At 37.7% G+C, this 125157-nt stretch overlaps 1 protein-coding gene and 1 long non-coding RNA gene across 3 annotated transcripts; both read right to left on the reverse strand.

Annotated features, from left to right (window-relative positions):
* Positions 1-824: 824 nt before the first annotated feature.
* On the reverse strand, positions 825-23876 carry MAP9 (microtubule associated protein 9). 2 transcript variants are annotated; one of them, XM_066996087.1, is made up of 13 exons: positions 23272-23875; positions 22654-22750; positions 20952-21389; positions 18584-18786; positions 18088-18199; positions 14960-15174; positions 14163-14218; positions 13468-13633; positions 12198-12287; positions 11356-11517; positions 10761-10906; positions 9907-10039; positions 825-4803 (listed from the first exon to the last, which is right to left on the reverse strand). In XM_066996087.1, the coding sequence occupies exons 1-13, from the start codon at positions 23674-23676 to the stop codon at positions 4681-4683; spliced, it is 2346 nt and encodes a 781-aa protein (XP_066852188.1). In that variant the 5' UTR covers positions 23677-23875; the 3' UTR covers positions 825-4680. The 2 variants fall into 2 exon arrangements, with proteins under 2 accessions (XP_066852188.1, XP_066852189.1); XM_066996088.1 differs by lacking the exons at positions 18088-18199; positions 18584-18786 and having other exon boundaries at positions 23272-23876.
* A 22186-nt stretch (positions 23877-46062) lies between these two features.
* On the reverse strand, positions 46063-112507 carry LOC106032277 (uncharacterized). Its single transcript, XR_001204744.3, has 3 exons — positions 111835-112507; positions 50119-50274; positions 46063-46232 (listed from the first exon to the last, which is right to left on the reverse strand). It is a non-coding gene; the product is annotated as an uncharacterized lncRNA (long non-coding RNA).
* Positions 112508-125157: the final 12650 nt, after the last annotated feature.

Consider the following 125157-nt stretch of genomic DNA (forward strand, 5'->3'; position numbering starts at 1 on the left):
TTATGAAGTTTGCACTGCCACACAAAGCAAGAGTTGTCCTTTGAAAACCAGGCATATTAGGGGACGTGGAGCTACTTTTCAATATAGCAGTGGAAAAGGTAGACAGTGTCTTAGTCATACTCAGGTGACTCAGTTCAACACACAAACAACTGAGTGAGATGTAGCAGTCCTGGGTACACAGACCAGGTAAGATGATCTAAAGGCCTTATATTCTATGAATATGAAACAAAAAAAAAGTACCAGAGACCCATGCACAGTCTTTCTTACCCAGAACAAGGAAATTGAACAGAAAATTGTTTATCCTATCTCCTTGTTTAGTTGCTGTATCTAAATTTCCCCCTGCAGAAACAGTTTCTGAGAAAGAGGGGTAAGGCATTTTGTTACCTGTCGACATTTTGCCTGGACAGCTCCCGGTGGATAAGTGCTTCTGTTTTTGGAGGTCTTGATGTAGCGCATAAAATTTTTGAATTTGCTTAATTAGACCATCAACCTGTCCCCTTTAGTGTACCAATGCAACAACTTAATGCCTGAATAAAATACTTTGGAAAAAATGAGAGACTGTCTTCCATGTCAGTACTTGGAACCCCTTGCATTCCTTCAGTGTCTATTTATATTGGTGTGGCAGCAAGCAGAAGTGAGCATCCATGAACCAAAGGAGAGGGCTGTAGTGTCAGAAGCTATAACTTGAGTGGGATATAATTCCCAGACTGTCATATTAACAATCATGAAAGAATATGTTGTGCTTAGAGATAGTGTTTAGTTCATTTACATGCATAAAAGCTTTAAATAAGATTTTATATCCACAGATCACATGCAAACATTGATTCCATCATACTAAAATATACTTTATTAATAAATATTTCCCCTCTGTAAACATAACAGGACTTATAAATAAATATACATTTTTATAAGTTACTGTACACACCTGTACATCTCAGCTCCATTTTTTTCTACATCATGCATTAACATGTCCGAAGTTTTATAATGCAAGATTAGACAAAGCTCGCAAAATTTTATTATAAAAGTCAAACACAGAGTTGTACCATCTTTTTTTTTTCCATGTGTGTCTACAGATCTTCAGCATTTTTTTCTCACTGAAAAGCTGTGAATTTATGTGAGTTTTTGGTATATCACTCCTTTGCAGGATGTCACCAACATCTTCCCACTTGTATCTTCTGTCAAAAATTTTCTATCCAATCATCTAAAAGCTTGAAGTGAGTAACGGTGCAGCATTCAGCTTAGCAATAGGCATGTGATATACCTTTTTCCAGCTCTGCCACTACCTCTAACAATCTTTTTATTTGCATCCCTCACTCAACTGCAAGCCTGTCAGCACGGGGACTTGCCTTGCTTGCCCTAGCTGGACACTGCAAAAATAAAGATCTAGATGATTCAGCATGCCAAGTTTCACACAGGCTGCATGCTTTGTCTCAGTCTCTCCTGATGACAGCTGCACAGCAAAATTTCCTGTCTCCTATACATTTAATTTTCCCATGAAATTACAGTGCTACGGTTTCTTGACTAAACCTGAACTCAGGGCTCCTAGTGCTAAAAGCCTAGCAGACAATGCACATCACTGCTCCAGCCTAAATGCCTGAATTCGTTCCTCTCCCCACCCCACCCCACCCCTAAAAATTTGGGTGGGCTAATTTGAGCTGGCAGTTCTGTTGTGTTCTGGCTGTGCTGTAATTCTGTTACATCTCCTGCTGGTATATGTAATTTTACCCTGCCTCTTAGATTGTCCACTGAAGCTGCTCTGGCTGTGCATGTTCACAACTTCTTCAATGTTTCTGTGGGCAGTGAACTTTTGCTTTCTCTCTGGATACTAACACAGTCATTGTCATACCACTACTGCTAGAAAAAATGCCTGACCTGTCACAAGGTAGCAGGAAGTCCAGACAAAGCCAGGCCCAGAGTTGATTAAAGTCCTCTCTATTCACTTGTCTGTATTATCTCTAGTAAAGCGCAGTTGAAGCCAGGTAAAAGTCTGGATTTGCTGGATTACCTGCAGACTGCATATAATCAAAGGATGGGTATCATAAAGTTCCCTTGCTCCACTACAAACTCTTTAGTAGAACAAAACTGTTCCAGCCACAACATTTCTGGGTGAGCATGCCAGCAGAAAATGGTTAGAAACAAACAAAATTATAAAAGCCAGGCCAAGTACAATTACCTTTTGGGGAAGAAACAGACCTGGAAGCAAGAGGTAGGACCAGCAGAGACCCACTAAAAAATTGCAAACCACGGCAGGGCTACCATGAATTAGGTGCTGGCAAGGAAACTGGAAGTCAAGATGTGTAGTGTAAAATATGAGTTAATGTACTCAAACCTGATTCTGGGGTAAAGATACACCCTAATCTAGAAGAAGCCATATCAAATCTGCAACCACTCCTCACAATGGATCAAATATGATCTATCAGATGATTTGGCTGTACACAAATCCAGCACAACTATTAGCGAAACCTCATAATTGTTCTCAGGATTAGCAAATACTTCTTTACACAGTGAATAGATGATTTGCAACAGAAAACTGTGCATCTTATAAGCCTTCCTTTACCCTTATTTACTGACAGAAATTAGGTTAATGATGATAACTACTCCACCACCGACTAACATATTTATCTTTCTACTTCTGTCAAACTTGACAAAGCTCTGAATTATGCATTCACAAAACAAGAGTGCATACTAACAATAATGAACAGAACCATATTCAACTATAAGGAAAGGAGATATCCTTCTGAATTTCACGTTTACATATACACCAACAATAAATTTCACCTACAAAGCATTATGGCAATAGAATAGTTATGGCCAAAACAAATGTGTTTAAATCATCAGTGGCTCTCACTAAAACATAACAAACAAGCAAGCAATGTCAGGAACTGAAGAAGTTCCTCTGTTTGACAGTCTTGTGTTTTTTCTCTTCTGAGAAGATGCCCCAGCATTGAATGAAATACAGAATTAATGAGTATCTCAGTAATTTATAAACAGAATAAGAGTGTAAAAGTGCAAGTTTACTTCCCAAATGCTCCTTTTACTTCCCAAGGAGGCTGTCAGTCTAAAGAAGTGCAAGATCTTCATTTGAGAAAATACATCTATAATTTATGAACTAGGGTTTTTCGTTGGTTTTCTTTTTTTGAATACTCACTTCAGAAACAAATCTGGCATGATTATTAAAATTAAAGTAAGAAAACACATAAGTAACAGCCTGAGTTTAGACAGTAGGCAAATAAGAGATGTGAAGATCTCTAAAGATCTGTAGTCTTCCCATTGATTCCAAAATAGTGAGGCAAATAGCCATGGGAACCAAAAAAAAAAAAAAAAAAGTAGTTTTAATAACTTACTACAGCAACTGGCTTATTAGCAATGATGAAAATGTGTTTGGGAGGGATTTATTTGATCACGGAAAAACAACAACAGAAGTCTTTTAATTAAGCTCCAGAAAAGTCATTTTCAGTGCCTAAGATTGCCTCAGAAGAGTACCACTGTTCTGCCCTTGCAGTTTTTATGTAAGATTTTGTGTGAACTACAAAACATGCTTCTAAAATAGCTGTTTCCTGCAGGAAACAGGAAATAGATGGAGTGTATATGAATACCTGAAACAGAATTAACAGCTACAGTCTCAGCCCTGGATCATTTTACATTTCACCAGTTCCAGTTTAATTCTTTTCTACCATCCCATAGCTAACTGGGTTTGGCCCCATGAAAGGCTGTTTCTGCATGATGTACTTTTAATTTAAAAGTTATTTTTGTATTTCACAGTGTAACATAATCAAAGGGTTAAATGTGTTCTCTGCAGCTCATCTCTTAACGCATGAAAACAACATCTCCCCACCATACTGCTTAGCTTTATGTCTTTGCTCTACCACAAGACAGCTAACATCTCCTTCCCCATCCTCCTCCTGCCTTCACCCCACAGTTCTTCCACGCTTAACTCCCCAGTCCCATCTTCCTCATGGCAGGAGCATTCTTGATCATGTACTTTCTTCACAAATACACTCTTACCTACCACATAAGAAAAAGAGCTGCTTTTGCCTCTCCATTACCCATTCGAAACTGGTCTTGCAGATAAAGGGAGAGAAGCATTTCAAACACATCATCTAGCATTACTGTCCTTTCATCCTGCACATACAGTTTAGCTCCCTTGCTTGTACTTTCCCTTTTATTGAATTGTCACCTGTTCATCATCTTTTAATGGTTTATAAATAGATTGTCTCTAAAACATTTCTGAAGGCAAACACGTCTTTCCTTCTTTTTTTTCCCTGATTCTGAATGTGCATAGTTGCAACTGACCACTCATTTTGAGCAATTACGGTCATTACTCATGCTGAATACGGCCTAATAACTTAAATATAACCATTCTGCTAAATAAACTGCTACTTACTGTGTGAAAAAAAAGACCAGGGTCCAGTCTCACATAGCCTGAATAGAGACTTCAACAAAAAACGAATGAAGTAACATAGTATTTAGCAAGACTAAGTTAAATGCAGAATTACAAAAATTAGTGCATTTGCTAAAGAACTGGAAAAGGACAACCAATCTCCAGAGATCGTACTAACTAAAAAGAAAGGATGCAACTTCTATTACAGATTCAGTGAAAAGCAGCTGTTATTGAAATAAATGACTATTCACTGTCAGAAGTTTGCAAACGATCTTTTCTCGTAGAACGCAATAGACCGCTCAGTAATTCCTTGAATACATGACTTTACCAGGTGGACTCCAGGGAGAATGCACTTCATCCCCATAGGCTGCCTGGAGCTTCTTTTGCTGCCTCTCAAGCTGCTCTCTCCTCTCTGTCTTTTTCTAAGAAAAAAAAAAAATGTGTCAAAAAAAGAACTCTACCAATGGAAAAGTCAGAATTATTGCTACACCTTTCTTGGATAAAATGAGAAGTTAACACACAATAGAGATTTGCCTTTCGGAGCTTAGCACATCCCGTTTAGGGATTCAGTCATGCACATTGCACAATGCAACACAGAGGCTGCACACTTGATGTTGCTTACAATTAAGGTGACAGTCTCAAGGATGAGCTGGCTTTGTGCACTAGCTAAACAAAAAATGCAACAGAAGGCCTAGTGGATTAGGTATTGTATTTGTCTTGCATGTAATTAGTCTCATCTTAATATTTCTTTTAAAAGGATACTTACACAATGCTAAATATGTCCCTTGTTACATTAATTTTGATGCATCTGTGTAACTTTCTGTACTTATTAAATCACACAAATGAGCTAAGCTGGGAAGTAAACAATTATAAACAAACCTCCATCTATTTTATAAACACTGTAAGGTTCTAATGATATTTTCTATTGTTTCAAACAGCAGTGGTGAGTTAGGATGATGAAGGATAAGCAATACTTGCAATGATATTTTTGTGCTTGATTAAAAATAATAGTAAATAATTGCTAATTAGTTTCTGAATAATAGGTCTCTTGAATATCATTAGTTAATGTCTTATATTGTTCTGTTCATACAGAACATTCATTCTGTTCGTACATAAAATAAGTGTTCTTCTTTGTAAAGATGGCTGCCATATCATTGTTGTGGAGATCAAAAATCTAAGAGTGCATCTACCTTAGCAATTTAGTATACTGGAGAGTTCTTTACAGGTGCAAATTTTCCTTTTATCACACTTGTAGGTTTGTGGTGCATGCATGAGCACACCACTTACTGGCTTAAGGAATATTTCCCTCTTGGTGGAATGAAGGTTGACATTACGGATCAGAGCATCACTTACAGTGTCCCATTAGATAGGTGGATAAAAAGGTCCTTGAGCTGCTGGCTTTCTAGCACACGAACAGTGCACGCCTAGGAACAGCAGATGGCATACACGCCATTGGTAATAAAGATGCACTGTGGATACGCAGGCTTGAAATCATAATCAATTTGCCAAATCCATCTAACCTTGGTTCTTCCCTCTGTTGCAACCTATCAGCCGGTATTTTGAAGCACCATAAAAGTTTAATATTTTCACATGTGAACTACATTGCTGTGGAAGTACTGCTCCTTGAAGATAGCTATAAGTGGCACTCTTAGATAATCCATGATCCGATCCCTTTGAGGGACACTGCAAGATCCCATGATCCTGGCAGAATCTTTCTGTTATTCATAACTAAGAAGAGAAATAGTGAGGTTACTGCAACTAAAGGAAGAGACTAGCAAATGGTGGTAGATGAGTTATTGTAAAAGAGGGAACTTGAGAGGAATTTTTCCTTGTTTTATACGTATACACTATTCAAACTTACTAATGCTAGCTACAACTGTGATATGTACAAAAATGTAAGAGTACAACATACTCTAAAACATCAGCCCTATCAGTATGTTTTTAAACAAAGACCTGAATATCTTTGTTAACATAAAGACACAATTCAGTAAGGAATATCTATCTATCTGGTCTGGCTAAATCAACACACAATGATTTCATGTTGTTACTAGTAAAGCTGATTATTAGCAAGGCAAGGTTTGCATGGAGAACTAATGCCCTTTACTAAAACAAGCGATACAGAACTGTCAGTCTACTAAATAATATTATCTCTCTGTACAAACTCTATCTTCCTGGATTATAAGGGATAATTGAGACAAACTGGGCTTAAGTAGCACCATAAGATTCTGACTCTTCTGTCTAGAACAAGTTCAAGATATGTTTCAGACATTCTTAAAGGAAACTGGTTAGTGCCCTAAACAGAAAGGAATCTGCATTATCAGTGATATTTCTCAAGAAAGAAGATGAAAAGATATGTGCTAGCAGTACACGTGAGCTTTGGAAGAATATTCTCTATAATGGAACATGGATGATTCAGACTCCTGTTTGGTGTATTTGTACATATCCTGAGTATGTACTTTTACAAACACTTAATCTTATTCTACCAATCTTAGAATCTGGATCTGTATTTGACATTCAAAGAGACATTACAACAAGTAATTGGAAATTCATTAAAAATAAGACTTATTGTAGCAGTAGTGGCAATTACGTGAGAAATCATGTCTTAAAAGTGTGCATATTTCATGTTTATAAAGCACTCTTTACTGAATACATGTTGCACAACCGATTCATGTAAGAAAATGCCAAACCAAAGGTAAAGCATACACTCACCCAGGAAGGGACTTAAAGTTGCTTTGGATTTTTTAAATCGCATCTCTATTTTATATACTTGGATTTGAAGATCCCATGTTCATGAATGAATCCTGATGCAAAGCAGAGTGTCTTGGGTTAAGTTAGCTGTTTTTTTTAAAGATAAATTTGACAGGAAGCCTTGCTGACTTCTTCCCTGCCTTCAACACACACCATGCTTTTTATGTTCTCATCCTGGCCACAGTTCACATCTTCACAAGACATAATAAGTGATATAAATCTTCCCTAATACAATAAATAGGAGGTTATTTGCACTAATGAGAGATGAGTAAAAGAAATATTGCAAGATGAAAACTAGAACTACAGTTTGTCATACAGCAGATCAACTTGATTGGCTTGATTTCTCTGTTTAAAATTTCTTACTCAATAGCCTGGTAAAAGGAATACATTTTTCACTTACAAAATTCTGGGAAGATCAGATTTGTTAGCAGTGTGACTGTCACATAATAACTGAATTTTAGATAGTACAGAAGACTTACAACATTTTAGAGGAATAATATTAACAGTCGTATTTCAAACATATTGCAATACCAGGAGATTAAGATTCCAATATAGAAAGTATTTTCAGATAGATCTTATTAAACCACATGAAATGAAAAACTCACATCAGCTGTTTGTAACCAAGAAAACCAACAATTCCATGAGACTAATCCAGTACAATATCACTTCCTGATGCTTTTTAACAGCGTTAGAATGCCAGAAATAGGTGTTGAGCATACTCAATCTCAAGGTAATATTTCAACCTTCTTCTAGGAATCATAACCTTACTGTATTGATTTTCAAGAACTGTAAATCTGAAAGAATGCACAGAGCAGCACCACTTCTCAACAATTCAACTAGGTTAACCAAGTACAATGGAGAACATAACACATCTAGGATACTCACTTTTTTTCTAGGTTCTTACAGAAAAACAGTTAAAGATTAACATCTAAAAAATAATGTAAACCAAACTAATCCATCATAATAAACTTTCTACGTGATTCTCCTCTATGTTCCACTTCTCAGACTAGGTGCATGTCAGTGACAAATGTCAGACACTGGTAGTAAAAGTAAAAAGTACTAAGTAAAAGCAGTCATTTAATCAAGAATTACATCTAGATTGGCTTGAAGAGTACTTAATGAGTAGCAAGAGGCAAATATTATGAAAGAAATAAAATTTTTAAAAAATCAGAAGCTTAACCTTTCTCAGCAATACTAAAGTATCTCAGCTCAAGATTATCCTTTTTATGTTAGTATTTTACACATTAATAGCCTTTTTCAGGGCATTCATTTTCATGCCTTAAAAAGTAATCTTCTGTATTAAACTGTGTTATCAAAGATCGACACAATGTCCTCTAAAAGTATATATAACAGAATTTCCATTAACATAACAGCAGAATGTTTCTTATAGAACTTACAAGGAGGTTTTAAAATTTCTGCTTTACCCATGCATTATGATCAACGCTTGGTTCAGGAAATGAGGAAATGAGGATGAATTCACACATTTATTTCTGCTCAACTGCTAATGAAAAAAGATAATAGAATACTTCCCACTATATTACTCTTATTTCCCTTCAAACAAAAATCCCCTTATTTTAAAGAATACATTTAAGACTTTCAAAATCCTGCCTTCCTAGATTTGACAACAGTTTATCTATCTGTACGCAAATATCATCTGCATTCTCTTGGTAATAAATTGACAGCTTTACAAGTGTTTCTCTCTGCAGTTCATTGAAGGTGTATATTTTCTCTGTTACTATACAAAGTGATTATATTATTCCAGCCAAAGAACATGAGGAACAGAGTCATTGCTGATATGCTATTTGAAGTAAAGGTGTGTTAGCTGCAAAGCAAAGAGAACAATCTCATCTATCACCAGAGAAAAAAGCAGAAAATCTACTTGAAACTCTGGAAAAGACTTTTTTTATAGTCTACCGATGGTTTAAATGAGCATGCGTAAGGATCTCAAGCCAGCTGAGTTGCAGGATCCTCTTCTTATCAATGGCAACAGAGCCCTTATGTACCGGCTGTATGCCAGAAATCACATGGAAGAGAGACAATGGAAGAAATGCTCTCAAACTAAGAAAACTTTGGAAGTCAACATGATGAATGAACGTGTCATAGGCTGAGGATGGAAAATGCAGATTTTTCTTTAACTAGCAAGTCACACATATTTAAGAAAATATATGCTAAAAATATTAGCAATCTCTCCTCTAGTTTGCCTTTCTATTGCAAGGAAAAAAAATATTGCCTTATTGTTGGGACTAGACTACCAGATTAGTTTACTGCTTAACAACTAGGAATAAAACATGCTGTTGTAGGGAAAATATAATTGGCAGCATTAGAATTTTGCCTTTCTAGTCAATCAAAATAATCTCAAACCTCAGTGTAACTGCTTTTATCAATTTAAGAATTCCTCACTCTAAATGTTGCCTTGAAGGCAAATGCCTACACTGCTGCAGCTGGCAGTGCTGCTAGGTTTTGCTGGTTTTGTGCTGTGGTGAGCTGGCAATTCAGAGACGGCTTCCCCTGACATGGAATAGAAGAAAAGATTATGAAATTCAAAACTCGTAAGTCATGTAGGTAGGAAGAATACATTTTCCATGTAAGCTAAAGATCAAGCACACCATACTTTATCGTTTTGTTCAAGAGTGTCTGAGGACTAGCTATGTAATACTACCATCATCTGGCCTCTCTTGTAACAGCATGAAACAGCAAGAATATTACATTACCATATGAAAGTATTCACCCTCATTACTACATTAATTTTTTTTACATAGTGAAAAAAAAAAAATTACCAGCCATCTTTCATATTCTTCAATAGCCTTTTTATCTTTCTCATCCTTCTTTGTCTGTTGTATTTCTTGCTTTCTTCTCTCTAGGATTTTTTCTGCCTTCTTTTGTTTTATATATTCTTTCTTTTTTTCATTCCTGTATAGTGAGAAAGAAGAACAGGAGATCACTGTGTAACAGTCTAAATGCTGTATCTGTGACTGATTAACTAAACTGAGTCCAAAGAGATATATTATGCATTTAGTAACAGATCAAGAATATACATATATATTTATAAATCTTTTGATGTCCGTCTTCATGTAATTTAACACCAAGGTATAAATGAAACTATTATTCTACCTACTATGGCATCATTTTCTCTGTACTACTTTCCCCCTTATCTGGTATCATATAAAAATTAGATTTAAAAGTTCTGCAGGTAATACAATAAATTGCACTCAGTCTCTGAAAACTCTTGGCTTGTAAAACTAACAAAAAATTCCTTCAGCAAACACATCTCATTTGCTTTTGAATACACCTACATTCTTTAAGAAGGATTTACCTTCCTTCCTATTGCTTACTAATGAAGCATGAGACTAGTCACGCAAGACATTATACTACTCGGTGAATCTTACTTCTCAGTTGTAGTACCTCTGCCTGGGCCTAGTCTTTTGGGGAAGAAATTATTTAAGTTACTAAAACAAAAGAAACTGTAGAATGTGTTCTCACTGGGATTGTGCTTGCTCACTGAGACTGAAAAGCCTGATCCCAAGCAAGCCATTGTTTCCCAATCACAAGCACATCAAGCACTCACAGAAGACCTACTGCATTTATAAGCAAAGGTTCTGGAAACTGATATGCCAAAAATCAAATGCAGTACCATTTTTCAACTGCTGATATGTTGTCTTTCTTCTTTTCTTCAACCAATTCCTCTTCTTTCTTCTTCCTGATTCTTTCAGACTGTTTTTCCTTTCTGCTTTGCTCTCTTAAGTATTCTGTTTTTCTTTCTTTCCATTTTTCAAATGCCTAAAGAAAATCACAGGTTCATTAGAAATCTTCCCCCTCATCTTTTTGTCAGTGCTCTCCTCACTTACACTAGATTAATATTTTTGGTATTTCTTCATGTTCAAATTTTGGAATATTTGTTTGTTGCATTGCTCAGAAGGGGATATCATTATATCTAAAAAGCATGTTATTTTCCCCAGTACACAATAGTTCTTTGCCTATGCATTTACATGGAGTTTATTTTGTATTCAGCTAATAGACTCCAAACACAGAGAAATGCTTGTCTGTGTACAAATGTAAACATTAAATATTTCCAACAGAACTGAATCTCACCATGTTTTCTTCAAAGATTAACTGCGTTCAGATTTTAGAATCCAGTTCATTCCATCTCTTGCTGGATTAACCAAAATTATTCTCAGCAATTTCCTGAACTATATCTGAACCACCTTTATATACATATTTCACATTACCTTCTGTGCTGCTTCCATTTTCTCCGCATTCTGTTCTTCTGCTTTCTTTTTCTTAAGTTCCTCGAGCTTCTTTTTTTCACTTAACTTCTTTGCTTCTTTTGCTTTCATTGCTTTCCAGGCTTCAAAAGCTGCAATTGCTTCCTTTCTTTTAACACCTTCTTTCTAGATTGAAAATAACATTCTACATTTAAATACGCTTAAATATAAAATATATATCTATAATTGAAAAAGTATACTTTAAACTCGTTCTCAAATGTAGGATTAGATTCAGCAATAAAGAAATGGAAATGGATATGTAGAAAACATTCCAAGTAATACTCAAATTTGAACTATATAGACTTTTCTATGCTCATTTTTAACTTAACTCACTCAAATTATACAAATGACTTTTGCAAAATGTGTAGAAGAACATGAAATACATATTAAATACTTAAAAGGGAAACATATTAAATACTTAAAAACCCAATCTAGCAACTGTATATGTAAAATGTAGATAAGAATCTCTTGAGATAGGGAGCAAACTCATTTTCCACCAGAAGATATGATGAAATTTAACGTGTGAAAGGTTGAGTATCCCAAGATCATTGTAAACAAACCTGAAAATTAATCTAATTAATTTAAGAACACTTTTAACATCCCTGGTGCAAATGTGTAGGGAAGCATTAGCCACACACCCTTTAGCACAACCATAACAATCAGGACATGTCACTTACTGCTTCCAATTAGAGAAAGCCGGAGGCCTTACAGTAGCAGAGTGATGTAATTAGACACAAAGCACAGGTAAACATACTTCAGAGAATGATAGTTTGTCAAATTCTCCTTAAACAAGAGTGTAAACAAACCTCTTCAGTATTGATCCTCAGATTTTCAGCTTTTTTCTTTTCATTTCTCTTTAATTCCAGTAGTAAAGCCCTTTTCTTTTCCAGCCAATTCTGTAACAATATTAGAAGACTTTTACACTTTTAAAGTGTTTTTAAGCTGTAACTAAAGATGTTCGGTTAAAACAGATGAATATTATTAGAGCAGCACCAATATAATGACAACCAGAATCACTCTCAGTTCTTCCATGTGCTACTTTAATAATTATCCCATGTGGAAAAGTAAGACACGGTTCAAATTAAACTACTTTAAGGACCTTCACAACAGATATTTTTTTGTGTGATTTCTTTTATGTTAAGAAAAGTCTAAGGTTCTACAATGATAGCTACAAACGTGAAAAGCCTTAAAGATCTTTAATAAAATCTCTTAAAAACATCAACAAGACATAAGCATTAAAAAAAAAAAGAAGAAGAAAAAGAAATATGGAATATTCTTATTACTTGGGATACAGGAATATTGTTTAGATTTATTGTCTCTTGCAAATACTTGTAACTAAAGAGAACAAAGTCCAACTGGGAAGAGTGAGACTCCAGGCACTGTTATGTGTTATGAGTCATTTGCAGAATCTGGCCTAAATTTTCAAGGTTTAATTATATATTTGGTATGCTGCTTAAAAAAACGAGTGTCCTAAATGTAACCTATTCTACCTTTAAAACTATGCAGACTATAAGTATGGATTTCAGGCTCTAAATTTTGGGTTAGAACCATAAATAGTATTACAAACATATACCAATATGAACAACATCTGTTAACAAAAGGAATGCGTATTTTTCATCACACAGGTTAGTAACAAAAATCTGTTGGAACCCACATATGAATTGTGATGAAATTCTATACGGAATCCACACAGGTTATCCTTCCAGAGAGAATACTAGACTTGTTTTTACTTTTCCTAAATGCCAACTGAATAGAAGATACCAGAAAAAGAAATTTTAAACTAAACACTTACTTTTGTTAAGGAAAAAATAAAAATAAAGGAAAATATATGTCTGAGAATAGTCTGACACAAAAATAAAATTACAAAACAAAGTATGTCCCTCTCATCTAGCTTTTAAGTCTGTAATTTGATGAAAAGGTATGGCCACTGGAATAAAAGGATTATTGAATCTGTAAGCATATGAAAATAATATACATAACAATATTGATTTCATGAAAATAAGTGTTGTTGGCTCCTATAAGACCTTTATACGCATAGGAGATTTTGTTTTATTTTGTTGTCTGTTTAAGATCTACCTGGAAAACAGCTGCTCGTAAACTATCTGCTTTGTCAAATTCTCTACTGTTCTTCTGCAAGTGTTTATTCTCCAACACCTTCAATGTTCCCAAGTATTGAGGTGAAACAGCTGTAGCTGATGGAACAGCTTTTCCTTTTTTCTTTAAGTGTGCAGAAGACAGAGACCTGTAAAGACACAAACATATTAATCATCCTTTCATTTACTGTAGCTGCTAGCAAGCAGTGTTCCTTTCATTTCTCTTGATACCAGAACTTAATGTGATTCGGTTTGTACATGTACTTGTGTGGAGATAGGAAAGGAGGAAAAAGCACGTTTTCTTTGGGCAGGTTTATTACTGAGAAAACAAGCCATTATTCAACATATTCAGCCCAAGAACATTTACAAGCTCCTTATGCTTTCATCCATAAAAAAGCTTAAAACCTGTTAAGATAACACAAATTGGATTCACTGGTGGACACATGAGCACACACTCATTATAGAAATTGACAAAAGACTTGGAGTCTAATCTGACAGAGGAGATACTGAGCAAGGATTATAATAACGTCTCATCTCCTAAGGTATCCTCCACAGATGGTGAGAAGTTGTCAGCAGTGAAGAAAATGCTGACAGAAAATGAGAGCAAAGTGGCATTGTCAGGGCACCTACGTACATCTTATGCTCTGTAGACTATGATAGACAGCATTGTTCTCTCACCTGCAAGATGAAGGTTTTGATTTTTGTAGAACTGTCGCCTTTGTTTCACTTTGTTTCTAAGAAATGCAAGAGAAAACAAAAATTGCAGTCTCTCAGATAACAGAACTAGATCAGGATGACACAGATTTTAAAATTTAACAAGGATGTTAAACATATATACACATGAAAGCCACTCAAATACAGAAAGGGTACAGTACAGTACTGTAAGAAAGTTAAAAAAACACACCACCTTTTGAAATGTTTGGAATGGCATCTAGAAATGTTTCTTTGCATTATGTTGAAATACAGTCGATAGTTTAGAGATAAAAAGGAATAAAAAGAACCTAAAGGGACAGTGGGCTCCCCTGTTATATCAACATTATTTAAATTGTTTTTAATATTTAGCTTTAACAGTTACATATACCTACATATTTTCTTTCTCATGATAAGGCATAAAGTACTTTGTGTCTTATTTGTTAATCAAGTCACACCATGGATTCCATCCTCTGCCAACATACACTGATCATTTCAACTTTTCAATCCTCAAAATAGAGATTTGGCATTTTAACTTCCATAAGGATAATTAATTAAGATTTGAAAACACACATTTTACTACCTTTGTCTGTTTAAAACTATTTCTGTGAAAGGTATTCCCTACATCTTCCTTAAAACTATCCATAATTTGTAAGAGCCTCGTGTCTAAAACTTTTACAAGCAGAGTTTTACACATTTAAGGTACTAACTGCAAATTTCTTTACAAAACTTTTCATTGCACTGCTCATTGTTCTGAACAACAGTAAAAACACATATAAAAATACCTGGACAAAGTCCTCTGAAGTATTCTTCGATTCCACATGTTCAGACTGACCATCTACTGACGCTTCCTGTACTGTATCAGTTACTATGTGCCCTTGCACAAAGTTCTCCTTTTTATCTGAACTGTCATCTGTTGACTTCTCTGATTTCTTTGTTTTCTCATACGCTGTTGTGATCATTGCTTCTATCACACTGGGGCTGGTATCCTTCCTCTCATCTAACAGGAGTAAAAAGATTAAGAGGACACATTCGCTTAGACAATATGTTAACAAGAGTTTCATGGTTTCTCATTATTGTTATTTCTGTACTAAAAACATTTGTTTATGAAACATATTACTGAATTTCACATAGGATAATGTGTTTACTATATACAACCAAAGTTTTAACAAGTATAAGAGCATGATAACAGCAAAACTTCCCAGCTGCCTCTCCACGTGAACTTGGCTATAGAGCAGAAACCAAAAGCAAGAGCCATTCCGATCACAGCAGGAACTCTTCACATCTAGAGAAGTCTACACTACTACTAAAGTCTGTATGACAATCTGCATAAAGAAAAAAAGAATCTGTGTGTTGTTTTATGGGAGTGTGGGATGCACAAGGAAATAATGGAAAGATTATTTCTCACCTCAGTGGTGAGGATTTAAGCAAAATGTCACATCAATTTAAATGCATGCCTAAATGGTGAAATTGCCAGTTAGGAAGCACTTTTTCAATAATACTTAAAAACGTTTTTATCAGATCTGAACAGACATTAACAGAGATCTAAACTTTTCAAATAATTAAGATACAAACCAGGAATATCTATGATAAATTCTAAGTTACAGTCTTCTGATGAAAAGAAGTAAGTTTTGGATGACAGTAACTCCAAGTTAACTGAAGAAAGAACTACTGACGCTGACAATGTAAGAAATTTAATCACAGTGATGAAGGTAGGTTCCAGGTGACAAAGAAAATTCTGAATTCGTATGAACCATTTTCTATCTTCTGTTGATATGTAACCTTTCATTTTTCACTTTAAGCTTATTACTAAGCTAGTATAACAACCGTATACAAGCTGTAGACATCAGAAACTATACAAGTGTAGTTAAGTTGCAGCAGTTGGTGTGCAGGACACTGTAGACAGCTGATTTACTTTAGATTTCTGACTATTTTGTAGCATGAGCTTCATCACTGAATTTCATGTATAAGTCAGTTTAGCTCTGTTTGCAAAACAGATACAGACTATTAACTGTAATGAAAAAAGCCACGTAAAACCCATAAGCATTGTTGTAGTTTCCTCCTTAATAGTTCTAGCTATACAAATTTTATTGGTCTGCTTGGAATCTTTACACTTGCACACTTTAGCATCAAATTGAAACACTTATTTTCCAGTCCCTTTTCCACCACTTGACACCAGCACCTTATCATTCTTCTCCATTTATGCTGTCCCTCCTCATGGAGAATCTACACATTCCAGTACACTGATGCTCATATCCTTTTCCCCATACAAATTTCTCCTTAAATATTGTTCTAGTAACAATGCTCAATGTACCAGCAAAACAAAAAAGAACTAAAATTAAACACAGTATCACAGTATCACAGATTTCTAGGTTGGAAGAGACCTCAAGATCATCGAGTCCAACCTCCGACCTAACACTAAGTACTCCACTAAACCATATCGCTAAGCTCTACATCTAAACGTCTTTTAAAGACCTCCAGGGATGGTGACTCCACCACCTCCCTGGGCAGCCCATTCCAATGCTTAATAACCCTTTCGGTAAAGAAGTTCTTCCTAACATCCAACCTAAAACTCCCCTGTCGCAACTTTCGCCCATTCCCCCTCGTCCTGTCACCAGGCACATGGGAGAACAGACCAACCCCCACCTCTCTACAGCCTCCTTTAAGGTAACTGTAGAGAGCGATAAGGTCGCCCCTGAGCCTCCTCTTCTCCAGGCTGAACAAGCCCAGCTCCCTCAGCCGCTCCTCGTAAGACTTGTTCTCCAGACCCCTCACCAGCTTGGTTGCCCTTCTCTGGACTCGCTCGAGCACGTCCATGTCCTTCCCGTAGCGAGGGGCCCAAAACTGAACACAGTACTCGAGGTGTGGCCTCACCAGAGCCGAGTACAGGGGCACAATCACTTCCCTAGACCTGCTGGCCACACTGCTTCTTATACAGGCCAGGATGCTGTTGGCCTTCTTGGCCACCTGGGCACACTGCTGGCTCATATTCAGCCGACTATCAACCAATACTCCCAGGTCCTTCTCGGCCAGGCAGCTTTCCAGCCACTCATCTCCCAGCCTGTAGCTCTGCTTGGGGTTGTTGCGCCCCAGGTGCAGGACCCGGCACTTGGCCTTGTTGAACTTCAGATCTAAGTATATTTGCTATTCACTACCCAGTATGCTGTGCCTGATTTTTCAACTTCTGTTCACCTTCCTATACTCAGTTCTTCAAGCCAAGTCCTAACTTTGATCTCATTAGGCTGCAGCCCAGTGCACAGACATAACATAGGCCATGCCAACAGCATTTCCCTCACTGCATCCAACAGGCTATGTTACCTACCCGCTGGAGTCTTACAAAGTACTCCCAAGCATGATAACCTTAACCAATATGAAAGGTGTTTAACAGCCCATTCCAGTGCTTTTCAACTTGGGTCCATTCATTTTTTGTAACACAGATTTTTTGTCTAACAAAGGAGACTAAGAAATGCCCCCAAAATTGAAAAACAATACCAGCCTGAAGAAGAGAAAGGCTCATCCTGGTCACGTTGATGGCAAAGAGGAAATGAAATTAAAATGACTTGTTTTAAGTCTCAAGGATGCTTAGGCAATGATGCCGACACTTGACTCAAGTCAAAAGTGCAAATTCACTTCTCAGACTTCGATCTGTTCCTCTCCAATCCTAGGACATTTCCAGGACCCAATTTCTAACTACTTGGGTTGATACTGCACTTAGACATAATGGCAAGAATGAGGCTGGGCCTTTCTTAGAAGCAGAATACAAGGAGACATGAGGGCAAGAGAAAGATACTAAGAGAATGTAAAGGAGGAAATTAAGAAAACCATTGATTTTAAGAAGACTTGAACTGGAACCTTAGATGTTACCAAGGTGTAAATTATGACATTTATATGGCTGTACATATCTAAGTTCTACCTTGTGAAAGTGGTGTTTCTCCACACATCAGTAAATTGGAGTCTCCAGATCTTTCATTGTGGGACGTAAAATTAATGGTAAATGGTGGTGAAATACTTTCTAGCCATGGACCCTTAGATCAGAAAGTGGCAAATAAACAAGTGAGCAATTCATAACAAATCAGAACTATTTAACTTGAGTTTATAATACACTGACAAAATGTTTCTTCAGAACTCTCCAAGTATAATTACTGTCTCACATTCAGAGAAATAAAACCCATGAACCCATTTCTGAACAGCTGCAAAACATAACAAAATCCTGTTTCTAGTTAGAAAGAAAATGAGTAATATTCTCTTATATGCCCCTCAATAGCATTTCTAGAATGCTATTGGAAATTGTATTTTCCCCCACTCCTATATTTCCTACAAAAAATTTTGACAGCTAGTAAGTTACTTTTTAAAGTTTCCAATGTAAATGGTAAAAAATAAACACATATACTCTTCATTCTCGGTCTTACTTCAGGACCACGGCTTTCGGCAAGCACTTTTTTCTCAGATGAGGCTCTGGTATTCAGAGAAGTTAGGGATGATGGTGCTGAAAACGAAGACAATCCACTTCTACGAGTTATTTTTTCTTCTGACCTACTAAACTCACTGTCTTTCATGGGGCCGCTTTTTCTCCAGACACTTCTTGGTTGAGGTGATGCTTTGTAACAGCCACCTAATGAAGGAATGCTGATATTCTCAGATGAAAATGAGTATTATAGTTTAGGTTATGTCTAATTAAAGACATTTTAGTCTGGAACACTATTTTGTCAAGTTAGATTCAACTATTTTCAGTTAAACAAGCTATTTAAATAGTACATCTGTCTTAACACGGGACTAAATACAAGCAGCTATATAAGGAATTACTGACATTTCAGAAAGTTTAATGGAAGTTATAAAGCTTCTAACAATTTCGTAGACAGACAATCTAGAAACTTATTTTTTCCATTTATCATTCTCTCTATGTATATATTGAAACTACATGCAAGAACTTATCTGCAGTCAGAGACAATTTAAAAGTTTTCATAAACATAAAAGAGAGCATGTATCTAACAGCACTGTTGTAAGAAACTTTTTGTTATTCTGCTTAACTCTATCTACTAGAGAAGATATGAAGGGAAGACTGCTTCTCTCCATATGGTGCAGAGCAGAAAAACCCTGGGTAGAAGAAGACATCATGAGAAATGTGGTCAGAGGAGGGCCCACAGTATACATCCACCTTCTTCAGTGATGTCTCCGATCCTTTCCTAAGTCAGTCACTGAGCAGCAGATCTACTTTGCAATGGTTTCTCAGAGATTTCTATCCTTTGGCTCCTAAACTTCCTCCAATTTTCCTCGCATTTTCTCCCCCCTACCCTGCCACTGACAAGATCAACAGCTTTCTACCTGCCTTTTGCTTGATGTATGTTGAGACACATGGAAATACATATCTAATTCTGCAGACTGACATGGAAGTATTACCTATTAAGTCCTTGTTCATATACATCACAGGAAATGAGAGAATCACCATGGCCATTCAGCACATTCAGCAGTGTAAAGCCTAATTGTACAGTTACTGTGAAGTTCAGAGAGCTGAGAGGTCACAACAATATTCTTACAAGTGACTTATGGCATGCAAAAACCGTCAGTGCACACTAACATCAAACGAGCAGACAAAGCTGGTAAGTCTTTGGTTGGTGGACTCCTCTGTTGGCTAGGGATCTATTTATCTAATATGAGTAAGTTCACAACAGTTGACTGTTGAAGACAATGTACTAGCATTTACATGAGGAAAATGTTTTTTCTCCAATGTTTTTTCTGCCCATGTAAAAACTACACAGGCTTTCTGGCCATGAAAGAAAAACATCTAGAGTGCCTAGCTGCACATTCAAGTATCTGGCACTTCGGTGCCATCATGTGGAAAGAAAAAAAGTAGCAGATACCACTAATTATGCTTTACCAATTTCAAAGTTGTCATCTTCCATCACAGGTAATGACCAGCCATAAATTCCTCTTGAAATAAAACCAAAAAACTAATAATGGAAACAGAGCACAGGAAAAATTCTTCCCATACTGGCAAGTAGGTAAAAAACATGAAGTCTTTCAACTTTTAAAATTTTTAAAAGTACATACAGCCAACTAGCAGAATTCTAAGTTTCGCTTTGCATGTTATAAAATAAATTAGCTCTTATAATGAAACACTGAAGTCCTCTTTATGTCACTAAACTTTTTTTTTGAATATGCATCCAAAGTAGCTCAGTATCTACAAAGCAAAGAACATTTTAAGTCCTAGCTTTGTGATGATAAGAAGTCTACCATCCATAACATTTTGGTTATGGCTCATTCTGACATTCTATTACACAACAGCAGCATGAAGTCTCAGCATCATGACTTCAACACTGTATTTGCGAACACTGTGTTCTAACTTCATTGACCGTGGAGAGGGAAGGCCTGTTTAATGACCTTTCCATTAATGGATGGGTGGATGCCGTGGACATTGTGTAAATATGGCTCTCTGTGTTATGCATACATGGAGGAGACGAAGCTTTAGCCCTCCCACACCTTCCATGCAGATGTACTGATGGAAAAGTAAACTTTAAGCACCCAAACAGTTGGTTTCCAGCTCCTGAAAGGAAAAGACAGATAGGAACCTCTTGATACTTGACCCACAGTGGTTCAGATTCCCATCCAAGCAGGTTATCAAAACATGTATTATTAGAAGAACATTAAATAAATACATCAAAAGTCAAAACAACTGAAAATATACTTAACACAGAAAATAACCCTAACAACAACACATTTAAAATAATATAATATGGCTAAGCAAGCAACAGCAACAATATTCAAGTACTTTCTTTTCACCTGATGCTGACGTATTTCTTGTTTTGTGCACCCTTGGCTTTGGTATTGGCTTCTTTTCCTTTTGATCCAGCGTAACAGCCTTTCTTTCTTTCTTTAGTTCAGGCATAGGCAAATCATTGCAGTGGTCAATCTCACTCATAGGACATTGTAATTCAGCAGCTGAATGCTCTTCATTATTTTTTCTGTCATTGTCTTCATTTTTACTTTCCAAACAGCACACTTCATTTATTCTGTCATCTTGTATGTTTTCACTTTCTGAAAGTGTTTTTTGCTGAAGCTTCCTTTCATGAAAGGATAAAGTCAAGTCATCAGCACCTTCATTTTCTAAGTCAGCTGCTTTTTGTGATGTACCGTCATCTGAGAGAGGACTCTCAAAAGCAACAGATTTCTTAGTGCTGTCAGCATCTGAACTGCTTTTACGACATTCCTCCACAATACCTGAAAACCGTATATTAGCAGCTTTTGAGACAAATGGAAAAATACAGGACACAGAAACTATATCTTCTATGATTTAAATGTGTTTTTCATATAACTCTCTTCCGACTTAAATCTCTAAGCAGTTCCCTTTCTGCACCTCTGATCTCCCCAAACCACCAAACTGGATCCTTCTTCTATATCCTTTCCTGTCATCTGTTTTTGTGGGCCCAATCTGAAGAAAATACTTCAAATCTTCAATGGTTAATTCTTATCTGTCACGCAATTTAAATCCCTTCCAAAAAACGGCATCTCCAATGTTGTAAGAAGCAGAAGCAAGTCAACACAATAAAGCTATACATGTGCAGTTACTAGACCCCATCATCCACTTCTTTTCTCTGTACTTCAGTCCCATCTGAAATCAACTAGAAGATACTTAAATGAATATACTTTCCGCTCCAAAGTTAAGGTTCACACTTTTTTAAAAATGTTTATCTTTCTGTAGACTGTTATTACTAATTTACTTTACTTCAGATTCAAATACTCAAGACAGATGACAAAAAATGCCATGATAGTTGAGTACAATATTTAATCCACGAGGAGCTTCTTTATAAAGCTTGTCTCCACAGGGAAATCAAAGCATCCCACCAACTTTTAAAAGATGCTTCAGATGTGAATGAAAACACAAGTATTACACATAGGTAGTCCTTTTAGAAACAGATTACAATATTTAAGATTCATATTTCTCTTAATATGCAGCACCATATCAGGAATTCACCACATCAGTCACTAGGTCAGCCTAATTAATCTAAACATAAACATTACCAAATATCAAATGCATCCCGGCCCTGGAAAAATTGCCAGACCAAACCTGTTGCTGGCTTGCCTACACTGCCAGGCAAGCATGCTCTGCAGCGCATCTTGCATCTCTGATTGTCCTGTCTGGTAAAACAATAAAGCAGCATTATGGCTTTCTCTCTGACCATGTCAACTTTTATTCACGGTAGTGTGCACTGTCTCATCCAGGTGCAGATCTAAAAACTTGGCTTAGGTGTTTCACAGCTATAAGAAACAGCACATACTGTGTCTAGTGTAGCATGTCGGCAACACCCCTAATTTTGCTGGGAACACAGCTCCTAATTTTGTAGGGGAGGACTAAGTGATTTAGAAGTTGACACGACATGAATCTTGGAACATTCATGCATATTGACTCACAAAGATTCCTTGTGATCTACTAATGAGTTAAGAACAGAAAAGACGCAGGCAAAATTTTTTAATTCTGTCTTACCGTTTAATATGGCAACTTCTTCACTCTCAAAGTCATCTGAGTAAACAGCTGTTTGTTCCCTTGCTGCATTAGCAGAAATTGCTTCTTGTAGCTCACCCTGAAATGGTATTGCAAATAACTTTCATACAGAAGTTTCACTTCTTCAAATTCAGCACTAATCCCCTCCTCCAACACATGCATAAGTAAAACTGTGCAACAGAGATTACCCCATTTAACTTTAAATTCCCAAGAAGGGTAAGTAAAACACTGTTTTCACTCCATCCTCATTCTCCCCATTTTTAAGTGCTCGATACGTGGAGGTATTTTTAACAATGTGGCCAGCTGAGGGCAGCCTTTGTACATGAACTACATCTCCTATTTTCACTCGCGAATTTCACCTGCAAAACCCCTCGGCAAGACGGGGCAGTGCTATGGCCACCCCTCCGCGGCCCGGGAACGGAGGCGCGGAGAGACCCCCCCCCCGACTTGCCTAAAACCCTAACTGTGGCTTGGGGGAGGGGAAATCAGAGGAGACGGCAGCAGAAGAAGGAGCCGATCCCGAGCTTTGCGGTACCCCCCGATGCCCAAATAGCCGCCTTCTTCTGCAGACCCGACCTGCTCCCGGGGCCTGCCGCTCACCTGCGCCGCGCCTCTCCGCGCCCCCGCCCGCCTGCCGCCGCCTTGTCCCGGCATGGCGGCCGCCTGCCGCCCCTGCGCCTTGCGGCGTCCCGCCTGGCTGCGGGCCCGGGCCGCGGGCTGCCTTCGGCCGCCCCGCACGGCCGGCTGCTCCCGCACGGCCGGCCCCGCCGCCCGTATTGCCCGTCGCTTGGCGACGCCGCCGCGCAACCACGAGCGGACAAAGGGCGGGCGGGGTGCCCGGGTGGGACCGCGGGGCCGCCGCCCCGCTGCAGGCCGCGGGCTCCGGCTGAGGAGGGCGGCAGGCCCCGGAGGTTGTTTACACCGCCGAGCGCCCTCCTTCTTGCCCGAGGCCCTGCCTTCATTTGCTGGTGCCCTTCTGCTTGGGATTTTTATTTTCCCCATCATCGTACTCTCACTTCTGTACCACAAGAATAAAATACTGTAAAAAGACCCTTAATGCTTTTCCTGAAGGAGTTTCTCTAGTGCTGGCCACCCCGCATGGTGTCCCTGCAGTTAAAAAAAGAGAAACGTTTCCCAGTTTTGTGCTGCCTTTCCCTCAGCGTGTATGTATCCGTGTACAAGGTCAGACGCTTCAGTACCCAGGTATTTAAACATCAGTTTTCCATAACTACTTAGGCTGGAGATAGGGCACAGCAGTGGATACATCTATGCATCAAAATTTGGGCTGAAAACTGACTTCATCTGTGCTTTGCAGAATATATTAGGGTTTGAGAACCCATGCCTATACCCTACGTGTAACCCACATACCTGTTACTATGAGGTGGATACATGTACTCCACTCGGTTCATGCCACCGCAGTAAGACTGGAGGGACACATTTTCATCCACCCCATTCTCAGAGGCAGGTGGCTGTCCAAAATTTTCCAGCATGGATTCAAGTGGACAGCTCTTTCTGTAAGGAACAAACTCACTGTAGCGCTTTCTGAAAAAAATAAAATCATAGAACCCATGCATTAGTTTGAATGAAACCCTAGAGATGAAGGAACAATAGTGACATCAAAGTAAATTACCTGGTGCTCACGTCTCCCGATACTCTGATTCTTATTTCCCAAAAGGTGCTTGTGCAACACACCAACAAATAGCAACCTGCAGCTGACCAGGTGCTTTGCCAAGCAGCACATGTCCTGCTGAGCCGACCGTCGTCTGTAATCTGTATGAGCAATTCAGGGATGCAGGCAATCAAACGCCAGGATGCTCTGGGAATATTGATCTCATGCATCAAAAGAAAATTGCCAGCTTCAGGACCACATACGGATATGGAATATTCTTCCTTCAGTTTAAATGGGTTGTGTTATCTGCCTTTCTAAAATAAGCGGAGTTTTTGTCTTTCCAGTGTTTCAGTTGTCTTAGCAATAATAAAGGACTTTTGACATGCTCTGTGCACTTGTATTATATTTGCATATATTAATCTTCCCCAAAATGCACTGCACTTTCCAATGTTGTACAGAGGAAAATATCTCTGACAGAAACCATGAGAGAATATGTAGGGCAGACTAAAGCTTTAGGACTTCTTTTACCTCCTGTTTATTTTTGAGAATTACATTTTAAAAGCAGTGCAGATATGCAAAGGCCACAACACATTGAGGGGAAAGAGGCCCCACATTCTAAAGAGCAACCTTAGCTTTAAACTAGCAAATAATTGTGGATCATTATTTGAATTTGTGTACCATCTGTGAGCAGCAGTTTATTTTTATTTCTTTATGACCAGCTAATGCTTGGTCTGCTGACTGACTATTCATGTATTTCATTGAGAGTTATACTTGATGCGCAATATTTTTTTCTTCTTAAATTTGAGTCTGTGCTGTGCTATCTCTCCATGGAAGTTGAAATTGGACATGTTTAGAATGTAAAAGTAATAAAGAAGAAATGTATATATTCTTTCTCTGTAATAATGTTAGCAGTTGGTGTTGAAGGCTGAATTATGTAATATTACAAACATCTGAGATGGTGATTTTATTAGACTCCAGAAGGTGGCAGCAAAATGTTTTAAGATTAAAAAAAAAGGTTTATTTTTGACATGCCCACTTTATTCTAGTTTCTTTTACTTTACTGTTGATGTGTATGGGATTTTTAGAAAGGCATTGCATTCATTTAGATCATTTTTCCAGCCTTGCACACTCTATATAGAAGGAAGATTTGGTTTAATTATGTTATTTATATAAGTGAGACAATGGAGCCTAATATCAACAGTATTATTAAATATTAAATGCATGGAGTTGGTAGGATGTGAAAACAAAGATCAATGCTGTCAGCAATAAAGAACTCAAAATGCATGAAGATGTTTTTGTCAGAACACACGAACATCAGGTCTGCATCTTACATCTTACAGTCTTATCTCGGGCAAAAAGCCCATTGACACCTACTGAAGGCTTATTGAAAACAAAAATCATAAGATTTTATGGGCTGAAAATTATCAGTCTTTTTTTTTTTTATTTAATAATTGCTGAATAAATAAATATAAATTTGACAAAGAAATGCACACTTGAAGGTGAAGTTGCTCTTTCTCTCACACATGTACATGGAGCACTGAGAAAAACACTCTAAATAATCCCTGCAATTATATTAATTTCACTAAAATAAATGTAGAAGTAGCATTTAATTCTGTTGCCCAAATATATGTTAGTCTCTGCGCTGTCCAGAAGGTTGAAAAATAACCATTTTAAGACAAACAATCAAAAAATGTTACAGTGGCAAGCATCACAATACAATGTAATTCTAGTCTGAAAAAAAAAAAGAACTTTATGTACAGAAAGCATTTGGGTATGGTGAATTTTTCAGATGGTTAGCTCATATGCACATCTATTGCTGTATGCCATATTTTGAAGAGCTATGTCTGTCTGGCCAAAATACACCATCCTTTTTCTGGTTGTCTGAAAGTAAAACCAGAAGTATAACCAACCTTATCTTATGCCTTTAGGCTAGGTCTGCTGGAGAAGAAGATCTGCAAGTCACCAAGCATTGACATAGCAGAGCTGGGTTTGACCTTTGCTACCTCAGAAGATGAGAGCAGAGTCACTGGGTTGGGAAAACATTCTGCATAGTTTGAGCTCAGAAAAAGCTGCATAATTTCATAGGCAAGTTTGCAGCACATGCTATCACAGCCACTCTGAGGCCCAAAGTTGCCCAAAACAGCTTAAAACAGTTCTGGAGTAACTGCAAAAGCAGTCAGCAGAGCAGAGGAATGTGCAACGGCACTTCAGCCTTTTGTTCTCTTCATCAGTATTATTTTGAGTAAATGTCATTCTTTCTCAGGGAACAGTCTATTCAAAACATGACATTACCAATCTAACTGGAAAGTATTTGACAACTCACCTTAATTAACTTAACTCATACTGGCAGTCTTTTACAAGTATCCCTGGATTATTGCACAGTTACTTCTGCCAGAGTGGAAGGACTTGGGCTGTTCTTATAAAAACACTTTTTTGTACCTCTCAGACACTTCTGGGAAGACAGACTCAGGTATATTCCATAGCTGTCTGATTCCTTCCTTCCTTCCTTCCTTCCTTCCTTCCTTCCTTCCTTCCTTCCTTCCTTCCTTCCTTCCTTCCTTCCTTCCTTCCTTCCTTCCTTCCTTCCTTCCTTCCTTCCTTCCTTCCTTCCTTTCTTCCTTGCTTTCAACTGCTTAAACTAATGCTCAGTTTGAAGAGCTAAGCTGATACAAGTCAGGAAATACCATAAGTGACAATCTTAATGTCCCCAACCTTCCTTTTGAATTTGTACAATGATATAGTCTTTAATTATGTAATGGAAAATAAATATTGACTTTTTATGGTAAATTTTTATGGTAAAACCTTATTTCATGGTAAAAATATACATTTATTCTTTTTTATTATTATTATTTTTCTTAAAAGAAACTGTCATTCTTTACTTATTAGCACAGCAGCTTGGTCCCCCACAACATAAATGAAAAGAGTTGTATTCCAATAGATTACAAAATACTATGGTTTTCATCACATCTGGGACCATGAGAAAGAAGAGCTATCAGACTGAAACATCAGCTTAAAATTTAGCTTGACCTTTTCTTCATCATTTATTATTTTACTGGAACTGTATTCAATGGTTTCCTACTATGTTTCCAGAAGAGAACAGCTAAAGTTTGTAATGCATTCTTAATGCATTGAACGTAGTAATATCTGTAAAATGCGCTGCTATGGAAATCAGGTAGGAAATCCACTTTGTCATCAAATTCATGCTCTCACTTTTATATCTTGATCCTGATTTGCAAGTAGTTAAAGAAAATTCTGTCAGGATAAGGAGGTATGCCAGCTTCACTTGGTAGATTATTGGTCTCAGGCATATTATCTTCAAACCTGAATTTGATAAATTTGATATATATAGGAGTAAGCATAGATGTCTTCAAAACTGGGGCAAAAGAAAGGTGGTTAAAGCAAATAAATTCAGGACAAATTAATTTATATAGCAGTATGTAGAGGCACAAGTTTTTTTGAGTGGTTAATTTAGTCCTGAGCATTAGACTTAGAAGCAGCAGATGGAGGCAGACATCAAGAGAAAAAAAAAAAACACAAACAAAATAAAACAAAAAGTGTCCTTTCTCTTTTAAAGTTATTTTAAGCTTTTTTTTTTTTTTTTTTTAATAGTACTTGATGTGATTTTAAGGAAACACAAACGGAACACAGAGAAATGAGACACAGCTGTCTTGCTGTCTTCTTGTTGGGCTTGGTCATGCTAACAGACAGTGAACTTTTCAAACAGACAAAGCTCGTATGTGTTACTGACAGCAGATCAGACTTCCTGTAAGGGGAGTCAGAACATGCAAACCTTTTCACGTCAAGTGGAGTCATTTTGTGTGCAAATGACTCAAGCTACTGGTATCTTTTGTATCTAGATAAATTCTCCTTTTAAAGCCTTGCAGATGTGAGCTCTGGTTAAATAAACACCTTTGATAGGAACCTCACAGGCTTGTAGTTTCACTAAACATCTCTCACTCCTGAAGCATCTCGATGTCTAATGCTGTATTAATGCTGACAAGAAAATCCAACAGCTGTTAAGTGCTGAGCAGCAACTCGGGCCTTTAATGTTATGGCACATTTCACAGTGAGAGGAAGAAGGTTTGTCAGATTATCACCTGCACATTTGAGAAGTGCCAGGACTCCAGCTGTTTCCACCCGCAGGGTCACCAGAGATGGGTACACAGGACCTTGGGTTAAAGACTTGGACAATGTTCCGCAGCCTTGCAGCCCCAAGGGACGAGAAGTCTGACATCATTAAAATTAATCAGAGACAATAGATGCAGTAAAAGGCCAAATTTAATTGCTTTGTGGTCAGAAGGATCGACCGACTAATTCTCACTGACAATAATAATGTCTGCTCCTGCTCTTTATGTCTATAGTCCTCACTTGATGCCTTTTAGTTTGCAGTGCTGTTATGGTTCACTAGGGCAGGAAGATTTAAAGGAAAATAATGCTGCCAGGTCTGACTTTGCTACCATTCCCTAATGACGACAGAGCTTCACAGTGCAAGTAGTTTGGGCAAGTAAAGTTGTGTGATTAATATACTTGAGGAAGTGTAGGAAAGCTAAGGCCCATTAGGAGCACAATGACTGTATTACCTTGCTTATGCTTTTTAAATTTGTAACCAATATAGGGGAATAACTTTTTATCTTTGGAACACCTTGGTTTGTCTTTCAGGATACTTATATGAACCTCATTGGTACAGTGTCTGAGGACTTCTTAGTTTTAAAGGGAGTTACTGATTCTCCCTGCTAGATTGCTGAGAGAAGGGATTATTATTCCCATTTTATGTATGTAGAGATAAGATTCAGGAGCTACACTAGCGACCCAAAGGAATGCAAAAATTTTATGGCGTTGCAATTTTGACAGGTTTCTATCATCTTGTTTTTTCACTCAGTTAGGCCCCTAATCAGGGAAGAAAATTCAGACATTGTAGGTGATGGCTTGTACCTACCAGAGGCAGTGCTGTACAAGAAGCAGAAGGATCTGCAGAGCTTCAGTGGTGTGTTTCACTGCTTGATAGAAGATTGAAGCACTTGCAAACAGCCTCCTTTTGTGTGTGTGTGGTTTTGTTTGTTTGTTTTGTTTGTTTGTTTGTTTAGTAAAGGAGCTGTTGAAAGACATTTTTTCTGCATATACTACAGACAACATATGTATTTATGAAAATGTAGTAGAGAAAGCTACTTCAGCCCCTCTCCTGAAGAAATACTACAGACAACTGTAGTGTCTTGTTGGACATTTCCTATTTTCTATTTAGCACATAAATGGGTCGATCATGGAACATCTTGTAGATTGGACCCCTGGCTTCCTTAGCTGCAGGTGCACTGTCCTCAGTTGCACCTTTAGAGGAGAGCCATTTGAAGGGAGGGCTCTCACATACCCTTTCCCTTTTCTAGGCCAGCCAACACATGCACGATGTTAGCCTCAGGGACTGCAGGCTGAGCTCTGCAATGGTGACACCAGAGAGACCTGCAAAATACAAGCTTCAGATTTTGTGTAGTTCCTATGAAGACCATGATACTTTATGATATTTCTCTTGCAGATTAAGAATTATATCGACTTCCCCTATCATTAATATTGTTGTGTACTTTTATGTCATTTCTACAAGGGTTATGGAAAGAACATTTCATTCAGACTTGTTAAAGGAAAGCGTTGATTATCCCTAGCACTTGGAAACAAACAATCCAAGTCAGTAATCTGGAACATTAAATTAAACCCTGTATTTGCAAAAGAAGCTTAACAGTTCATCTTTTCTTGTTCTCCATGTTTCCTTCCTTCCGTCTGGTGAGTTATTTTATAGTCCCTGTAACCGATTTGAAATTTTGCAGCTGCTGAGATTAGTCAGCTTCAGTTTAACAGCAGACGTCCTCAGTACTAATCTGTCCTTCAAGTGAGCTTTCTTTCCATTTCCTATTTATTTTCCAAATTGGTTAGCCATCACTTGGGGGGATTATCAAAAGCTGCTGTAAGACTGGTTGGGTCTCCATGCTAGGGCTCTGCAGCCTGCTAAGTCAGAGGAGAAAGCTGAACAGGAGTCAGGAATAGGTATGCCAAGAAGATCTGTTCTATATGTCTGAGGTACGTGGAAATGTTTCTGGGTACAAATCCAGCACACTGAAGCATTACAGATAAAGATTATTACTTTAAAATGATATTCTAAAACTGAATGCTGTATCTGGAAGACCATTTGTAATGTGAGCTTATTCACCATTTTTAATATCTTGGTTTCCGTGCTTGTGCTTTTAAAGTGACAGTGGCTGATGCTGAAGCTACATTTTCCTGAGGATAAAATTTACTCCTTAAAACAAGTGGTTTAAAAACTACTTGCTACCTGTCAGTAAGCCCATACATACACACACACATTCATGCTACAGCATCTATCTAACTGACTGACTGCCCACCTATTTACTTAATCGTTGGGCTCTCTGTGTTGACAATAGACCCTGGGATACTTCAAGAAAAGAACCAGCATGATCCTTTTCATTTCTTGCCTATGAATTATCCATAGGATGGCAACTGCACTTCACACCAATGATATTTTCTGAAGCTTTATAGCTCTATAACCTTGACAAGCTTCAGATGCAATATTAACAGGCAGCATCAACGAAACAGAAATTATTTACCCAGCTGCTGAGAATCTATCCCTGATAGTAGAGCTGTGAACTGTGAAAGCCATTTAATGACAAAATACAGCTGGGAACTGCATTTTGGCTTGTATCAAAACATTATTTTTCCTGTAGAAGAAGAATAATGGTAAGCAGATCAAGACGAGGTAGTAATCGCATGCTGATCTTTTTATGCAATATTTCATAAAAAAAATCTTTTTGCTAATGATGTGAGAGACCCATTTGCACTGCATTGAGTTGCTAAATGGATTGTGCAGTGCTTTTCCTAGACAAGATTGTTGCCTCTTTCTCTTTGGGTTTTCTACTGCTGATTTTGTTCAAATACAGTTATTTACCCCATAATTCAAATGAAACATGCCAGCTGTACCACCAGATCATCTGGGGAAATGCTGTGCAACTCAGGCACTGCCAGTAAGAAACACAACTCACTTCACACTGTCTTTTGAGCAGCGGCAGCACTGACAGATGCTGTTGGCTTACTGCACCAGAGTACCTATTACAGGTCTAATGGGATTTCCTCTAATACTATCTGCTTACTTTTCATGTCTCATTTTCTCTCCAAAATCACCAAGGGACCCTTGGAAATCAGTGGGGACCTATCAAAAACAAGCTTTTTCCTTCTGACTTCTTTTTCTAATTTGTGTGGCCAGCCACTGGAAGAAGGCTCTTAGGAAAGTCCTGTTTTTTTCCTCTTTTTCCTCATAATCCAGTCAACACCCAGCTCATTCAAAACAGGAAAAATCTCCAGCAATATTATGTCCATTATACGTGCTTAAACAAACTGAATTCAATGCAATAAAAGGCAGTGGTTTTAATATATGTTAATCCATGCATTTGAGATATATAAAGCATTCAGTGGTGGCCTAATTCTGCACTACTGGTTTTAGCAGCAAGACTATAATGATCTGTAAAGGGGTAGAGCTTGGGTACTGAGGATTTTTTTAATTCTTTACCACTGTATTAATCTCAGTGAGGACATAATCATCAGGTATCAAGTTCCAGTCTTTTATCTGTGGTTTAGTACGGTGTAATGAGGGGCTTTAGCCAGGTTTGGATGTAGCACAGCAAAGCTGCTAAGTGAGCTCAGACAGGTGCTCCACAGTCAAATGGCACAGTTACACAATTCAGTGCCTCCTCTGCCGTCTTAGCTAGCTTTAATCTTACCTAATACGGGTAAAAAGACTGATGAAATCAGGACTGCAGAGACTTCTCTATGCATTGTATAAATCCTGTTGATAACTGCATATGTATTTAGCAGCTGACCTCTGCTATGTTGGAAGCTAAGCTGGCTAGAGAAATTTATCCTGTGTAGCAGTCAAATGCAACATGTAGAAAAAAATCCAGCTCCAGAAAATTTTTTAGATTCACATTTAAATCGGTGGAGTAAAGCTCCTGAGTATGATTGAGAGTAGGGCCAGTGGGATGGGGTGATTGTTTTGTATTTTTTTTGGCTTGGAGCTAACTGCATTAGTTTGAAAAAAGCTGGAGTAATTCTGCAATGTCTTGTAATGAGAATTATTCCTCAACGGTACTATACCACTCTACTTACTCCTCAGAGATAATATCCAAGAAGGCAGAAATAAAGCTAAAGAACAAAGTAGGAAGAATTAGGATTATAGGTGAGCTCCAGTTCTTCAAACTGACAAGAAGAAAAGTAACCGACCCCAATTTCATTTTCATGTGGTGTCTTTCCTTCCCTGTAATAACAGTGGTGTAATGTAGAACATTATGTAGAATTTCATGAGTTCAAAGTCATTGGTGAATGATATTTACAAACAACCAGTTTATTGTTTGTTGTTACAACAGCAAGTAAATTCTACCTTCCTTTTAAAATAGGGAAAGTGAGCATTATAGTCCTGCATAAAGCAAAGTGAGCATAAAGTCCTGCATTAAAAAAATTGAAAAAATTTAAATTTATATCTCACAATAAAGTATTTAGTCTCCACAGAGATCTGGATGGTTTTGGATGTTAGGGTGGATTTCCATTTCTGCCTGAAAATGCTTGCTGCTGGCAAACAGGAAAAAAAAAATTACACTATTTTTTCCAAGTGGATTAAACATGCAAGATGGTGGCCAATGTGACTGCTTAAATTAATCCATCAGTTTGAATGTTTAAATAGTCTGCTAATCAACGTGGCTTGGGCATAAGTAGGTGACTGCACCATTTCTCAGTTCTTGGGTGTGCAGTGGGAATACAGGCTTTTTTCATAGTTTCAATCACATGGAAACTTTAGTGTTATCTTCTGGGAAAGTTCTGTTTGGAAGTCTGTTTGCATGCCTTTTTCTCTGTCTTTGTTTTTCTCTCTTACATACACACACACACACACATAATCATGCATATATTTATATATTATTTCTATCTGTGATGTTAATGTGTACAGATTACTGAATGAACATTATACTATACATATAATATACATGATATAATAATATGTATTAGTCTCTGTATTTGAGTTCATATATCCAGTGCCGAAATTATATGCCATATTGACAGGTTTTACACAGATGCAGTGAGTGGGATTTCACATAGCATTATGTACTGAACAAATGCTCTCCTTGAAGTTTGTAAGAGTTTTACCACTGACTTCTACATGTGGAGATTTAGCCCACGGCTATGAATTCTTGTGAAGTGTATATTCCTTCTGGATTACATCTCATTATCCTAAGTTAAGCAACTGTACTTCCATTTGGTACAGTTTCTTTATGAAACAAGAGGCTATGCTAACAGACCTATAGATGTTAATTTGCAGATGTGAAAATTTAGAAGTGCAAAGTTTGATTTATTTCCTTGCTTAGTGCTATGTTCTATAATTAGCTTTGGCTTGCTTTCACATGGGACAAAAAACATAACATGGTCCACAGGGAATCATCCAAGTGTGTCGAACTTGGATGTAGTACATAAATCCCTTTAAATTTCATTTTTTTCTTCCATGCTCTTTATTACTTTGTAACTCTCACTTACTTGAAAAGATTTGCAATGTTAGAATATATTTTTGAAGGGTAGAAACTTATACTTAGAATCTAGGTTTCAGATATCTGGATTCTTTCTTATTTCTTTTAATGGAGTGAGAAAAGATATAATGATGTGCGAAAGGCTCTTGTGATGTCTGCAGTGTCTAAAGTCATATTGAGGCCATGATGAATACACACAGTATATTAAGGAGGGCAGATGGAATACACACACTTCTAAGGGTCAACATTTTGGCAGACATAAACACTGTCATATGCTGAGGAGAATCAAGTTTAAGTTGTGTGTATTCTTCTATCCGTAATTTTTGTGGCAACTGCCTATGTAAACATTCTTCCAGGATCTGGGATGAAGTGTTTGAATAAAGTATAATACCTTTTTCTTTTTTTTCTTTTTTTTTTTTTTTTCCCTGTAGGTTTCTAGGTATGAATCTGGATGATAATCCAGATTAAGAAAGGAATCAAATTGTAGAACCTCAGTCCTGCACATGAAAGGGACCACTAAGTGTCATAAAACTGCTATAAAAACATATGCAGGGTCCAACCAAACATTCCTATTTTTATTAACTATGCTAACAGTGTATTTCCAAAGTTGTCCCTAGAAAACAGAGATCCCAGTTACTGGAATAACCTGTAAGCACTGAACAGTGTTCTGATTTTTTTCTGATATTTAGCAAAGGTTTTGGAACTAAAAACATAACTGAAGGATCTTTTCATCAGTTTTCCAAATAGCTTATAATAAAGGAAGGTACTGACAGGTACATCCTCTCTGCTGACTATCACGGTACTAATTGGCTGTGGTCCACAGAAAAACCGTGTTTATTCAGTTCCTAATTGCTTCGATGTTTTCTGTTTTAAATAGGGACTGTGGATCAGAACTGCATTCCTTCTGGAAGACAAGGTGCAGCTGATGCACAGGAACTGCATCTGCATTAAATAATAGGACCTTTGTACTAATCAGTAAACTCCGGAAACATGCTGTTTTAGTGGCTTTTAGCAAGTTTGGGCATCTGCTCCTACAACGCAGGATGTCAGAGTGTATTACTGAGCTCACGTGACCCTAAGGATGGAGAATTTGCCTTTACAAACAACTTTTTCCACTGTTGCTTTGTTGTTCCATGCAGGGTTTTAGGTCTTTCAGCCAGCCATATCCTTCCCAAGATTTTTTTCTTATGAAGAGTTTGTCATGAGGCTTTGCTTTTCATCTGGGAACTGAACTTCAGAGAGAGCTTGAAGAGGTCATGCCATAGTAGAATTAATCAGAGACATTTGACTAGATGCTGTTGCCTTTCCAAATTCGTGATAAGTTTGTAACATTTTTTTTTCAAATCAAATCCCTTGACACTCTTTAGAGTTCTTTCATTAGTGAAACATCCACAAAAAGCCCTCCTCAAATTTTAAAGGTAAATATTTTTGGTAATCAACTTTCTTGCCACACAAGGTAATCACCGTGCAGTATATTTATAAGTTGTATTTCTCTCCAGAATGCCATTCTCAGAAATACATGCTGGGTACGAGGAGTGGAAAAACCCACAATGCAAGGTTTAGGAAAGCAGTCACACTTCTTGCTGACCACCCACAGAAAGCAAAGAGAAGCTTAGTCCTTAAAATTTTTATTGAAAGCAAGGTGATTCAGGCACATCTCCCATTAATTTTCTGCTACCTCAGAAAGTAATTTAACTATTGCAATTTTAACAATGCATAGCTGGATTTCAACATCTCTCCAGCAAACTGGTTGCAAACAGAAGACAGAAATGCCTGACAGGGCTGAAAACTCAGGAGAAAAAAAAAAACAAAACAAAACACTTTTTTTGAACCTCTTTGAAACTTTTCTTGTGAAGAAATGTTATATTAATGTGACCATGAACAGAGCTGCAGTGTAAAATTACATATGAATATGGGAAACAGATTTTTTTTCTCTTTCAAGATATAAATTCTTCTACGTACTGCAGATACAGGAAATTGCATATTTCTCTTCCTCAGTTGTGATCTATCCTAGTTTATTTTGCTTTAATCCAAGAATAATAGCATCTAAACCATTTCACATGGAATGCAAGGAGGTGAAGCTCTAATGGCTGTGAGATACTTACCGAGCATTTCTAATCCCTGATTGGAAGCAAATCACTAAATCATGGCAGTGAAAAATGCTGATATTTTATTTTTATGCTTTGAAAACACTTCCACCCTTAGCATATATATATTTTTGGCATGTGGTAAACAGCTATTTTGTGTACCCTGAACACAAAATATTTAAAGACATACTACTAAGCTTTGTTTTCATTCATACTGCTGAAACAACCTTTGTAACTTCATATGAACAACTTGTCATCTGGTCCCAAATTCTTTTCTAAGAGCTAAATGCTATTCCTTATCAACACAGTCATCCGGACTGCTATTGATCAACTTGCAATTAATCATAGAATATCCCGAGTTGGAAGGGACCCACAAGGATCATTGAGTCCAACACTATTAAGCAGTAATGTGTTGCTCTGCTGTCCTCAGGACAGCCTGAGAAATCCCTTCCTGTCTTCCAGCCGCTCCAGGAAGGAAAGCTTACCAGCTGGACTGTACCTGTCCTGTGAGTTATCATCCAACCTCAGAGGGACAGCTGGGAGGAAAAGAGTGCTGGCAGGAGTTTGGACTATGACCTACTGAGGTCCTTTCTACTCTAAATTATTGGATTATGCTACCTGTTTTGATGTTGCATGAATATGATGACATTGATCACCTTGAGGCTTTTTGCAATGCAGCATAGTGTGAGATCAAAGTTGGAGCCAGAAACAATTATTATTTCTACAACAAAAGATGTCTCCTTTTTCTCCACTAACTCTCCACTAATGCCACTAAAAAGTAAGGCTGTTTCTGCTATCCGTTCACTTTGAAGGTGATCCCATTGATGTGAGCAGAAAAATTGTGGAAGAAATGAACACTGGCATAAGCAAGAATGACTATGGAATCTGGCCCAACAGCTTTTTGAAACTGTGGTTCTTTTTCATATATAAATATATGCAAATGATTCCTATTTTCTACGTGTGTATTCAACATTCATAAGTATTTGTTGAATAACTTTTTCAGAAAAAATCAGACTGTAGATGGCTAGCAAACTAGTCATATCAGTTGCTTGCTATTTATAGCATATGAGTGGTCAGTCATATAAGAAGGGACAGATTCTGCTCCACAGAAGAATGCATTTATATTTGCTCTGGTACTATTGCTGATGGTGGAAGTTAGGTAACTACAGGTAACTCCATACTTCCAGAATTAACATTACCCTGATAATATATATATAAAATCTGAGTATGTAACATTTTTAGAAATATCTCACCAACAAATAATGGCATCTTCTGAAATAATGACCAATTAATCTCTTTGATTATATTAACAGAGTGTGTCTTGATTACTTTTCGATTTATATAACCAGCTCTTTTAAGCATTTCCAATGCCATTTCACAGAAAATAAGATCAACATTTCCTTGTGCATTTAGACACTGCCCCATAAACTCAACATCTGGAACTCTTTATAATAAAACTATTTAATACCGTTGTCCTCCAAAAAGACACACAATTTATGTCATAACTGCAATGGGTGTTGTTACTGTAATCTTCTTACTGCGTTTATGGATCACAGAATAAGTAGTGGACAATTCTAAGTACGTCAGCTTCTTCAGCCAACAAGTTTATGAGAAACTCAAAACAATTAAGGACACTGTAATCTTTGGGAGAACATTAAAAAAAAAAGCCAGTAGATAGAATACTGTTAATATAATTGCAAACAGAAATGTTTAAAGCCCATTCAACTGCCAGTTTCCAAGATCTGTTTATATCAACAGTATCTCTGTGGTCGCTTTTTTTTTTTTTTTTTTGACTGGTACCATGGCTTTCTTATGGTTTTTGCTACTTGCTGTAGATTACACTATGAAGGCAATCAGGGACAAAGTTTAAAACCCCTCTTGTCTGTTTTTCACTCCTAACATTTCACTATTTCACACATAACATGATTGTGAAGATCGATGCAACCTTTCAGTACTTGAAGGGGATTTGTAAGAGATTTAGGTTAGAGGTTAGGAGGAAATTCTTCACTCAGAGAGTGGTGAGGCACTGGCACAGGTTGCCCAGAGAAGCTGTGGATGCCCCATCCCCAGAGGTGTTCAAGGCCAGGTTCAAGGCAACCTGATCTAGTGGGTGGTGTCCCTGTCCGTGGTACGGGGGTTGGAACTAGATGATCTTTGAGGTCCCTTCCAGCCCAAGTCGTTCTATGATTCTGTGATGTTGTCTCTTCCTTCCTCCCTTCCTTCCTCCCTCCCTCCCTTCCTGCCTTCCTTCCTTCCTCCCTTCCTTCCTCCCTCCCTTCCTTCCTTCCTTCCTCCCTCCCTCCCTCCCTCCCTTCCTTCCTTCCTTCCTCCCTCCCTCCCTCCCTCCCTCCCTCCCTTCCTTCCTTCCTTCCTTCCTCCCTCCCTCCCTTCCTGCCTTCCTTCCTTCCTCCCTTCCTTCCTCCCTCCCTTCCTTCCTTCCTCCCTCCCTCCCTCCCTCCCTTCCTTCCTTCCTTCCTTCCTTCCTCCCTCCCTCCCTCCCTCCCTTCCTTCCTTCCTTCCTCCCTCCCTCCCTCCCTCCCTCCCTCCCTCCCTCCCTTCCTTCCTTCCTTCCTTCCTTCCTTCCTTCCTTCCTTCCTTCCTTCCTTCCTTCCTTCCTTCCTTCCTTCCTTCCTTCCTTCCTTCCCTCCTTCCTTCCTTCCTTCCTTCCTTCTTTCCTTCCTTCCTGTCTTTCTAATCTTTCGCTCTTTCTCTGTTTTTCAGGCTACTGTTTACAATTCTCTCTTACGCAGAAAATGTAAGAGAGGAGTTAGATATATAAATATCAGTTACAGAAAAGTAGACAGGAGTCTTTCTGAATATAGAAGTAATGTGGAAGTTAAGCCTGTCCCTTCCACCAAAGCTAAGAGTGAATCAAACTCTCAAACTGTGAGTGAGACTATGTATCTCTGTGGGTTTTGTAGGGGAAAAGAAGAATTTTGGGGAGGGGACTAGGGTTGAAGAGGGTGTCTTTTTTCTCTCCTGACAAAATAATGCAGCAAGGGCATGTGCAAGCATGGAAGTGGTGTTTGCTCCCATGCTACACATATAGCCTTTGTGAATGAAACTCATTAAAAGCTCAGTTCTGTTCCTCAGTGGACAAATAGCATGCTACATTTCATTGTTGGATTCTCACCTGCTGATGGACGTGTTTGTTAATAACCTTGAGAGTGGGTCTAAAACCCACATGTGTATAGATTACAGCCCGCGGAATCACAGAACCATTTTTGCAGAGCTGATGGATGTATGTAGCTATTTCTGCAGCCCATTGGATGTAAAAAACATTAAGTCTACTTAGTTACTTGCTTCAATAAATAAAAAGTGTGCTTGACTTTTAATAGTTCCACAATAAATTAAATAGCGTTATCTGATTTGGAATAGCTCCTGGTTTGTGACAGGCAGCATATAGGTGCTTGGGCCATTTATTTGTATTGTTTTTTGTTTTATGTTTTTTAATGCCAAAAGGCTATTGGAGACATGTTGGGAAAAATAGGGAAGAAAATCTATTTATTTCCAGTGAAAAAAAAAAAATGAGATCACAGGTGTGTAATGGCTGGTTTCATTGCAAAACTATCAGTTTCACTGTATTTGTATCAGCTTAAGTAAAAATGTACCAGTTGGAAAAAATTAAATCAGCATGAATCATACATCCAAAAGATCACTGATCTAAAAATATATAAACCAAGAAAAAGATAAAAATGATGTATGCAAACTAAAATTACCAAATAAAAATTAAAATCCTTCTAAACATTCTAAACTACATTAATAAATTTGAAAGTAATGTGGAAAGAGGCAAAAAGCTACACTGTGATGTCGCTTTCATTACATGGAACAGAGCTAAGGAGATAAAAGAAATTCATGCAGAGCCCAGAAGAAGATTAAGCTTCTTTATCTCGCTGTGGGAGGAGGGGGGAGCATACATACAGGTAGTATTTTGTATAAGGAGAAGAGGGAAGAACTCCAAATGACTACGTTTTAATGGTGCGTTTCTATCTTTTAATGTACTGATGCATAACAGAAGATACCCATGTGAATACTAAGGATCATAAAGTTCCCCATTGTCAGTCCAAATTACAAAGCTAGCAAGTAAAACCAAGTCCCTCTTCTTAACAAAGTTCCAAATATAAATTTTGAAAGGAAATAAAAACAAGCTCTGCTGGTACCTTGTTGTCATAGCATGATACTTAACACGAATGAAAAGATAAAGCATAAGTGGTAAGAATGAAAATAGAGTGCAGCTACTTTTGAAGTCAGAGCTCTGTTAGAAAAGCCTAGAGCTGATTTGATTCAAAAGTAGATTGTACAATGATTTGTCAAAACTGTTTTGTGTGTGTGTGTATGCCAGAAGGTTTGAAAGGATACTAATTAGCCTTTCCTTGTCCGGTGGTAAAATCTCAGTGCAACATCATACGCTGGTAGAAGCACCTTTGCAGACTGGTGTGCCACTTGCTGGCCAGGGAAAGGTTGGATGCATTGCCACACAGGGAAATGACGTGTATTGTCTCATATGACTTTTCCTAGAGAATATGGCTCATATTTAATTTTACCAGCAAACAGCCCCCTCATTCTTTTCTTAGCTATTCAATTACAGCAAAAGGGCCAGATGGGCTCACACTAAGCTGTTGTAAATAATATAGTTCCACTAAATTCAGGGGAATAAGACCGACTTGCACTCATAGAGGATCTGGCCCAAAATATTCACAGAAAGCTTTGAAATGTTTTCTTCTGTCTGCCAGGTATCTTGGTTCTGCTTTAAAATCTCATGTATGTACCCCTCTCTCTGCCTTTCTCTTAGGATTTTGTAATTCCATGGTGTGGGGGCACCTCTTTTGAAAAATCCCTTCTTAAATGCAAAGTTCCCAATGAGCTTAATGTGTTTTTCTTCTTTCCTGGAGTATCCATTTCTGCTTAAAGTCAGGTGGTATCCTTCTTTTTCTGGTAAGTTTATTAACTTTATGATTTTGCTTATGTTTATTTTTACAGGTTTTCCAAAGAGAGCTAGGAGGGCAAATAGAAGTAGGAGCCATTGCCATAAATGCTCTTTGGAGTGATAGAGATGAAGAAAGTTTGCACTGTTTTGTAAAGATGGACAAACTCCAAGTTTATTTAATTTCCCTGGACAGTGCTTTTCACTGCCTCATCTCCCTGACTGTGGGCTATCTAACACACTTGTAAATCAAGATAAGGCCAGGTGGTGAATCACTGCACCAGCAAGCAAGAAGAAAATAGGAGCAGAAGGCCAAGCAGTGGATGACTGCATTAGAAGGAGGCACAAGCATTGTGTTGTTACATCAGGAAATGGAATGGAGAAGCTATAGGAGGGCATAAACAGAATAGAATAGTACTGTGAGATTATCAAAGGCTCGGTTCAGCATATACTTCAGTGAGGTTGTGGCAGACACATATTTGGTAAAGACTGGTACATTCAGAATAACAAGGGCTGTGTAATTTAAGGGAACATGAATGTCAATTAATCAATCAGAATAGTCCAAACTGTTTTAAGAAACAAAGCCAATTATCCTAATTATGTAAAAACTTATGTGTTATTGTTGCTGTTTGTTGATACAGCTATCATTGGCAGGATTCCTCCCTCAAGTGTTTTTCTGAACAACATTCCCAAACTGACACATTTTATTGTGGGCACTATCATGTAAAACAAATAAAAATGTTGATGTGCTAACTATTTCCAGTATTTATTGCACTGTTTCTAAACCATGGGAGACCAGTGTTGATGTGATTGTTTTTCTACTATATCTAGCTTTTGCAAAAATAAAATAAAGAAATACTTGAAATATTCAGGTTTTTATGTCACAAAATGTCTTCCTAATACAAAGAACAGCATTAGAGGATCAGTCATAATCTGCAGCATGGCAAATAAACACATTTTGTGTTTGTACTTTAGGATTGTGACTTTCTGCAATGATTTTTTTTTTTTTTTGTAACAATGTCTCAGGCTTTGATTGCACAGAAAAGTTTTTTGGCTAAGGTTTTTGCTGGTTAAACCAGCTTCCTGTCTTCAAAATAGAATGACCTTCACAAGCAAGATAATTCTTCAGCCAGCAAAGACAAGAAACAACATTTTCAGTTGCACAGTTGGATGAAGGACAAAAGATAATCTTATGCTTCCCTCCAAAACTAACCATTCTGGCTACCAAAACACTTTCAGACATGTTTGGATGGCACTAGGGAGAGAAGACAGTCTTTCTGACTGGAAATGATTAGATCATCTGAGAGAGGAAAGGGGACATGAACCCTTCAGAAAACCAGGATGACTTCAAAACATGTATCTGGGCTGGGCAATGCTGCCCAGGATCCATGGTAAGAATACTTTCATGTTACACTCAGGTCATGAAAAGTGTAACCATAAGCACCAGTCAGTGGTCATATCCATCTAAATCTGTTTTAATAGCCTGGTGCCAGTATTTTTACAGTGACCCCAGGAGTCCTCTTTCCTGCCACAAACACCTCTCAAAAAGGCTCTCAGGAGTTCCTTCAGGTTTATTGTGGCTTGACCTGTGGAAACAGCTCTAAAAAATTCTAGAAATTTGACCTATTCCAAATTTTCACCAAAGTGTTTTGCATTTTTTTCTCCCACACTTGACATTTTATTCAATGTGCATAAGTGCTTTTTTAAGAAAAGCTGAAAGTACAAAAAAAGATATATTAGAAGAATGATGAAAATTGCAGGAGGTCTAGGAAGTGTACAGCAGGACTTCCATGGATGAGAAAAATTGCTGGAAGGCCTGTGGGGAAACAAAATTGGATGTGCCAGAAGAAACTTCACACCCATCTTAGTGTAGCTAAGTTTAAGCAAATAAAGTATTACAGTCCAAGTTTATAAACTGTAAAGTGTATGTCTGTTTTCACATTGCCTATCATGATTTGATATAACTTTGTTTTCAAATCATGATCTAGATAATGAGTATGAAAATCATATTTATACATATTTCCAGGTTCTAACAGTCCCTCTACCATTTTCATAAAAGGCATTTACATGTTATGAAAAATCAAATTAAAGCCAACTATGCAAACAACTACACAAAGGCAGCATGCTGTGCAGTTCTGACTGACTGTTAAAGGGAACTTTACAGCCTTGTTTAGCTCTTCTGATTGTGCCAGGTTATTCAAAATCAGCAGCCCTTAAACTTCGTTCCTCCATCCAGCTAATTCTTGATCCTCAAATAAAGAAAATATAGCGCACAGTAGCAATAACAAGAATACTTACTCATTACATCTTAGGCTAGCCATGAGTTGCTATCAGGATTTTTCAGTCTGTTTGGTACACATTCAACAGCTTTGTTGTCCCTGTTCAGTAAAAAGGCAAATTGTTCTCTACTGCTACTCATGGTATAGTTTAATTAACCAAGGAAACAGATGGCCATCTAAGATAAGCACTGTCTCTTTAAATGCAAAAATCATGCAAAAATGCATATCCTGGAGTTGTATTCCTATTGGTTTTGTTGGAAAAGATTTTTAAGGCTACAGCATCATACGCCTTCTCCACCTACTGAACACTGTTCATGAAGCATTTGCATTGCACAAATGCGGCTGCTATGGTAGAAGACTATGAAGTCCCAAGCAGACAAGAAACTGAGTAATAGTGAGCAACGTTTTGTTGTCTCCTTCAGTATAAAATATAATGAACATCAAATGAAATTAATTACCTGTTCAAAGCAAACTCAGTAATGTAGTTCCATAGGCAACTTCTCAAAAAAAGTTGTTGAACATCTTACCACAGGTTGTTGTGGATACTAAAATTTTAGAGGGTTTCAAAAAGCAACTGGAGAAATTACTGGAAAAGGGATGAATCAAAACATATGAAATACAATATAAAAGCTTAAGACCTGGGAAGTCCTGAGGGTGGGAGGATATTCTGGAGAGGGGCTACCAGATGCCCAGTCTGCTCTTTTCTCTCAGATTCTGTTGCTGGTCACTGTCAGAGAAAAAGTATGAGGCTAGTTAGACCTCTTGTCTGCGGCAGTGTAGCTGTTGCTATGTTCCTATGTACTCAAAGGCATGATGTTGCGAATCAGACTGGATTATGCACCACACTTTTTGTGCCTTCCAAAATGTCCCATTATTTCAAATCTGCCTGTTCCTGTTTGTTGCCACAGTTCCAGCATACCTGACTGGCAATCTCTTTCTATGCTGGGCTATCCAGCCCCAAACTCATTAACCTTTGGGTAATAATCTTGGCCAGGTAGAGAAAAATTTTGGATATGAAAAAAGAGGAAGGCTGTGCATCCATACATCTGAGAGCATATTTTGCTATGCTGGAGCACTCTGAGCCCATGTACCAGGGCTAAAGGAGGGATTATAACCCCTGTAAGATCTCTGGCCCTTCTTGTCCCTAGTGAATCAGCATCTAGGCCATGGGCTAGCAAGGGAACAATCTCTACAGTGTCTCAGTGCCGGAGGACTTTTCAAGCTTCATGAATTTGGGTGCCACTGGTGATTTTCCTGGATTTGTACCATGGTATAATGTGGCATACTTTTCAGTGCTTTCTTCCTTCCTTTTTGTTGTGCACAGTTGGTCAGCAAATGTCTAGGACACCCAGACTTTTTCATGCACTACTATCATCAGCCAGTTCACCTGGTGTCAATGGCAGCTCCATGGGCTACCTCTGGCAGTAGAGACTCTGTGGGGAGTTTTTGTCTGTAAGCAGACTCTATTATGCTACTTATCTCTCTGGGGCCCCATTTCTGATTGAGTGATTGAACAGGGAGATGAAAAGGCATTATGAAGAATCTAAAACAGTAATGTGAATGTCAAAGCATGGGAGAAACATTGTGGGCTGGAAGAAAATTAATTAAGAGATTTCAAACCTGAGCTCCTTGATGATATCTCACAATGCACTTCAAGGTGTTCCCAAGAAACTGTGCTGAGAAAAGTTTTAGGGGTCAATAGAAAGTGTGCATACCATATATTTTGCCAAAACAGATTTTCAAGGGGAGGACACTTGGCACTAGCAAAGGCAGTTCAGCAAGTACGTATCTGTCCTTCCAAAGCAGTGCGAACAAGCTGCAATCACACGAAAGTACTGCCAGCAGAACTTTCTGATGTAAGCATGACCTCAGCCCTCTGCAGAAAGAAACCCAGGCTAATATTTGTGTGCCAAAATGTAATGTCTCTCTTGTAACCATGCAGCCATGATTGCTGTGAGGCTGAATAGCCAGTTAGATGTTGACTTGACTTTTCATACAATCCTGAGAACAGTGCATACAAGTCAGCTATAATTAAGCTATACAAGCTATAATCATGGCTTCTTGCACATAATATTTTGATATTTTGGAGGAAGTTACCTCGACCTTTTTATTCCTCCTCATTTGCCTCCTCAAGAAAGGGATAGTTTTTGTTTGACTTCAGTAACGCTCTGGTCATTTATTAAAAAGTTGTCATATGTTCATACGACTTCTATTACATTTGATAAAAATGTACAATATTTCATTGTGCAGTTTATTGTGAACCTTGCTGTTTTTCAAGAATCAATGTAGTTATAAACATAATTTCGTCCTTTCTGTGTGAGAAGAACCGTAGTCTGCATTCTTTCCATTAAGCAACAGTTTACCATGAGTCACAGATACTGTACAATACACATGGCACCAAGTCTTTTTGCCTGATTAGGTAAGATTAAGGTGGAAAACCTTTTAATCAAGATGAGTACTAAATTTGTACTGAGATAGTATTTTGTGATCAGTGGAGATCTCATGTACCCTCTCCTGTGGATAGGGGCAGTGACACGTCTTTGCCACTAGCTGACGTGCATGTCACTTGTGTTGCCAGCAGCAACATTCATGTGTTGATCCTAATGAATTGCAACATGTATTGTTAATTATTCTGACATGCATTCTTTCTGCCGTTTTTCTTTCGGACAGATGTTGTGTGTAGCGTTAGGAAAGTACCAGCCAAATACATTGCTGTGTTGCTGTTTTCAAAGAAAGTTGTTCCACTGGATATATACTGAAAAGCAGTTTTGAGTTAGGAATGCAGCTTCAGCTCTATATTAGGATAAGCATCCCATCACAATTCTTTTGGGGTAACTTTGGAATGTACAATATGGTAACGTGGAAATGACACACTGAAAATCAATTTATGAAAACAGAGGGCTGGTATCACAGTGATACAAATACATACCAGACAAATTACTTCATTTTTATTAAACAAGGCTACAGATGAAGTCAAAATAGTAAAGACACACATTTGAAAAAGTGAGGGAGCAGTTACCGCAGGAGGTCATCAGTCTGTTGGTGTGTGATCAAACAAATTTAATCAGCAACCCATCTCCTTTGGCAAGTAGAACTGAAATTCTGCTTAAAAAAATACATAAAAAGATAATCAGCATGGCTGATTAGGGAATTTCATGTAAAATGATGACTTTCCATTTTCCCACTAAATGGAACACATATGATAATATTAGGCCTGACTTTCTTACTGTATCTCTTTCAGAGTGTCACTGGGAATTGGTTTTCCTGACTGGAACAAGAGACAGTTCTACCGAAATTCAGAAGCCACTGCCTTTGACAGGCTTCGGTCTTCCTAGTCAATACCCATAAAGTACATGGCTCTGCAGGCTAGCTAAAAGATGAACTGAAACTGAGAACATTTGTGTTTTATGTAAATTATAGCAACAGATAATATCCTCTTCAGCATATACTGTTGCCTGGTGGGTAGGAAGTGTACATCTTTGAATAATAAAAAAAAAAATCAGAACATTACAACAGAAAGCAAACTGTAGTCTTTTTTTTTGTCACATTTCCTCTATTTTTTTCTGCAAACCTAGAAATACTGCACAAAAGAATAGTCTGTCTTTTTTTTTCAGCTGCTGCTTTTGCTAAAATTGATGTTATTTTTCACAGTTGTTTCAAGTCACTCTGTACTTTAAAGGTTTTCTCTTGCTGTCCTGTGCAACAACATATGGAATTATAGCCTCACAGAGAATATTTAGCAAAGAAAGGTACCATGACTATAAATCCCAACAATCAGATTTCTGCACAGATGGATATCTAGCTTTGTATATCATCTTTGAAACCAGGATCAGCTCTTCTCTGATATTCTGTTCATGACATGAACAGCTAATACATGAATAATAGATTCCAAAGGATAGCATAAGTAAATCTCCTCCCCAAGCAGACATAAAAACAAACCCAAAATTGAGCTGCAATATTCCTGATTAAAATTAGTTCTCTAAATCCTTTTAGAAATCTTTTAAATACACCAGCTATTTGCTGGATATACTTTTATTTAAAGAGATACATGAGTATGTAACTCAACCACTGAAATCAGATGGAAAATAAGAGCTACTACTTTTTTTCTCCTTCACTTGCCTGCTGTGGTTCATAGTGTTTTAGAAAAATACAAAGCCTGTCAGTAGGGAAATTAATATTGGACACCACTAATCCCAACAATGCAGGGACATTCTATTGTTGCCTGCTATAGTACCTGTGTTTTCAGTGTCTGTTAATTATTTTTGCATCAAAGTAGCAAAAACATTGGTGAAACTTTGGTGAAACTATGCTAGCAGTTTACTTGTGGTATTCAAGCCCATGACTTATAGTAGCAATGGGTTTGCTTAGAAAATAACAATTATGTCATGGAAAAATTCTGAAGTTATGAAATTGTGGAGGGTTCTCCATTATGGAGGTCATGGAGTGAGAGGGGAGATACCCAACTCAGTGTAACCAAGAGATGGGTAGGCCAATCAGCTGAGAAATAAGACAGTCTCAAGCCACTCTTTTGCCTGACACAAAGAAACAATTTAAAGTTTGTAGGAACATTCTTGGTTAGTCAAAGGATGGACACATACTCTGGTCAAAATTTGAACCTGGATGTGAGAGTGTCCAAGTGAAATTTTAATCAGACCAATAATTATCATAAAATGCTTTGATGCTGCTGAAACAGTAATTTTTACACATTTTGTGTGTGTGTGTGTGTGTGTGTGTGTGTGCATTTTCTAGAGTAGCCATACTACAGAAAATTTGAACTGCCTGTTGTAGATTGTAAAAGTCTGTGATACTCTTCCAAACTGTGAGCATTTTTTGCTAAGGAAAGCCTTTAGCTTATTTAAAATGTAAGTAATGTCTCTTGGCTAGACTTTTCTCTTTGATGCTTTTAGGCTTATAGCATTAAACAAAATGAATCAGATTATTTCTCACAGCTCTGTACCTCTTTATAAAGGTCAGTGTTTTGTTATTGAAAATGCTGGAAAAAAGATATATGTGACATTTTATGCTATTGATTTGTTTATAATGGTGTTGTACCATAGTGGCCTCCAGTGCTTTAATTTCCTTACTAGCCTGTTTGTAGTGCTCCTGTCAAGCTGGGAAAGAATGTTTTTTATGTCTTCTTGTGTTTCTCTGTCCTTCTGTCTGTTTTTTACCACTTTTTATATCTGGACTTGGGTTTTCTGCATGCAGGACAGACCATCGGGTACGCAGTTAGTAGGTCTATAGCCCTTTTTACTTCCTCTCTTGTACCTCAGAGACTTTAGCACCACATCAGCTATATTATTATCCAGTGCACACTTACTGTGGAGAGATAAGAAGCTGAAAATAATTTTGAAATTAAATATTCATTGACTTGAAGGTTAATTTGACTAGGAGTGCATGTGTGTAGGAGTAGTATGCTTGCAAGCTCTATAGTAAGTAGGTTTCAAATTATATAAGTGACAGGCTCATTTCAGAGTTATAACATTTCATCTTGGGGACCGACAATGGAAATGGAAATGAGTATATGAAAAAACTGTCCTTGTGTCTCTCTTATACTAGCTATAATGAAGCTAATCTGTATTTACATAATGTACCTAGGATCAGGGAGAGGCTTTTCTTGATTTGGTCCTTAGCACCTAAGGTGTTCCTAAGCACATGGAATAAATGGCTGAATTTTGGGGTGTTTAACTTGCATGGTAAAGCTAAAAGTTCTGTCAGCAAGAAAGCAGGATGGTGCATTCATGAGTTATTCACATTGCTTATCATTTAGAATTTTCACTGCAGGATAGAAAGCTGCCTTCATGGGAAATCTAGAACAATATTCTGAATGCAAGTTAGGAATGAAAAACATTTTTAACAGTATGTGGAGGTTCCAGACTCAGAAATGGGAAAGAAAAGCAAAAATGTCAAAAACCCAATACCACGTGTTTCTGGATGAACAAAAAGAGAAAACTTCCATGAGGAAAAAGCTTAAAAAAAAATCAAAACAAACAAACAAACAAAAACAAAAAAAACAGAGTTCCAAAAGGCCTAAATAAACCTCAAAATTTTTATCTCAGCCCTGCTGGAGACCCTTGTGAGTTAGAGATTGAGACACAGTTAGTAGTTTTCCCAGCCTGTTCTTGGGCTGGAAGACCATTCAGAATCTTTTTTAATTAGATCACTACTGCTGGTCTAAGGGTGTTGGAATTTTTTTTCCATTCCTCTGCACTATCTTTTAGCATATTTACAAACTGTGGGCAGAAGGAAAATTAAAAATAGATCTAACACTGAAATATGTTGGTTACTTTCAGCTTGGAGCTGTCTTTTTTGTTTATCATTTCATTTTATAGGCTATGCAATCTTGTGTTCATCCTGCAGACTTGTATTTTCACCACTGACACATCTGACACACAATGCACTCATCCCTAGAAGTCATTGCTTACTTTAAAATACTGCTTTTATAAGTGTGTATGGTGTTGTCTCCATTTCTTCCCAGAACCTACCTAAGGCTGCTAAATGCATGCTTTGTACATTGCCCTGCTATGTGGTGCTTGGATCAATTAAAGGCTGATGTTCTTTCACTAGATAGTTCTCATATATTTCTCATGTTGAAGGTTCTTCTACACATTTCTGAGGTTTCTTTTTTTTAAAAAAAAAAAAATTGAGCAAAATATCAGCCTTTTGAAAATTATTTCTCATGTATTATATAAATTGAGCATTTGTAGTATGTCCTCTGAAATAAATATTTGAACTGAGCTTCATAAAATCTTAAGTTTCTGCCAAGATGTTAACAGTGAAGTCTGCTTCTGACTTCCTCACAGTGACTGAGTCTGTTTTCTTGTACACAGATACATGCATAAAACTTTTCCCCAATTTATTAATTAAACATGCACGGCACTCTTTTATAAGTGAATCTTTAACAAGAATTCATAAAGTATAAAGGAATTAAAATTACAATTAACTTGAAGAATGTAAATTAAAATGAAAGTTAACAAGCTACACTTACACTGGAGAACTGTGCCCTTCCATTTGCCTTGGTGGTATTGCTCTCAGGATTAAGTATGATAACATGACTTTTTCCCATTCTTCTTAACTCTGGTTTTACCACTATTCAGTGCAGGATCAGGCCCAGTATGAATTTCAGATCTTCACCTTCCTAGTTCTGAGGAAAACACAAAGTTGAGGACAACAAATAAATGAAAACTATTCTCCAGAGCAAAAGTCAAGAGAATAATCACTGTTTTAAGAAACTAAAAATAAAGCAAAATGGAGACTGTCTCTGTTTAAAATGCAAAGACACAAGGCTTGTTTTAAGAAGATCACTGAATAGTGACCAGTTTATGCTGTAGTACAGAAATACAAGAGAAAAGTGATTTCGTAGGCTAGCAAGCACCAATTAGTATCAATTTTTGTCTTTCAGACAAATAGTTCATTATATTAAAGAATTTTGTAGAATAAGGGCCAAGAAGGGAGAGAGCTTAGAACGTAGTAGACAAAGTTTGTCTAAACGGTTTATTGCTACCAGGCGGAAGTGAACATTCCCCACGCCCTAATCAGACACATTTTGTTCTGCCTCCATCCCAAAAATAAATAAATAAAAATTAGGAAACCTATATGACCACATGAGAGCATGTGATTGTAGTTCTGAGTTGAAGCTAATAAATGCAGAGGAGCTTGACAGACTGGACATGCTAACACACACACTGTCACAGTGTTCCCTGTTGCAGAAGTAAGGCTGCTGGCAGCTGCGTCGAGCTCCATTGCAAGAATGTGCCCATTTATCACTGTGCAAATGGCACACCCAGGAGAAGGCAGTTCTCACTCCATGGGAAGTTCAAGTAATGTCTAAAATTAATACACAAAGCTGATAGAATACTACCACCATTACTACTTGCACTTTGAATTCATACTCAAACCAAGTACAGAATGCAATGAAAGCATTCTGAAAGAACAAAGGTAGTGAAGGAAACACATCATCATTTGCTGCTTTCAGACAGCACCAGGTGGCTTGAAGAACAGTACTAGAATTCAAAGAAAGTTTAAAACTAACACAGATACGAACGATGTGTTAGTCTGAGTTTCTGTATAGTCCAGTTCTTGCTTTGCTTGGAATGAGAATGAATAAGCCAGATGCAGAGAATAAATCACAGAACCATAGAATATGCAAGTTGGAAGGGACCCACAAGGATCATCGAGTCCAATTCCTGGGTCCTGAAAAGACCACGCCCCCTCCCCCCCCCCATCACATCTTGTGTCTGAGAGCGTTGTCCAAATACTTCTTGAACCAGCAGGCTAGGACCCTGTCCCAGTGCCCGACCATCTTCTTGGTGCAGAACCTTTTCCTAACACCCAGCCTGACCCTCCCCTGTCCCAGCTCCATGCTGTTCCCTCGGGTCCTGTTGCTGGTCACCAGAGAGAAGAGATCAGCAAATGGTGTGCAAACAAACAAAAGGACAAGAGATCATGTTTTTATGTTGGGTAACAATGGAGTGAAAGATCTTTATGTTTTTATGTCTGGTCCTTTATTTTTTGCATATTTTTTTTCCAACTTGCTCCAGCATCATTTGAAAACACGATGTTTTTGTCTCTTTGCTGCTTGCTTTGCATCTCTGGGTCAGAGATGCTATTTGAAAAGGTCAATTAGTTTCCTTCTATCATTGTTGTTTACAGTGAGAGAACCACTCTGTGATAAATTCTCTTTCATTGCTGTAGAATCTGCAGCCAGAATATTCTACTGTCTCTGTTCCACTGAATGAAGAGGTTAAAAAATTGTTAGCCTCATCTCTTCCACAGCAAATTATCTCACTATCAATTTAAAGCAGATTCTTTGTCTCCATTATGAAATATTTATTTAGAATAGTACATCGATATTGCATTGAAAGAGTATGCTTTTTATTTTTTTTCCAAGTGGTAGAAGTGAACAGAATATTTATCTTTATCCCTTAGATGAAGATGAAGGACTTAATAGTTCTGGCTATTGCAAAGAATGCTCCTACCCGTCGTATGTATAAATAGACCTACACCCCCCAAATCCTTGTGAGAGTGAAAAAACTCCACCCAAACCCAGGAACCTTAATGTGCCTTTTCTCTCACTCGACTATTACTGATGAAAATAGAACCTTTTAAACCTGTAATGAAAATACATTTCCTATCCACGAGTTTCAAAAGTTCTGTTCCATATCAGAAACAAACGCTCTTTAGATGTGAAAGGATACTTTTAGGTTAAGATTCCAAGTTACATGCAGAAAATATTGTAATATGAAAATGAATAGACCTAAAAAAATCACAACTTTTCTCCTCCCAACCACCCATTAGAAAAGCAGAAACAAGTTTGCGAAGTTCTTAAACAAGTACTTTGTGTTTATATTTGGCACTGAAAAACCGATCTAGACATGCTTTCACAGACACATACCTGCAAACAGATACCTAAATCTGAAGAGATCTGCTTGTTAAATGGTGAAAATTCATGCTTTATAAAACCTTTGATAGGCATTCGGCACTTTTACTCAGTACTTTTTAATTACATGCCCTTTTCTATTAAAATTTTAGTTAAAATTGCAAGGTTTACACACAAAGTGTATGAAACTTAACAAGAAAGGATATCCTTGATGTTCAGAAAGTGTAGAATATAGTCTGCAGAATATAGTCTATTTGGTTTGATTAGACTCCAGAGATCTTCATATGCAATTTCAAAGCTACGAGGATGGATTTTCAAAGAAAATGTATGCTAAATGACATTAAAGAAAGTGAAGGAACCACTGGTGAGTGAGGATAAAGAAGAAATAGATGGAAAAGTTTTCATTGAGAGTGAGATTAAAAGGCGTTTTTGGATGAGTCTGGGTGAGAGAAATCGTGTGTATGTCAGAGGAGGGAGAACTAAAGCAAAGCATGTTCTTTTCTTGCAAATCCCTTTATAAATTTGCAAACTGGTTAAAGAAATATGCCTTCTAAGAAGTAATTAATATCTTTTATTAACATCACATCTCAGAACGAGACAGTAATTTTGTTTGAAACTCTCTGCCAGAAGATAAATTAGCATGATTGAACTGGGAAATGTGAAAGCCATAATTCACATGCTTTATTCAGGTAATTATTTAAATTATAGAAAAGCCAAAAAGGAGGGACTTACATTTTAATATACCACAGAACAATCAGGTGTCAGAAAAGTATGCAAAACCCGAAAAGAAAAGAAAAGAAAAGAAAAGAAAAGAAATATCTACAAATTAACCATTTTGAGCTCTTTCCCTGAAGATAAAAAGTGCTATATATAATCTGTAGGCTACTAGTGATGCAGACTGTTAAATGCTGGCAAAAGGTGGTGGAAAATTTCAGCCCTTATAATCTTTTCTATTTTCTTGTCACGTTCAAGACAATTTTTAACAGAGATGATTAAAAGTCATCACTGAAATTAATTTAAAAAGCCTTTTTGATTTAGAATGCAAAGAGAGGAAACTTTCAAAGTATCTAAAAAAACTGTAATCTACAAAAACACATTTCTTTAGAAATTATGAAGTTGTACCTGAAAAAAAAAAAAAAAAAAAAGGTGGAAATTAAATTGAGTGTGGAATTCCAAAGTTTGTAGCTTGCTATATCCCATTAGACTGATTTATCCATTTTTTACTCTTTAAGTACTGAAATGCTCTTTTAAAGATGTTGCCAAAGTGCTTGGAGAAAGAAAACTCAAATGGAAACTAAAATGGCAATGAAAAATGGAAATACAAAGGGACAGAAAACTCAGAAAATTATGTTACTGAGTTTTACTGAGTTAAGTAAGGTTGACATAGAATTTTTCTGTACAAGTTTGTATTATACTTAAAAAGGATAAGACTTTACTTAAAGCCTTAATCTATTGAAGACAGTTATTCATTATTTTTCTTGTTTATTCTTTAAAACATTAATTTTATTGTTTTTTTTTTCTTTTTACCACTATTGCAATAATAAAAATTAATCAAAACTGCAAGAGTCAATGCAGATGAGTTTCCCTGTGTGCTTGTGGTAGTGTAGTAAATTCAAGTTCTTCAGGGCTGTGGCCAGTAGAACAGTATGGTGAAATCCTCCCAATTTCATTTGCTCCACATGTACAGTGTTACAATTCTACACTTATCCCTGTACAAGAGAAATAAGATTCAGGCCCATAAAAGAGAGCGAGAAGACTTTTATGAAAGCTTTCTTAATCGCTGCAAGTGTATGGAACGATACCTTTATAAGATTACCATTATCCTCATCTTGTTTTACATAGTTAATCATTTCACAGTTGTCAGAGCAGTATTCAGTTGATTTAAAAATCCATTTGCAATATATTTCTATATAATAATAGCAATTTTATGTAATAATAGCAATCTGTGTTAAGGTCTGTCTAATATGATATGAATTTAGTGCTATCATATGTATACTGAGTTTTAAAATATTGTAAATGTTTAATGGAGTTCAGACTTCATCTCCAGCTAAAGTTTCCAGACATAGGGCACGAACAAAGAGAGGGAAGGTTGGGCAATCATTCCTGCGAGTTCTCTCTCAAGTGGCATTATGGTCAAAGCAAGGTCTGGGGCAAGAGCCCTATCCTGGGCAAGATGTCAAAGACAAATGAAGCATTTCTTCACCCCTCCCTTCCTCCCTCCTTCCCAAGGGCTCTTGTTGGAACCTTCTTTTTTTCTGTACCCGTTTTGGTACCCAAAGCCCAGCTAATAGATTCAACTGAATGACTGGCTCCTGCTTTCTATGGCTGCAACTCTCAGCCAGTTTTAAAGGACACTGTTGAATTGCCCACACTGGTTAGGCTTAACAGCTGGCTCTAAACAAATACATTTACGCACTGCATCTGATGTGCTTCTTTTTGGCAGACATCTCAAACATGCATAAACGTAACTGCAGTAAATGTTTTGATAAGCTTAGTAGCTTCGGTAGCTATTTGATTTTTGAATGTATAAATGAGCACAATGAATGCAGCGATCACAAGAATATTATGGAAGCAGAGTCCATCTAGTTGCTAAACAAGCACATACAGGGATGAGATTGTTTACAGTTTGGAACCCCTACTTGCCACAACAGTGTCCAGTGCTGAAATCCTATTATTTAATTATCTCTTCTGAGATACACAGTTTCATATTGTTACGTGTGAGTGTGTGTAATGGCTGTTGGTCTGCTCACAAGGTTACAAGAAGGCTCTCTATTCTAAAAAGGCTCAAAATCTATATTAAAGAAAATTTATAGAACAACGTCATGGAACATAAAAACATTTGCTTTCTCAGTAATGTCCAGAATGTTTGCCAATTTACCAGCTAAAGTGAAAACTAACAGACAATATATGTAACAGTAAAGATGAAGAAATTGTTGGATTACATGTAGAAGTGTCTTTACATATAATTCTATATTGAGTCAAACATTATTATTATTATTATTATTATTATTATTATTATTATTATTATTACTACTACTACTACTACTATTACTACCACCAGGCTTTTTTTTACCAGTTGTAATTTTGATTCTGAATGCTAAAAAAAAATCTCTAAGTTAAAGGCACAGATTGAATGCTGCAGACATCGGTAAAAAAATAAAAGTAATCTCTTTACTTGTACAGTGGGAGAGGAGAGAGAAAGGACTATGAGAATAAAGTATATGGTGATGGAGATGAATCAAGATTTACTTTCTGAAATTTTTATGGAAATGAAAGAATAGGCTTGCAGTAGAAGCTACATGAAAACTCAATTAGTAATTAGTCTTTTGTACAGAAAATAAATAGGAGACAATGGTGACAGCCACAATAAAAAAAAAAAAGAATAATTTTGAGGACACCTGACAATAGTCTGGTGCTTTCAAAGCCCTGCCTTAGACAGGAACACAATTTGGTGCATGAGGAGTTTGAAAATCATACACAAAAATTATACTGCTAGCAAAAAATGGACTAGTGAGTCTCCGTCATTCTAAAGTCATATGCCATTAAAAAGAATAGGAAAAAATGATGTAAAAAGATTTATGCTAGGGATGTGTCTGTGTTGTGCCTGGCAGCATCATGCAGAACTGCTTAGGCTGGGAACCAGCACAGTCACATTAGGGGGGATTTTTGCTCCAGCTCTTGCATCGGAGCATAGCTGGTTAGCTCAGACCCCTGGCTGATGATGTCCAGAGCTTCCAGGACTGGATCCTTTTGGATGGCACTGCATAATGTCCCATGGATGTAATCAGCATTTTCATAATATTCTGCCATGGACAGCAAAAATGTTAGAGATATATAACAAAATTTGTGCAAGTACTTTGCATTGCCGTGAAGCCTTGGTTGAAGATACGTAATTGAAGGGAGGCTAAAAAGGTATTTCTGTGCTGGTCAGTCTGTGAAATGGAAGTGGGGTAACTCTATCACTTAGGAATTTCACTCACATGACTAGATAGCATGTAACCTGCCAGAGGGATAACAGAGAATATTTTTGCTTTGAATGAGGGTTGGCTTCCCTTTGTGTTCTAACTTTGCATCCCATCTGCCAGAGATGTCTTTCAGGTTCTTTAATTTAGCTAGAATCACATGAAATAATCTCACTGCATTCAGATGGATTTTTTTTTTCCATTAGGCAAATGTACAATTTTTAGTTAGTCAAAAAAATCTTTTTTTTTCTTTTTTTTCTTTTTTTTTTTTCTTTTCCAAAATTCTAGACCAAACCAAAAGACAAGGAAGCTGATAGGCAAATAATTTCATGACAAATAAACAGCTTCAACATTTTTTTTGGTGACATTTAAAAAGCATAAATAAAACTGAAAAAAGGGAGTGTTACTTATCTAACCCTGGAGCAGAAAGGGAACCAAAATGACTAAGGAGTTATCAATGAATTCATGTGTGTGTGTGTGCACATATATTGAATTTTCTCTTAAGAGAGCTTTTGCATTTCACTGACAAGTGCCACCAAGGTGATGGCACCATGGCAGCTTTGGCAGAGCGAGGCAACGTGGAGATTAGCACTGTCGAATATAGAGAGAGTACATCAATCACACCTCCTTTCTATTGAAAATGAGGATGCCAGTTCAAAAGAAAGGCAGAGTGTGCTTTAGCACCTTTCCCCCTTTAATCCCCTCAGAATACAGCTCCTAACATAGCCAGCAGCCTCACCAGTGGGTGGTTATTTCACTGCCTGCAGCTACGGGCTGTGCTGTGACTGTATGGGCCACAGGACACATCTTGCTGGAGTTGAGCGAGCTGTAATCCAGATACCAGAGCAGGGGGCTACAGCATGTGAGGGATCTGAAGGGAGCTGGATTTGAAGGGAGCCCACCAGAAGCCCCGTGGAATTGCTCATGTAGCTAAAACGGTACGATTTAAGTGGGCTATGCCTATATGAGTAACTAGAACAAGCCGTGCCTGCTTGTGGGCCCTGGGGGTGAGTGTCAGAGCATAGCTCATGTCCTTGCAGCCATGCTCTCTTCATTTCCCAAAATAGAGAGACCAGGACTACAGCACCAACTGGGAGCCTTTGCTGGCCTTTGCTGCCCCCAGGCTATTCCCAGGAAGAGCACTAATTGGCATTGACCAGAACTGGGCTAGGGGGCACGACAGAAACAGGAACACACTGGGCAGTCACATGCCAGCTTGTGGGTCCATGGATTTAACTCCTTTAAGTAACTTCCGTGCACGCGGCCGTGCATACTAGTAACTGAATTTGCTAAACTAAAGCTGTCCTGTATGTTCTTCACTCAACCTTTCCTAGTAGGCTGAATAAGGTACAATCTAGTGTATAAGCAAGACACTAGCTGAGATTAAAATAGTATTCACATAATTGGATCCCAGCTGTAAACACCATAATATCAGGTTTTGCACTTCTCTGTCCTGCTGTGTTTGTTATAAGGGAAGGGAAATCTAAATCATTTCTCTGTGTTTATGAATTCCCAATGTGTATTAACATTCAGTGCAATAAACTGGAAAATGCCAAGTGCTATTTTAAAGCTTCTTTTTCCAGACACGCTGTGCTTCATATTTGGTCCTTTTTCTTGCAGGCTCTATAGCCACAGAAAGAATAGTGAAGACATCAGGATGAATAATGCACTTAATTTAGAGTGATTTTGTAATCTTTTGCAAGGAGATTTCTAAAATCTTATTATGTTAAAGAGAGTTATTTCAGTTTTTTACTTTAGGGTAAAAAAATGCGTTTCCCTATCTTTTAAAATGTTTTCTCTATCTTTTTTTTTTTTTTTCCTACAAACTAATGGTAATGTGCAATGTTTTTAGTTTCTGGGGCTGGGGTGGGGAAGAGCAAAACTTTTTATTTATAGAGGCTTATAAGAGGATCCGATTCACTCTCCAGAAATCAATTATTTGGTACAAATAATAGTGTGTTCTTTACCTGCGTCACTGAGAATCATTGCACTGCTCACATGGGAACAGATCCAAGTTTATACTAAAAATCTCCCAGAACCCTGGGATAAACAGAGGTCTGGATGTGGTGATCAGTAATACAACAATGCTGGTTGGAGACTTAGTGGGAAGAATGTAGAAAGAGGAAAGTTGAATGCCACCAATTCTTTGGAGATGACAAAATGATAGGGAAAAGAACCTGGCATTACTCCTCAGGATCTCTTTGAATGCAGGCAATCACCACTGCCAGTGGCAAATTCCCAGATTCACACACTCCAGTGTTGGCTGATTAGGAGTGGAAATAGCATGCTCAGAAATATCATCTATTTGAGGAAAGAGTGGTTAATAATACTACAGCTAAGATATGAACTTTACAGGCAGGGGTAGGGACAATTCTCCAGCTGAACAGAAATTAGTTGTACCATGGTATCAAGGCGCCAATGGGCTTGTCAGCTTGCATTTGCTTTGTTTTGCTATATATAGTATTAAAACTCTAGTTCAAGGGGATGAACTAGTGGTCAAAGCATCAGGCTGGAGTGGGTTTGCACGTCTCTCCTTTTTCCCTGTTACCCAAGTTATATGCAGTCCTATTTGCTGGTTCCTGTTCTCAGCCATGCTGCCAAATTCTCCTTCTACAGTTACACCCGCCCAAGCACAGTTAGTGCAGTCAGTGCAGTTTCTCAGGCTTTACAACAGGGTAACTGACTCAGTCTGAATTATCTCAAAAATAACATGCGAGAGTCAAGGAAAAGCAAAGGCTCAGAAACCCCACTGCTGTTTTCTATTAGAGACTTATGGAAAAGTTGAGGAGGAGAAGCAGAAACTATTCGTTCTTTGTTAAATAACATAGGATAACACATAGGATAACTTCCTCCACCAGTCCTCTGATGTCTTTACTTCTGTATCATTCAAATAGCAAAGATTTGGGTTAGGAATAGAGAGTGAGTTGGGATACACAGCCAAAGTGGGTTTTGTCTCATCAGCATAGCTTAATAAAGCAAGTTTTAATTTCTCTATTTATTTTCCTAGCACTTTGCAGAATCCAAATCTTCACACACACACACACACAGGCATATATATGTATGAACTGCCACCCAAGACACTTGTGAACTGCCAATTCTTTTGAATTACTGGGAAGGATTACATCCCATGGACAGAAATAGATAGGACAACCACAAAGTGTTTCTAAAGCATTAGAACAGTATTCCATGGCTTCTGCTAATGGCAGAGCATGATGTCCACTAGAATGCGAGGGAGAAGCATAAGATGCACAGATACTCAGGGTCAAGCCACAGATGTGCAAAAATCATAGTCTGATGCATACTGTTTCGCAAAGACATTCATTTTGCACATTAGCAACTCTGACTAACCCAGTAGACAAGTCCCAGAGAGCTATTTACACTACAGCTAGCACAGTTACTAAAAACATTTGGAAATGTACTACAGTACATTACAATTATATCCTAATGTAAGTAAATCCTTGAGAACAGCTGACCCAGATATCTAAGATAATTTGAGCATGTCACCCACTTACTAGTCCACACAAGTACGCCAGAAGCCAAACACCTTTGAAAGTTTTCAACTTAGAGGATTTAAATGTATCCAATGCAAACACTCTTTAAACTATACTGAAATTGAAAAACCAATAATAATGCCCTGGAAAAAAAAAAAAAAAAAAAGAGCTTCGTATGAATAAAGGAAAGAATTACCCAATGGAGCCAGGTCAATCTAAACTTTAACTTATAGTTCAAATGCTGATTGTTCACCATAATAGGAAAGCTGTGCCAAAGAAACAACTGACTAAAGGAAAAAATCTGGTAGCTTTTATAAGTGGATTAAGAGTGCATGTGTAATATGAAGTGACAGGAATTTATGATTAATAACAAAATGATCCTTGTGAAATTTGTAGGCTGTCCAAACACACTGTGCCCTAAAAACATATGGACAGTGAATAACTTAAAGGACAAAAAAATGCATTATCAATATTCTGAGGCAAAAAAATATTTCTTCTTACTTCTTTTCCCATAGTCAGAAACATAACTACTGAAAACATCCTCCTTTTTTTTTTAAAAAAAAAAAAGGGGGGGGGATGGGGGCGGGGGGAGTAGCTGAGACTTGTAAAATGTATTTAAACCTTAGGCAGGCTTATCAACAGAGCTCTGCTAGTTGATAGAACTATCTGCACATACCATCAGTAAAGACTGAGGCTTATATCCCTATTGCTGGAAATGACTACAAGAATGATTGGGAGGGTATCAAGCATGCATAACGTATATATATAGATGGTCAAGCAGCTTAGCTACCGACTTCACTATGAGCCCTGTTCTTGGCTCTTCCACACTACATAAATATTACAATGTTTTTATTGTTATTATTATTTTTATTAATAAACCAGCTAGCTTTCTTGAAACCAAAACAAATCCACCGAACACCACCAGAGAAGGTTTTGTACCTTTATATGTCCTCCTAATATATATCTATATATGTATATATATACACACACTCAGTTTCATGATAGAAAAATATTAGTGTGATGGACTGAGCAGTCATATTACAAACATGGAAGTGAAAAAAAATAAAATAAAACAAAAACTACAAAAAGTTAGAATTATGCCCTAGAACACGAGGAGCAGCACATGCAGGGTCAGGGGACCCAGGGCCTAGTGCTGCAGGACCAAGCCACATGACAAATTCAAGGTATGGATTGTACAGGCTCCCAGTTTCCATATTCTCACCTTCTCATAAATAATTTTACAGCTTCTGAGTCTTGAAACCATAACTTGAAAGAGGCCTATTCCCACTTTTTTTGATCACAGTAAGATTGACTTGAAAAGAGATGTGCTTGGGTCCAATATTTTCTTGAATACATGATGTCTGTTGGAATGGTTTATAAGAAAAGATACTTCAGTGAAAACGTAACTAACAATCTCTTCTGAGTTCTGGGAGAATTTGGAAGTTTATCCAACCCTCTGATTTGGGTGTCTGCTATGAAGTTGTATTTTTCTGCTGAAGGAAATGATGTTTATTTTATATTGTTACAGCCAGGAAAACCACTAAGCATGGTTTGTACATTTTCAAAGAGTGCCACAGATTTTTAACACCACAGCATAAATATTCTTTGAAATATAACAGAGTATGCCTAACAAAGGGAGACAAAACAGAAAGGAGGAAAACTCGGAAGTCATTCTTTATACAAACTAAATTCTTTGTAGGAAAATATGCTCTTTCTCACTCTTCTCTAGAGTAAATATTTCAGAGGCAAAAAAGCTTTCAATAATGAATTTCTTGTGCTGCTGAATATCTTTCTGGGGAGTTGGGAAGGAAAGAAGAAAAATTATAATTTGATGAATTCATTCTCTGTTGATTATGATTAAAATTCCAGACTTTTAATGAAGTTGAAAACCCACAAAAGAGAAGGGAAAACTGATGTCACATTTATGCATAGGAAGGCTGGATAGAAAACAACAAGAAAAATGCAACTGCAAGAATTCTTCAAAAGAGTAAGAGACTTGCTTTTCCTTTGTTAATACGTAAATATCCCTGGGATATACTCCCTTGCTCCAACAACAACTGCAATAATTGCTACATCTTCTCTAAGCTTTTCATTGGTGCTCTGAGAATTCTGCAGATTCTGCCTTTAATGTATTTTTTTTTTCTGAGCATTGTGAATAGGGACATCCTGCTGCAGTAACACTTCCTTGCACTGTTTTCAGTACTAGGACCAGAGATAACCATTTTAATTGAGTCTGTACCTCATTGTCTCTGCACGCACACAAAAAGTGGGATTTCAGATGTGCTTATAGGACTTTACAGCATCCGTTCCGTTATTATTTTTTATTTTGTTGTGGTGGAAATTTCCGCCCATACTTAGAAGTGTTACCCTTACTTCTTCATCTTGAGCACTTCTACAGAGCAGGTGCCATCCAGGCAGCAGTCACTGATGCCCCTGTGGTAGACCTTAGAAGCCATTTCACATCACACTGCAACACTGTGCAACACTACAGGACCAGATCATGTGGAGAATGCTTCATCTATCACTCATCACTTAACTGCAGCAGTTGTTGGAAATATCAACAAACCAATGAAAAGAGTATGATTTATAGATTATACTGGAGTGGCTTTGAATTCTGTACTGTCTGAACTGTAACAGGCAGAATTCAGTAGGCATCTTTTAAAAGAATACACTTGAATCTTAAACTCATTATCAACATACTTTTTTTTTTTTTCAATAAAGTAAATAGAAAGATTTAGCAAGTAGTGAAAACCAAAGACATTCCTAGGAAATCACCAAAAAGTTCTTACAGATGGAGTTTAAATAATTATCAGTGCACAGAACTTGAAGCTGTTTTATGAAACACTCAATTTGGTAGGTAATTGCACATTCTTCTCAGCATTCAGAAACATAAATGGAATTTGCAGGTAGGTAGTGCAGGAGAGCAAATGAATGATAAAAGACAACCAGTTCATCTGCAAAAACACAAGCAGATAAATGGTCCTTACAGAAGAAGACAAATGTTCTTTAGTCTTTATAGCCTAGCATGTTAAGCATCATTTGCTGCTGTCAGTATAAAGCTCGTTTCTGAAGCAGCGATATCTATTGTAAGCTGTTCTCATTTGCAGTTGAAGCATAGAACTCACAATGGCATTTCAGGTTCTTTTCCCATCCTTTCTCATCCTACACCTTCTAAAATGAGTTTATCTCACCATATTTTCTCCAAGACATCTCAGAAACTGTTTATTCAGATTTATTTATTTTTAGTATCTGAAGGTGGTTTTAAATCTGAAAATGCAGAAGGCCACCAGAACAAAATTATAAAAATAACTACAGGTTTCAGGCTATGACACACTTCAAAACCATTGGCCTGTTCACTGTAGGTTTTGAAGCCTTCCTAAGGTTGCTGCTGAAAAAAAAAAAAAAAAAAAAGTGCTTTTGAATACCATCTGAAGACCCAGGATCAGTATGCATTGAAAGGGCTCTTTGTGGGAGGGTTGGCCTCAGCCAGAAGACAAGCACCCACCGGGCTTCTTGCTCACTCAGGGATGAGAAAACTCACGTGTTAAAATAAACACAGGGAAGTCACTTACCAAGTACTGCCATAGGTATAACAGACTGGAGATGAGGAATTGAACTTAATGTATTGCCAGTTAGCATAAACATTGAATTACTGATTCAAGTAATGAGAGGGAAAAAAAAAAAAGAAAAAAAATAGTATAATATTTTAATTTAATATATAATATATAATATTCTCCAAAATAAGAATGACTCCAGAGAAGAGTTGCAAGGATGATCAGAGGGCTGGAGTACCTCTCCTATGAAGACAGGCTGAGGGAATTTGGGTTGTTCAACCTGGAGAAGAGAAGGCTCTGAGGAAACCTTATTGCAGCCTTCCAGTGCCTAACGGGGGCCTACAGGAAGGCTGGGGAGGGACTCTTGGTCAGGGACTGTAGTGATAGAACAAGGCGTAATGGCCTTAATCTAAAAGAGGGTAGATTTAGATCAGATATTCAGAAGAAGTCCTCTACTATGAGGGTGGTGAGGCACTGGCACAGGTTGCCCAGAGAAGCTGTGGATGCTCCATCCCTGGAGGTGTTCAAGGCCAGGCTGGATGGGGCTTTGAGCAACCTGGTCTGGTGGGAGGTGTCCCTGCCCATGGCAGGAGGGGTTGGAACCAAATGGTCTTTAAGGTCCCTTCCAACCCAAACCATTCTATGATTTTATGATTTTTTTTTAATACTGCACACTGTAATTCAATTTGAGATAAGGACAAAATTAATTATGAGTATAGAACAGACTTCTAAAACTATTTTTCATATGATCAATATTCTTGAGAAAGAGGTGATGGCTTAAGAGGAGGAAAATATGAAGGCAATAGAAATCTCTGTAGTCTTGCCATGTTCAGCCACTGCTGAAAGTTACATATCTTTTGGGTTATGAGAACATCCATACACTGTTTTGCATGCCAACTATTTGAAGTGCTGAACTAAAGTGATGGCAATTTTAATAATAATAATGTAATTGCACTTTGAGTAATTGTACATATTGTATTGAATTCAAAAGCTTTGACTTTGACTTACAGCAGCATCAGAAAATGTTTTGATTCTACTAAGCACAGTATGAAGACTTTCATCAGCCTACAGCCTTCAGGCACATAGGTCTCTATCCAAAAATAGATTAGCTACTTCTACTAAATGGAGAACACCTAAATCAAAACTCTAAAGTTTATTTGCCTGCTACGTATATTGTACAGCATACTGAGTACTGTAATTAGTCATCCCTTCCCAGTGGTAATTGCTGGAAAAAAAGTTTAGACTTCAGGAATGGTGTGTCTCTCCTCAAAACCTATCAATCATTTTTAAAATTTGCAGATTATATAAAACATTTTGCATGCTTAGAGTCTGTTAAATCTTATTGCTACATCTAGCCTGAGGACCAGAGTTCACTGGCATTTTAGTTATCTAAGAGGATTTAAAGTTTATATGTGAAGTTGCTAACTTTATTAACAGCTATATCATTCTTACTATGCTTGTGCTGTTTCCTTCATTTAAGGAACTGACCATCAGAGTTAAGTGAGTCAGTACCATCTGTGTTAAGTAACATTTGATAAGGCAGATTTCCCCAGGCAAACATGTTGATTTTGTGCTCATTATTTTATACAGTTCTAAATCTTTATACAGGTAAATTTCATAAAAGATATGCTATATGAAAACCTAAAGCAAACAACTGGCTTACAGTTTTATTTCTGCAGATACAAACACTTTTACTGCTGCTTTGCAACTGTTGATTAGTAATGTATTCATGTTTGCTTTTGAACAGTGCAAAGCGTAAGTATAGTTTAGGGCTGTCATGATCATATAGGTAGCATTGGCTTCTGGTGACTGCAGCAAATTAGAAAGGATGCTATGGCAAAAAACAAAGACTGTGTTAACTTTAATCCTAGAAGTGTGGAAAAGTTGAAGGTAAGGTTTTCCTGTAATGGTACAGTTCAAAGCAGTGGACTAATAAGTGCTTTCATATGAAATTTTGGCCTTTATCAATCTGTCCATATACGTGTTACCATAAGAACACACACACAAAAGGTGCCTGGAATGAAACAGCCTGAAAATGTCTTTGTTTCTATTTATCTGGGAACTTGAAAGGGCTGGTTAATGAACAACAAAGAGCCTTGTTAATTATTGATCACAACATTAGTAATGTGTGTGCATGATGGCAAAAACAATATACAACATAGTGCAATACTAAAAGGGGAATTTTTAAAAAACGAAATAAACAATCTTTAACTTTCTCAGAGAAGTTGCTGTTGACAATTTATTGGTTTTACAATAAGCCCATGCACATAATGGGCAAAAATTACACGTAATGTAACACAAACAAGAAGCTGTGCCACATGGATTATTTGTGCAGAATGATGTTGAAACCACTGAGATTAACTAGCAAAATTAACAGTCTATTTTTCAACTTCTGTCAGTGTTGGGAGTCTCAAACTAGAGCACCAGTCTCATAATATTCCAGTATCAGGAGATTACCTCATATCAGGAGACTGCCTCAATACCCTTCCTTTTTCACCACCATGGCCAGCATTCTGCAGCTGCATTAGACATACTGTATGAACTTCGTGGATGTGTGTGGCATAGCAAAAGGAAAGTCTGTCCCACACAGGACAGGAAATCCCACTGACAACCTCAACGAATTGTACTGTTATGTTGTGCCACACGACAGGTGTATAAAAGAAAATGCAGTGTGTCATGTAGATCTCATGCACTTTCCCTAAATGAGACTTGGGAGCCATCATCACAGGAAACTTTGGAGCTGGTATAGCGCACCACCCTTTCTGGGTTATCAGGACTTGGTATTTGTCTTTCTCGTACCCTTTCCAGGCATCTGTTTAGACACTACCTTATGTCATGAAGATCTAAACAGAAAATTATACCATAGTGCTAGCAAGAAGATATCCTAAATAGCTAGTCATAAAACAAGGTCTATGCAGTGAAGGCTTTCTCATTGCATTCAAAATAAATCCAGCAATATGTTTGCAGCCATACAAGATGCAGTCTTCTTCCAGAAGGAAGATTTTAAATGGGGCAGCGATGTTTCCACTATTTTGCTATAAAAAACAGTAAGCCAGAGGGGAGATGGCTTGAACCTGACCTCAATAGCAACTTGCAGTAAATATTCAGAATATTATTTCATATCTTTCATTAAAGAAATATTTCTAGTCTTACTGTAGATATTGTTGCTATGGTTTCCTTTGTTGAAATACGTCTGTCTCCATGTTGCCTATTGCTGAGGCTACCTCATATGATAGGGAAATGAAAGGAGATGCAGGTTTGAAATCTTCATCCTCCAGAACAGGAGAAACTATGGTCTCCTTCTATAAGCTTCTACAGAATAACGGCCTCAAATATACTACCAGGTAGTCTGAAAGGGTGATGCAGGGCATATGCCAGATTTGCAATGGAATGTCTTGTAAGTACACAAGCTTAGCTCTGAACAAGTTGGTTCATTTATATAGCACAAAAAGTGCATCTCTGTAATAAAATGTGGTACTACACAGAGACTTTTCAGCATGGTTCATGCCAGTTAGCACACATTCCAGGAACAGTATTGTCTGTTGTTCTGCTTGGGCAGTCTCTTTGTCCTAATCCAAAGTAGCTTTCAGTAATCTAATGCATTCTGTGATACTGGCTTCTGTCCTGGAAGGAGCAGGACTGTGTCACTATGGATCTGCACCATCACAAGTAAACTCAGCCCCAGACTACTCTTGCTTTACTGCTTTCAGCACACAAATCAGTTTCTGTGGAGTCCCTTGGGTAGCCTCACTGTAATCCTTGGAGCAGTTTTGAATGTGCCCATTGACCATAAATTACGAGAGCAAAACAAAGCCTGCACTGGGACTGTCCTTCATTAAAATGATAGTTATAGAGAACAGAACATTGTTCAAGGTTCAGGATTTCAGTGTCTCTTCCAAAAAGGTACAAGGCTGCTTCTGTCTTTGTTGCACATTTGCATGCTGCAGGAACAGAGATACTTGATACCAAGACACAAGGGCTTACAGGTCTGAGGGATGCTATCCCTAAATGAGCAACACTCCTGAAAGAGGATAGAATGGCTGTGAACACACTTCAGCTGAGCGAGACTCACTTGCAAAATAAGTTCAAGCTGTGGGGAAAAAAAAATGAGAGAAGAGAAAGAAGACCAACCAATGTATTTAATTCCCAGTGACTCTCCTGCTCACCTCCTCTGTTGTCACACTCACTGCTGAGAACAATGCAAGAGGCAGGTCTCCCTCACAGAGCTCCACAAGGACTGACCTTAGCATTTACTCTGTTATCCTCACCGTGAACGCTGCATAACAGCCCAGCATAGCACATAAAGTGCAACTCTCCGATTCAGCTTAACCCTTTGAGGAGATGCTCTTTGTACTCTTTCTGCCTTGTATAGTCAAATAGACCTATCTTTTGCAATATGTGAGAGTTTTCATTTCAATCTCTTGCTCTTTATTTTCCATGCAGCACTGACCTAGGGATGTTCCATGCAGCAGAGTCACACAGATCAAACAATTCAGCCATGTTTATTTATACAGCCAGACTAATCATTACAACCTTCTGATGGTCACCATGTGTCTGGCAAGCTTCAGTTGCGGTGTTCTGGGAAGCTGCAGCCTTGCTTTCTCCCATGTATTCCCCTATGCAGCACTGAATGAGAGAGGCAGCACTGGGAGACAATGAAAATTGAGCTTTGCTACCTACATATTATAACAGCTGAACTTTTGCTCCTTCCTTATCCTTCCTGTCCACATCCTGCAAATCCAGCAACTGCTTGAGAATGTTCTTTATACAGAGTATAAACTGAGGTGAAACATTTGTAAGAGCTAGTGCTGCATGCATTTTCACATGAACTATCGCACTTAGAAACAAATGCTATTTAAAGTGAATTGTCCCAGGAGTCTCCCTCAGTTAGCACAATGCACTTTCCCAGAAGGGGTTCAATTTCAGGTCTTGAACTTGTCCCACGCTCCCAGACCTTCTGGGCCAAAGAGTGTGGCAAAGTCATTAAACCCAAGCCCTAGATGGGAGCTGGTGCTCTGATAGCTCAGTTTTGAGCCATTCAAAAAACAAAGTTTGTATATCCAAGAGGGAAATCAGACTTGGCCTTCCTCAACCAAAAGCCATCCCCCTGCCACACCGACGAGGGGAAGTGGTGCTCTGATCACTCCTGGGAATGAGAACAACAGTCCTTTTCTCTTGTTTCTTCCCCAAAGAAAGCCCCCAAGTAGCGCCATAATTACAAAATGGGAGAGATTTTAAAGTGTAAACTGAAATCCACGAGGATTTTTTATATCTATATTGATGTTTACATGAGAGATATTTCCTTGCTATGATGCCATAAAACAAGCTAAAACCTGAAGGACTTCAATAGGAACCTGGCTTAAATTTTGTGATACTAAAACTCTGCCTTTTGTGAAGAGTGCCCATTGACTTTGTCCTGTCATTGATAGGGGCTGAAGTCAATAGGGAATATGAGGGACATAAAGGGGTTAATCAATACCTTGCAGGAGAAGTTTCTTTATTTTGCATATTCTCTTCTTATCTCCTGATTTCTAAAGTTATTTGGCAAAAAAAGCAGATGACTTAACAGCAGTCTGTTTCCTCTCCAATCAATGAGGCTGTGCTGATTTACAGCATTTCTGGGGGAACCCATGATGGTAGCAACAGTCTAACATCTGTAATTATCTGCTGCAATCTCAAGAAAACTTCTTCTGAAAGATTTTCATTCTGGCTTTAAAAGCATTGTTACAATTTTTCTATATTCAGGAATGTCATGCATTAGCTATTAATGAGGGTTAAGAAGATGTACAGTTAAGGAAGAAGATCTTACAGTAGCTCAGTTTTGATATTATCAGCTTCAACATATGAGTTTTCAACATGTAAGACAGCAGTCATGGTTTCTCAGGAAACACTTTTGTTGATGTTCTGGAGGAAGAGGACATAATCACCTTCAACATCAGCTTTCCCATATCATCTCCACCATAGAGACCTTATTTGTCTCCACCATAGATAATATTATTGTCTCCACTGGAGTTTCTTAAACATCCACTAAAAAAGAATAGAATCTGGATGTTTAACACCATCTGGGAATCTCAGAACACGAACCAGGGTAAAACTTGATATAATGGGGCTTTCAGATAATTTAAGATAATTGATATGGAAAAGGGCATGGCATACTTTTCTAAATACTCTTGATGGTCAAGAATAAGTAAAGACAGAGAAAATAAATTGGAACATGCTTTTGAACTCACCAGTGGCACTTTAGGGACTTAGCAAAAGCATACAAAGCCACCATATTGTTTGGGGAATCAAGCATCAAGCTGAGCAAGAGGGAGAGAAGGGTAGGAGGGAGGGAGGAAGAAGAAGGGTGGAAAAGAGGCAAGCACCACAACATGGATTTTGCTTAAGGACTCAGTGTGCTACTGGCATTTCCTCACTGAGGCTGCAAAGATGCTATGCAGAGATGTTAACATAGAGGCTTTGCTTAAGCAAAAGAGGTACAGCAATACAGCAATAAAATGAACTGTATCATGGATTTGAGTATAAATCAGCAGCTGTAGCACAGAAATGGCTTGACCTGACTGATGATTACCATCAGAAGATAACCAGGGAGTGCTCATCTTTGGGCTGCAGAAAGGCCCACTGATGCTCACCTCAACCACCAGGCTGTCAGGATGATGTGCTCAAGGGAAGAAGTCCTGTACTGAAGGAGATGTATGCTCTATGGTAGGACAGAACTGTGTGAAAGGTCATTGCCCAATAATATGCAGAGTGTGGATATTTCACCATCCACTTATTTCTATTGATACTACCCTGTTTTAAGCTTCCTAAAAAGGCTTTTCTGGTTTCACATTCATAGTGGATGGCTGTGGTTGAGGACTGTACTGCTCAATGAGGATACCCAGAGAACAGCTAATTATTACCATGCACACCTAGCAGAATTTCCATTTCATTTGTTCCATTTTTTCATGTATGTTACAAGCACTTGAATAAGGAAAAGATTTAATTTTAAGCTCAGCCAGACAGACTCCTGAAAAATCAACTTTAAGACTAGAAGGCACCTTAATAATCTCAGAGGCTGATCTGCATGCAAGTGGTAGGCTTGATAGACAGTAGATATCTGTATTTTCTGCTTCTAGCAGATATTCAAGGTTAATACAAGAAATACTTCAAGAAAAGGAGAATCATTACTTAAGATCTTTTGGAAGATAAATGCAATAGCCACATTAACATCTCTTTAGGAGAATTCCTATGTATTTTGTCTAGAGTGTCTGTTGCAGCAGACAGCTACTGATTGCAATCATTCGTGTATTAGCGCATATAGACTGGCAATTTAATTTGTGCACAGCACTGGGCATTTCAGTAGCTAGTTATTTGCATTTAGTAAACTGAGGAGTAGTTTGTGAATAAATGAGTGATTATTATTTTTTAAGTCTGGGAGTAATACTCCCTACTTATAAATTTACCCATGAATTCCAACATTTTTACACAGTGCTAGAGTTTGCAATGTCATTGTTAGTAATTTTGAAGTTAAAGTCAAAGACTTGATCTCTGGTGGAAGGCCTCATGTATATGTGTCTCATCTTATAACGGAGAATGGCCCTGAGACCCTGGTACCAGCCCTGACAGTGAGAGCAGAACTGCTACATGCAACTAAGCAAAGGCTGTTTAGCTTTACTGAGACAGAGAGTATAGCTACTGTGCTTCAAGTTCCTGGATCATGCTTCAGGGCAGTGCATTTCTTTGTGGAGAAACTGTCATGAGCAAGCATATTTAATGCTTACTTAATGCTTTTTTTTTTCTTTTCTTTTTTATTGTCCTGTTGACGTGTACCCTGAAGTTTATGTTCTCCAGAGGAAGACAATCCTCAGGGTATAAGACAACCCTCAAGGTATAGGCAGGCTGGAATTAGATTGAAATGGTAGGGTGGGTGGGGTGGGTAGAACTGTGTTTTATAATCTTTCAGCAGATTGAGAAGTTTCCACAATACTATTTTAAACAATTAAATTTCATTCAAATATTCACTTAACAGAGACTTTGTGGGCTAACACTCAGACAAAACCTTAGTTGGTACATGAAGACAGAAGAATGTGCAAAAAAGGTTGTGCCTTTTCAGATTTCTCAAAGGTTAGCAATAGTCAACAGTAACTTATGCTGCTCAGAACTTCATTTCACAGCCTCTAGTCGAGTTATTTTAATCTCTTAAAATCTTTGATAACATTTAACGCTAAAAATGCTTACATTCTTAATATAGTGTATCTTCAGAATATGAAATTAGATAGGAGTTAAACTGGGCTCTTGGTATAAGAAATCGGTTCTTTCTGATTTCACTGGTACTTAAACTTCAGGAGACAGATCTCAGGGTGTATATTCCAGTATTTAATTCATCCCTTGGGTCCCAGTTATGCCGTGATGTACATGCAACATAATTCTACTGAATCAGTATTCCTACTCTGCTCCCCATCTCTAGCTACCAGTTAATGCTGTGCATGTTCTTACAACACATCTACCACAAGGCTATGCAAACCCTCCTGTTAATCATACTAGAGATGGTGTATGATCCTGGTGGGCAAGAGAAATGAAGCAATGAACACAAATCCTAACACCAAGATCTTGCTTACAACTTAAGGCCCCATTTTTACACATAGCTGCTGACAGCATATGTATATGCTGAAGGGCACAATGCAATTCTCACTACATAAAAGCAAGCAGGAGAGATTGGTGTAAGAGTAATTGTGTTTTCCACAGCCATCTCCCTAGTGGCCCCTTTGTTTTGAAAGTATTCACATAAGAGATTCAGTTAAGTTTAAAGTGCTTTCAATTGAGATGTTTAAAATTAAATGTTTCACCTTCTTGCAGACAAGTGACACTTATCAGCACTATGCCATCTGAAAGATGCCAGCTGCCCTTTTAGTAAAGCAGCAAGATTGGAATAGCAAACAAACCAGTTCTCCTGCCAAATTCCTTTTACTCTTACTTTATCACTAGGAGACATAGCAGAGAGTGAACGGTATTTTTTCTGTTTCAGGAGAACCTTGATTTTTATCCACATATTTAAATTAAGAAAAATAATTTAAAAAATGAGAAAAAAAAAAAGCTTTGTATCTCTGCCAACGTGACACTATTGCTGCAGAGTCATGAAAAAATTATGCATTATGTATTGGTTAAGAAAGTCATCCTTTCCTAAGACCCAAAAGGCAAAATTTCACTTAAACATTGATTCAAAATAAAAATATCACAGAGACTTGTCCCCAGGATGGTACATTACACAAGCATGTAGAATGACGGAAGGAAGAAAGGTCACATCAAAGAGAATGCAAGATGTATTTAATCTGGTCAAATAGCTGAGCTCTTCAGGGCAGTAACTGTCTACTTACGTGTCTATGTAGTGCCATACACAGCAAAGCTCTTACCCTAGAAGAGCAACAATACTCAGGATTATGGGAGTTACAAGAAAGACCGAGGTCCATATTTGATTTTCATTGGTACAGCTGATTCTCTCTGACCTTCACGTACAGCCTAGTAGGACAATTGCCAGCCTTATTCGCATTTTTCTACTGATAACTCCAGCTTCATATTTGAGAGCTGGCACTGTCATTTTTTCATCACCAGATTGAACCTAAATAAAATTTCATAGATTCCATCTGTTAGTGTATCTTTAGGCTTTAATATCTTATATCTAGCATAGTCCAACTATGTTGAAATATTCACCTCATAACTGTTGGCAGCTCTAAGCAAGTCAGGTGTTGGAGTTTATTTGATTAAACAGAGAAAGAAAAAAACACAACTTCTAATGAGAAGCTTAACTGAGCTTTCTTCACCTCTTTCTTATTTCACTATTAAGCTCAAAGACAAAGAACGTCTCTGCAAAGTACTCTGTATTTCCTTGTCTAAATTGCACATGATATGGTGGCTTAATATTTGATCCTTAAAGACAGTTTTCCTACTCTTATGTCACTCAGCATGCAGGTGTTTTAGAAAGAAATACACAGAGAACATTAGCCTTTTAATATTAACCTCTCTCACAGAGAAGTAATTCAGGAATAGCTTCACATGTACATGTCTCACCAGTGAAGAATTCGTGTTAGTAAGATAAGAAAATGACTGCAATGCCAAATCTGTCCAAATTGTTGTCCTTGCCTTTAATAGGCTGTATGAGGTAGGTCATGCAAAATTCAACCCAGAATCCTTACATGATTATCTGTACAGAGCCAGTGATACTCCAGAGGCTTTATCATAATCCACGTATGGTTTCAAATGCATTTCTTTCTGACAAACTTCAAACAGATTTAATTATAACAATGAGAACAGTACAAGACTTGTAAGGAGACAGTGTCAGTAAAGGTTTTACTCACCAAACATACTAGATATTTTTCTGTGTTTTCTGCCAGAATAGCTCAATACTTTGTAATGTTATTTGGCTTTCAGTTTAAAACCAAACAAAAAGGCTGCTTGTAATTCTCTTCAAAACCCATGCAAATACTGCTTTGCCCTTCTGTTTTGCCTCCCAGATCAAGAGCATCTGCAAACATTTTATAAGTATTTTTCCAACCCCCTTGGAGGCTAGCTAATTAAATTGCATGTCTTTGGAGACACATGTGGAAACAGACTACAAGATTAAATAATGTGCATCATTTAGAAACGTTGGTTGCTGTAAGCCTAGTCCAACATTCTTGTCTGCTGTTTGACACCCTGGCTGTTCGCTGGGTGCAGTACCTAACAGTGCTTTTTGGAAAAAGCAGCCCTTTTTTTTTCAGAAAATGTAATCTCCAAACTGAGTTCCAGTGACTGAATTATATTATATATATCTTATAACTAAAGCATATCCAATTTTACTCCAACTTTACAAGTCTGTCATCTTATAGGAACCTTTGGATTTACAAAATGGAATGAATTTGGTCCAGCAAAATCCCTTCTCTGCCAAGCACAGGGAGCAGCAGTGTCAAACTAGTCTCTGCTGGCAGGGAGCAGCTCACACTGCCTCAGGTGCCTTCCCCAGCACTGTGGGGAAGCCAAAGTCCTGTACCACTGGTGGCATTCAGTGGAGGAAGCCCCTTGTGTTTCCTGTTGCAGTGACTTTTAGATGGCTTTTGGCTTGTGCTAGCTCACTCACAGCCCCTGACGGAGCAATTGGTGTCTCTTCTGCTAACAGAGATGAACCCAGGACCCTGGTAACAAAATAGTCCTTGCCAGTTTTGCTACACATGGAGGAAAGCAGAATCATCCTGCACAGAGATAGCAACCCTGTATTTTTTTGTGGCAACCAGAACTATTCTAAGCACAGAAGCTTTCAGATTGCAAATATTTGGATGAGGCATTACAAGAAATATGATGTGAAAGAATTCTACTGCCTTCTGATTAACACAGTATCTATCACCATCCAAACTCTAGCGTGAGGCCAGGCACCAGTTTGTCATTGTATTAATCATTTTTATGTCTCAGCTCCAGTCAGAGAAAAAGGAGTTAAATAACTCAGTTTACAACTACTAAAAATAAACTTGCAGACTTGCTGGATTCCTACACATTAAAATGTAAACAACTGTCAGCTCTTTTGAAAAAGCTAGTTTTGCCCTGCCTCTGACTTCCCCGGGAGAATTTCTGTGTTGTTTTTTTTTTTAAAGTTTTATGCTGAGGATTTGTTTCCATAATTGGGACTGGCCAGTTTTCTCTACAGCAAAATGAAAACTAAACTCTTTCCAATTTAAACAATTGCTACTAGAACCACGGCACACAGACCATGTAGAGAATGGTGTGAGCTGCTTCAGCAGGGATTGCAGCCAATCGTTTTTAAATTTGGGTGCCTCAAGAGGGGCAGCTAAATCCATATTTAGACACCTAGTTTAGAATTGTCTGGTCTGGCTTCACTACCCAGCACCCACAGATCCTAGGGATGTCTTCAGCTGTCTGTCAAATCGAGGTTATTTGAAAGTAAAGTATTTTGCATCTTGTTTAGGGGCCTAAATTAAGAACCATTTCTGGCATTAAAAATAAATAAAAATCTCAGGCCAACAGTTTAAATGCTTTGTTCAAAATGTTCTTCTTATGTTACTTGCTTTCTGAAACTACATTAGACTTAGTGCATTAAAGCACGTGCTCTTTGCTTTAGGGCATATTTGTGGTGTTCTGGAGCTTCAGAGCTGTAGGTGTTTTAGAGCACTTTCATCGTGCAAGTCTCCTGAAAGCTCTGAGACTGCTTGGTGCAAAGGTAGAAGACCTGGGGTAAGAAGACAGATAAAATGTAATCCAAAGTTTTATTGATATATTGCACTTCACTTTGGGCTCGGACCATTTAATCAGAGCGTGCCCAAATCATTGTGTAATAATAATACCACAGTTAGCTAGTCAAAATGCTCGTTTGACTAATATATACATCCTCATTATTTAAGTTGGTTTGGAGGACCCCTTTCTTAGTACAGCCTTTCTGCATGGCTTAGATTGCAGAAATTGCATCTTTCTGTCATGGATAAAAGTTACGTTATAGAATGTTCATATGCCTACTTTTTCAGGTCTGGGAAGTAATGGGTTACAGTGTACTGCACTGACTTAGATAAATGGATTGGATGCGTGAAAGAATAGTGCTAAATAGCCAAAGTAAAGGGAGAAATTATTTTTCTTCCCTTACTTTAAGGAGAGGAAAAAAGCAACAGAATGGATTGATATAAGGTTAGATTATGCCTTAATAAGCAACATAGACCATCCTCATATCCTAATGTAACATCAGCTGAGACGACTGTCAGTTCTGTGAAAGCCTTCCAGTAGTGGCTCTATCAGGTCCCCAGGGAATCTCTTCTAGAGCTTCCTTGCCCTTAGAAAGATATTACTGCTATTAACCAGCTTGCAGACAGAAGTGTATTTATTTTTGGCCTACAAAGACATGGATAACAAGTGTTCCCTACCTCTATATGACAGACTCATTTGAAAACTTATGTGCCCACTAAGCAATCTTTTTATTTAAAACAGTATGACTTCGATCTTTTCCTGTAAATCATATCTCCTGACTTCTGATCTTTCTTCTTGCTCTCACCTGAGGACTTTTCAATCAGTATGCAAGTTTGCTCCCAAGCTGTCTTCTGGAGTAAATCAAATTATTCCCCTGAGAGGTAACTGGGTATGGCTGGTGGGACAGTTCCCCCTTAGAACCGCTTCCTAAAGGCAGATTAGACGAGACATGAGACTTCATCAACTTCAGCTCCTGCACCTTCCTTGCAGTTCCCCAGCACTACTCACCAGTCCCAGTCAAACAGTAATACTTTAGTGTAGGCAATGTGTACCTCTAATGCTGTTATAAAAACATGGTTCTGCAAGGCTTCAGAACAACCCCTTAGTTATTTCAGGCATTGTGAGCTGAAATTAATTCAAACACTAACAAAATGAAGGTTTCCCAACACAGAAAGATTATAAAGCAATATACATATGTATATGTATATACATACATATATATACACGTAAGTTAATTGAGGAAAAACTAGGGCAAAATAATAATTATTATTATGTCCTCCATTTTCAAGACTTCCAAAATCCAGACTGTGGTTCAAACACCATGTTTCATCTCTGACTGTTAATTTTCTCAGGATCCTCAGTGTCCTTGGTATCCACTTTCCTTAATGCTACTCTGGGAGAAAATGAGGCTATCAGTTCTTGCACCTTCTGCACTTGTCTTTAAAGAATTCATAATTCTCATCTGTTTCACTTGCACTTTGTCTTCTGAGATAGGGATGATAATAGGTCTTTAGTCCAAAAGAATATTATGCCATCGTGATTGAGGGAAAGGGTTAACCTGAACCTGTACATAGTTTGGGAATGGCCTCACAAGAATTACCGATTCTCTCATTCAATGTCTCCTCATTCAAGCCTTAGAAAAGATGGTGAGCAACTTTTGACGCTTTTGTAATGTGCTCTTCTCTGCACAGTGGTATGACAGTTGTCTCTTTTCCCAGCAGGGTGGCTGTGATCATCATACTGAATCTTTATTAAAGCTTAGATCCTTTTCTGTACTTCTGTGACATCCACTGGATCCTCTTCTAAAAAGTTGTCTTGCCCTTACCAACACCATCTAATACTGAGGTGGCTTCAAGTGAGAAGTTAGCAACTGTGGCTAGAAGTTCAGCCATTTCACATTCATGCTCCTGCAGAGCTTGGGCACACGCCAGGCACTCCTGGTGGTTTGAGTATCCTGTCACTTTGTCCTATAATCCAGTCCATTGACATTTCAGTTTGCTACAGATTCTCTAAATACCTTGTCCAACAAGAGTGTGGAAACTTCGCTTTAAGTTTGTCCATGGCAAATGCCTTAATGCTTTGCTTATCTGTTGGCTCTAAAGCTTCTCTGGCAAGCTTTCTGCTCCTGATGTGTTTGAAAAAGAATTTATCATTGCTTTTTACATCTTTGCAAGTTTTTTTCCTCAAAATCTGCTTTAGCATACTTCCCACATTTAACCTACCAATACTTGTGGCTTTTTCAGATAATCTCAGCTGGACAGGACTTCAGCTTTATGAAGGCATCCTTCTTGCTCGTAATAACTTCCCTTTATCTCCAGTTTAGCTATGTTATTTTTTTTCTTTTAGGATAGACAGCATGCATCTGATGAGAGCTTCCGATATTCTGTCTTCAAATAGCCTCTATGATACCTACAAAAATTTCATGCTTTGGACTACCCCTATAACTAAAAGCTAGAATAATTCTGATTTAATCCCAAGAGAGTCCATCATCCCAAACGGTAGTTTCTTTCATGTTTGATGCTTTTCTTCCCCTTTATTTTTTTCTCTAAAAAAAGCTTCCCATAACATTTTTGATCTTAAGTATTAGCAGCTGGCTTCCACTTTGGTTTATATGAAGTTTGTATTCCCTTCTTGTACAGCATATCTTTGCTTCTGAAGTTTTTTCTTTCTTTTTATTTTTATTTTTTCTAGTTCCCAGTAAACCCGACCCCCCTACTTCATTTTCTCAGCCATGCATTGAAGCTTTTTTTTTTCTGCCTTCATGCGGCCCTGAGGCAGGAAGATTTCAGAAACCACTACTCTGAACATCTTGGCCTCTGTAAGCAAGCTTAATAATGTTAACTTCTGTTCCAGAATCTCTCTCCTATCCCACTGCTTGTCTGAAAATGCAGAGATTAAATCTTCCAGTTTACATACAATTTCACTTAACTGCAAGCCAGGATATATGTGTTGAGGAGATTAAAGAAATGTGCTTGCAGGCTTCTTCAATTCTTTTTATTTGCTGAGCATATTTTGATAAATAAATTGCTTCAGCTCAAGGGAATTAGCTAAGGAATCCATCTCCACTTTTTAAGCAGGATATTGCATTTTATAGATTATAGTGTTTCTGTATGTGTCATTATTGTGCTAGAATTGGGTTTTAAATCTAAGACAATTTAGAGAAAATAGCACAGTAGCACTTATATGGGGTTACATCCGCACAAACAAATGATTGAAGCAAAAATTGTTCTTACAGCCAAACACAATTCTGTCATATTGTACAAAATACTGTTGGACAATGTTCATTTCCATTAAAATTATTTTGCAGTAACTACACCTATTTTTTTATTTTGGAATTAGAAGCAAGGTCATTATAAATTATCTTGGTGTTCTATGTCTCAGTCATAGTTATGTAGGTATAGTATAAAGTTATTAATTCAATGTTTTTCCTTTTATTTTTATATTTTCTTTGAAGTTTTAATTTATTTTTCTTCCGTTTAGTACTAACGGCTTTCATTTCTGAAGCTTAGGTAAGATGTAAAAATAATACTACAGGTAAACAGCCCTAAATATTTTTTTAGAAGAGGGAAAATGATGAGATCAAATATACTTTTCATATATACTTACAGTTGATATGGACACAAACATGTTTTTTAAATGTATATAGATAGAGCAATACACTGGTGATGAGTATTCCAGAAATTTCCAGCAGTTTTGCTTTACTATGCTCTTACTATTTATTCCAGGCAATGTTTCTCATTCTGAGCTTTTCATATAAGTTTCATGCTCTTTCAAATTTCCATTGAGTTTGTCATCTTTATGGTTCACAGGCTTCAGGAAAAAGAGAGAGAAAACCTAAACAAATAGTTCTATCTGAAAAAAGGAGAAAAGACATACCAAGAATCACTAAACAATTACATGCTTTCTGTCAAAATCCTCCCACTAAGCCAAGGAGTAAAGCCCCTTAGATACATCTCAAAAGATTATAATTTTGAAAAATGCCTTGGTTCAGGCTAGTCATCCACAAACTTTTTTTTTTTTTTTTTTTTTTAAGATGAAGATCTATTAAACTTCCAAATTTGTTTAGGAAATCCTCTTTGATGATTTTGGTAATATACAGTTCTATATTTGGCTCCAAAATAAATAGCTTGATCAAATCTTCTTTTCTAGAGAGCATAAACAGGAAGAGAGGGAAGGGAAAGTTCCTTGCAGATTTCTTTGTTGTGTTTCTTCCAAGTTCTCCAAGGAGCTGGACAAAGCTTTGACCCAGTTCACTGTTTCAACAAGACATATGGCATATGCATCCCCAAATCCACAGATCCTGGAAAATGTCCAAAGTTAGCATCATATTCACACAGGTCATGCAGCAATGCTCCGTTTCATTGCTGCTTCCTAGCACCACAGCTGTGACAGAATCTTAGCTCGGAGGCACCTCCCAATTCTTCTTGTTCATGGGAATTTACCAGCAAAGAGGGATCAATGTCAGCTCCAGTGAAAATCAGCATCTTTATCACAAGCACCAGTTTCACCTAAACCTGTTAGGATCAAGCAATGGGAACTCTTCCTGGCAACAACAAACCCTTGTTAAGGTGCATAAGGCTTCTCTTGTCAATTAGAGTTGATTCAGTGGATGCAGACAGCAATGATAAACATCCATCTGTGCTTCTAAATGAGGTTTCCCAGGTTCAAATGCTCATCAACATAAGTAATTGTATCCACCCAAGAAATCAACATGAAAATCAGTTGAATGCACTCAAGAGAATAGGTTCATATCTGGCATAAACTCGGGACTGAAGCTCTACCTGCTCATTTTTTGTCAGTTCAGGTTTTGTCCCTCCACAAAAGAAGAGTTAACCCCAATACTTTGCAAGTACTTTTTATGAGCATTCGGTCCCTTACAATATTAAGGAAAAAGATATTTACAGATGTTTTATTGCTTTTGGTATGCTGCAAATGTTTCGATCATCCTGTTTTCTGCAAAATTTAAATGCTCTGTAGAGGAGGAATCAAAGCTCTTTCTTGAAAAATAATGATTTTGTGAAGCAGTTTTTCTATTTGTGTTTTCTTTTGTGCAGCTGCTACAGACAACCTCAAATTTATGCCATTTTTAAAATTCAAAATGAAACTCGAAGCTCCAACATGTTAAACTTTTGAATCTCAAACAAAAAAAACCACAAACCAACCAACCAAAAAAAATCCAACAAGGCAATCTTAACAGAAATTGTTTAGACTAACTGAGAGCAGCCCAGAGGGCACAATGAGTCTCCAGTTGGCTGGACATCTCTGGAAAGAGAAAGGAGAAAAGTTTTTTGTCTCTTTGAAATTTACTGCCAGATCAGACCAAGTAGACTTAAGAACAGAATTCAGAATTTTCGGAGAGATTTTGGCAGGCTGCTCTGAACCACTTTATTATGCTACTGTAGTCAAGTATAGCGCTATCATTTCTGCGGAGCAGGCTTTTTCTTCCACTCTCCTTGGGTTTTTCCACCCAAACATGACAAAGATAATAGCAGTAAAATAGGGTAATTATTCATGTAGGTAATATCCTGGTAAAGCAGGATAGACCACAGAAAGCATGAACAGAAAGTATAGAACATTGGAAATAATCATAACAGAAGTTCATAATGAAAAGCTACTTCTGGACAAAGAATGGCTAGCGCATTTATGATAATGCAGCATTAGCAAGGAATGCACTCCAACAAAAATTAACTCTGAAGAAAAATAAAGTATTCTAAAGCCATTAATCCACCCAGCTTCTCAGTGACACTGCAGTTTTCCTCTCATTTCTTGGAATTCTACTTCTGACATTAGAAATGAAAAGTCAAATGGCTTCCACCTGAAGCACAAGTACTGAGCTTCTATGAACAGTTGCAGATTATAGGACTACAGAAAGGGCCCTAACCTCATGCTAGTCTACTGCACCCTCTCTGGGGAGGTTCAAATTCCCAAACTTACAAGGAACATTTAATTGTAAGAAGGTAGAGAAGAATTTGTATTTCTACTTCAAAATGTCCTTGAATTACCCTAAGCAATTTTGCACATGCTTGTCTATTTATTTCCAATCATGGAAATTAGTTAACAGATTGTATAGCCATGTAAATATATATATATTCTGGATTTTTAAATACTTTTGTTCCACAAAATGACACCGTGAATTGTGATTTATGCTTGTATTGAAGTTAAGCTGGATCAGGCTTTGGGAAAAGTAAAAAAAATAGTTCCTCTAAAATCTGCATAAATTACATGAACGTTATACTAATGCAATAATATAAATAGGTGATATTTTGTCCGATTCTGCATAAACACATCCCTCTCATATTTTTACCTAGATAAAATGACTTTACAACTCTAATATTATCAGAGTAAGTATCTAATTTTATTTTAGAAATGACTGCAGTCAATGAAGCTATAATATTTTCTACTCAATAATCAGACAAAAGTCTATATGCAAGCCAAACCCCATAATATTTCATAATTATCTTAAGAGATAATTGAGACAAATTTAAAACAGAATGTAACCTTCCTGTCTTCTCCACCTGCTGCAGAAGTTTGTGGAATGCTTTTTTCTTTTTTTAATACTCAGGTGTAACTTCCACTTAATGGTTTTCCTTATTTGTTCAGAAAACATGCAAATATATGCTATCATTAGATTCTTATCTATCTGAAATTAAATATTTGAGGGACAATTAGAAATTCAATAAAACTAACAAATAACATACTTATTTATATCTTAATCATCAACTAGTTTGCATCACTTTGGTTGACTGTATATATTCAAACTTTCAGCAGCTATAACGGTATTACCTTTGCAGGACGCATAATGAAACCATGTATCATCTGCAAGCCACAGTCATTTCTGTATGCATGCCAAAAAAGAACTGTCCATGGAAAACAGTGAGAAAATCCTGGCTATCTTTTCCTTTCAAGACAAATTCATCAGGATGACTGTCCCATAAGCAGACCAAAGAGTAGCAGAAGAGAATGAGAATCACGTCAATTCAGTATATACAGTGGGATCAACCATGATTGTTGGCAGGTCTTTCAGGGAAATGAGCAGCAAGCAGCCCTCACTCAAAATACAGTCTGTCGTAAAGTCATTAGGGAGCCTCAGGAGAAACTGATGAGCAAGACAAGTATGAGACAAGTGCAAAAGTCTTATATACAGTTAAAAGATGGGCTTGTTTTGAGAGAAAATGATCTTTTTGGAGAAGCTGAAAATAAAGTTACTTCTATTTTTATGACTTTGAGTAGCCTCATTGCTTTAAATGAGAGCAAAATACATGTTCTGAAACATTACATTCTCCATCTTAATCTAGCTTGTACCTGGAAAGTCACTCTGTATTTAATCTTCCTAATAACATTTTATGTAGGAGTTTATATTTGACTTAAAATTCACTGCCTGTACTACCCACACAAAATGAGTTACTGATGATCATTTTAGTCTTTAGATAAGGTTTGGAAAAGTAAGAGAAAAGTTTCATAATGTATTAACCTTCACATCTTGACTGAAGTAGGAGTCCCATGGAAATGAATAATTTGCAGTTCCTGGCTCTTTCAGATGCACAAAAATACCCCATATTCCAGAGCTTCAAAAATCTCTATTTGATATAAACTAATACTCATTTTTCTTCCAAAGCCCATTTGCCAGTAAGGTAAGGGAGTTAAAGTATGGCTATACTTATTTGCATGCATATGTCAGGAAGAGTAATATGTCAAAAACAGGTCTACGTTCTGAGAACAACAAAGGACGAAGAAACTAAAATGAAAGGGAGACAGACCTCAGAGAGCACAAGCAATATCTAAAACATTTTTACATTCCACTTTACTCTAGTCCTCTAAAGCTGAAAGCACGCACCCGCATTTCACATAAGACACTGTTTCAGTGGTCAGAGATTTGTTGGTTTTTGTTGGTTTCAAATAAAAATGATGAAGATTCACATGCAGATGCTGATTTTTCAGTTAGTTACATCAAGACCCAGATAACCCATATGTTTGGATCTATCCATTTATGTGAGCAGGAGTACTGTGCTCTAACCAGAGGCCAGAATTTGGCTTCTACTCTTCATAGAGTTTTGACAACTCAGATTTTTCTTGGCTTTCAAATAAGCAAAAACTGATTTGCTTTTCCAACTTCTCCTTGCTGCTTTAGAAACACACAGAAGATATGTCTGTATTTTAAAGCACAAATAAAAATGAGAGCACAGAATTTGAAGTGGCCCTTTGGCACATCAATAAATCCTGTCTAACCAAAATAGTTCATCTGTCCCTTCACTCCCATTCAGTGAAAAAAGCCAGTGTGATCTTTGCAGCTGCTACTTTTCAAGACAGCATCTCAGAGTAAAACATCCATCAATATGTCCTGCAACTTTTAAGTGTTCTGAAGCATTGTAAAAGAACAAATCACACAGTAATAAATATGTCATACCTTATTTGGAGCAGAGGTTTGTGAATACACATGGCTATTGTTTTTTAAGGAATCCTGAAACCACTTTCTACTGCTGCTTTTCTTTCCTATGGTTTGAAAATTAGTACACAGACCTCAAGCAGAATTTGCTTTTTTCTTCTTTATTACCATCAGAAAAACTAAGAAAAAAGCTCCCTTTTGTCATCATATGCAAATGGCAGAGACATATAATCTTGATAGCAATAACTTTAAGAAAAAAGATTCAGATATTTAATAGTTAATTGAAACAAATTCTTATTCAGTTGCATATTTTCAGCAAGAAAAAATAATGCAAGTCTATGAAGCTTCCTAATCCCTGTGGCCTCACATTAAAAAAATACAAAATCCAGAAACCAACAGAAATTTTATTTTAAAACAATGGAAAATTTTAAGTAATAATGTTGCTAGCTTCCTTTTTACCTCAGTACTGAATCATATCATAGACAGTGACTTCAAGTGTCCTGAATGACAGACACTAAGTGCGATATTGAACAAGTCACATTTTCTTTATGCCCCAGTTCCTTCTCCACAATAATGTGATAGAAACACGCCTTTTTTCTCACAGGGAGGTTATCAAAGAAATATGTTAAAAACTGAGTGATTCCCAAAATGACCACTCTCATTATGTGACCAAATATGACACTTGGCAATATAAATATATTTGCCTCTGTTATAGGCAAGTTTATTTGCTCTAATGGAAGGTTTTCTCTTGAACATGTTTCTTATTCTCCTGTCTGTTTAATATTCTGTTTGAGTTCTCATGAGACAGTTATTACAATGCTACATTAATACCATCCAAAAGTATAGTCTTTAGCATCCTATCAGAGGTGTAATTTTCCCTATTGTGGTAGTTTGGGTGGGAAGGTTCGGATAATTTCATGAGCCTCCCATTTGGTGTGCTCATCTAGGGAACAGCCCCAGAAATCCTAGTTCCATATACCAGTTCCATACTCAACATAGGTAAACAGATCCTGTGAAAAGTCACTGCTGCGAATGACCAAAAGGTGAAGTTTGTCACATCAGTTGGGGCAGTGTATTGAGGACAATTGCTTACAGCTGAGCTAGACAGCTATCACACAGGGGCAGCAAAGGGAGAAAGTGCTTATAAGGTTTGCTCGCATATTGTTCTGTCATTGACTGAACTAACTATAAATTGCTAGGTTTTTCTCTCTCTTTGTTTTAAAAGGAGTAAACCAAAGCAAAACAGCACAGAATCTCAGTTAAATTCTGCAAGTCACTGTAGCTAAACTTGAATCCTGCATATATGAGAAATAGCCTTTCTTTCAGGAATAGGTGAAGAAATATAGCTATTTCATCAATGGCTGTATCAGCAGGCAGAAACAACAGAACAGTACTGGAGCAGAGACCCTTAAGTGGTCTGGGAAAAAATATTTTCTGTTTTCATGCCTTTTTAAAAAGTAGTTCTACTTTAGCCTTTGTCCATTTTCTGACATCAGCTAATTACTGGCACAGCCTTGAGATAGTACTGCTTATGCCTGATATGACAGTGAAAGCTTTTCTCTAAGCATCTAAAGATTATGTGCCACGCTATTCACAGTCTCTTGACCTCATCACAGAAATACCAAGTAGATTGCTGGAAGAAAAGGATTCACTAGGGATGAGAGTTTATAAAAAACTAGCTTTCCTACTATTGCAGACGCAGAGGGGCTACAATCCAAACAGAGTTGATGAAGACATCTCTGTAGGATCCCACCTTCCTCTCATTTCTCCAATAGTCCTCAATTCTTGAATTAGGGTATTCTGTAAAGACTTCAGAAAACAACAGGTACAAGAAGTTTAAAGATCTTTTCATGTTTCCACTTATAAAAATTTTACACAGCTGGAAGATAATCCCACATTTTTCCCTGTGGAAATTTTTCCCTGTGGACATTTTTCCATAGTAAAAGGAAGAGTGAATTTCATCTGAGATTCTCCAACATACTCATCATGTGCAAGTCAGGCAAGTGTGGCTAATAGGAGTGCACCTGAAGAATCTCTTCAAAATTATGGTGTAAGAATTTACAGTTATTCCACTCCCAAATTCCATGCTGCCAAATGACAAGAAAAAATCAGGTCAACTATCAATCATTCTGCCTACTCCTTCTTCCAGCTAACCAACCAGTGCTACAGAATTATACTACTTATATTGGTGTATACCTTTTTTTTTTTTTTCCTTTTTTTCTTTTCGGTCTGCATTTAAACAGCTGAAATAGCAGAGAAATGTGATATCCCTCCTCTGTCCTTGTATTTATGTAGGAAAGGTAAAATTCCCTCATCTGCTAAAATAACGTTCTATACACATCCATACTGTGGGTAGACACATGACAGTCTTTCCCCATCAGACACACTGTATAATGAGTTTACTCAGTTCAAACTGAGTGAAAAGTTTTCTGAAAATAGAAAAAGTAGTAATGAGGACAGAGTTTAGTCAGAAAAATGAATCCCTGATCATAAAGCTCACTAGTTACTATTGCTTTGAATCAGCAAGTAAAGGTTGCACAGTTGGTGTCTCTGCTAGCATGTACCAGGGTAACTAATAAAAAAGGAATAATAGCTGTTCTTAACACTAGAAATTTGGATATATGAAAGAAATTATTGGGTTATAAACACGATTGAAATGCAAGAGCTAAATTCTGGTCACACTCCAATTAGTAGAACTGGAAAACTGAGAATCAAAGCTCATGAGAGTCATTTAATTTTTATTTGAAAACCTAGAGGCTCTTATCTCTAACAGGTTTACTAGTAAAAGAGAATGCATTATGTTTTGTGTAAAAGAACAGAATGAGCCCATTACTTTTTAAATCTATATTTTTAAATTATTTTAAAATAGGAAAAAATTAATCTCTAATTTGTCAGCCCTTTTAATATTAACATGTGCTAGGCAGTGACATTGTTTCTATGGCAGTGTTTCTTGGGTTTTGAGTGTTGCTTTTTAAATTATTTTTAATGAACCTTCCTGTGCAAGTTTAATCTAGATAACTATTACTACTTTAATGGGATTCTTCTGCCAGACAAAGCATACTCTTTGTTGAACCTGCAATATACAATTTAGAAAGAGCACAAATTACAAGAAGCAGATGTATGGCACAGCCAATGACAGTTTCGACAAAAGTAATCTAATATCACACTTTATAGTTAGATAACAGATAAATGTTCAAATATCACAGAAAAATAAGAAGAAATATTTACACCCTTTAAATCATTTGGTTGCTCAACCAGTTAGAAATTAAAATTAGAAACTGATGGCTAAAAAGAAATCCTAAAGGAAAAGACTAGGAGAAATTCCTGTTTGAATGGAGATTAGGGAATAACCCCTGACATTGCAGCAGTAATTATGGCTTCCATCATATAGGCTGAAGAGAGATTAAAAGTCACCTCTGTTGATATAAAATAGTCAAGAGCAGAAGCAGACCCTCCATGCAATATTATGAAACAGTTTATTATCCTTAACTGGGGTGTACAATGTCAGGATGACCTATTGATTGCTTGTTATGGGTTTTTGAGGATAAGCTCTTATCAGAGCTAATATTTTTTGTCTTATCAAAACCTTCTCAATGACATACATCCACCATAATTTCTACAACTTCTGATTGTGAACACAGAGCCAAGCATGGTGTTCTCCTCACTCCTGCAATATACATGGAAATCTGGTCAGGTACTTTTCTACATTACCCTGCTGTAGAAGTCTGGTTCTGAAGCAGAGCTGTCAGCAATGTCACTTTATTCCTGACTACATTAAGATGCAAGTTCAGGACACATCCATGGGAGGATGCTGCATTATAAATATGAGCATAGATTTTTATTGTTCACAGCTGCCTTCCACTCCTTTAAAAAATTATCTCACTGCCCTAAATGTTCAACGTAATAGCTAAGAAATGGAGACCAAATTGGTCTTCGGTTTAATAATGAATCTGCAAGTGGAGGAAATAGATTGTCTGCAGTTTCTGATTATTATTTTTTAAATAGAAAAAAATCTTGTAATTCATTTGTGTAAATATCCCCATGGAGTCACTGCATCAAACTTCTTGACTACTTAAAGCTGCTATTCTTTTATTACTGTAAAGCATCCTGATGTTGTCTGCCTGATGTTTTTTGGCAGAAATCTGGTAAACAGCTGTAGCTCAATTAAATGAGTTTTAATAGAAAGCTGAGTTATTTTATTCATAATATTAGTGTTCTGTGCATTTATTAAACTGTCCTGCTTTCTTTCTTTGTGTTGATTAAATAGAAGTCAAACTGTTAAAAGAATCATTTAAGGATATTAGGGTGAATTCTCTGTTGACACAAACTGGCATAGTACCAGGTTTGGCCCAATGTTTTCAGTACAGCAGCAGAAATAGAGTAATCAGACCTTGTAGCCTAGGTAGCTTATAATCATCAAGCATAAACATGAACAACTAATCAGCAGACTGAGGAACTGAAGTGTCTTTGGTCTGTTTCTTTTGCTTTTTGCAATTCTACTGAGTTTAATTTATTTCTGAAAGCACATGGCTACTGGAGAAGAAATTCTAGGAAAAGGCATTTATAAACAGTGTATTGTGGCCAAAAATATCCTTAGAATGAAGAAATATTTGAGCTCTAGCAATAGAAAAGCTGTCAACAAATAAAAAATATTAGGTTTATCCTGTCAATGGCAATATGGCTTAGATCTGATTGACCTGTGCTGTCAGATGTCAAAGATGTTGGTGGCATTTGTGCATTTAATAAAAGCACCTATTCCCTTGTCCTTTGAAAGTCTGATTTTATCCTTGCGTATTGTGGGCATCTCACTGGAAATTACACACTCCTGCAGGTTCAGATCAGTCTAGGCTTTCACTGAAGGCAAGAAAAATCACCCTGGAAATTTTTGAGCAGCCAAGGGAGTTTATGAAAGCTCATAACGGGCAAAAAACAAGACAAGTTTCTGGCCATCTTCTCTCTTCCCATGTTATATAGCCCCTGCTACATCTTAAACATCTAAAAGGGAGACACCACCTTTCAGACTGAATATTCTGCCAATGCTATTTTTGAATGCAAAATGATCACTCTCAAGCACAGGAGCACAGAGAGAGGTGCTGCCTTCCACAGAAACAACCAAATGCCCCATGAGGTTCTTCAAGCACTGTGGGCCAGGCTGACTGAGCAGCTTCTGGCCCCTGTGAGTCAGCAGCTCCTGAATGCTGAGGAACCATGGTCCTACTCAAGGACAAGGTAACATCTTGCTCCCATGCAGGACTAAGAAAATATGAACGCTTGTTGTCATTTTCCAGGGAACATTTCCAAACTCTGGATTCTACTTATGTTGGAGCTGTTGGCAGCTAGAGCTGGTGAAGCTGTTAGCACCTAAGGCAATGGCTACAGAAACAGGGAACCTCTAAAAAGCAGATGAGTAGAAACATCCTGTAATGCTGCTAAGACTCTGTCTGTGCTTTGGGAATTTTTGATAAAATGAACAAGATAATAATTAAGGATAATAATTAAGGTAATCTCCAAGTACTCGGACACTTCCAACACAATGATGTTAAAGTCTTTTTTATGTTAGAAAGCTTTTAAATTTTTTTTTTGCTTTTTAACTTGAAACCAAGTGAAACATTTTAAAATGATGAAACCAGTTTGCTTTTAAAAAGTAAATGGGAAGAATTTCCCAGCTATATCTAAGGCAACCTTCTACGCTTTTTGTTATGTGATCGTACTCTTGCATGCAATGTGAAAGTAGGGACTAAGCCTTTGGAGCAAGAAATGGAACAAGACTTTTCATGGTTTCTGCTATGCATATCCCTCTGATATCCCTCTGAGCAGAATAAAGCAACTGAGTTTTCAGCACAAGGCACTTGCTCTTCTAGCTGGAGTCAAACTCCTAAGCACAAGCAGGAAATGGGAACAAGGAATACATTATGAGAAGAAATTTAACAGCTTTAGGCCCTTGCACTGAAACTGTTTAGAGATGTACAAAAAGGGTGGGAAATTGAAACTATGTTATGGGGGATTTCTTTACTGAAAGGGCAAGCAAAAGGTAGTGTAACTCCCAAGACTGGTTAGGTATAAATTTATGTGGCTGCTTTCCATAGTTTATTAGCTTCAGCAATGGATGCAGACATTTTGCTCTGCCTTTCATACAGAAATGAAATATATTGACTGTATATTTTGAAGCAGAGGAGGTAAAGGAATGGAGCCAGATAGGAGTTTGCCTGACCTAACAAAGAAACAACCTTGCAATTTTGCAGCTTCGCTGATGGGTGGTTGGTGCATAGCATGACATGCATCAAGACTAGGAAGCTTCGTCTTGCTATTAGGAGACGAATCAATTGACCAGACTGGGCTGAAGGTCAGCTCTACCATGCATCCCGGGGTCCTTTACCATTATTTGTCTGCAAAAGCAGTAGGCTGACCTGCACTGTGGCATCCTTCCAGTCTGCATGCTTTTTCACAGAAAGCAGGGCATACAGAACTGGGAAGAAAAAGATGGCTCCCCCATGACAGAATGCCACTTTCGATATGGGGTTGAAACACAAATGAAGTATGTATCAGAGAAAAAAGTAAAATACTCCTAGGTCCTGAAAGTTTGGTATAACTGTAGGAAAGTTCAGATTAAAAAATAAAAAGAAAAAAAAGGGAGGGCAAACTAAAGGGGGAAGGAAAGTTGCATACTGTTCCACCTGCTGTCTTTTGATGAATCATAAAAATCTCGTTCAGTGAGGAGGGGGAAGTCTGAGAGGGTCGTAGTGACAGGGAAAGTAATAAGTCTAAGACTGTCACAGAAGATATCTATTACCCTTGAAACCCAAGACTGTTTTGCATGAATAATGGACATGAAAACAAGCATAGAGTTAAAAAAAAGTCTGTTTACGGGTTTCCAAAATGCTCTGAATTATGAAAGACTAAAAGAACTCTACGTGAACACAAAGGCATCACAATATATTTGTTTTGGTGAGCTGACATATTTAGTTGAACTTGTGTTTTTACCACTTTTTTTCTTCACTGTGAGCATCTGTATGATTCTATGGTTGTTCCATAGATGGATCTACTGACAATACAAAATGGAATAGCTTTGGAGTAGTAAAGACAAGGAATTGTCTTTGAACTGCCTTTGTATGGTCTGCCTGCAATCTAATTTTTAGCACTGACTCCCAAATTTTCTTTGGACATTATTGTAAGAGATCAGACTAATAGGCATGCTAGATCTAAGAAATTTTTATTTGTTGTTAGTTCATATTTTTATCAGTATGCTCTTATACACAAACTGTATCCCAATTTTTAAAATGTTTTTCTCTTTCAAAGCTAGGGCTGTCATTGTTAAAGAATCTAGCCAGAAAAATAGCATTATAATAGTGATTAAAACTCTATTGGTAATATATTTTCTGTTACTACTACCAGGACCATCAAAGCACTTACACAGTACGTGAACAATTCCAAGAATAACCTAGATGCCACTGGAAACAGGATATGGGACTATGGTGAAGTAGCTGTGGCCCTGCCTTATGGCCCTACCGGAAACAATATGACTTTGTTGCTGTACATTTGAAATACAATGACTATATAATTTGCATGGAACAAACTTCATTAGCTTAGGTGATGCTCTTATAACTCTTCATCTCAGCGTTCATATAAATCGGATCTCCCCTAGGTTTTTAGAGACTTTGAACGAGCACTATTGACATACTTCTAAATAGTTCACATACTTGCTTAATTATTGATGCCTGTCCACTTGGTGTTTATTTGCAAGAAGAATATTGGCATCATGGAATTAAACTCAAAATCAGATTAGGTTTGATGTCTGTGTCAACAAAACACAACTAATAAAAAAACAAGTCAAACATAACTGGCTTCTAAGGGTGACCAGGACCATAGCCTGAACAAAGACTGAATGAAACAGAACAACTTAGGACTTTAAAGGAAATGAATATTTGCTGCATGATTCACATTGTTTTGAAAGCCACCGATTTTTCAAGTTCTCTAAGAACTGTTTTTTTTTGAGATCATTTCAGAATATGTTTACAAAGATAAAATACCTCCCAATTTTTCCTTAGATGAAATAGTATTTTTTTCACAGGGCAACCTGATCACATTAATGGCTTGCTCTTACTTCTCAAGAGCATGTTTATAAGGAAAAGTGAAGAGAATTAATTTTGCAGTTAACCTTCAGTTTCCCACAAATACCTGACTAGGAATTTGTATACAGAGCAGATGCAGTTATTTAATGAAACATGTAATGTTAAGGCAGTTTATTTTAGCTGGTGCAAGTTTGTCTGTAAACATTTATTAGTTTTGTTGCATCTCTCTTTACAAAAATGCTAACAAACTTCTCTTGCATCCCAGAGACAAACAACATCACACCATGTACTTACTAATTGTGTACAAACACAGAAGATCCAATTACAAACAGTCTGCTCTTGTGACTGGTTTCTGGCAGCTCACAAAACACAGAACATACTGAAATCCACTACCACTCCCAAAAACTATTTAAAAGTTGAGCATTTAACCCTAATGTTTAAATATCTAAGTTTATTTTAGCTTTAGCTTGCAGCTCTCCTAGGCACCTAGCTCTTCTCCTTGTGTCTGGAGCTAAATGAGGCCCTCTGGTTCCCGTATACAGCATGCGGGGCACTAGTTATCCGAGAAAGATGCAATTATGTACACTCACCTTCAGCAGTCTTTCTGGCTAGAATGAGAGTCCCAGATTCCACCCCCTCCATCCCAAAGGCTGTGAGGACAGTTTACTTGGAGGTGGTACTGCAGGTCTCTCACCTAGCTGTTACCCTTTGAAAGGCCTCACCAGGCCCTCCATACTGCAGAAATAAAAGAGCCTTCCCACAACGTGCCAGAAGAACTCCTCAGTCAATGTAGTAGATTATTCACAGATGAAACTCTACTTTTCCTTCTAAATTTTAGCTTGCTAGAGTTAGATATATTAGATATTATTTATAAAGTTACAAATTTTAGGAAGCGACAACTGGTAGAACCTTTTCTACCCTCAGGCATTCAGAGGGCAGGAAATGCCCAAAATTATCGCATATGTCAGAATGGAGGCCTACCTACCCTCTTCTTGTTCACAGCCCTTCAAAGTTCATTAAAAAAATAAAATAAAATCAAGACTTATAGGTCAATCAAACATTCTTGATAATCAAGCATTTTGTTGCAGATTTTACAAGGTGTCTGGCTCCTGCATGTGCAAAGAGATGCCTTGCACTTTCATTAGAATCACAGAAGTTATGAGTAAACCTGGGTGCTCCATCAAGCACCAGATGCAGGGCCCACATGCATGCCTTGAGATGCACAGGGTGTGGGTGATGTGAGATTGGGTTTGTGCTACTACTCCTTTCCTTTACTTGACCCTCTTTCATGTCTGGGTTTTCTCAAGAAAAAGACAAGCCACAATGGGTGCTAAAGGTTCAATCTACAATTAAAGTCACTGTAGTCAGGGAAATTCTGGTAGTACTGCATTTTTTGGAGAACCTCTGTTTGCTTCTGAAAGATGTAAAGCATTTAGAAACTGCATATTGTTATCCTGATAATGTAAGAGTATCTAGAAAAGGAGATTAGTGTCTATAAAAAATATCTCCTATTTCTATAATGATTTGCAAACATCTGGTCCATGTATGTACCTAATGGATTTGATCAGCAGTGAGATCCACATGAGTAGCAGCTTTCAGCAAGTCCTCCTTCATTCAGGTGTACTTTTACTTGCCCTTTGTCCTGGTTCCAGTTAGGACAGAGTTAATTTTTCCTCATAGTAGCTGGTAGGGTGCTATGTTTTGGATTAGGATGAGAAGAGCGCTGATAACATGCTGATGTTTTAATTGTTGCAGAGCAGTGTTTACACCAGGCCAAGGACTTTTCGGCTTCTCGCTCTGTCCTGCCAGCGAGCAGGCTGGGGGTGCAGCAGGAGCTGGGAGGGGACAGACCCAGGACAGCTGACCCAAACTGGCCAAAGGGGTATTCCATACCATCTGACGTCATGCTAAACAAGATATAGGGGTGGCTGGCCGGGGTGGGGGGCCGGCTGCTCGGGGATAGGCTGGGCATCGGTCAGCGGGTGGTGAGCAATTGCATTGTGCATCACTTGTTTCTTACACATTATTATTATTAATACTATTATCATTATCACTATTATTATTATTATTGTTATTATTATATTCCTGTCTTAATAAACTGTCTTTATCTCAACTCACCGGCTTCACTTTCCCATTTCTCTCCCCCATCCCAGAGAGGGAGGGGGGAGGGTGAGCGAACGGCTGTGTGGTGTTTAGCTGCCAGCCGGGTTAAACCACAACACCCTTGCAAGATGGGTGTACATATTCAAGTATTTTCAGTCAATGAGCATATGCTCCCGGTTATTCCCACTTGTCTTGGTTTGGTTTCTTCCCCTTATGAGGCTGGACCTGAAGGCATACTCAAGAAGAGCACCTAACCCACTTCAGCCACCAATCAGAGTTCAATCCAAAGGGCCAAAATGTAATAAGATCAAAATAAAGTCCCTTGAAATTTCTCTAGCATAAGAGTTGGGTTTCCAGCAACAACTCTTTCACCCTTTCTTCCTTCTGGACCCACATTACTTGATAATATGGACATTAACTTTAGGTTCACTGAAGAATGTAAGGGGCTAACACCCATTAAAAACAAACTCACTTTTATTTGACAAATGTTTTGCTGAAGAAATCAAAGTAACTACTCTGCAGAGAAGTATTAAGCAACATTTATGTAGTGGATCAAATTTGAGAGTCAATTGTACTATTCTATCATCTCCTTAATTGCTCTTTGAAGGTAGTTACACTAAAACTCATATCTGTACTCCTCTGTGGAGAGACTGTACTTCCCTATAGCACATGAATGGTAAATATGGGTTTCATTCAAAGTCAAATAAAGGAATGTATAAGCAGATGTGGAATAAAGTGATTTTCCTATTTTGCCACTGATCTCAGATGCTAAACAAAAACTCAGAGTTACTATCCAAGACGAATTACACAAGGATTTGTAGTTTCACTTGAGAGGAAGCACACAACATGGGCCTCATGCCTTTGTCCTCCTCCACCTCCTCCAGGACAACTCATTATGACACAGAAGCAGCCTTGTGGCTGCATCGCCTCCGCATCACATTGCAATAGCCTCTGCATTCATTCTCTGTAAAAGGATTAATAAACATACCTGTTACTACACAGAAGGAATTTACTTCTCAGATTAATTTGGTACATGAAGGAAACACTTTCTGAAAGATTTGAAGCAAAACTAATGCCTATCACCAATTTACAGAGAAACAGGGTGCTGCAGCTAAAATGCAGCAGCAACAAATCAGTCCATCACTACTACCTTTGTGACAGCCCTAAAATGCAAGATATTCATGGCATGGTGACACCAGGGATGGCGCAGTTGACCTCAGTGTGCCTGAAAGTCATCATATCCTCATGCTGTGTAAGAAAAAAAATATTTGCAACATATGCTATCAGAAGTGCTGGCTAACTTCAGGAGAGCAATACAAATCTTCACCCAGCTTAAGGAATCTGAGTTCAAGGAAAATGTTTTGCCAAATGATTACTACTTTAAAAAACAATCATAGAATTTTTCATGAAGGAAAAAGAAAATTTCATAGAAGTTTTCATTTTTAATTAAAAAAACAACTGACATTTTAGCTCTACATGTAACAGCTTGCCCACACCACAGCAGTTTCTAAAATGCTCCAGAGATAAAATGCTATTTATTCAAAGTCATGGAAAAGTTCAGCTCCATGCTATATCTTGTTTATACTTTTTCACTTACAAAGTGTTCTCAAATGAAAAATGTACTTCCTAATCAAAGACACATACTTAAAAATGTATTTCCTAAACTACCAAAGCCTGGACTAGCAGTCCTCATGCTTCCTATATAGCAAAGGTCAAATGATCCACACCTGGCAGATTTCACTTAACAAGGGTGGAGCCAAGAGACCTTGTGGAATAGGCTCATCTACTTGGCTTCAGTCTTTTAAGGTCAATCGCTCCTTATCACTAATAGAAATAACCCAACAAGGGGCTTAGTGGTTAGAGCTGACCTAATGAATTAACTACAAAAGGTGCACAAGGGTCATATTTCTGTTAGTCATTCTGTGAGGAAAATTAGTACAGAGCCTGTTAAAATAAACAAATGAAAAAAAGAAAGAAAGAAGGAAAGAAAGAAGGAAAGAAAGAAAGAAAGAAAGAACGAAAGAAGGAAAGAAAGAAAGAAAGAAAGAAAGAAAGATAATGACCTTAAAGGCAAAATTGCTATCATAGATTTTTATCTGTCTAGTCAGGACAGATAAAGAATATAGCAATCAGAATTACTTTTCTTGACATTCATGTTGTTTAAATTTGCTTTTCTGAGATCTCTTCTTTATGTAGGACTTTTCAAAATCTAGCCCCGTGACCTCTGACTACACTATTTACTTTGGCTGTGTATAAACTACCATGTATAAATGCCAGGATCTGGATCCTCACTCACTATTCAGGTCAAGGACTGGGCTGAAGGTTTGGGCTTTAATTTGGTTACATGCCTACATTGCTGTTTCCTGGCAGGTCGTGGGAAGAAGATTGGCTGGCTTGGGGGAGCTTATGTACACGTGGCTTTTAGGCTGCAGCCAAAGTGTTCCTCTAGATCTGGAAGTCTGAAGAGGGTTGCAGTCTCCAAGCTCAGATACAACCACATATGAGTCTGGCGCAACTGATTTTTGTGTTCCTTGCACTAGCTGCTTCTTCACCTCCTCTTCAGAGACAAGGAGACGTGTCTCTTTCATGCTCCTTCATTAGTAAACAAACCAGGATAGATTAAAGCCTCTTTCTTCAAGTCAGTAAGATACTGGGCTACAAAGATGGTGAAGGGCCTAGAGGGGAAGACGTATGAGGAGCGGCTGAGGTCACTTGGCCTGTTCAGCCTGGAAAAGAGGAGGCTGAGGGGAGAGGGAGACCTCATCGTGGTCTACAACTTCCTCACGAGGGGGAGTGGAGGGGCAGGCACCGATCTATTCTCTTTAGACACCAGTGATAGGACCCACAGGAATGGTGTCAAGCTGAGGCAGGGGAGGTTTAGGCTAGACATCAGGAAGAGGTTCTTCACTGAGGAGGTGGTCGCACACTGGAACAGGCTCCCCAGGGAAGTAGTCACTGCACCAAGCCTGTCGGAGTTTAAGAAGCGTTTGTACTGTGCACTTAGTCACATGGTCTGAATTTTTGGGTGGACCTGTGTGGTGCCAGAAGTTGGACTCAATGATCCTTATGGGTCCCTTTCAACTCGGGATATTCTGTGATTCTATGATTCTATGAAGAACTAATTGAAAATACATCCATTTTAGTTCTCCATACTGAAAGTACCTCTAAATCCCATAGTGTTTATAAACTCACTTTTGAGCTCCTGAATTCACCTTATGTGTCCTTCTACTATGGGCCACTACCCTAAAAAAAATAGTTTGATTTTGTAAAGCCTCAGATGACAACATTCTTTGACATATGAATAATTGGGTCAATGTAGATGAAAGCTCCTCTTGAGTACGACATTGAAGATCATCTCTTGATCTCTTTATATTCCAATTTACCATATTAGAGAATGATTTTTTCCTGCCCAGACAGCAGCAAAGCAATTAACTGAAAAACAAATGTGCTATCAAATTAATATAAATGTCAACTTGGGAAATCTGAGTTAGTGGTTGCTCTAGACTAGACTAGACCTTTCATAAATAAATAAATATAAAAGACTTTTTCAGGATATTCTCTTTGGAAAAAAAAAATCATTTTCAAATGCCCTGTGCAAGTGCTTGTGCTTTGTTTACAGTGTCAATCTGAGAACAATATAACAATAGCCCTAATAAACTGCATTGATCCAAAGCCTATCACACAAAGGTGAAGACTTGCCTGAGGCTTGTGTGCCAGGCCTAGCTGAAAGTAGTTCTAAACTCAATATTTTATTTCCATATCCTTATCTGTAGTTTTTTCCAAATGTGAGATTGTATCAATTTGTCTTTTTTTTTTTTTTTCCTTAAAAAGTTCCTATTGTTTGTATATAAGGTTGCTAGTATTTGGAAAGGGTTTAAACTATTTAAAACACCATGTTGTTGGCCACACAAAACATTCTGGCTGTCCTATAGCAAGCTACAAGAAAGAACAACTAGTACAAGTTTCCCTTTTTATAGAGCAGCCAGTGGTATTTTGTTGCACAGAATAGAAGGTGCTCAGATCTGGGATAGAAAAAATTCCTGTCTGCCAAGATTATCTCCTATCCTTCATTAAATGTCATGTAGTCCACAATGGCAGCAATAAAAACAAGAGTTCATATTTAACATACCTAGCTAAAATGTCTTTATAAATGAATATAATATGCTTACTAACACTGTACATGCTCTTCTACTACATTATTTATTCTCTGTGCAAACTTACTACTTTCATCAGTTTGAATAAGGTATGCTATAGGTCAGCTATTAATACTTGGATATGGTGACTTGGGTACAGAAAAGTAACTTTAAGTAGGAATAAGAAAATTGTTGTTTATAACAATGTCTTAAACAGAATTCTGACTGCCAAAGGAACAGATACTTCATCATGTATTCTGGAGATTCTGGAGATGACAGTAAGAATTCCACAGTACAGGGTCCTCTCTAGCAAAAGAGAAATACATGACCACATCCAATATTCACCTTAATGTACACTGCAATTATTCTCCTCTCTTTTCTGTCTCAACTTCCTTCATGTTTCAGCAGAGACTTTGTTCTATTCATGTAGCAAGAATAGTAGGATTTTTTTTCGTATTGATGGAACGTCATCTCCATTCACCTCTACATTTTTCTTTCTTCCTGAATATTATTTTATTTCTAGTATCTATAAAAGAGCATTGGTATCTATGAAAGAGTGTTGGTATTTTCTATAATTTTCATTTCAGATCTTGAGACAGAAGTTTACAACTCTCCAATAAGAAATCAGAAGCAGAAAAGTTGGTGATTTAGTCAGATAAGATTCAGCCTTTTCATCAGTTTCACTAGCAATCATTTTTTCCATCAGCCTGGACTTTACAACTTTCCTGTGGATTTCTGCATTTACCATGAGCTACAATAAAAGTGTGAAAGAAACATGGGAACATAGGTCCATAAGCATTTGTGTGTTTAACTGATTAAAAAAAAAAAAATCAGGCAAATAGATCCTTTTCACATTGCTCACATTGCTCTGCCCAAATTTTTAAGCTAGCATTGACAAGAATCAAGGCTTTCACATTAAATCTGCTTTTCATAAGCTTCGAATACCTTCCATCCTGTCAAAGACAGCAACTTGCATTTTTCAATGAATTTCATTATGCTGAATATATAACTTGTTAAAATGCCAATATTCTGCTCAAGTTTGGCAGCAATACAGTGCAATTACTTTTGTAAAGGAAGTATAGACTGAACTCCCTTCATGTTAGTACAAAGATGTGCACATGCTGTGCCTGCATAACATTTACGAGGTGATAGTCTACTGAACTCAGGGGATATTGGACCAAATCTGAAAGGATTCATTCAATCTGAAGACAAGTTGTAGCTTTCCCATTTTAGACTCTTTAAGATTTGTCCATGAAGCAGATTGACTGCTGATAAAGTGTTTTGTAAAGACCATGTTCTCTCATGGTGGTCACGGGCATGCTTGTTTCTATTGACAGATAAAATTGACATCTATTTTTACTTACATGTAAAGATAAAAGATACTTCCTTGCCTTCTTTTCAGTGTAAAACCCCCACAAAGTACAGTTGTAAAGTGTGAGTTTTCTATTGATAATCATTTTAGAACAGGTACCCCTCGAAGACAGTAAAATGATGCCATTTTTGAAACACATTTTCAGTTACATTCTCCAATATTGACACCTTCTTCACCCCCTTTCCTTTCCTTTCCTTTCCTTTCCTTTCCTTTCCTTTCCTTTCCTTTCCTTTCCTTTCCTTTCCTTTCCTTTCCTTTCCTTTCCTTTCCTTTCCTTTCCTTTCCTTTCCTTTCCTTTCCTTTCCTTTCCTTTCCTTTCCTTTCCTTTCCTTTCCTTTCCTTTCCTTTCCTTTCCTTTCCTTTCCTTTCCTTTCCTTTCCTTTCCTTTCCTTTCCTTTCCTTTCCTTTCCTTTCCTTTCCTTTCCTTTCCTTTCCTTTCCTTTCCTTTCCTTTCCTTTCCTTTCCTTTCCTTTCCTTTCCTTTCCCTTCCCTTCCCTTCCCTTCCCTTCCCTTCCCTTCCCTTCCCTTCCCTTCCCTTCCCTTCCCTTCCCTTCCCTTCCCTTCCCTTCCCTTCCCTTCCCTTCCCTTCCCTTCCCTTCCCTTCCCTTCCCTTCCCTTCCCTTCCCTTCCCTTCCCTTCCCTTCCCTTCCCTTCCCTTCCCTTCCCTTCCCTTCCCTTCCCTTCCCTTCCCTTCCCTTCCCTTCCCTTCCCCCTTCCCTTCCCTTCCCTTCCCTTCCCTTCCCTTCCCTTCCCTTCCCTTCCCTTCCCTTCCCTTCCCTTCCCTTCCCTTCCCTTCCCTTCCCTTCCCTTCCCTTCCCTTCCCTTCCCTTCCCTTCCCTTCCCTTCCCTTCCCTTCCCTTCCCTTCCTTCCCTTCCCTTCCCTTCCCTTCCCCTTCCCCTTCCCCTTCCCCTTCCCCTTCCCCTTCCCCTTCCCCTTCCCCTTCCCCCCCTTCCCCTTCCCCTTCCCCTTCCCCTTCCCCTTCCCCTTCCCCTTCCCCTTCCCCTTCCCCTTCCCCTTCCCCTTCCCATCTCCCATCTCCCATCTCCCATCTCCCATCTCCCATCTCCCATCTCCCATCTCCCATCTCCCATCTCCCATCTCCCATCTCCCACTGAATATGAATGGAAAGGAATACTAAGGTGATAAGTAAGGAGAAGATTCATGGAGTGAGACAAAATCTGAAGACTTTCTTAAAGAAACAGGTATATCAAATGATCATGCAGGCACCCTGGGAGTAAATCAATAGACTCAGACTGAAATTCAGTAACATAGGAGGATGCTTTAGCAGGGATCTGAAGAGTGAGAAGTGCATTGTCATATCTGTAGCCAAGCCTCACTCAGGAGAATCAGAGTTACTATCAAAACTACCTGCACCTGTAACACACCTCCTCATATCTGATTGCTAGTCTCAGACACCACAGAATAAAAGAAATGTGGAAGCCTAGATCCCAGTTCTGTTTTCAGAGCAATTATTGCTGTTGGCAACTCTGACAGAGAAGGAATGACTCAGAGTGAATCAATATGTCCACAAGCAAAAGCAGAGTGTTTACAGCTAAAACAGGACACAGTTACAGTTGCATAAGTACATCTATGGTACAGTCATAATACAGAAACCTGAATATACACCAAACTGTTTCCTTCTCCCTCTCCTCCATATCATCTCTATGTACTTGTGACATGAGGAATTATATCTGGATTGCTGTTAATGAAAGTGCCTGAGCCACTTGCATGTATTTGGACTCAAACTGACAGCTTGTATCTTTTCTTCATTTAGATCTTTGCATAGAGACCATGTGCACTGTCAGCAGGCTATTTTGTCCAAATAATATTCAAATAACATTCAAAAGACTTGGGTGTACACCAGATAAGTATCTGTGGAACATAAGCAAATGTGACTTTATATGCAGGTCAACTCTAATCTTCATTTGCCAGGCAAAGGACCTGTGTTTAATTCATCTCTGGAAGGACTCTTCCGATGAAGAGATGACACTTCATGTGTCACACATCTCTGTCCTGTGGCTTCTTTGTTGTTACCATACAAAATGGCTGAATATTTCCAGAGTATATTAAAACAAATGAGTTCTGAATTAAAGGAGCCCTAGAAGTCAGGTTCAATGTCCTCTAACAGGAGGTTTGTCTTTAAGACCTGTTGTGCAAAGCACTTACATCTCTTCATCCATGTGGTAAGGACGCAGCTTGTTCACTGATCCCCCCACTTTGATTTATAGCTGAATTCTTCCATACAGACAAAACAGTAGAGTCATTCCTGTCCAGATTAATTGGACAGAGACCTTGATTTAGAAGGATTTTGTTTGTTTGTTTGTTAAAATTTAAACAAGATTATTAGTTAATTTTGCCAGTGGACAAAAAGTTGCAGAACTATGGAATGGAAGGCTTATTTTGTATTTTCATATATTTATATTTTTCTATAGCATAATTTTATTTCCTATAGCAGGGAGAGGTTTCAAAAGACCATTGAATTTATCTCTAGCTGTCCAGAAAATTCAGAAAAAGTCTCAAAACAAAGGTTTATTGAAAAAAACTAAAAGTTAAAATAGAATATAGAGCACATTTTTTAATTAGTATGATAAATTTTTGATGATATGAAACAAAATAGCCCTGTGTTTTCATCCAGCTATTTTCATCATCTGGCAGCAATTTGTAATATAAAATTTACAGCATAACTCATACACTTTTGAAAGGGGACATTTTTTGATACTCAAAGGTGCTTCATACATATTTAGTTCATACAGGAGTGCACTTTTAAAGTAAATCTCCTAATTGCTTCCCCTTACTGTTCATATCACAGAAGAGGCTTGGAGGACCTGACTGGGTTCCTGCTAGATGAAACCAAAGCAGAAGATGTACCCTAGAAACCACCTACTGGGCTCTCATCACATCTGGCCATTCAGGCCACAGAATCTTGTCTGAAGCAAACCCCCTTGAGAGTTGTATTGTATGGTCACTAAGGGCTTGATGCCAGGAAGTCCTGTTACACCACAAGATTAGCTAATGTGAGTGTAGTCTAGGTGCATTCCCCACTTAAATACAAATGTTTTTACAGGTGTTTTTTCTCCTGCAGTGGACAAAAGAATTCGTTGTCCATATTTAGACACCAAAAATTCCACAATGAGTACATGTGTGATCCAGCATCAAAAACAAAGAAGCTGCTACTTGAGATACTATAGGACTGCATTAGCGCACCATTGTGCCCAGACTAATTAATCTTGCTTTTCAGAGGACTGCCCAGCCTAAGTAGCACACACTACTGACACCACTTCCTTCCTTCCAGGACCTACCAGCTTAGCATCATGTTTAGCAGCAGAAATGCAGCTTCCGCAAAGCCCTGTGTGACTGAATGTGATCACAAAGATTCACCAAAACAGGGGATAAGAAAGCACCTGGCAACTCTGGAGATGGTCACATCACATTGTAAAATAAATAAATAAATAAAAATCGTTGCAGACTGTTCCACAGACAACCTCTTCAAAGTGTATTATTTATACCTGCTTTTTCAGTTCTTTGAGGTGGACCTGCATAACTCAATCACCACAAGTCTGATGTGACAAAAAGACTAGTCCCACCCAGCAATAGAAATGCTAAATAACGCTTCCCTAAAGGCACCAGATAAGGAGAGCCAGACCTCCTTCCAGCCACTGTAAGATGCGTTGACACTCCTCCTCTGCAATAACGTTCATGAATAAATTAGGACAGGGCTAAATTAGTCTACAGCAGCCTGGTAATCATTCCATGGCCAATGTGGGGTTTGTATTCCCCATCAGAGAATGTTTTCCACTTGAGTTTCATGCCTTTATTATGATGCTGCCAAACTCTGGACAACCTACTCTGTAAAGACACCGTCAGTCTTTTCTGCAGTTAGTTGCAGCCCTCTCTATACACCCTCAATGAATCAACACCTAGCAAATTCAGGATAAAAGAAAACATATATATTTTTAATCTGCTTCCTAGATCAGATAATCATTTCTCATTTCTCATTGTGAGATGGACTGTTATCAAGATCTATGAACAGGTACTTTCTTACTAGAAAACCTGTTTCTTCCATGTAGAGTATTCCATATTTTAAACTTTGAATTATATTACTGAGTTTAGTTTAAAAATAAGGAAAAAGAATTCCAGATATTTCTTCCACCTTGTCTTTGTAATTCTGGTGACTTAACGTCTAAGTAACAATGGGGACACTTTAAAATGTTATGTTTTGTCCTTATTACAGAAGTACAAGTATGAACCTCTTTTTCTGCAATGCACAGTTTCCACAGTGACCGTGTAATATCATCTGTTGTTTGTCATATGATGGTGCAAGACACCCACTTCTTGCTGATGTCAAAACAAAAAATGAAAATTGAGAAATCCTGGCATGCATTGGTAGATATTGTTAAATATAGATATGAAAATACATATCACTGACACTGATTTGGTTATGTGTAATTCTTTGATACTCTGACAAAAAATGTCACAGATAGATGTATAGCCTGTTCATCAGAGTCAAGAGTCATAGGAGAAGTATATGCCTTCTCCTATGAACTTCATTAAGAATGTTTGCACAAGCAATAGAAGAAGTACTAGGCATATTCCCATTACCCCATTTCCAAGCTGTGTCCTCAGGAAATATTATCACTGTAATCCTGGCAGGAGATAATAACCCCATGCAGATGGAGGTCAATCTGTCCTACCCTGTAGCAAAGAGTCACTAATGAGCTCCATCACCCCAAAGTTCCCAGATATACATCAGTAACTTTCTTTGCAAATCTATCCTCAACTTCTTTCTCTGTAAATAAAAATCATTTATTTTGCCCAAAACAAAGAAAAATGAATGTTAGTATGGGTGAAATCTGCTTAATTTTTTTCCACACAGCCTGGCAACATGGCATGCTCATAGCCAATGCAACTCACTATATCTGCCTCTCTTCTTTCTCACTGAGAACTGTTACTCTGCTTGTGTGTACATGCAACTTTTCCTATCTATTGTGTTCAGAACCTGTTTTTTTGAGTGGAACCAATACCATTCCTTTATACATTTAAAGAGAATCTCCTGCCTCTGGCTAACAGTTTTGCTTGACTGAAAACATTACATTTTAACTAGCAAATACTCATGGGATTCATATTTCCAGATATATTTGATTAATAACCAAGAGAATAAGTCTCATATTTGATCCTTGTTCACAGGAACTATACACAGGGGCAGACAGTGTCAGTCTTACATGAAAGAGTTGACAGCTGTTGCTAGGGGGCTGGATTTAGTCGTGACTCTCTTTGACCCAGTGCCTCACATTGTAGTTCAAACAATGCACTAGGAGTGCAGCAGTCTAACCAACTTGTGCATGTAAAATAGCCAATTTTGTATTCTTGCCTCAGAAGAGGCATACTATTTGCTTTTGGATCTATTATCTGCTAGGTTGGGGGGGCAGTTAAGTCAAAAATAACTGTAAGGAAATTAAAATGCTATGTTGCTCTGCCAGCAACTTCTATTATTACATCTAATTATCGTGAGAACCTTTCTCGGTTCTCAACGGTATTTTTTTTTCACTTAAATACCTTGTCATAATAGCTGCCATCAACACTCTTCTTTGATTCAACTACAGTTATTTTAAATTTCCCAAATGACACTTGCAACTTTCTTGAGGCAAGTTTTACAGTGATATATCCATTGCACTGCTCTGTCAAAGTCAGAGCAAAATCTGACTCCCTCTTTTTTTTTTCTTTTTTTTTTCTTTCTTTTTTTTTTTTTTCCTGAAACTGATTGTATGGAAATGTTTTGTGCTTTTGTTATGGTAGGACATTCACATTCTAACACTAGACTTAGATATGAAATCAGCAAAGGAAATGCATGTCTTAACACATAATTACTTAATTGCTAGTGCTGTATACTCGTTATTGCATATTACCCTGTCTTTTTGAGTTCCTTGGATAGTAAAATGAAAGTTATGAAATAATGGAGAATTATGTCACAGAAAATGTAGGTATAAATTATGGGTGCTCTGTGCTGTTTTAATAAAGAATATTTTCTTTTACCTATTGAGTTCTGTTAATGAGGCAGTACCCTTCAAAGAAATTATAAATATTTTCCATAAGTGCCCCAATGAATCATAAGATTAAACTTTTTCTTTTTATATATAAGCATGAATCTCACTTCATGCATAACAAATCACTGTGTTGTTTTCTTTTGTTCTATTAATAATTCATTTGATATGTTAGTTTCCAAATATAAAGCTACATGAATTTTCACATATATAGTTAACAGTCATCCTGAAATCCCAGCGCTAAACAATAGGAACAAGGAGAAATGCATGGACGTTAGCTAGTTAAATCTGAGTCTTGGTAAGCCGTTTCATTTATATACCTGGTTTACTGTAATATAGAATCTTTTTACTTGGTCACCTGAATAGCAAATGCTTGTAATCAGTCAACAGCACAGCTGTAGTAAATTTTGGTTGAGGCTAAGTAGATGTCAAATGAAGGCTTTAAGGGTTCAAGCGTCAGATAAATATATTAGATTTCATTCCTGAGCTAAGCTTAGCTAAAAGAAGAACCTGACTGTATAAACAATATTAATCAACTACTCCTACACTGGTAAAAGAGAAGTATCTCGACACCTCATATATGAGCAGACTTTTAGAAATATTCGGATGATTTCTAGTTGGTTTTGGATGATCTACATTGCTTTTTACTGTAGCCTCAGTGAACAGGATCTTTGTTTGAAAATCCATGCTCCAGAAAGAAACAGAAGAAAATTTCAGAAAATTTTCATTTGTATTTTCCATAAGGACTGAAAAGAGTTATACACATGTCTGATATCCTCAAGTGTGATCACCAGTTCTGGGTTTCTCTGGTGATACATCTCTGGATTTGCCTAACTAGCTCAGCAGGTTGATTACATGTATGGTTCTTTGTTTTATCCTCAGCTCTTGCACATATACTGATTACCCCCTGAAACACAGTCTCCCAGGAGCTTATGGAAGTAAATAGTTCTTAATATAACTGAGTCTTGATACTTTAATTAAGAAATGGACGGTCATAAAAGCAGCACATCAGACATGTTGCAGATCAACTCCAGAAGGAGCTTTGAGCTTTTTTACTTTGAGAAGTTCCTATATTTTCTTCCATATGATTTCAATAGAGTTGCTCAGACTATCGCCGGAAAAAAAAATGTTTATAGTAAGAGAGATAACAACAGGTAATAAATAATATGTTCTTTATGTGTCAGTGCACTGTTGTTGAAGGAGGAGTGTCCCATCTTCACAGTGCTTCCAGGAAGACTAAATGCTGTCACAATGGGCCCCTCATGTCTCTGGTCTGTAGATTCTTCCCCCCCTAGCTAGTCCTCAAGTTTTCAGATATAATAACAAATTAGCTACAAAATATGCAGACCAATAATGACAGCTGTACTGCGGAAGTAATTGGATTTTATATTTCCATAATTTCTTTCTAGTCATGTCTGTAAGAACTGTTTAAGCCTGACTCTTTCCAGAAACATCCTAAAATACAGATTTTAGTATTTAGAGTGTTTTTTTTTTTAAGACATAATTTTTTACCTTTTCATGATACAGAGTACAACCAGTACTTGAAACTAAATTCACTGTCTGCCATTATTTTCAGGTTTGTTCCATTGCAGATGCTAACAAAGGACCAAAATGATGACACCAGTTTCAGAAAATGGCAGTTCATGTACTGTAAAACTAACAAAAAAAAAATGCAGTGTATATTAACCTCCCAGGTACTTACTGAATTTGTCAGGTGATGTCAACACATACTGAGTTATTTGCTGCCACTAGTCAAATGTTGTCATTACCTAACTAAGCCACAACCCCATAAGCAGACAAGGTGAAGTCAAAGCATGGTCTTCTTCCATGGTTCATAGTCATCTGTGCTGACTCTCCTATGCACCCTGACACTCAAAGGAAAAAGGAAACTGCCTTGGATTTATGGAAGAAAGACATAGTTCAGCCAGGGATGTCAGCCTAGAGGGAAAAAACAACAACAACAACAACAACAACAAACAGAACAAAACAAAACAAAACAAACAACCAAACAGGGACATTGCCTTCCAAAATACAAAATCGGTGGGCACCATTGCAGACCTCCTCCCCCCTTCACCACTAAAAGTACTGAAATGACACTTGAAATACAGTATACCAATTCAAGTCAAACAACATGATAGGAAATGCATTATTTTGATATTTCTCATGAAAAAAAAATGAAAGATGTCAGAAAAAATCAGTCTTTCTGAAGACATTTTCAATGTTGTGCTCTCTGGGTCCTCTTAAGAAGTATTACATAGAACTGCTCAACTTTATTTTAAATGAACAGGAGTTAGATTTTGACTTACATTGTTTATGTACCTGATTGAACAGGAATGTATACAAACATACTTAGCCTGTCAGAGGTGACAATGTTCACCTCAGCCAAACGAGCCTCTCCTGTCAAAGGTAATTCCCTTTCAATAACCAGTTTATGGGTGACTCATTTTTCTTTCTGAGTCGTGTATACTTAGAACAGTCAGAAGAAGGGATCAGGAACAGAAATGTGGCAAGTCAAGAGTGCTGCTGAATTTTATGTTAATATTTTTAAATTTCCCGTGTTTAAGTAAACTCTTAACAGGTAAATTTTAAAATACTTGATGAAAATGAAAATAATTGACTTGATACCAGAAAAGAAGCTAGTTTTCTGGGGTCACTGTGGAGAAGTCATTACAACATTAATAATTACTGAACATGGATTTGAGGATTCTTAAGGTCAGCCATATCTGTTAGTATAAGTAAAGATAAACAAGTAACTGGGCCTGGGGTCTTCTGACACAAGCCAGATGTTGACAAAAGTTAAGAATAAGCCCCAAGTATTGCCCTTGTTCTTGCAACCCTAAGTTGCCCCCTAACCTGGATAGTGGCAGATTCTGGATTCCTTGCCCAGCTATACCTTGCCAGCTGTATTTTCTTGTTTATGGTACAAGCAAATTACATTAATCATAGAAGTCCTATTTCTTAGTGCCAACACAGTATTCATTAACAATATTCCCAGAAGATCTGCCAATATATCTATTTTTTTTTTCATTTCTGTCCCTCAAGTCTGCTATGCAATTAGTCAATGTAATTAAAGACTGCAAATCATAGGAAAAATGTTTGGAAAGTATATCATTAATTAAGTTCAAATGATTTGAACACATTGCCACTAATGTGCTACAGTGTTTCTGTCACAGATTTTTAGTAATCTATAGCAAATTTTCTATTAATCTTTTAAGTATCATAGCTTGTCTCAGACCCGTAGTGTATGCATTCCACTTAAGCTGGGAGGTACTCCATAGCTGTACTCAGGCTTTGTCAGGAGTTCCTGTGTGGGCACAGGAACACACGTGGGGATATTAAAATGTTCAAAATATGCATACATTATGCATGGAAATGAGTAAATGCACTGGTTTCTCTACCAGGTCATGTTAGGTTTTTTAAAACAATAAAAATAAAAATCATTGTATGGGTAAATTCTTTCTTGTAATCTTGTAATCTCCTAAAATGCAGGAGAATTGTTGAATTAAAAAAAAAAAAAGTCTTAAGCTCACTGGTATTTTTAGATATTTGTCACACAGCATGAAGGATTTCAAAAGTTTGACCCTTCAGAGCCCCCACCATCTACGCAAACGTGCAACCCAGTTTTTCAGTTCACAGAAAACAACATTTTTCTCCTCTGTTTTACTTGGCTTGAATTTTAATTGGAACTTCTCTTTCCCACAGTGTACTTTGAAATGACAAAGAAAAAGATCAAGAGTTTTCTTAATGGATGACGGAGTTAGCAGTAAAGGTCTATGACTTGCTAATTTTCAGTCAGTAACCTCTTCAATAGCGAATATGCTAACTCATTATTTTGCTCTTCACATTTGAAAATGCATTTGCAACGTGCCCTCAGGAAGTATGACCTGGCCTATCTGCTCGCCATGCATTAAAGGAGGCGCAAGCACAGCCACCTAAGCTTTAGTGCAGCACATCCAGTCAGCCCCTGCAGAAGAGGACGGGGGCACGCACTGTATCACAGCAACTTGCAAAATCTATTTGTCATCAGCTACATGGATTTCAAAACAAACCAGAAAAATGTTCTAAACACATAATGAAAAAGCAGGCTTTGCACAGTTACTTGAATGTCTTATATGTGAAGCTATGATTAGTTTATAAAATAAACTATTCAGATGGAAAGTAGTGACATAGTTCATGTTTAAAGCTTGCAGTAAGAGTAGCAAGTAGTAAGACAGCATGAAAGACCTCATGTTTAGTTTAACTAATCTGTTAGGGTTTGATGCAAAGTGGTGCATCTCCTAAGGGGAGGAAAAAAAAAAAAAGGCAAAATAAGGGAAAGACAACTTGCAAAGAAGAATCTGACTGTATCTTCACTGAGCAGCGCTCCCCACTCTTCAACGTTGGGAAAGGATTCAACCACAACTTCTGTTTTCTAGCACTGCTCTGGATATCATGTACTTCTAGCACTGTAGCTGCAGCACAATTAAAATACTTTATCCTTCTCATCATAACTAAATGGACTTGGACTATCAGCTAGCTATTATCCTACAGGAAATGTTCTCTGACTTGATCATTGCTGAATGAATCTACAATGCAGATAATTGATTATGCCTGTACATCAGTATCAATTGTGGTTATGACCATTTTAATTTACTTAGCAAACAGTAATATAAAATCTTGGCAGGTACTATAATCTGTATTTTCCAAGCTGCTGTCAGACAGTCTGATAAGAGTAACACTATGGTTTGCTAGAGTTAGCAGCCAAGTTGATACTTATGCACATGAGATAGAAAGCCAGTCTTGTGGGAATATATGTGCTGTACCCAGAGAAGCATTTTAGTATGTGTTTATCTTTGAATACAAGAGCAACCTCATTACTTCTGTGAGCTGACTCAGATGTTTAATAACAAGTACATGTTGAACAAGTTGGCAGAACTGAAATCATAATGCTTTGCACTTCGCAAGGCTGATCCCAAAGGGCCTTTCATTTCAGAAAATCTGATTACTGATCATACTGCAAGGTCAGCCACTCACTACTGTCGCACGTTCAGTACCAGTCAGCTGTACAGAATATATCAAAAAGTCCTTAGCATAAAGCTTTGCATTTAGATTATTGAATAATTTGTTGAAACAGACTAGACAGAAGTACTATAAACTTTGAGCCAAATTGTACCATTATAAGTTTACATACAGCTTCCAATGACTTCATATCTGCTGACTGCAGGGTAGCCACATGCTTCTGTCTGAAAACAGAATTTGGCTCTATGACAACTTAAAAACAGAAAGAAGCCTTTCAAACCAGTTGGTAGATAAATACTTTGTACCAAAGGCCTTTGTATTTCAACCAAAATGAATCACCACTCTCTCTTTTTAGACAATACCTTTTCAAATCAAGTCAGAATTACGAAAACCACAAAATCACACATTTGTATTATTATTTTTTTTTCCCAAAATGAGACCAATTCTGTGACCTAAAAATCTATTTTCAGCTAGATAGGAATTAATTATATTTATAGGGCACATAGCTAATTCATCCCTTCTGGTAGCAGAAGGTCTGTCAATGGAATTGAGACATTATAGCAACTGTTTAAATGTTTCATATATTACAGATGGGAAGAGCTCATTTAGAATATCACATCTGATTACTAACTACACTATTTACACTAATTAGTATAATTATACATAAACTAATAACTAAAGAGGGGCCAGTCAGAATTTCCCTTCTTGCAGTTTGTGTCTGTTATCTCACCTCCTTTGGCTATGCACGCTGTGAAGATTCTGGTTCCATATATTCTCCACATATTCTCTATAGTCTTCCATGAGATACTAAAACACCAGCAAACCTCCCTTGATCATCTCATTCACCAGCTGCACATCAATGTACTTTTTAAATGTCCTGGACAGTTTGCACCCTGCTATGCTGCCCTTCCATCACACCTTGTGGTTCCTGAGAACCAGAGCCTGCAGCCATTATGCTTCTTTCAGTAGCTTAAAGAAGGCCTTTGCCACAGTTTGTTTGGGTAGTCTGTAGCAGAAGCCTACCATGGCATGCACAAGTTGGAGACCTCTCTGATCCTGACAGGTATACTCCCAGCTGTCCCCTTGCTCAGTCCATTGCAGAGCTCTTGCATGCACAAACTGCTCCTGTGTGCAGCAGGAGCCCTCTTCCTGCTCCCCCAGCTTGGCTTTCCTAAGGGCACTGTATCATTCCCTGCAGTACTGCTGTGATGTGAACTATTCCACCACTGTGACCTCAACGGCACACATCAGCAAAAGTGCATGAACCTCTAACTTGTCATGTTTGCTTTCCATGAAGTATGGGCCTGTGTATAGGCACTTGAGATGGGCCACGGTCATAAAAGCCAAACCCCTGCATTTGACACCCGCCATGAAAGTATGTCCAATCTTATTCTACTTTCTCCTCTCTGGTGGCAGGACAAAAAACACCAGTGGGACTCCAAAGCCCCACAGTCACTCCCGATATGTCTGTTATCTTCCTTAGCAGGTTGTTGGTGATCACATGGGTGAGCAGCAAAAGGTAATTGTCCCCATGAGATGGCCTTGGTAATTTCTGTGCAACATCCTCACTCTGGGCCTGTGGCAAGCAACAGACTTCTTGGGATTACTAGCATAGGGGTAAATCGACTCATATAAAAGGAGCAGCATGTATTCAAGATAAGGGTCTATATTAGTTTTATCTACAAATTCTGGTTTAGGATATCCTAGCTCTTTTATACAACGTCACACTGGCACTAGATTAGATACCAGCAGCAATAGTAGCAGCATTTGCATTGAGGCTAATCCAATTGGCTTTTAATGCACAAATCCTATGATGAAAAGCAGTACGTATGAATCCCAGCAGAATTCTTCTCTAATGTGGTTTTATTACTCCCAGTATTCAATCTTCTCCATTTATTCATAACTCTGGCAATTCTGCATTGTACTGCAATGTGCAGTATAGACATAATCATCAGCTAAGCCAACTGTATTCCCTGTGACTAGAACCTGAAGAGCTTCCTTCTGTTACCAGATGGCATAGTTTCTGTCTCATGACACTGAAGTGAACTTACAGCGTTTAATGCTAAGGAAAAAAGCATGCTACTTCCATTTTGAAAACTGTTTGCTATCTGTTTTCTTAGCACAGATAGTACTTCTGACAGCCCATTTTATAATTAATCCTGACATCTTTGACGGTCTGTCTCTACATGGGGAAACGGTGTTTTCTTGCTATACTGACATTTCACATCCCACTGAGTTCAGAACAAAGGTGGTTCTGCTGCGTTGCTTGAATGCTAAGCTTTGAGTAAGAGATGACAAGGTGAATGTGTCTTTGATTAGGTGGATCCATTTTTAAGACATGATTGATATATAATATTTGCATCAGATTCATACTGAAAAAGTCCTGTCCCATTAAAATGTGCAGTATTTCTCGGAGAGATACATTTAAAAGTAAGTATGCTCTGCCATTGGTAAGCTAACATTCTGTTCTAGGTAACAGTGTTAGCTTTCTTATAAACAGTACAAGACAAATAGAATTTTTTCTACTTTACCCATATCCAGAGCATGTTATTTTGCTTCAAACTATCAAAAATCAATCTCAGAACCTTTACCACAGGGGAGGCTACAGCCTGAAATATAATAATACCTGAAAATCGGAGGCTTTATTTGTGCCCTCTTCTACTTCTGCATGCTTCCTCTACATGAGGGCATCAGAAGAGTGTAGGATATAGCTACCTGTACTTGTTTGGGACAGAGGACTGAGTAAGATGCAGAACCAGTTCTTTGGCTTTACTCCAGCCAAGGGCAATTCAACACAAGCTGACCTGAAGCTTTAAAGTTTCTGTGCTTTATCATATAATACAAAATGAAAGTTACGTTGTCTGTACCACAACACAGATAACTAAATTAATTTATAATCCTTTTTCCACAGTTCTGCTGGAATAGTCAAAGGGTTTTGGTAGATGATAGAGGTTTAATTTTATTCCTTTGAAGCCATGCTTATTTGTTGATGTTGTACAGTAATCAGCTAGAGTAGGTGTTTGGAATTCAGCTTTAATTATATTTTTGGTTCATTTAAATGATACTGCAGCAGACATCGTGTAGCTTGTAGGATCAGCTTAATTACAGAAACTCAGTACCTTTTTTAAAGTTAGGAAATCTAATAGCTTAATATGAAACACAAAATGTTCCTAAATGATATTAAAGATCATGCTCCATATATTTTACATTTTAGGGCAAAATTTGCACGTGCAAAACCTGCACCACAGCAATAACAGACACCAGTGTATCTGCCTTGAAAACTATAATCAGGCTTTTTGATCTATTTATTTAATGTTATGTCACAGCATAAATAGCAAGTGGGATCATCAAGTTGTAAAGGGGCAATCTTAATTTCAAGTCGTTGAATAAAGAGTCCTGCATATTCTGATTATTGCTATCATGTCACTTATTAGTAAGGCATATTAGTGTATGGCAGTATTAAGCAGATCTGCTGAAAGTATCTGTAAGCAAAACAGATTGGACATGTCCATTTGCACTGTGTTGAATAAATTTAGTTTTGTATATAGTTTTTTTTTTTTAGATTTTCAAGAGATTTTCTTATATTGCAGCACTATATCAACTAGCAGACTGAAAGAGCTATGTAAGGATAGAGACTCCAGAAAAAGACCTTGCTGCAAATATTTTTGTAACTTTTTGAGATGCATGTCTCATACTGATGGTCCAAAAATACATGGCAAGAGTGCACCACCCACACTGCAGCACTTCTCATGTGCCAGGGAGTGGAAAAGAGAAGCATTAACTTTCTTCATTCTGCCCATTTTGAGTAACTGACATCTTGTTTGTGCAATTGTAAACAGCAGGAGCTTTACCCTGCTATGGGATATTGGATTCTTTCATTTGGTAATACAGGGTTTATTTATAACCTGGAATACCTGGATTAGATGATTTTCCACACACAAATGCATATTCGCACACATTCATAAATTACTTATGGTATAAATAAATAAGAAAAATGGGTAAACTTTATGAATCAACTGACTGTATTGATCCTGTAGTACAGTACAAAGCAAGAACAACAGCTGCTAGACTTGCATGGTTGTTTTAATTTACTTTTGAAAGTAAAGACAAGAAAGTTTTGCTTTATGAGTTCTCTCATTAATGAATAAGCTGGTTGCCATACAAAGGTAAGATTCAATTTTGGGAGGAAGGACCTCTGCAAATCACGTGCCAAATAGATCTATGTACATAGTGAGTCACACTATGAATGATCAACACTGAAACTGCATGTTGTCACTGCAAGAAACCTTTCCAGTACTGTTTAGTGAATAATGATTTGAATGCACTACAGCATGAAGAATAATAGTGTATGTGTCCTCCTGCTGTAACCATGAAGGGATACAAAAACTCATCTTTAATATGGTGAAGACAGGAAGCTACAATCAAGCATTTTTCTATTCATATTACACTGATTGTCATTCATAACCTGCCATTTTCCAGTCCTGTTAAAAACTTTGCTTAAAAGAAGACAATTTCCATTTAGAAACAAGATGCCCAGAAACCCCCAACCTCTGTTTGTATGAAAAATACTCAACACTTCAAAGAGCCCGGCCTAATGCTTCCCATGTTCTCTAAAAGCTGAAGAAGAGTGAAGCAACATGCTTTCTGTTCTCCAGATTTGCTGGTTTATCTTGCTTTATATTATTGTCTGAGAGATACAGAATAATCTAGACATACTAAACTAGTTGCTTTAAAAATACAGCATATATAAAGCCTACACATAAGTATCTCTCTCTCTATATATATATAGTAAGTATACCTACTATAATGACACACTTTTGCTGAACACTTAAAAAAATTTTTGGAAACAGACTTAAGTATGTATTTCTGAAGCGTGAAGGGCTAGAAACCTAATTATATTTAGCAGCTATCATGCAAAATAAATAAATAAACAAAAAAAATATAAATTAATCCAAACAGTATGTTCATGGAGATTTTGATCATCCTATGTACTGATAGTAGCCCAATCATGGGTTACTTATCCTCCACATGTTTTCCGAAAATAAGTAAGTACATTAAAATTCTGAAGTGCTCAAACGTGGTAAAAGAAACAGCAGAGAATCAAAGGGAGGGAAACAAAGAAAAGCACAAAAGAGTACCAGGAGAAATAGAGAGAGAAAAAGAGAGAAAGAGATAAAATTATCAAATACAGCTAGCAATAAATTAATTGCACCTGTCAATGGTAGGAAATGATCAGAAATAAGAATTCACCTGAGGAGGTCAATAAAGGAGAACAGTAGCTAAAAGGTTTCTTCCAATGTGCTACAACCCAGAAACTTACCCTAATCTTTCCCTTACACAGGGAAGTCTACCCCATTAAATAAATCGTTCAGTATATTTTTCACAATAAATCTAGGTACTAGGTCTAAATGGCATAGAGGATCTTTTCTAAGGCAGATAGCTCTTAAGCTGAGATTTAACACACTTCAGTAATTTTCTGAAATTCCAGACTGTGCTCTCTAGTTTTGTGAACCCTGATAAAAATCAGATGCTTACATATAGATTTTTTTATAAATTCCTATATATCAGTTTTTATCATAAGTTTGCTGTTCTGCAGTTTCTACTACCGTTTTTCTTTGTTATCCAGCTTTAATCAACAAGGCTCAGTTTGTAGATATATCACATTTTGTTACAATGGTTGATTCCTAAATTATGGCAAATGGTTTCTGCAACATCTTTCAAATCTGTACTAAGCTGCTGAAGATTCACGTGTTAATGAAAAAAGCATGAACATTCATGACAGGTTTTCAGACTGAAGCAAATATTACCAAAATAAACAAAACACAATGTGCTCACAATTAATTAGTTAAACCAGTGCAATTTTGTTTCTCATGAACAGAAATTTGAATGAATACAAAGAAAAATAATTTAATTATAAATATACTTGCAGTTGAACATAATGGTGCCATCAATTTTTTAGCAGACTCCACATTACAGTCCATGGGGGATCTGTTAAAATATTGATAGCAGGATATGGCCCATTATGAGGACACACGATGTGTTCTATTTTAAACAGAGAATTAATGAAGATTTGTTTGAGGAGGATGTAAGAAGAATAACTGTAAGCTTTATTTCAGTATATTGCTGGAGCATATAAGGATATCTGAACTATTGTCTTTTTTCCTCATACATACACATTATTTATAGAAAAAAAAAAGAAAAAAGGAACAGTGTGAGCTAGAATATTTCTATTGTGTAATATATATCATAATTTTCTTATGTAATAAAAATGAGACTCCCTAAATCAACTGGAGTACTCAAAGGTGTGGAATATTTTCTTAATTTTCTGCTGTCATCTCATCCAGATTTACCACAATGGCAAATGTTTCCATTGTTCTGAAGGAAAACAAACAAACAAACAAAAAACACAAAACCCCTTCACAGGCACAGCCACTAATATAATATTTCATATATTTGTCCTTCTCTTCCTGCTTTCTTAGAAAGAATTGTGGTACCTTTTATGAATGTTTTCTAGCTAATGCTTTCCAAATGCTCAAAAGAGGAGGACAATATTACACTGGTGGCATGTCAGTCTTTGGGATTTTTATGTGATTATCTTCGCTCATTTTACAATTTGTTCCCACATAAAAAAAAATCATTTTCTCTCTATTTTTTTCTTCTGCTGGGGTGAAGGGAAAGAAGCACAAGTATAAAGAGGAAGTGGAGGGTAATGAAGCCCGTCGAGCCAGCACATTCCTCAGGATCCAATAGTTCAGACTGACAATCTCCAACTCTGTTTCCTGTACACTGTATTTTGGAAACAAGGGGAATTTATCACCACCTAGACAGGGATCTTGAAAACTGATGATCAAATCCTTTATCTTCAGGTTTCGCAGATTAAATAAAGTGTTAGTTTACGTAACTTATCGTTACTTATTTTAGCTAACACAATGATATATGAAGATAAGCTATGTGAAGACAGCTGGCTGATAATGACAAGATTTTGGCTGAAGCAGGCTTTTGGCTTTCCCAGTTGGTGAGGCTGGGATATCTCTCAGAGCAGTGATTAGGAGTTCATAGCTCCCCTGGCCCCCCTGAAGGGATAGAAATCTGGCATGTCTGTCACAGCCGCCAAGCCCGATTTGATGCTGGGAATAATTTACATCTGGTCCACTATGCATATAAAATTAGAATTGATAGATCTTGGAAACACATGTGGCACCTGTACAAATGCCAAACCAGTTCATTAAAATTGGTGGGATAATGCTTAAATAATCATCAAACTAATCAGATCTGACTGAGCTTTCAAAGAAATGTTCCTGAATCCCTAAAATCTAAAGTTATCTCTGCTTGTGTCTCCTTTTCCTCCATCTTTTACCTGTGTTGTCTAAGTCTAAGTAGTATGTAGAGGTTTGATCCTGGTCTGATCCCCAGCAAGGCTAGGGTTACAACCTTGAATTACAAAGGTGGAAAATGAATAAGCTCCAGTTGAATGTAAATTTGTACCAAACTGAAACCAGCAAACTCAAACAGACAGTGTCATCCAGTGGGGCCAACAGTCATTCACACTGATGGCATTATATTAGTATCTGGTGGTGGCAGGATGTCCCTTCCTTTTACAAAAGAGGTCAAGAAGTCAAGCATTAGATCCTGAGGATTTTTTCTTCAGCAGCTGCATCAATGAATGCAGTTTTCTAAATCTATACTTCTGTGTCTTTTTTCACTATTCTTTTTTAAAGCCTTAATAAAATTTCTTAGTCCTCGTTTGTATGGGATGTTACACATAGAAGCTTCTTGAAAACTGAAACAAAGACCAAGCTTCTGTGAGGGAAAAAGTCATACCTGCTCTGGTGTGGCCACATAAAGAAATGGGCAGAGAAAGCATCTTTTTGATTTGTCTGAGACCCTATGACTGCATCTAAAATGTGGGTAGAATCACCCTGAAGTGTGCCTTGTTTCCCGTCATGTAGATCAGGGATGTGTTGGAGCATACTACAATCTCCCTTGCCAACAGTGAAAGCAGCACGTGATGAAGGAAATAGTGAATCCTAAGTCTCAACTTGGAGTGTTTTCATGACATAAGGATGCTTCTTTGATGTGGGGGTCCACAGATGTGCCATTTGTCACCTGTCAGACTGAAAGCAAGTTTGGCAGTACACATGAGCCTAATCTGCAGGAGAGAGTGCATAACCAGGGAATGTATGTACAGATGTATCAAATACACAAATGAAAATAATAATCATGATATATGAAAGAAATGGATGACAGCATTTTGGCTGCAGAAAACTCTCCATTCTTTGACAACAGGGTTGCTAAGTTGCTAAGTTTTCTCCAGGTTCAGATAGCTTCACTGATGAAGTGGATTTCCACCAGTGTAACAGCTGTCACATAAATACTAGCCAGACAAGCCATATTTTACTTACTCACAACGGTGAGTCCATTGACATGGAATCATAGAATCACAGAATGGCTCGGGTTGGAAGGGACCTCAAAGATGATCTAGTTCCAACCCCCCTGCCATAGGTAGGGACGCCACCCACCAGACCAGGTTGCTCAGGGCCTCATCTAACCTGTCTTGAACACCTCCAGGGATGGGGCATCCACAATCACTCTGGGGAACCTGTTCCATTGCCTCACCACCCTCTGAGTGAAGAATTTACTCCTAACCTCTAATCCAAATCTCCCCTCTTTTAGTTTAAAACCATTCACCATCACAGAGTCATAGAATATCCTGAGTTGGAAGGGACCCACAAGGATCATCAAAGCCAACTCCTGGCTCCACACAATACCACGCCAAAATCAAAGCATACTTTTAAGAGCTTTGTCCAAACGCTTCTTGAACTCCATCAGGCTTGGTGCCATGACCAGTTCCCTGGGGAACCCATCCCAGTGCCCGACCACCCTCTGGGTGCAGAACCTTTCCCTAGCACCCAGCCTGACCCTCCCCTGTCCCAGCTCCATGCCGTTCCCTTGGGTCCTGTCACTGTCCCCAGAGAGCAGAGCTCAGCGCCTGCCCCTCTGCTCCCCTCATGAGGAAGCTGCAGGCCGCCATGAGGCCTCCCCTCAGCCTGCTCTTGTTCAGCCTTTGGGCTAGACAAACCAAGTGACCTCAGCCCCTCCTCATACACCTTCCCCTCTAGACTCTCTGCCATCCTTGTAGCCCTGACCAAAGCATTGTTCACCTCTTGAACTCTGACCATACACACAGCTTTGCTCATGCACTAAGCAGGAAAAGCAATAAAGGTATTGAAACCTGTGGCATGCAGAGAGCCAGAACAAGAATTGCAACCAGCTTAAAGGAGAGCTGATTATTGTAGTGCAGTTTAATGCCAGGATGTTTTTGGTGCAAGTGTTTCAGCCCTCTGAATCAGAATATAAATTCCCTATCAGTAAATCACTAGTGAATTTATTATCCAGGTACATCTCAAAAACCTACAGGACAGAAACTACACAGCCTCCCTGGACAACCTTGATGATTACCCTTATGGTGAAACTGTTCCTTTGTCATTGTTCTGCTTACGAAGTTGTCTTCTCATACTGTCCTGGTTCCAGTTAGGACAGAGTTAATTTTCCTCATAGTAGCTGGTAGGGTGCTATGTTTTGGATTAGGATGAGAAGAGTGCTGATAACATGCTGATGTTTTAATTGTTGCAGAGCAGTGTTTACACCAGGCCAAGGACTTTTCGGCTTCTCGCTCTGTCCTGCCAGCGAGCAGGCTGGGGGTGCAGCAGGAGCTGGGAGGGGACAGACCCAGGACAGCTGACCCAAACTGGCCAAAGGGGTATTCCATACTATCTGACGTCATGCTAAACAATATATAGGGGTGGCTGGCCGGGGTGGGGGGCCGGCTGCTCGGGGATAGGCTGGGCATCGGTCAGCGGGTGGTGAGCAATTGCATTGTGCATCACTTGTTTTCTTACACATTATTATTATTAATACTATTATCATTATCACTATTATTATTATTATTGTTATTATTATATTCCTGTCTTAATAAACTGTCTTTATCTCAACTCACCGGCTTCACTTTCCCATTTCTCTCCCCCATCCCAGAGAGGGAGAGGGGAGGGTGAGCGAACGGCTGTGTGGTGTTTAGCTGCCAGCCGGGTTAAACCACAACACATACTTAGGGAGAAAGTTCTAGCACATTAGCCATTCCTCACGAAGGTTCTTTGGCTTCAGAAAATACACATTGCCACATCTTGTATTTAAGGAGATGGTATAAAGACTGTATTTCCCCTTAGATTTTCTGTGAGCAATTTTATCCTTAAATTGAATAAAATCAAGAAGACATGAACTAGCTACATTTTAGCTACAATAGAACTATGTATTTTATATTTATTTAGAACTGTGTATTTTAGCTACAGTGCAATCATTTAGTATCTGTAAGTTGTGAATGCTTTACAGAAGTGCCCTTCTTTGGCTGAAGAGGCATACAAACATAATCACACTGTGTGTTAAAAACAGGCCTCCTGCAGCTCTGCATCAAGCAACGTGATGAGGATATTCTCTATGTGTTATGTCCCGTTTTGTGTTAGAGCAACATGAAAGGGGGATTTTATGAATTCTGAGGGAATTCAGGGAGGGAAGAACAAACAAAGACCGGTAGAAAGAGGAAAGGTAAATTTCATAAAGCCTTGTCTTCGACACCTAATCAGATCTACAGGATTTATAGGCTCATGTTTCTATACCCCTCAACATTCCTACAATCATCAAAATGCAAATTAAATACTTTAACAATAAATCAGAAAGGACAAAATGAATATAATGAAGTTTTGATTGCACAAATATAACTAATTGCACAAGTCAGCATAACAGAACATATCAAACAGACAAAATCACTCATTTTCAATTGCGCTGTGAAAGAAAGCTAATTTCTCTATCATTTGCAGACCTTTTTTTTTTTTTCTTACACAACATTTGAGGCAAAAGGCTAGAAAGACCTATTGCATAAACACATATGCACTGTTTAAAATAAAAATGCCAAGGGTTTGCTATGAAATTAGATACTAGCTGGGTTTTAGAAAGAAACGCCATGTACTACGGCTTGCCACGTTAGACTGGCAGTTCCTTCCTGTTAGCACACAGTCTAGGTGTTTTATTAGAATTGCTGTAACAACTGTGAAAATACTTCTTCGATGACGTGAAGTTAGAAATAAAATTGAAAACTGCAATTGTTAAAGAAAGGTACCGGGATCAAAGGGAGATAAAGTATCAAGCTTTTTTTTTTTTATTATTTTTAACAAGTTGTCTTTTTAAGGAAAGTATGTGATAGAAGAGCTGTGGTGCTAATAGATACACAGAAAAAAAATAATTCTAATTTGTCTTACAACTTTAATTCCTGCCAGCAACAGAATTACGCAGAAATGCAATACAGTGGTTTTGGTTGGATGCTCTCTAATTAGGGTGAGATATATTGAAGTACAGAGGTTCCCAAATTGCAGATCCAGAGGCTTTCTTTCCCTTTCAGGAAAATGCAGACAGTTTATGAGCCCCACCCCTGCAGAACTGGATGCATGCCTAACAGGGTGTTACAAGTTAGTCTTGTCTACAAGAGCAGGTACAGAGATCATGGGCCTTTGGCAGTCTGTGCTTCTCATTTCAGTAGTTAAATTTTAAAAACATAAAACCAGTGAATGAATCTTTTATGTATGTCAACCATCTATCACAGGAGTAGTGCTGCTGAAGTCAGTGAAGAATAGCATTCATTAAGGATAAAACAACAATAGCAGATGTTGAATTTACAGGTTGATATCTTTGCTTTAACTGTACATGTCATGACTGTTCTTTAACCTAATATTTCAATACCGTAAAGAGAAATTTTTACTTTAATTTCTTAGGCTAGTCCCTTTTGGACATAATGATAATATTAGGTGAGCTGTGGAACTAGTCCATGAGCATTATCCCTTTCTATCTACCAGAAATTTATCTTTTTTCCAAAAGTCTGATGAATAGTGCTCAGATGTCCTCCCTGGTATGAGAACTAACTGGTAGGAAAGTGGCCTGAACATTTCTGAACTGGAGCTTTACTGTCTTCCATGACATAAAACTAACCACCCAAGATTAGCATCTAGTTATGACATGTTATGACTCAGCAAGTACTATAGCTGTAAATACCCAGAAATGCACCTCAGGAATATCAAAGTACTTCACATATACAATCCACGTAACAAAATATTGAGCAATCCAAACACAAGTACTTAAAATACAGTTCAAATAATTACCACTACACATGATAAACTCAGTGGTTTGTCGTATAAACATTAGGGACTGCAGAAGTAAAAATATTTCCCTCAAGAAAACAAATAAATTAATTGTTCTGTTATCATTGAGGGAAAGGAAAGCTAAATAGCTTTAGCTGGTGCCTGTTAAACCCTTGTGTAAATAAAGTTATGTTCAATCTTGTGAAATACTCCTTTAAATAAATAAGTAAATAAATAAATAAAATAAAAAAACAGCTCACTCATTATGATCATTACAGTTTGCATATTCATTCTCATCCATAAAAGAAATGCAAATATTGCTCCAGGTCTATGCATATCAAACTAGGGCACAATGAATCACCTTTCAGAATACAGAAATATTATGGAAACAATTGTTTAATTCAAAACCTGAGGTACAGTATGCTGTATTGTGGTGCAATATCATACAATGCCATCATGTTGTATCTTACTTCTTTAGGGGAAACAATGGAGAAGAGCAACAGTCTTTCACTCAAATGAAGCAATGAAGTAATCATAGCAAGAAATGCCAGGACTCTTCAATGTCTTTCTTATACTTACAGTTTACTTTTGGCACAATCTTCAGCAAGGATTCCTCTAATCATCACAGTAAGGAATAGCTTCTCCCAGAACAAAGGTAGACTTCCCATTGAATGTAATCGAATATTCCCCAAATTGTCCCTTGTGTGCAGACTGCAAGTTTTTGCATGGATCAGAATATCACAAACTATAATGTAGGAACCACTGTGGCTCCACAGAGTACTTGCTGTTGTTTGCAGAAATTCAGCTGACTTAATGATTTTACCTACACCTTTTTTTTCTAATGGCTGAGTTGCATCACAAGACATCCGGAAATGCACAGAGTACTTTCCTAAAGCTGATCTGCTATGGAGACAACTGCTGTTTTTGCCACATGATCCTAAAGCAGATGCAATGGGAAAAAAAGATATCTGTTGGAGGAGCAGCATGCGGAATTTATAAAGTAAGGACTGGTTCATCCACATAAAAGCCCAATAATGAACATCTGGTGACTTTTCCTCTGGTGGAAAGCCTTGGTGGAAAGCCTTCCTCTGAAGGAGGAAGCCTTGAGAGGTCTAAAGCATGGGAGGGCAGGACAGGAAGAGACTAGTCATGAATAAGGTATTAAGATCAAACTGATCTGCTGCAAAGATAGGATTTGCCCCAGATTCACAACTGCATTTCCTAAACTTTCATAACACCATTGAGTGTATTTCCCTAATTGTGTTTAAAAAGTAGCTTAACCATGCTCTCTCTGTTCAGAAGGTTACAGCTAGAGCTGTTTGAACAAACAAGAAGTTCAGTGGCCATAAAACTGTATTGATGATCCATTTTTCAAAACCATTTCAAAAGAGATGTCTACCTATGTGTTTAACTACACCAGAAAGTACAAATAGGAAAAATTCCCTCTGCACATAGTTTTTATTTTTAACCTATGTTTGCTTTCCTCTTTCTGTGAAATTTTGTACGACTTTTCTGCTAGTAATATTTTACAGGGTCATTGGAGGAGACCAAAGAGCAGAACTAATAATATTCATAAATATTTCTTACTTTCCCTCCCTTTCACATTCTCCATTTTCTGTCTGTTTGATTTCTCCTTCTGCTGCTTTTAATAAGTCTGTGTCCTTTTAACTTCAGTCAAGGCTCTGACACTGTATTTTACTGGTATACCACTAATAATAAAGATTATACAGGTCAAAAACATCTATTATTTGCACAAACATAAGTCATGACATTAGGTGATCAGTAATCTCAATAAAACTTAATGTTCGTTATAAGCAACACACAGAAATTATCTTAAATTTCAGACATTGGCAGGCACATGCCCTTTAAACCATAACTTGTTAAACTTTCAGTGTGTTTTGATGATTGTTTTTCTTTTAGCCTGCAGTTCTGGATTCAAAAGGTTACATCTAGATTCTCACTTTTTATTTGAAAACCAAAAGGCAATATGAGTAATTTAAGAAAATTTAACATGCTATTTAAAATATTTTTCTTGCTAAGCTAACATAATAATTATTTGAAATTTAAATCCCATGTATTAATGCATGGGGTCAGAAATACTAAAAGACAATAATGTACATGATGGTTACAGGAATTAGCTCTTCTAATTCTTTAGAAGCTTCAA

This window comes from Anser cygnoides, chromosome 4, assembly GCF_040182565.1.
Source record: "Anser cygnoides isolate HZ-2024a breed goose chromosome 4, Taihu_goose_T2T_genome, whole genome shotgun sequence".
In the NCBI taxonomy this organism is placed as follows: Eukaryota; Metazoa; Chordata; class Aves; order Anseriformes; family Anatidae; genus Anser; species Anser cygnoides.

What these genes read in the sequence shown, in the direction of transcription:
- MAP9 (XM_066996087.1), bottom strand. Translation starts at nt 23,676, where the DNA reads ATGATGGGGAAAATAAAAATCCCAAGCAGAAGGGCACCAGCAAATGAA. An exon ending in CCGAAAGCCGTGGTCCTGAA is followed by an intron (nt 18,200 to 18,583) that starts GTAAGACCGAGA and finishes TTCTGATCTAAG; the next exon opens with GGTCCATGGCTAGAAAGTAT. An exon ending in CTTCAGAGGACTTTGTCCAG is followed by an intron (nt 14,219 to 14,959) that starts GTATTTTTATAT and finishes TGCATTTCTTAG; the next exon opens with AAACAAAGTGAAACAAAGGC.